At 48.2% G+C, this 127,416-nt stretch overlaps 33 protein-coding genes and 1 non-coding gene across 34 annotated transcripts; 20 read left to right on the top strand and 14 right to left on the bottom strand.

Annotated features, from left to right (window-relative positions):
* Positions 1 to 1,058: 1,058 nt before the first annotated feature.
* GGI43DRAFT_72531 (general substrate transporter) lies at positions 1,059 to 2,936 on the bottom strand. The gene is made up of 2 exons (XM_083210210.1): positions 2,328 to 2,936; positions 1,059 to 2,256 (listed from the first exon to the last, which is right to left on the bottom strand). Exons 1-2 carry the CDS (start codon positions 2,820 to 2,822, stop codon positions 1,087 to 1,089), a joined length of 1,665 nt encoding a protein of 554 aa, XP_083059866.1. The 5' UTR covers positions 2,823 to 2,936; the 3' UTR covers positions 1,059 to 1,086.
* Positions 2,937 to 3,583: 647 nt separating this feature from the next.
* GGI43DRAFT_384588 (uncharacterized protein) lies at positions 3,584 to 3,908 on the top strand (the record flags this gene model as incomplete). The annotated part of the gene is made up of 2 exons (XM_083203542.1): positions 3,584 to 3,689; positions 3,775 to 3,908. 2 exons carry the CDS (start codon positions 3,584 to 3,586, stop codon positions 3,906 to 3,908), a joined length of 240 nt encoding a protein of 79 aa, XP_083059867.1.
* An 8,985-nt stretch (positions 3,909 to 12,893) lies between these two features.
* On the top strand, positions 12,894 to 14,607 carry GGI43DRAFT_384589 (glycosyltransferase; the record flags this gene model as incomplete). Its single annotated transcript, XM_083203543.1, has 3 exons — positions 12,894 to 13,537; positions 13,602 to 14,222; positions 14,331 to 14,607. 3 exons carry the CDS (start codon positions 12,894 to 12,896, stop codon positions 14,605 to 14,607), a joined length of 1,542 nt encoding a protein of 513 aa, XP_083059868.1.
* A 2,115-nt stretch (positions 14,608 to 16,722) lies between these two features.
* Positions 16,723 to 19,527, top strand: GGI43DRAFT_423415 (Sodium/hydrogen exchanger family-domain-containing protein; the record flags this gene model as incomplete). The annotated part of the gene is made up of 5 exons (XM_083208238.1): positions 16,723 to 16,851; positions 16,927 to 17,343; positions 17,409 to 17,508; positions 17,560 to 18,122; positions 18,193 to 19,527. 5 exons carry the CDS (start codon positions 16,723 to 16,725, stop codon positions 19,525 to 19,527), a joined length of 2,544 nt encoding a protein of 847 aa, XP_083059869.1.
* Positions 19,528 to 26,901: 7,374 nt separating this feature from the next.
* Positions 26,902 to 28,069, bottom strand: GGI43DRAFT_72677 (uncharacterized protein). Its single transcript, XM_083210212.1, has one exon. The coding sequence runs from the start codon at positions 27,863 to 27,865 to the stop codon at positions 27,095 to 27,097; it is 771 nt and encodes a 256-aa protein (XP_083059870.1). The 5' UTR covers positions 27,866 to 28,069; the 3' UTR covers positions 26,902 to 27,094.
* Positions 28,070 to 29,015: 946 nt separating this feature from the next.
* On the top strand, positions 29,016 to 31,371 carry GGI43DRAFT_72655 (major facilitator superfamily domain-containing protein). Its single transcript, XM_083210211.1, has 3 exons — positions 29,016 to 29,759; positions 29,836 to 30,650; positions 30,712 to 31,371. The coding sequence occupies exons 1-3, from the start codon at positions 29,239 to 29,241 to the stop codon at positions 31,089 to 31,091; spliced, it is 1,716 nt and encodes a 571-aa protein (XP_083059871.1). The 5' UTR covers positions 29,016 to 29,238; the 3' UTR covers positions 31,092 to 31,371.
* Positions 31,372 to 33,945: 2,574 nt separating this feature from the next.
* On the top strand, positions 33,946 to 37,685 carry GGI43DRAFT_428062 (cation-translocating P-type ATPase). Its single transcript, XM_083208905.1, has one exon. It carries the CDS (start codon positions 34,265 to 34,267, stop codon positions 37,556 to 37,558), a length of 3,294 nt encoding a protein of 1,097 aa, XP_083059872.1. The 5' UTR covers positions 33,946 to 34,264; the 3' UTR covers positions 37,559 to 37,685.
* An 845-nt stretch (positions 37,686 to 38,530) lies between these two features.
* GGI43DRAFT_428064 (uncharacterized protein) lies at positions 38,531 to 39,210 on the bottom strand (the record flags this gene model as incomplete). The annotated part of the gene is made up of 3 exons (XM_083208906.1): positions 38,531 to 38,740; positions 38,793 to 38,975; positions 39,045 to 39,210. 3 exons carry the CDS (start codon positions 39,208 to 39,210, stop codon positions 38,607 to 38,609), a joined length of 483 nt encoding a protein of 160 aa, XP_083059873.1. The 3' UTR covers positions 38,531 to 38,606.
* A 452-nt stretch (positions 39,211 to 39,662) lies between these two features.
* On the bottom strand, positions 39,663 to 41,637 carry GGI43DRAFT_407328 (NMT1/THI5 like-domain-containing protein). The gene is made up of 5 exons (XM_083206220.1): positions 41,498 to 41,637; positions 41,188 to 41,243; positions 41,031 to 41,133; positions 40,904 to 40,972; positions 39,663 to 40,849 (listed from the first exon to the last, which is right to left on the bottom strand). The coding sequence occupies exons 2-5, from the start codon at positions 41,220 to 41,222 to the stop codon at positions 40,028 to 40,030; spliced, it is 1,029 nt and encodes a 342-aa protein (XP_083059874.1). The 5' UTR covers positions 41,223 to 41,243; positions 41,498 to 41,637; the 3' UTR covers positions 39,663 to 40,027.
* Positions 41,638 to 41,912: 275 nt separating this feature from the next.
* Positions 41,913 to 44,009, bottom strand: GGI43DRAFT_72714 (Alpha/Beta hydrolase protein). Its single transcript, XM_083210214.1, has 2 exons — positions 43,338 to 44,009; positions 41,913 to 43,270 (listed from the first exon to the last, which is right to left on the bottom strand). Exons 1-2 carry the CDS (start codon positions 43,810 to 43,812, stop codon positions 42,099 to 42,101), a joined length of 1,647 nt encoding a protein of 548 aa, XP_083059875.1. The 5' UTR covers positions 43,813 to 44,009; the 3' UTR covers positions 41,913 to 42,098.
* Positions 44,010 to 46,344: 2,335 nt separating this feature from the next.
* Positions 46,345 to 47,658, top strand: GGI43DRAFT_384598 (uncharacterized protein; the record flags this gene model as incomplete). Its single annotated transcript, XM_083203544.1, has 3 exons — positions 46,345 to 46,521; positions 46,598 to 47,076; positions 47,139 to 47,658. 3 exons carry the CDS (start codon positions 46,345 to 46,347, stop codon positions 47,656 to 47,658), a joined length of 1,176 nt encoding a protein of 391 aa, XP_083059876.1.
* GGI43DRAFT_72816 (uncharacterized protein) lies at positions 47,403 to 49,262 on the bottom strand. Its single transcript, XM_083210215.1, has one exon. The coding sequence runs from the start codon at positions 49,134 to 49,136 to the stop codon at positions 47,868 to 47,870; it is 1,269 nt and encodes a 422-aa protein (XP_083059877.1). The 5' UTR covers positions 49,137 to 49,262; the 3' UTR covers positions 47,403 to 47,867.
* A 3,265-nt stretch (positions 49,263 to 52,527) lies between these two features.
* Positions 52,528 to 54,431, top strand: GGI43DRAFT_72842 (M14 family metallopeptidase). The gene is made up of 3 exons (XM_083210216.1): positions 52,528 to 53,465; positions 53,519 to 53,800; positions 53,858 to 54,431. Exons 1-3 carry the CDS (start codon positions 52,796 to 52,798, stop codon positions 54,166 to 54,168), a joined length of 1,263 nt encoding a protein of 420 aa, XP_083059878.1. The 5' UTR covers positions 52,528 to 52,795; the 3' UTR covers positions 54,169 to 54,431.
* On the top strand, positions 54,432 to 56,185 carry GGI43DRAFT_72884 (uncharacterized protein). The gene is made up of 2 exons (XM_083210217.1): positions 54,432 to 55,024; positions 55,089 to 56,185. Exons 1-2 carry the CDS (start codon positions 54,695 to 54,697, stop codon positions 56,079 to 56,081), a joined length of 1,323 nt encoding a protein of 440 aa, XP_083059879.1. The 5' UTR covers positions 54,432 to 54,694; the 3' UTR covers positions 56,082 to 56,185.
* Positions 56,186 to 58,206: 2,021 nt separating this feature from the next.
* Positions 58,207 to 60,993, top strand: GGI43DRAFT_407343 (ferric reductase family protein). Its single transcript, XM_083206221.1, has 6 exons — positions 58,207 to 58,812; positions 58,873 to 59,172; positions 59,231 to 59,460; positions 59,519 to 59,583; positions 59,640 to 59,761; positions 59,812 to 60,993. The coding sequence occupies exons 1-6, from the start codon at positions 58,349 to 58,351 to the stop codon at positions 60,839 to 60,841; spliced, it is 2,211 nt and encodes a 736-aa protein (XP_083059880.1). The 5' UTR covers positions 58,207 to 58,348; the 3' UTR covers positions 60,842 to 60,993.
* Positions 60,994 to 61,115: 122 nt separating this feature from the next.
* GGI43DRAFT_407346 (glycosyl hydrolases family 43-domain-containing protein) lies at positions 61,116 to 63,164 on the top strand. The gene has a single exon (XM_083206222.1). It carries the CDS (start codon positions 61,417 to 61,419, stop codon positions 63,052 to 63,054), a length of 1,638 nt encoding a protein of 545 aa, XP_083059881.1. The 5' UTR covers positions 61,116 to 61,416; the 3' UTR covers positions 63,055 to 63,164.
* A 1,027-nt stretch (positions 63,165 to 64,191) lies between these two features.
* On the top strand, positions 64,192 to 65,972 carry GGI43DRAFT_72951 (Alpha/Beta hydrolase protein). The gene is made up of 2 exons (XM_083210219.1): positions 64,192 to 64,510; positions 64,573 to 65,972. The coding sequence occupies exons 1-2, from the start codon at positions 64,289 to 64,291 to the stop codon at positions 65,950 to 65,952; spliced, it is 1,602 nt and encodes a 533-aa protein (XP_083059882.1). The 5' UTR covers positions 64,192 to 64,288; the 3' UTR covers positions 65,953 to 65,972.
* A 467-nt stretch (positions 65,973 to 66,439) lies between these two features.
* On the top strand, positions 66,440 to 68,336 carry GGI43DRAFT_407348 (aldehyde dehydrogenase domain-containing protein). The gene is made up of 3 exons (XM_083206223.1): positions 66,440 to 66,590; positions 66,653 to 66,694; positions 66,768 to 68,336. The coding sequence occupies exons 1-3, from the start codon at positions 66,532 to 66,534 to the stop codon at positions 68,212 to 68,214; spliced, it is 1,548 nt and encodes a 515-aa protein (XP_083059883.1). The 5' UTR covers positions 66,440 to 66,531; the 3' UTR covers positions 68,215 to 68,336.
* A 613-nt stretch (positions 68,337 to 68,949) lies between these two features.
* Positions 68,950 to 70,216, top strand: GGI43DRAFT_428073 (uncharacterized protein; the record flags this gene model as incomplete). Its single annotated transcript, XM_083208907.1, has 4 exons — positions 68,950 to 69,032; positions 69,095 to 69,377; positions 69,449 to 69,765; positions 69,828 to 70,216. 4 exons carry the CDS (start codon positions 68,950 to 68,952, stop codon positions 70,108 to 70,110), a joined length of 966 nt encoding a protein of 321 aa, XP_083059884.1. The 3' UTR covers positions 70,111 to 70,216.
* Positions 70,217 to 70,496: 280 nt separating this feature from the next.
* GGI43DRAFT_72982 (Zn(II)2Cys6 transcription factor domain-containing protein) lies at positions 70,497 to 72,391 on the top strand. The gene is made up of 2 exons (XM_083210220.1): positions 70,497 to 70,666; positions 70,731 to 72,391. The coding sequence occupies exons 1-2, from the start codon at positions 70,584 to 70,586 to the stop codon at positions 72,316 to 72,318; spliced, it is 1,671 nt and encodes a 556-aa protein (XP_083059885.1). The 5' UTR covers positions 70,497 to 70,583; the 3' UTR covers positions 72,319 to 72,391.
* A 1,186-nt stretch (positions 72,392 to 73,577) lies between these two features.
* Positions 73,578 to 76,264, top strand: GGI43DRAFT_407354 (amino acid permease/ SLC12A domain-containing protein). Its single transcript, XM_083206224.1, has 7 exons — positions 73,578 to 74,320; positions 74,394 to 74,557; positions 74,619 to 75,178; positions 75,233 to 75,402; positions 75,459 to 75,537; positions 75,597 to 75,743; positions 75,802 to 76,264. Exons 1-7 carry the CDS (start codon positions 74,153 to 74,155, stop codon positions 76,179 to 76,181), a joined length of 1,668 nt encoding a protein of 555 aa, XP_083059886.1. The 5' UTR covers positions 73,578 to 74,152; the 3' UTR covers positions 76,182 to 76,264.
* Positions 76,265 to 77,257: 993 nt separating this feature from the next.
* Positions 77,258 to 80,099, top strand: GGI43DRAFT_73018 (GH92 family glycosyl hydrolase). The gene is made up of 3 exons (XM_083210222.1): positions 77,258 to 79,219; positions 79,295 to 79,393; positions 79,444 to 80,099. The coding sequence occupies exons 1-3, from the start codon at positions 77,433 to 77,435 to the stop codon at positions 80,000 to 80,002; spliced, it is 2,445 nt and encodes an 814-aa protein (XP_083059887.1). The 5' UTR covers positions 77,258 to 77,432; the 3' UTR covers positions 80,003 to 80,099.
* Position 80,100: 1 nt separating this feature from the next.
* On the bottom strand, positions 80,101 to 85,528 carry GGI43DRAFT_72997 (P-loop containing nucleoside triphosphate hydrolase protein). The gene is made up of 15 exons (XM_083210221.1): positions 85,182 to 85,528; positions 84,582 to 85,110; positions 84,277 to 84,503; positions 83,942 to 84,221; positions 83,645 to 83,878; positions 82,899 to 83,593; positions 82,675 to 82,837; positions 82,390 to 82,620; positions 82,136 to 82,334; positions 81,995 to 82,066; positions 81,894 to 81,944; positions 81,768 to 81,832; positions 81,083 to 81,701; positions 80,938 to 81,018; positions 80,101 to 80,881 (listed from the first exon to the last, which is right to left on the bottom strand). Exons 1-15 carry the CDS (start codon positions 85,326 to 85,328, stop codon positions 80,233 to 80,235), a joined length of 4,242 nt encoding a protein of 1,413 aa, XP_083059888.1. The 5' UTR covers positions 85,329 to 85,528; the 3' UTR covers positions 80,101 to 80,232.
* Positions 85,529 to 85,693: 165 nt separating this feature from the next.
* Positions 85,694 to 86,812, bottom strand: GGI43DRAFT_73032 (uncharacterized protein). The gene has a single exon (XM_083210223.1). The coding sequence runs from the start codon at positions 86,438 to 86,440 to the stop codon at positions 85,820 to 85,822; it is 621 nt and encodes a 206-aa protein (XP_083059889.1). The 5' UTR covers positions 86,441 to 86,812; the 3' UTR covers positions 85,694 to 85,819.
* Positions 86,682 to 87,581, bottom strand: GGI43DRAFT_73039 (uncharacterized protein). Its single transcript, XM_083210224.1, has 2 exons — positions 87,325 to 87,581; positions 86,682 to 87,271 (listed from the first exon to the last, which is right to left on the bottom strand). The coding sequence occupies exons 1-2, from the start codon at positions 87,412 to 87,414 to the stop codon at positions 86,924 to 86,926; spliced, it is 438 nt and encodes a 145-aa protein (XP_083059890.1). The 5' UTR covers positions 87,415 to 87,581; the 3' UTR covers positions 86,682 to 86,923.
* A 642-nt stretch (positions 87,582 to 88,223) lies between these two features.
* GGI43DRAFT_t132 lies at positions 88,224 to 88,325 on the top strand. The gene has a single exon. It is a non-coding gene; the product is annotated as a tRNA-Ala (tRNA).
* Positions 88,326 to 88,413: 88 nt separating this feature from the next.
* GGI43DRAFT_407360 (cytochrome oxidase c subunit VIb-domain-containing protein) lies at positions 88,414 to 89,465 on the bottom strand. Its single transcript, XM_083206225.1, has one exon. It carries the CDS (start codon positions 89,162 to 89,164, stop codon positions 88,751 to 88,753), a length of 414 nt encoding a protein of 137 aa, XP_083059891.1. The 5' UTR covers positions 89,165 to 89,465; the 3' UTR covers positions 88,414 to 88,750.
* A 68-nt stretch (positions 89,466 to 89,533) lies between these two features.
* Positions 89,534 to 90,797, top strand: GGI43DRAFT_73060 (integral membrane protein S linking to the trans Golgi network-domain-containing protein). The gene is made up of 3 exons (XM_083210225.1): positions 89,534 to 89,617; positions 89,670 to 90,205; positions 90,290 to 90,797. The coding sequence occupies exons 2-3, from the start codon at positions 89,955 to 89,957 to the stop codon at positions 90,657 to 90,659; spliced, it is 621 nt and encodes a 206-aa protein (XP_083059892.1). The 5' UTR covers positions 89,534 to 89,617; positions 89,670 to 89,954; the 3' UTR covers positions 90,660 to 90,797.
* A 418-nt stretch (positions 90,798 to 91,215) lies between these two features.
* On the bottom strand, positions 91,216 to 93,064 carry GGI43DRAFT_73088 (uncharacterized protein). The gene has a single exon (XM_083210226.1). It carries the CDS (start codon positions 92,882 to 92,884, stop codon positions 91,301 to 91,303), a length of 1,584 nt encoding a protein of 527 aa, XP_083059893.1. The 5' UTR covers positions 92,885 to 93,064; the 3' UTR covers positions 91,216 to 91,300.
* Positions 93,065 to 95,066: 2,002 nt separating this feature from the next.
* Positions 95,067 to 96,195, bottom strand: GGI43DRAFT_384614 (histone H1/H5 family protein; the record flags this gene model as incomplete). The annotated part of the gene is made up of 5 exons (XM_083203545.1): positions 95,067 to 95,228; positions 95,288 to 95,660; positions 95,723 to 95,745; positions 96,017 to 96,043; positions 96,127 to 96,195. The coding sequence occupies 5 exons, from the start codon at positions 96,193 to 96,195 to the stop codon at positions 95,067 to 95,069; spliced, it is 654 nt and encodes a 217-aa protein (XP_083059894.1).
* A 3,388-nt stretch (positions 96,196 to 99,583) lies between these two features.
* Positions 99,584 to 103,451, top strand: GGI43DRAFT_73902 (uncharacterized protein). Its single transcript, XM_083210229.1, has 3 exons — positions 99,584 to 101,290; positions 101,358 to 103,016; positions 103,098 to 103,451. The coding sequence occupies exons 1-3, from the start codon at positions 99,824 to 99,826 to the stop codon at positions 103,179 to 103,181; spliced, it is 3,210 nt and encodes a 1,069-aa protein (XP_083059895.1). The 5' UTR covers positions 99,584 to 99,823; the 3' UTR covers positions 103,182 to 103,451.
* Positions 103,452 to 108,678: 5,227 nt separating this feature from the next.
* GGI43DRAFT_73105 (uncharacterized protein) lies at positions 108,679 to 110,648 on the bottom strand. Its single transcript, XM_083210227.1, has one exon. The coding sequence runs from the start codon at positions 109,919 to 109,921 to the stop codon at positions 108,911 to 108,913; it is 1,011 nt and encodes a 336-aa protein (XP_083059896.1). The 5' UTR covers positions 109,922 to 110,648; the 3' UTR covers positions 108,679 to 108,910.
* A 1,240-nt stretch (positions 110,649 to 111,888) lies between these two features.
* GGI43DRAFT_73467 (asparagine--tRNA ligase SLM5) lies at positions 111,889 to 114,496 on the top strand. Its single transcript, XM_083210228.1, has 3 exons — positions 111,889 to 112,618; positions 112,674 to 113,010; positions 113,078 to 114,496. Exons 1-3 carry the CDS (start codon positions 112,323 to 112,325, stop codon positions 114,221 to 114,223), a joined length of 1,779 nt encoding a protein of 592 aa, XP_083059897.1. The 5' UTR covers positions 111,889 to 112,322; the 3' UTR covers positions 114,224 to 114,496.
* Positions 114,497 to 116,530: 2,034 nt separating this feature from the next.
* GGI43DRAFT_407447 (uncharacterized protein) lies at positions 116,531 to 117,460 on the bottom strand. Its single transcript, XM_083206226.1, has one exon. The coding sequence runs from the start codon at positions 117,077 to 117,079 to the stop codon at positions 116,666 to 116,668; it is 414 nt and encodes a 137-aa protein (XP_083059898.1). The 5' UTR covers positions 117,080 to 117,460; the 3' UTR covers positions 116,531 to 116,665.
* Positions 117,461 to 127,416: the final 9,956 nt, after the last annotated feature.

Below are 127,416 nucleotides of genomic sequence, written 5' to 3' on the forward strand. Positions count from 1 at the left end.
TCCAGCATACAAGATACACCTTAATCTATTAGTAATAACGTCTCGTCTCAGCTTATTATACATGAATAATAAATCAGGACACACAAGTCGCCGCATGGCATAAAGCGATAAATCAACATCACCCGATAGATGGCACCATTTCTACGCTCCTCGCGAACAAGACAGACACAATGGCTCCAAACCAAGCACATATAATAATAGCAAACTATTATTAGCCATATTAACTCCAATGCGTTCCCCATATAAACAAACACCAAGCAAATCAAAGTTGACCATCATCACTACATCCAGCTTTCCCATCTCGGCAATACAATAATTACACACCGCATACCGCCGATCAGACATACCAAAAAAAACAAATGCCTTTGTCCCCTAAACACCGTTCACCTCCCTTCTTTCGCCACGTTCCTCCGAGTTGCCAGATTCGGATACACGTGTGCGCCTTGTGGCACTAAGACTTTTTTTCGTCCGTTATCCAAACGCCCGCAAGCGCTGATTGGTGGAGTTTCAAGCATGAGGTGCCAAGAGCCGAAGTGGAAAAATCTCACCTCAGCTAAGGAGAAAAGATCAAAAAACATGGTGAGGTGTGCCAAATTGCGATCAAGGCCAGATTGACTATGCATTAGAGACAAGAGAGCCTTAAGAGCAATGACACACACACACACACAAAGGGGAAATGACAAAGAGAAGTAGATCAAATAATGATCTTATTAAGATAAAATAGTAGTAGTAAAACAGGATTTGCTAAAGGGAAACTGAGAAAAAACTAGGTTATTTCGCATCCTAAAAGCGCGAGAAAGAAAATTTTTTGGATCTTTGGGTTAACATTTTTAACTAGTAGTATAGTTATGTTTGGCTTCTACCGCATTACAAAAACGTCGCAACGTCAAACACATCTCTTGGTGTACATCCACCGTACCCTGGGTATGATTTCATCAAAAATCTGCAGTATACCATTACTTGCAGCCATCCACCCAACCGCGTATAAAGGAAATAGGTTAAAAAATAAAAAGCTGAAAAATATAAAATGAAAAAGAACCCTCTTTTATTCAAAGAGAAGCAGATGCAGCAACATGTCTAGATCGCTTATACCTCAACAGTAGCCTTCTCCAGGTACTCACCAACGCCCATCTGAGCAGCGAAGGTGGAAGTGGGCTTCCAGCCAGCAGAGGTACGGGGAGTGGTCTCCTCCATCATCTTGTCGACCTGCTCGAGGGACAGACCCTTGGTCTCGGGAATCAGGAAGTAGGAGTAGACGAAAGCGCAAGTGCAGAGACCTCCCCAGATGAAGAAGACGGAGGATCTCAGGTTGCCCTTATCGGTACCGACCATGTAGGGGGTGATGACAGCGATGATGGTGTTCCACAGCCAGTTGGAAGCAGTGGACAGAGCAACACCACGAGATCGGATAGGCAGAGGGAAGATCTCACCAATGACAATCCAGGCACCAGGACCCCAGGTGGAGGCGAAGAAGAAGATGAAGATGGCGATGAAGGCAATCTGGGCGTTGACGGCAGGGATGTTGTTGGCAAGGTTCTGGGTAGGGTCGCTGGGGTCGACGTGGGTCTTGTTGAAACCAATGGTAACACCAATGATGCCGACCAAGAACTGGCAGATAAGCATACCAAGAGCACCGAGGATCAGGATGGTACGACGACCGAATCGCTCAACAGTGTAGAAAGACAGAGGAGTGGAGCAGACGTTGACCAGGGAGAAGATCAGGGAGATCAGGAAAGAGTTGCTGATGGCACCGGTAGACTGGAGGAAGGGAGTGGAGTAGTAGAAGATGAAGTTGACACCAGTCCACTGCTGCATCATCTGGAGAGAGGTACCGAGGATGGTTCGTCGCAGGTTAGACTTTCCAGTCCAGAGAGAACCCTTGAAGCAGTTGGCCCAAGAGCCGAACCAGGTGGTGGAGGGGATCAGGGCACGCTCGTACTCCTCGTTGGCGATAATCTCAGCAAGCTCGTTCTGGACATACTCGGAGTCCTCAGGCTGGCCTCGGACACGGGACAGGGAGTTGATAGCCTTCTGGATCTCACCCTTCTTGACGAAGTAACGGGGAGAGTCGGGGAGGAAGAGCAGACCACCACCGAGGATCAGAGCCCAGGGGAACTGAATGGCGATGGGGACACGGTAAGCACCGGTGTTGTGGTAGTCCTTGGTGCCGTAGACAATGCAAGAGGCAAGCAGAATACCGATGGTAATGCAGAATTGGTAACCAGCGACGAGAGCACCACGGACCTTGCGGGGGCACTGTAAAGAAAAATACTGTTAGTGACCAGGAATTACCAAATGGAATGAAGATTTCCGTGAGCTAGACTTACAATCTCAGACATGTACAGAATGACAATGGCAGACTCGAAACCGACACCGAGACCGGCAATCAGACGACCGGCGACAATGGGGCCGAGAGCGTGCTCAGGGGAGGTAATCATCTGGATAACAACTCCGAGCATGTAGATGAGGCAGCCGATGATGACGGTCCACTTTCGGCCGATCCAGTCGGAAACATCACCAGCGATGATGGCACCGAAGAAGGTACCGCAGGACAGAATAGAGGTGATCAGGGAGGTGTGGCTGTCGGTGAGCTTGGTGGCGAGAGCACCCTCGACGGCCTTGTAGAAGATGGGAGAGCCGTTGACACCGTTGATGTAACCGGAGTCATAACCGAAGAAGATACCACCGAAGGAGGCGAAGGCACAGATCATGTACGCCTGCCAGGTGATGGGAGCTTCGATGTGCTCAACATCTTGAGTAGTGTGGATGCCCACGGATTGCTTGCGGCCCTCCGGGGCGTTGACTTCGGGGGAGTCGGACATGGCGTCGAATGCTGGAATTCTCTCGTCTGTTTGTTGAAGCTTTGAGAATTGGAATGGAAGAAGAGGAAACTCCCGGGCCGAGCGAACGGAACGGGTTCTTTGCAGTGAGACAGAGATCGACGAGGCAAGACAGGAAAAACAAGGGAAGGGGCGGGAGGCAGGCCGACCTTTTTATTATCGTGACGCCGGCGAGCCTCGAGGTACAGACGGCGCCATCGTCCAGAGTCGATGGTGGAGAGGCTTTGGGGAAAGTTGGCTCTGGACGCTACCTGGAGAAGAGCCACGCCCCTCGGACAGGGGCCTGGATCGAGCGAGAGCGCGCGGGGGGGTGGGCTGGGGGGTGGGCAGCAGAGTCAGAGTCAGAGTCAGAGCCAGAGCCTATACTGTACCTCTGCATGGTACCTGTGGTTTGTGCGAGAGCAATTGCCATTGCTAGCATTGGGCCCGTCGTCGCAGGCCGTGGAATTGCATGTTCCTGGTGGTGCATGATGCAGAGGCTAAGACTAGGTACGAGGTCGCGGTGGAGAAGTGGAGGCGCGCCTGGTGTGGCGCTCGGCCTCACCCACAAGCTATTCTCCTAGCCCGGCGTTCGGGTCTGGCCTAGCGCTCTAGCTGCCTGAGTCCAGGCACGGCTGCCGTTCTAATGTTAGCAGTTTGGTGGGATTGAAGAAAATTTTTGCAGTTGGCCTGTGGCAATATTGGCTGCAGCGCATCTCGTGCAGGCCGGCACAGGGGAGCTTCCGCCATAGCCACCGTCGATCATGGCGCGGCGAGGCTATTGGCCGTGCTCGCGGTGTCCGGTCAGCAGCACAATCAAATTCATCACCAGCCAGCAGAGCAGCAGCAGTCCATTGGCCGCCCGCTACGGTGCGAGGCAAATGCAACCTTGCAGTCTGGTTGTCTATCAGTCTGTCTCGCCTGCAGCAGAGAAAAATAAGCCATCGAATCACAGGCGCCCTGGACGACGAGGCACCTAAAAGGGGCCAGGGTGGAGGCGCACGCGAGAACAGGCATGTGGCAAAGGCACCGCCCAAATCTGGGCTGGCGGGCAAGGGAACGCCCCTGGTCACCGGGAAAGGAGATTGAGGGGCCCCTGGTGCTGGACGCTAGAAGCTTGGCCGCGGTGCTCGACGCAGCGAGAGCCTCCCACAGCGCTCCCACAGCTGCTGCACCGTCCAGACGCGTCTGGGGAAACCCGCATGGGGATTTGCGGGGCCCGGAGGCTGCTGAGCTACGAAGTAACGCCGACGCAGTGCAGAGACGGTCGCAAGCCATGAGTGGCCCGTGGCTGGACCCCTAGCCCCGGACGAAGCAGAGAAGCGCCGAGAAGGGCCGGCGGTAGGGGCTCGCTGGTGGCTCGCTGGTGGTCTATGTAGCGCCTGGCTGCGAGCCAAATGTCTATTGCTGGTGTTCTAGCATGACACATGCAACACAGCTACCTGCACTCGTATGGCACTAGCAGCACCTGCTGCCAATATCAATGTTATTTGAAATTGCTGCTGCGGTAGCTATTAGGCAGCAGGTAGCAATGGAACAGCTGAGTGCTGGTACGGTATGTAGAATCTTGAACTACAGGTAGGTAGGTATGGACAAGGTACCATCTGGTGAGCGAATGCCCGGGGCATAGTAAGATGCGAGATGCGGAGGAAACGACAGGGTACGCGGAGGCTACATGGGACGTGTGCTCGACAGGTTACCTGGACGGCAAATCCCCAGGTTGGTTACATGTATACTCGATCCAACAGCGCCGCAGCCAGCACCTCACTCAATACGGGGTACACACCAAAATCCATCTGCCACTACACCCAAATCCATCAAATTTCTTCATCGGCGCAATTCATTAGACTTCGCGCCTGGTGGCTGCCAGTGGCTGCTCATCCTCGGGCACTAGCGCCGGATGGCAATTGCACTTATTGTGTGCATGATGCTAGGTTCCGTTATGGAAGTCGCCGTGGAACTTCTGTTCATGTTGGCTGCTCTGCTAAGAAAAAGAAAAGTCACTACTGCTACTGCCAGTCTTCAATGCTTGACCGTTGCACCCAGTACCGGATTATCTAATCTGGCCAAGGAAAAAGCATCGAGGTCCGTCCGTCGATCCATCCCAGCCCATGTCATGCCATGCCATGCTACGATGCCAGCATCTGCTATGGAGAGCAGCAAACGCTAGGACCTCTCCCGCTGGATGAAGCCAGAAATCTCACGGCTGTTACGTACAAAGACACACTATTGCGGTGTGCTAACCGAGCATAGCGAGCAGGGCTGACCGGTCGCTGGATACGGGTATCTGGACACTCCAAAAACGTCACTCCATGGCGATGGCGTTGATGGCATTCGCTAGCCACCGCCTAACTTCACCAACTGGCCCTTTTCGGCGCTTCCCTTCCCTCGTCTTTGTTTCTCCCCGTATTCCATGCGCACTCTATTTTCCCCATGGGCGCCGTGCTGACAGCTGCGTTGGGCCAGCGTGGGGGAAAGTCGGGGTCGAAAAGCTGGAGATGCCACGGCGCTGCCTCCCAAAGGGCCAATTTTCGGTCGTACTCAGCGGCGCTATTATTTTGCCCTGGGGCCCTTTTTGCGTCTGAATGGACCCTCCTGTTGGTGGTTGGAGGGGTGTTTTGCTGCCCGCGTTCAGCGTCTCTCCCACCGCAGGCGTCCAAACAAGCTTGTGCTGTAATTGACCGAGCTAGGGGCGGCTTGGCGGCCAATTGGCCAACGCCCAAATCTGCAATCTGGAATCATCTCCGAATTGCTACTGCTGACTCGCTGCCAGCCAAAGGCGCGACAGCTAACGCTCAGAGCATTTTACGGCAATACGCGGAAGTCATGCGCCACCAAGTCAGTCACTCGCTCTGTAAATGAGCGAGTCCTGCGACGTATAGGCCTCCAGTGCAATACGCGGAGTCATCGAGTCGTGTGAGCTGCGTATTTGCTGCGTCTCGCCCGCATCCCATCGCATCACGGGCGCCTCTTCGGCGGTTTGCCGGATTGACTAGTGCTGGCTCTATTCTCAACCAACATCCATTGTCACGCGTCCATTGTGCATACGCTCATCACCGAATCGAAAGTTCGATCGGATCATGCCTGGCCTCGCCGCAGCATGCCGCTTCGGTCTGCATACAGATAGACCACATACCTGTACAGCAGGCCATGTGCCTCATCACACTCATCACAATCAATAGTGCATTTCTACAGGTCGCCTGCCTCCCAGGACGTGTTAGAATGTGACAGTCTGGCCGATGGCCGACGCCAAGATCTGCCCACCGGCGAGGCTGAAAACGGGATGCTACTGCACCTCGCGACGATGGCGCCCAGAGAGAGGTTTGAGTTAGATGCTGGAGTCGAGATAGCTGCCTCGGATCTCTTTGGGCCGAAACAGAGATGGCCCTAATACTTCCCCGGCCAATTTGTCAAACCGTTTCATGATACTTGACGTCGTTGATCAATCAAACCCACTGCTTTGGCCTTTTGGCTTCAAAACGGCTCCAAGCTTTCAGCCTCTTCTGGGGATGCTCCCGGCCACGTTTGATCAAGTGGATTAACATCATCTCATAGAAGCATGCTGGGCATTTTGATCATTCGGCGTTACTATTTGCCTCTCATACTAGGGGCTTTTGCCATGTCAACGACCAACGGCCAGTTTACATGATCCAACGCCAGACGTCTAGCAGCAGTATCGCCATCGTGGCATTCCCTGCAATACACACACAAAAATAAACCTTGTCTCCATCACTGTGGCCAAATCTGCCCAGCTAATCTTCACTGACTAATAAGCTCACGACCAGAAAGCAAGCGAACCGAACCCAATGCTCGGGCACCCCCCAGCACGCACTCCATACGCTAGCTAGCATGCCTCACCATGCACGTCTCCGGACCGAAACACCACTCCACATGTACGCCCACAATGCGGAGCTTGTCTGCAAATTTCAGGTCACGTTAATACTCAAAGGAAAAAAAAATTCCTTCTCGCACCAATGGACGGGGGCTTGCTCTGCGTGCAGCCTAGCATCTGCTGGCTCTTGGGGGATTTCCGGGACGCCAAACCTAGCTGAGCCAAGGAATCCTTCAGCCGCGCCGCCTTGCTGCGCTGATTCGACAAGATGCACGCCAGCCTTCCACCAGCGGTACGTACCTGCTTGTACCGGCACAAGCATTGGCTGCTAGCCGATACATGCCGGCGAGTTTCTAGACCCATCGAGACGCCAGATCGAGGCCGAAAGCCGCCCCGTATTTGCTCATCTGATGAAAGGATGAATATACGGGGGACAGGGGATTATGGGGAAGAAGGGGTGAAGAAAATTTTCGGCCTTTACATCACGGGACCAAGGAAGATGAAAAAAATTCAGCTGAGCGTATATTCGCGAACGCCGGGTTCAGCGCTGCATACTCAGATCCGGCTCAGCAGCCGAGGCCTGGTGCCTCCGTAGCGAGCCCTCGGACCACACTGCTGTATGGTGATCATGAAGTGTTCGTCTCTCGCCCCATGGCAGTTCACCGCATGGCATTGTGGCTTGCCGTAGCTGCATCGGGGCGCGAGGGAACCAAACCACCCACCCATGGGCATGAGACGAGGCAGTCGTCAAAGCAGGTCATAAAGAGAGTATGGTGTGAAGTAGTATACATGCTCCCAACTCAGAAATTGCCAAGCAGCGTGGTAGCCCACATTCCGGCCAAACTGAGAAAGCCACACGAATTTCCCCAGAAGGGAATTAGCCTTTAGAGAACGCCTCTCGGCCTATTTGATTATTAACTTCGCTATATGTCATATCCAACTGTAATTCTCGTATGTTTCCCCCCCGTTTCTTATTCCTCGTCATTGTCGCTGTAGTATCCGCAGAACGCTGCTACACTACTACGAAAAGGCCGAGCACCGGCAGTTTTCGCGGAGTGCCCTCGGTCGTATATACGTACTACTGGTATTGCTAGTATTACGATTTGCGACTTGCTCCGTCTACCAACGCACAACAAAGAGGAGTCCCACCGGGTCCCCATTCTCACAGGCAAGGCATGAGAAGAAAACCGTTGGCGGCGGTCAGCACGGCCAGACAGAACGGCAGAGGGATGCTGAATGGCCGAGAGACCCCGAGGATGGTGAGTCCCGCCCCTTCACGATGCATATAGTACCAAAGCAGCGTCAATGTCAGCCAGCGACATCGCTTGGGAGTAAGTATGCACCGATTCAAAGGAACAACCCAGGATCGCGCAAAAGCCATCGATAGACTGGAAAAAAGACGGTGGATCTTTGTGCCTTGATCGGGGTGGCGACCCGATGCAGCATCGCCAGATGTGGTGTCCCTGAAATTACCACCTACCAACTACGAATCAGTTACAGTACTGTTCCATGGTGTTGCCACCAAGCCTACGCCCAACCCAGGCTCTGCAGGGTTTATTTGCCTTGGCCCGGTCCCGACAGAAAAACTGGCTGCCCGTTACCGCGGCATCTCTTAGCAATGCATTATGCATACGCCGCCAAGAGCAAGCAGCGTGTGGGAAGGCGTCCTACATGTATTAGCGCAACGTATTGCTTGGGGACAGGTTAAATGTCACTCTGGTCAGCTTGCCAAATTGCGTATACATGTCTCTTCGCCCAAAATTAGTAGTAGTTTAGGATCTCACGTTGAGCACGGATTCATATTCCCTCATCCGCTTGTGCAAATCAGGACTGAAAGCCTGACTTGATCCGATATAGTATTATTCCCCAGACCATGTTGTATTTCTGCGCGCGTGTTTGCACTTGTACCTCATATACCAAGTAACTACCTTTTGGAACACAGACTGCTAGTATGATTGACACGTCGTGGTACAGTAGCCAAGCTCCTCTGTTGCATTATAAATATGCAATACAAGTACGAACCAGATATGTACAAATAGTCGCAGTATACTGCAGCCCAAAAATTTTACCGTTGGATAAAGATATACTACAAGGTGTCAGGTAGCAGTCTCTGCCAACCAACTTGACTACAAGCGACACACACGTTACGGAGAAAAAAGGAAGAGCTTTTAGCCACAAGGTGGTAGTCGCAAACACACCGGGCAAGGATGGAGGTTACACTCATTCATCTACCCAACGTGCTTCGGTGAAATTATTTTAGAGGATAGCTTTCTTTCATTTCCCATGTTTCGCACTGCTGCTACATGATGGATGCAGGGAGGATGCAGTGTCACCCCTACCAAATGCTATAACTAGTGCTCTGTACATGCAGTTCGATTGAAAATGGGTAAATAACGTAGCTAACCTGAGGACATCGTTTTTGGAGTCTGCAGGATTGGGTTCCATTGCTTCTGGGGGCGGACTTTGTGCTACTACAGGTACTCCCATTCCCTGTCGTGTCTGCGTGCGTATTCCTACACCAATAGTGTGCGATGGTGGCCCAACGGCTGCAGCATCCAACTCATTCTACCACGCTGAGTTATATTACAGCAATGGGCAATCCAATCACGTCCATGGAATGTTGAAAAGGATGGACCCTGGCGCCGATCCTTCATCTGGAGCTGGACCAGTCGGATTGAAAAGGTGAGAGGGGCATTAATATATGCACATGTATGCAATGTATGGGAGGGTAGTATTGAGCTCGTGAATGAGGCCATAACATTGCAAAAATTTCAAGGAAAGGGGGGTGTCCTTGTTTGGGACTGTTGGATCCCTAGGGAGGAAGAGGGAGGGTATATACTCTATCTGCCATGGCTTTATTAAACTTGAAGTAGACGATGTGCTGCTGCGAGGTTCGGCCAGATGTTATTGGCTGATAAAAGTACAAATACGCATTGGTGAATCTTTGTTTGCGAGTCTGTTCACATATTTCGAACGGGAGGGTGGGAGCGATAATACGTGGGGGGTAAGGGTAAGGGCCATCTATTTAGGATATACCGTCCATGTAGGATTGCAGATTTCACGGTCAAATCATGGGGCAAGTATGGCCTATCTTGCATGAAATATTTATATGCCTGTTGCCGGCACACCGCGGTCCTTTTTTTTATTTTCGGTGGCGGAACGAGCGGAAGGCTATCTTGGTTTTTTTCTTTTTTTATATACAGCACCTGTGAGGTATATACCGCGGGGAATGGGGAAAGGTCGGGGTAGATAAGATCCCGATATGCTTACTGTTGGTTGGTGGCGATTCGTATGACCTGCTCGGGCATAAAAATAGATGTTCTATTCGGCCCATGGTTTTTTGAGAGATTTTGCGAGTGCGGAGTCTTTGTTTGTGTCGCTTGGACGGGCCGATCGCTGTGAGGTGAGAGCGGAGATGGATTTGTAAGTCTTTTTTGGATCTTGGCATGTGAATGGGATTGCGATTGCGGCTCTATTATGCTGCTGGTTCTCTCGCTCGTGTTTTTTTCTTTGTTGCCTGTCTAGTATTCTTACTTTCTCTCTCAGTTTCATAGCATCGAGTCAGTCGTTCACATGGTGAGGACTTATATAAGCGCTCTATATTACAGAGTACTGTACACAGGGAGTCGCATATCTCGATATTGCTACCCTATGGAAGAAGAAACGGGGAGGATGCTTTGGGTCAGAAGAGAGGAGGATAAGAAAGAATTCCAAGTAAGGGGGGAGAGGAAGATTAAGTCCTCAGTGTAATGCGTAGATCTTGTTCATCATCAGGCCATTTCTCTTTTTATATATCAAGCTGCGTTTTGCCGTGTAGACCTGCATTCCCAGGGTTTATCCGTTCAACGTCTTGACTCAGTAGCAAAGCTGAATGAACGCTAGCAAGCGACGTGGACCTGACCCTCTTTAACTCTTTACCATTCTAACCTTATAGAGCCATCCTATTAGTTTATTAGCTATTTCCTTACCGAGCTAAGTAGTCGGCAATAATTGGATGTGGGTAGCTTAATATTACTGTACTACATGCGTGGAACGTGCACGATGATGTCCATCTTACCCTACAACACTTACATGCCCTGTGAAATTCCTTTTGTTGTGATGGTGATGCGATAGAAAAAATTCTATGGTATATTGGGGTAGATAGTATCAAATCCATGATATGAATATCCTTTTTTTTACTTCTTCTCTTCGCTAGAGCTGCTAGGAGAGAATCTCGATGTTTGTGTTGCTATTCGTACAATTTTTAACTACTATGACCACATACCGTCAGCGTAGAATAAAGAAAAAAGCTCAAAACAAAAGAAAGAAAATCAGGCAAGCGTTCCGAAGACATAGATTCTACACCTAATCCTTATTCCTCCCTAGAAAAATAGTAACACGCGAGCGGCCCAGGCCGGCCAGACTGGATATTATATTCGCTTCAGAATTATCGTGCTCTAGAGAAGCCATTATTGTAGGAATTTAAGCATATTTTAGCGATATTGATCTTTAGATGTGATGCTACGCTATCGACTGTAGATAATCGTGCTGTTATCGACATAGATGCTTTAACATATGCGTCTGGGAATAGGGGTCGTTGTGAGATTGGAATCTGCAGCAAAACCCGGTAGTTGGTACCCCGGCCATTGGGTCTCTTTCAGACCGGTATGGCGGTTACTTTTCAACGATTTAACTGCCGACTACGCTCCCGATTTGGCAGTCTTTTTTTCTCATTCACGGGGCCAATTAATTTGATAAGGGATACGAAGATTGATTGCAGCAGAAATGTCAAACGTCTAATATGGGGCACCACCCCGGCCACACAGTATCAACATACCCCTTGCAAAACACTGTTTATCGCTAACTCCCCCTATTTACTGCAGAAAACACCACGCTTCTACTGTATCAAACTTGGCAATAACTTGCTCTCAAGACTAGCAAACGCCGAAATACTGCATATTAACACCACTGCCAGAGCTTATGCCACAGTCTCCCAAAGCCAAGGCAGCACAAGCTGCAATATTGAACAGAAAACCAGCGTCAGGGCATCTCAGCTATATCAGCTCGTAAAAAAAGGGGGGGAGTAAAGGAAAAAGGTTAGAAGAGAGACAAAGTTACTAACCGCATCTAACATAGACAGCCTCGTCAGATTATAACTGTCTCTAGTTGCCCCTAGGTCATAAATCCTTCCAGGTAATACAATCTGGTGATTTCTAGGCCATGAGGTCGGTAGAGTAAACAATAGAGCTCAGTCTAAACAAAGCCTAGATATAGGCTAGGCTGGCGTAATGTTGGGCACAGGGAGAATAAGAGCCTGCAAATGACCTCTCTTGTTTATCCCCTAGCAAAGGAAAGCAAGAGAGGTTATTTACAGGTTAAATTCACAGAGGAAGAGGGTAGTCTAGTGCAACTGGCACAAAAAGATAACATTCATTCACACGCCTCAAAGTGAAATCAAGTCCTGTAAGCAGTAGAGCTGCCAAAGCCGCCAAACCCCTCTGCAATATAATTCGCTTAGGCCAACCTCAAACAATAGTCTATTCCCAAAGTCACAAGAGGCACTAATTGCGGAAAGGCTCAGAAAGAGAACCGGCAAACATTCTCTCAAAAGAAGCTTCGACGCCTCATCCAACAAGTTTCCACCAATATATAATGTATGATGTTCCTTAAAGGAGGAAATATAAAGAGAAAAAGCCTTCTACCTTAGTAAATATTACACATACAAGCCCATTAAGCAAGACAGGTCGATGAAAATGAAGGTCGGTAGTGAAAACGATACTCTCAGCCCTAGGCCTCCTTGGGAAGAAACTGTGACACTGTGTGGCTGGGGGGACCCCGGTCTGGACGTTTGACGTTTCCAGTGCAACCCTTTATATTGCAACCAACCCGCGTCAATCGGATATATGTGCAGAATACGTGGTACAGCCGCATACATGGAGTTTAAACCGAATCCCGTCTTCAACGGTCTAATATATACATTTCTTATCCATTATACGCGAGGAATCCCGGCATTCAATGAGAAGGACAAGCGAAAGATGGAATCGATAGACTCCACCTGCATGAAACTTAGCACTACAAGTGATAAGCTAGTCAAGAACCATGTCGTACCTGCCTGGTAGGATCATCTTAAATAGGATCATCTTAAAAAGGAGAGCATAACGGGCGTTGAAGGATTAGCTAGCTATAATATTTAATATTCGCTTCTCCTTATCTTCTCTGCCAGGTTTGTCAAGGTATATTTCATACTCTGCAAAACATACACGATGACTCGCCGGGATGTGACGGCGATCGCCATTATCGGCTCGCTCATTGCAACATTCCTAGCCAAACAGCCTGCCCAAAAGCACGAGGCATTGATCGGTGGCCGCAATAACACCGTCCTTGTCCTCACTGATAGCCACCCTGGACTGTGCAACGCCCACCTTGCCGCAGTTTCGGAACTGATCGAGAGCCATCCGGCGCTGGAAATTCACTATGCCTCCTTTCCTAGCTTGTCAACAAAGCTTGAGCGCATCGAAATGAACGCAAGAGCAAAAAACCCATACGCCAAAGTCCATTGGTATGAATTCGATGCTCCTAGTCTCGCAGAAGAGGCTGGAGTCCACAAGGGTGGCGCCAGCGGGATCAGGACTCCTCCTGGGCTACCGGGGCTGCATGCATTTGGGGATATCATCTCGTTCTTTACGGCTGCATGGTCCAAAGAAGCTCATTTAGAGTTGTATCGGGATATTGTAGATATAATTGAAGAGGTGGATCCTTCTCTTATCGTCCTTGACCCATGGTTTCGACCAGGCATTGATGCCGCGCGAAGTCTAAACAGACGACGTGCTTACGTTTCGCCGAATGCACTGCTGGATGACCTGAGCGTGAGGCAGCCCCTTGGAGCACATTTTTGGAAATATCCTGGGTGAGTATACCGATATTGAATATGTTTAGGATCAAGTGAATATAATGTACTGACGTTGGGCTAGCATGGCCACGGGCATTCCGTTTCCGATTCCTTGGAAAGATATCCCGAAAAACATATATCAGCAAGCTTATTCCCTGATTCAAGTCCTTGGATCGTCTGCCATTAGGAGCAAGCGTTCCTGGCTTCAGGAACAAGGCATCAAACATGCTATTACCCTCACCGAGATAGATAACCCAGCGATACCATGGATTGCCATGAGCTTCCCCGAAGCAGAGCTCCCATTGGACTATATTCCAAGCAACATTCATGTTGCAGGTCCGCTGGTTCTCGATGCAGCACCGGCTAAGACGCAGAGTGCAGAATTGGCGGGCTGGGTGAAGAAGGCTCCCACCATGCTCATTAACTTGGGCAGTGTAGTGGTATACGACGAAGCAATGGCCCGAACTATGACGGACGCAATTGTTCCCGTCTTGGAGGCTGAAAATGTCCAGATCCTGTGGAAGATAAAGAAGCGAGGACAATTTGGCGATGAGTTCTTGGAGCCGGCGAAAAAGTACATTGAGAATGGGAGGCTGCGACTGGTATCTTGGCTCGACGTCGACCCCACTTCTCTGTATAAAACTGGCGATATTGTGGCTTCAGTACACCATGGAGGCGCCAACTGCTTCTATGAAGCGCTGCTGTAAGTAATCCCCAGACATCTCTTCGCTGTCTTCTCTGGTCATCTTGCCGTGACTGTGACAAATCTGAAGAACCTTCTTTTGCTAACCGAAGCTCGGTAAATCCACAGAGCTGGTCTCCCAAGCGTTATCCTCCCGCAATGGGCCGACCACTACCGATTTGCGCAAACCGCGGAATACCTTGGCGTTGGCATTTGGCCGTCCAAAGAGACATCACCGGGGTGGGACGCTGCAGCCCTCACCGAGGCATTCCTCAAGGTGCTGAGCGGTGAGGCCAGCGTGACCATGCGGGAGAAGGCCAAGGCGCTTTCAGAAAAGGGACTGCGATATGGAGGGGACAAGGCAGCAGCTGGTCTGATTGCCAAGCTGGCGGCAGAGGGACGTTGAGGAGCAACGAGCGTCGTAATTTGCAAGATGCTGCTGCTTGTTGGCTCGGTAGTTGCGCGCGCGTGCTTGTTAAAGTGCTCCCATAGGCTGCTTGCGAGGGGCACATGATGGCCCGAGTTGAGATTTGGTCAACCGCATATCAGAGATCTGATCTCTGGGTGGCCCGCAGTCTTAATTACCCCATACTAATAGCGTGGACGTTAATAGTGGGTGGTGTCAGTCGGTCAGGCGCAGGACCGGTGGGCAGGCTTCTAGCGTGTTGGAGAACCAGGACCAGCTGATGATGGAGATGCGTTGTGTCGTAATGACAGAAAGCTTCCACTTCATGGTGTCGTCTTTCAGCCGAGATGCCTGTTGGCACGCATGACTTCCGCGGCCAGGGCTTTCTGCAAGCAGAACACGAAATCCAAACGCCATTCGCGGGCAGCTGAAGTTTCAGTCGCTGTGGCTTGGAGAAACTCGAGGCATGAGTCGAGCTTGATAATGCGGGGTTGAGCGGTGTGCTGGAGACTAATGCTAAAGCGTTGATCGTGTTCTCGCCAAGGCAGGTCTGTTTGAGGCTTCACTCTAGACACGAAATTAGCATTATCTCTGCTTGGACAATCACGTCATATAGCCATCTATAGTAGTTTATAGAGTCCGTGCAATATATGTTGGCCGGGGAGAATATGCATCCCATCCATCCACCCATCTAGCAGACGCAGACAGTATGAGTAAGATGCTGTTATGTTGACCACCAACTAGAAGACATAACTTTCCAGAATAGCAACAGCCAACGTATAACCTTCTATGTGCCATCGCATTCCAGCAAGTTGAGCTGAACATTTGCCACATTTTCTTCCATGTTCCTGAATAGCGTTGCATCTGCGAGACTGCAGCAATTAAAGTTTGCGAGACAACGGCCCGCCATGTCTCACTAAAAGGCAGAGCAGGATTCTGATTCGGTTCCAGTCTTGAGGCTCGACTAGATTAGCGCGAGGGTAGCTGAACAGGGAGAAACACCGTGCGTTGACAAGGGCTTACAGTGGAAGCACTGCACAGGGTTGTCTTTTTACAGTACGTGTATTCAGCAGACGGGGCCCATCTGGATTCGTGTGGACGCGACGTGACAGAGTTGCAATATTGGATTTGATTCCATCGCAGATAGGCCGAATTTGTACAACCACATGAGTTTACGCGGATAGAAATCGGATAGGAATCTGACGGCTGCACCTTTTTCTTCATCCGGATGTCTCTTCTGACGCTCTCCGCCTATTGCGTGATGCCGCCCCCAACGTGCTGCCTTGTCTTTCGTATAGAGTAATCGGTAGCTAAGGGTCGCGCTGGTGCAACTACCTAGTCGACTAATTTATGCGCAAATCCTACTCCGTCTTTGGTGTGGCCAGTCTTACTGATCGCCACCCTGTTGCCGTGGCCCATAATGAGCAAGAAAGGCCTGACCACCCCTACAGCTTGCAGGCCCTTTTATTGTTTCTCAAGTTGTGGTTTTTTTCATCGGTACAACCAAAATATGATGACATGGCCCTTGCCCAAATGTAGTATTTTCTCACCTACATATAGGTTCTCAATAGTTTTGCTGCCAAATACTTTTGCTTCTGGACAGTGCGCATGTTTACATGTACCGTCCATCACATGGCAGAAGTTTAGCGGTGGGTGGCGCCAAACAATATTCCCCTCCCCCCACTAATAGCTGCGCCTGGAGCCCGCTCTTGGCGCGATCCGTCAACTGATCAGTGACCTTCCAGCGGCCAAACAAACCAAACAACCAAGTTTGAGGGTGGCCGAGGACCCTTGTGGACAGCTTAGCGCTAAGGTATGCAGGGCGATAACAATGACCTGTGCCGATAAATCGTCACAGCTAAGTCGCCGACGCAACTGATCCTCCGCCTTTTCTCTCTCGCGAGAAGAGATTCTTTTCTTCCCAACCATCTTCTCTTTCTCCTCTCATCCAATCTCGCCAGCATCTTTGCGAGCATATGGTGCGGAGAGCTCTGAAGCTGTTTGCTTTCAAGCCCCGCGGGCCTTTTGTCGTGGGAGCCACATAAGTCCATCCAGGCGGCCCGTTTCGCATTCCAGTTTGCGCCTTCACGGCTGCAACACCTTCTCTCGATCACCATGGCGACCCGAACGACTTCGGCTGCGCCGACTTCGACCGTCCGAGTTGCGCCGCAAGGCGGTATCTTGGAGGGCGGAAACCCGTCGGTGTATGATCCCAAGAATCCCATTACCATCTTCATCATTCAGGTCAGTGCCACCAGAGAAGCCGAAGGAAGTCCTCCGCTTTGTCTCGGCAAGAGATGTTAACCCCGGCGCAATTAGATCACCCTCATCGTCATCATCTGCCATATCTTGCATTGGCCTCTGTCCAAGATCCGTCAACCCCGAGTCATTGCCGAAGTCATTGGAGGCATCATTCTTGGCCCCTCTGTTATGGGCCACATTCCTGGATTCAGAGATGCCATCTTTCCCCAGGATTCGATCCCCAATCTGACGCTTGTCGCGAATCTTGGTCTTGTCCTTTATTTATTTATGATTGGTCTCGAGACCGATGTTCGATTCCTTCTGAGCAATTGGCGGGTTGCCACCTCCGTTGCCTTTGCCGGACTGGCACTGCCGTTTGGCGTTGGCTGCGCCCTCGCCTGGGGCATTTATAACGCCTTTCGCGACGATCCCGGTATCAAGCCAATTAGTTTCAGTGTGTACATGCTGTTTGTTGGTATTGCGGTTGCCATTACTGTTAGTCTTTCCGATATCATTGATTCGTCCAATTCAATGACCGCTCGTATCCTAACCTCTGCCAGGCGTTCCCCGTGCTTTGCCGTATCTTGACAGAACTCAAGCTGCTCGATACGCCTGTCGGTATCATTACTTTATCGGCAGGTGTTGCAAACGATGTTGTTGGTGAGTACTAGAAATCTTGTCTTTCGCATCTCCTACTTACATGGTTTCCAGGATGGATCTTGTTGGCCCTTTGTGTTGCCCTCGTCAATGCGGGCAAGGGTATTACCGCGCTGTGGATTCTACTTGTTGCCGTTGGTTACATTGCTTTCCTTGTGGTGGCTGTTAAACCAAGCTTGCGGTTTCTCCTGCGGAAGACGAACAACCTCGAGAATGGGCCTTCGCAAAGCGCTATTGCTCTCATTCTTCTCATCGCCCTCATCTCTGCCTTCTTCACAGGAATTATCGGTATCCATCCCATCTTTGGAGGATTTGCCGCTGGACTGATCATTCCACGTGAGCACGGCTTCAACATCATTGTCATTGAGAAGCTCGAAGATCTCATTGGTTCCATTTTCCTGCCTCTTTACTTTACTCTCTCCGGTCTCAGCACAAATCTCGGCCTCCTCAACACAGGAACGACATGGGGATATGTGTTTGCCACTACTTTTGTCGCCCTCATCACCAAAATCGTTGGCGCATCTATTGCGGCTCGACTTAATGGTTTGGTTTGGAGAGAATCCTTCGCTATTGGCGTGTTGATGAGTTGTAAAGGTCTCGTAGAACTTATTGCTCTGGTAAGTTTGTCCGAAAAGAATGATTATTCTCTCTCTTTCGAGGAGCTCTATTGACATCTATAACTCTTAGAACATTGGTCTTCAAGCCCAGATTCTCAGCGTCAGGACCTTCACCATCTTTGTCGTCATGGCCCTTCTCACCACCTTCTTTACAACTCCCGTCGTCTCCTACTTGTATCCTCCTTGGTATCAGAAAAAGATTGCTGCGTGGAAGCGTGGTGAGATTGATTGGGAAACTGGTTCTCCAATTACGCAAATAACCGTAACCCCTACGACAGAGACAGAAGTCAAGAGAGTCAGGCGGCTGCTCGTTTACCTTAGATTGGACAACATGCCCGCGCTACTCAACCTGCTTTCGTTATTCGGAAGCACTCACGCCTTGGAGACATCGAGCGTAAGCTCTGGAGAAAAGGGACATTACGAAGATATCAAAGCACCTGTCCGAGCTCATGGTCTGCGACTCCTTGAATTGACAGATCGTGATTCATCTGTCATGACGGTGGCCCAAGTCGATGAATACACCAAGCACGACCCTGTAGTCAACATTTTCCGCAGCGTTGGCCAGCTTCATAACATTTCAGCATCTGGTGAAGTTGCCATTATGCCAGAAGATCGTTTCGCTGATACTCTCGTCTCGCGCTCATCCAATATGACTTCAGATCTCCTTCTCCTGCCTTGGACTGAGACTGGTAGCATAGGAGATGCTCAGATCGTTTCGTCAGCCAATATCGAAGACCGGCTTGCGTCTAGTTATATGTTGTTTGTGAAATCTGTCCTCCGCGCTCCTGAACTCAATATTGGCGTGCTCTTCACGCGGAGTCAAGATGACGTGAAGAAGAAGAACCAGGGAAGTGAACAAGCCAAGCTCCGCCGACAGTACTCTTATGACGTATCGAAACGCGACTTCCCCACTGCGCCCCTGGTTTCTCGCATTCACAAGATCTTCTTTGTCTATACTGGAGGACGCGATGACAATCTTGCCCTCAATCTTGTTATCCAGCTCTTGGAACGCGAGCACGTAACCGCAACCGTCGTCAATGTCGCTGAGATTGCCGAGAGATCTTCACCAGCAAATGATAACATCATTGATTCGGTCATTGGCAAACTCCCTCGAGATATATCTTCCCGGATCAAGGTCGAGAAGCACTCCATAGCTCCTACTATTTCAGATCTGCTCAACTTCGCCGACCCCGCTCCCAACGCCAGCGAGTCAGAAGTCAACAAGCCGACATTGGTTGTTTTGGGTCGCAGCGGAAGAGTCTCATTAGAGGAAGGCAAGCTTTCAGATAGACCAAGGGATGACGTCCAGGGCTGTTTGGGCAAGCTTGCTTCTCATTTTGTTGCCAGCGGCGTGACGACGGACCTGTTGGTTGTGCAGGCCAAGGCCGCCGGTGCTTCGTCATGATGGATATGATACCTTTTTTGTATATTGCATTTTGGAATATTTGAATGATCTATACATCTGCACATATGGACCTGCAGATTTGATATTTATATAGCTATATATGGCTTTTGCTAGCGACCATGTTATTATTGATTTAGCATCATTTACAATAATTGCTATTTATATATATGATGTTTGTGTGTTCCAGTTTACGTATTCTCTTCTTATCATATATGAAATGATGCTGATGACATTTTCTTGATTGGGCTGTTGAAGTCAGCGCCTCACGGTGATATCATCCTTTTAATAGGGAATTATTATTCAGCATCTCACTTTCGTTATCCAGCACCCCAGCTGTTGCTAATGTTACGAAATTGTAGCTATTTTAATATTCTTCTACTGCTTCTACTGCTTCTACTGCTTCTACTGCTTCTTATTATCTAGTAGTTAAATATTTTTATACGTGTGCTGGCTGCCTTGTTAAATCACGGCCGGGGTGCTGGATAATGAAACTGGGATGCTGAATAATATTTCCCTTTTAATATCCTTTAACATATTCAAGCTCTTCATACTATGGGTCAACTTCATGCTTCCGAGCGCTGATAAGGAAAAATGATAGAATATATACTGAAAATGAACCTTTCGAGATATAAACCCAGCGCCTTGGACTGTCAGTGTCTCTTGGTGATTTACACCATCGCTCTTAGACGCTTATGACTTCTCTTTCAACCCTCTCACTCCTGATGCTGCTGCTGCTGCTGCCGCTGCTGCCGCCGCTGCCGCTGCCGCTGCCACTGGTGTCCCTGCATTTGTTAATGGTAAGAGATCCTACGTCATCTCGTTTGTCACAAAAGGGACCCATCTGGCACTAATTTGGTCATCTGGCTACCGGCATACCGTGAGCTGATTTATGCACGCTTCCTAGCGGCAAGAAACCGGGGTTCAGATTGTACAGGCAATGTAATTGACGCATCCCACGACTAACTTTGGCGTCACTTGGACCACTAGCCTGTTAAAGAGACTCCTGCATTTTCATTTGTTTCCCTATTTCTATGCTATATAGCAGTGGATATCAACAACGTGGGGGTAGCTATCCTTTGCCGCTCCGTTAACCTTCCTACGTTTGAGTGGTTACCTCCGATAGTAAAAGTCTCAATGCAATCATCTTTGCAGTACGTTGATTTGAGTGATAAGTCTCCGGTCTGGGAGGCCTTTTGGTTTTGATGCTTGTCTAGTTGAAACAGAGGGTTGGGACCCAAGTATGGAGAAATCTTGAATAGAGTTAAATTAATGATACGCTGCGTCTATTTTCCATGATTACAATTTTGTAACATTCAATGTAAGAACTTAAATTTCTGATAACGTTTGGTTGATAACATATCCTGAAAGTGTGAATAGTGATTTGTGCTGTTTATCGCGTTTCTTATTGCAAGATCATTACCATGCACGAAAGACCCAACACTCTATAGACATGAGAATATTGAAGAAGAAGAACAAAGCATATAGTACTATGGGAATAAATGTTTCAAACAGAAGGGTGCTTCGATGTAACACTTTTATCTGCTGCACAAGCCCCAGGTGCTGAAAAGCGGAGCAAAATGCTCTTAGCGTACTTACTTCCTCGGAGAAAGTAAATCCTTCAGCCATATCTTTCTTTTGCTATAATATCTTTGTTCTTTTCATATATTTCAGCGCATATATCTTGTGCATGCTATAGAGTGAAAGTATTGAAAAGATTAGGTACCTATTCAAGGTGCTGTGGTTATATCGAAAAGCAACGAGCCAAGGGCAGGCTGTATAATTCAAACCCAGGAATAACATTTAGTGCAAGTATTCAGATCAAACAAAGAAGAGTCTTCTGTTCTAGGAAGAAACTTATCATTTTTCTTTCTTTGTTGATATAATTTCGAAAGACTGTATGGTAGTGAAGCAAATGATATTATTTCTTTTTGTCTTTCTCTCTCGTTCTCTTTTTCCTCTTTTTAATAATTAGCAAGAAAAAAAGAAAAAAAAGAAAGAGAAAAGAAAGAGGAAAAAGAAAAAGGAAAAGGGACTCGTAATATATTTATGGTAAGCAGTGGCCGAGTCAAACGTGCCCCCAGGCAACAAGTTGGAAGAAGTCATCTGTGCAGACGGTATTTTTTTCAACTTACTAACCACCAATGATACAGGTGACTAGATATATGGGATGAATGATGATGTTGATCAAGTCAAATCTGGAAGACTTTGGATCGTAATTAAACGACCAAACTTTCATTCATGCGGATACCGCCGCCGAAATGCGTCTGCTCTATCAGTAGTCGCACCTGAATGAAGACTGTGTGCTAATTCTTAGAAAAGGGAGATATTTGGATGAAAGAATCTAATAGTAGCTTGATGGAGGTGGTAATGAATATATATATAAATTTTCAATTGTAAAATCGCTTCGTGTATTGGATAGTAGCTAGTAGTAGTATAGGTACTCAAAAAGGGGTCGATGTAGGTCGGAGGAGAGTGTAATCTGGAATGATTCAACCATCAAAAAACTATTTTCCAAGTTAGCAAAAGCAAAGAGAGAAGTAACTTCAAGCTGGGTCACTGCTGTCACAGGCAGTTCTCCCATTATTCGCCCCTCAGGCTTCTCTTGTTCGCTTTCATGTGTGGTGCGTAGGACTGTTAGGCTTGTATTGGCCGTCTTCCTGCCACGACAGATTGTCTATCGTGAGCAATTTCAAGCTGGATCGCTGAAGATAACTCATGAAATGGTTGGAACCATGGAGTAATCTAGTAGTTCATCTTCCCAGGCGGGTGGCAGAAGTTCGACCTGGGTCTTCACCGCTTCAAACTGTCGTGGACGAGTCCACCTAAGGCTTGTAGCATATGCGGGGGACGTGAAAGGCTGACGCTGTACGGCTGACTCTATGCGACGGAAAGAAATAAATGAGAACCGTTGAGCTGGAAGGAGATACAGTGAAAAGGGGGTAATAGAGTGCTTTGGCTCTGGGGCAATAGGGCATAGCATTGATTCAGTGTTTTTTTTTCTGAGAAAGAAAACAGAATTGATACACTTAGGCTAACGCGCGTAGAAGGAAAATAATTAGGGCATCAATTGATTTGAGAAAATAAAGAATATTGATCTTGCCCTCCTATCACTACACACGAAAAAAAAGGGGGGAGGAGACATTGTATGGGCGACTGCTAAACCGACGCTGGTTGGGAGAGCCATTTGATTTTGTCAAGTGCCTTTTGGTGTGTAAGAGCGCTACGTGATACCCTTCTAGGAAGTAAAAAAACATCACATGCCGTGCAGCAAGAAAGTGAAACAAGGGATCAATTGTTTTGGCTGCTAAAATCGTGTCATACCGCGGCATTGGGTCCGACCAAGACTAGACTTTGGGGAGTGAAGGAAGCAATTGATCCATAATAACAATGAGAGAGAGGCGGCGTGAGGAAAAATCCTGCCATGTTTTTTCTGTCCCTTTTTCCCGGTTTGCGATGAGGGCATGGGCACCCCGGCGGAGGCGACGTTAGCCTGGTGTTGTCTCTCATAACAGAGATGAAGTATCGCTGGCGAACCCACGAGAGCAATGGCTATGAGCGATATACGTTGGAGGCACCTGGAGCCTGCTGAGCTGGGAATTTTTCTCACACTACTCGCTCGCTACCAGGCTGCACTAATACGGAGCGAGCAGCCGGGACTATGGGGATCGGCAGAGGAGTGAATAGTTGCCAGATGCATAAATACGCCGGCTGTGATTGGCGAGCGGCCACGCCCCCGGACGCGCTTTAGCACGGAAGCAGTAAGTCGAAGCAGCACCAGAAAAGGCGGGCAGCAGGCAAATGCAGGCAAATGCAGGCAAATAGGGCTCCAAGGGCTTGAAAACGGCTTGAGGCTCTCGGGGCTGCAGACGGCCAACTCGATTCGATCAGGCCGCATCGTCATCCTACGTCACGTCTGCAGCGGGAGCTGGGCGAGGAGGCCTCCCTCTCGATATAGCGATAGTATGAGGCATTTGGCTTTGGGCCGGGGGATGGCTGTGCTGTGTCTTGCGGTGAAGCTTTCACCGTGTCTAGACCAGTCCAATTCTCAGCCCAGAGTCGATCGCTGTGCGACAAGACACTGCGGCAAATGCGGAGTTTGCCGCGCCAGTCGAAAACTCACTTGTGGTGGCCGGATGGAGCCCGGCAGTGTGTCCTCGTATATGCTATGCTTCTTGCTTTTTTAATTTTTTTCTGGCGGTTAGTAAAGCTCCATCAGGACTAAGTTAGCAACAGTTGCGAGTTGCTATACACGTATGTATGGAGTATGCACCATTGTTCCAAACAACGCTGGAATGCTGTGATCTACTCTACTGATGCCTACACATGCTCTTGATGCCATCGTGTACTTAGGTCTTGACTTCTACAAGGACCCAAATCTCACCGCTCCAGGGTCGGAGAATAAACTGCACGTGCTAGTCTCCGTGTTACAGTAGTATCACCAGCTAATACTGCATGGAGAGCATAAAACATTCAAACACAATTGAGGCGCAGAAAAGGTAGAGCGAGCACAGAGGGAATCGTCAAAATGCACAAGTCTGGGGAGCAGCTGGTCGATGCTTGCTGCTCCCTGTAGCCCTAAGCCATGTCCGTCAGAGGACCCTTAGCGGGTACTCAGTACTTTGACGAGCTCGGACTCACAGTGCCGGCTGTCTTGCGTCGGCACTGGCTGCTCCATTATGCACGGGCTGCACGCCAGACAGCGCGTAAAAGCATATTACGCCCCCATTACCGCATATTTCTTCGCATTGAAGCATCGGTGCACGCCATCATCGAATTGCTGCATGCTCTGGATCCGCCCATCTCGAACCGGATCGTTGCCACGGCCGCCCCCCATCGCGAAATACCTGGGCCTCACCCCATATTTTGCCATGAGCTTATCACAGCGCGAGCCTTGGCATCTAGGAACATGCACCGCGCGCAAACAGACGCACACGCCCCTACAACTTGTCGCTTGATGGCCATGACCTCACTCGCTTTTCCCCATTTGCTCTACGAACCACTCGGCCAAGGTGCCTCTCGCCGCCTCCCACCTTCATGCGTTCCCGAGTACTCGCCCAGCACCTAGGCTGAGAGATATTCACGCATCATGAATATATAGACGGAAGCATAGCCAAAACACCAACAGAAAATACCCAGCGTAGAACTCTCTAGGAACTACAGCGTTAGCAGAGAGCCATATATAAACGAACCCTCTGCCACTCCACATGTCTTCTAAGGGTACTGCAGCTCCCAGCCCTAAACCACTAAAAGCGGACAGCATTGTTCGGCAGCGACACTTTAGCGGCGGCTAATTGCGTTGACGACTTCGGTAGTGTCGCGAGCTCCGCCTATCACAGGCACCATTCACCAAGAAGAGCGACAAATGCAGCAAGAGGACGAAATGGATGGCCCCGAGCAATGCTTGGCACAGCAACGGCGTACGATATGGCTGAATCAATGTTTTGCGACTTATACGATGCTCTCTTTCTATTTCTTCTCCAATGATGGCCAAGCGCTGTCTCTACCTATGACTACAATGTTGTAGGGCTGCTGCTGGTACAGAGAAGGTTTGCAGAGGACCAAGGTATTGGACCCTCATAACCTCCTTCTCTCCCCCTTTTCTCCTTTTCGCCCAGGCTCTTTCAGCAGTTCTACTAATAAACGTGACTTGCGGAAAGAAGCACGGCTAGCGAAGGAAAGATGCAGCCCTCATTTCACCCTCTAGCACAAAGCTAAGAGCCACGCGGCCATAAAAATTGCGCCGATAGAAAAGTGGCCACAATATGATATGTCTACTGGTAAGCGCATGTCCCACTAGAAACATAAAAATCTACGCCATAAGTCATCTTAGTAAAATATGCGAGCGCGGACACCAGTGCTCTAGTGGGAGAACCGCCCGTTCTCCATCGCGCCACGGCCACGAAAGCCTCCTATCCCTATTCAATTGACACAATTGCAGACCAACAAGCCACTAACAGACATTAGTAACGGCAAGTTGCGGCATTACTACAACTAAGAAGATTCTGTCAATTCTAGACAATCGCTTCTGAAGCGCTAGAACATATGGCCAGACTGTTCCTTATGGAGCCCGGCAGGCAAAACTTTTTTAGAAGTTTTTCCTTGGTGCCCTAGAACCAGGCAATAGACTATCAGTTGTCCCAACAGCCATCCTAAGAACAGATAACAGGGCTTGTCAGGAGAGTGGGAATCTGTCCTCTTATGTAGGTGCTTCGTATTGCTACTCAGAGCAAGCGAGCAGCCCACTTCGGATCTTTTACCAGGATACCTCTAGCGACGCAGCTACGCAACACGACTTGCACCAAGTACGTTGTATTACCCAAATACGAAGCACTGCCGTGAGTAGTGAAACTGCAATGGAACCGACCTTCCTTTCTTGATGCTGGTGCAGGCGCGGCACTCGGCTCTGTGGCTTGCCGTTGCATCGTTGCATCTCTCATATATCATCTCCATATCACTTCGTTGTTGGTTGTGTCAAAGTGATGGTGAAACTTCCCTCTCCGCCATGTGAGACAATACGATTCTCGCGCGTTACAGCATGGTTAATAGTATTGCCGTGTGGGCAGCAGCTGGATGTTGACAGTATGAGCAGAAAGGAAAACTTTGCAGGATCCTCGATCGCCAGCAAACGGCGCCAATCCGCCTCTAATAACTCAGCAATCGCCTTCATACGAATTTTTTTTTATCCGAAAACGATTCCAAAGAAAATTTGGATAGAAACTTTTCTATTTTCAACACGAAGAGAGACGGACTAGAAAAAAAAAAAAAAAAATAATCGGCCCATGTTGTTGGGCCACCGTCAATAGTTCTGCAGCCAAGCAAAAGTTGGAGTGGATACGACCCGATGAGACATTATTTCGTCGCCCACGTGCGTGAGCTGCCACTGTCAGATGGATACGCGCCAAAAGCCCTCGGCGCCCGCAGCCTTTGATCGGACAGGTTTCGGTTCCGTTTCGAATATTGGTTTTTGTTGCAAACCCACGTGCTCAAGCTCTGGCTGCATTTGGCTGTGCTAATTCACTCTCGCCACCATCTTCAATGACCAACACACGGTGTTCTACGAAAGTCCCTTTGTCGGTGGCTCCAAATGGGCCATCTAGAACTCGAACAATGGAGTTGCCGGTAATGGAACCAAAAACCGGTGGATAAATCATCTTACCACCATCACCACTGGCGCAATGCATTCCTCATCGCCAAGTGTCGTGGCAGCATCGCCAAGTATGATGGTGGCATCGCCAAGTATAGTCGTGGCATCGCCAAGTACCTTGGCTGACATATCCCTTTGGAAAAATTGCCTGCAGCCAAGGTGTCGCATGCCCAATTGCCCTTCTGCTAGATTAATTGGTCGCAGTAGTACCGTACGAATTTAGCACATCGTGAACGCCAAGTTGTAATTCCCGTGATCGAGATCGCAGACTATACGAAGCTGCGCATGCATAACGGTAGCGAATCGCTGCTGAGCTGCTCAAAGGCCAATTTATTTTGGCGAATCCTTATATGTGATATTCATTGTCGTTATTATTATTATATATTACAGAATGCGTGTGTATCTATGTCCAAATGCTGGGGATTATTTCGGGTCCCCTTGGTCCTTCACAGCTTGCTTCAACGCCTTGCCTGCTCTTTCCTGGCGCTTCTTGAAGGTTCGGAGAAACATGTCAGGAAGAGGATTTTTGCTGTTTGCATGATCTTCAGCAAACTCTACGCTGGCGCTCGAGCCACATGCGCGGTATGTGGTTTGGACTGCAAAGTGTAGTAGATCTGAGCCAACTCCCTTTCCTCGGTATCGCAGCTTGGTAGTCCAGGCACGGATGATGCCTTGACCATCAGTGCTGGCCTGCGCAACACTCTTCTTCTTATTTGACTTATCTCCCTTCAGTCTGAGAACAAGGGTGCCAATTATCTCTTCGCCAAAGACGGCCGCAATGATGACATCCTCCTTGCCATCGGGGCCAGAAATCCAGTCCTTCCAACGAAATTTCTCCGCCAGCTCAAGGTACCTCGATGTATAATATCGAACGAGGGACAGGTATATGATGACGACGCCGGAAAGCATCGTCAACACGGTACCGTAGCCAGCATACTCGTATTGGCGATATACGCCGGCGCATGTGGCCAATAAACCTGCGATGCAGAGTGGGTTGAAGATTATGGCGGCAGAGGCAGTTTGGCGTTGCTGCGCAATGCTATCGGCGACCAGGTGCAGCGCATCTTGTTTCTCGCTGTCTCGCGTGACCACCCTGTATGAGAGCGGCAGCACGCCGTCAAGCGCGTCCTTGGTGACGCTTTTGTCGCTTTTCTGCTTCTCTGCCATGGTTTGTGTGTGTGTTGTGAGAGACATGGTCGTGAAGGCTGAACCGGAAAAAAAAAAAAAAAATTAGATCCCGGCCGGGCTTGTGCTAGGGTCGAGATCAATTGGGTGAGAAGCTGAGAGAGAAGATCCCCAAAACCTTGTTTTTCTTCTTTGCCCGCTCACACGATCAAAAATAGGCAAAGAGAAGGAAAACCGCTCAAAGTAAAAATCAACCTTAAAAGTAAGCTGCAGAAGTGGGAGCTATTCTGACCTGCATGCAGGCTTATTGAATGAAGCTGAAGTGGCGCACATGAGTGAATTTGGAATTGATCAGCAGCTCATCGAGTGGAATGGCCCTCGAGGATGGTGGATTATAACACGATCTTCTACTGAATCGCCGCCAGAGACCACAGAGATTGAAAGACCTTGGGGCAAGCACGTGGGATAATGCAGGCATGCTCATGCGCGGAGAGCCTTGTAGACGAGGCGAGCTCAGCATGGATCCGGTCCCGGGAGTCGCCACACTCGGTGTCCCTATTAGGCAATCGACCGTATCCACCCCTGAGACCCTTAGCCTCACCATGTCTCGGTCGCCAAACCAGACGACCGGCAGCTGCAGACAAGGCATTGGCGCTCTCAGGATGCTCAGCTGCGTGTCTTCAGCATCCTCACGAGGCAGTATTTTTGGCAGCAAAGAGCCTGCCAAGGCGCGAGTCGGGGCCGTTTATCCTGAGGCTTTGGTGGCTCTTGACTCTCGGGACTCCTTGCGCGATGCAGCTAAATTTCAAGCATATACAAGTGTGGAGAGGTTCGTCCCCCATACAGATGGGGTTATCTCGACAACGTGCCGATTTGCGAGCCCCTCATTGGCCGATCCTCCACGTCCATCGATGCAAACCAGCATAGAAGCCATGTCGGGTCGACCACGCTCTGGGCTTTTTATCTACATGCTTACAGGCATCTTGGACCAATAGATTCGCTAGAATGGTGTTAGAGTGCCTGATCTCCTGCCCTTCCATCTCCGTCTGTGGCTGCATTCGCGTCTTCCATTATCAGTTTGGCCCGCTCCGAGAGGCAGACCAAGACTAATATTGGACTCGGTCGTCTTGGCTGGGAAAAGGCCCCGAGGAATCGATCCACGATGGATCAAGCTGCCTGAAAAAGATTAAAATTAAAATCTCCTTGGGACAGAGATGTGAAGCAGTGTGGTAGTATATATCCCCTGAACCTGTCCCTGGCATCTAGCTGGCCTTCCCTTTCCCCCTTCTCTCCTTGTTCCTCAACCACAAGTGTTCAAGACCCCCTTGTCTTTTCCTCTTCTCCTCGAAGAAGAGTGATACCAAGTCTTTGGCTTGTGTTGTTGCCTCTCATTACTTTTTACCTTTCTTCAATTTCAATTTTTATAAAAAAATAAAATCACAATGGCTTTCGGCAAGACTGCCGGAGGCAACAGTGCCTACCACAATTACAACAATGATTTTCTCCACGTCCAGGATCTGAACGAGCGCCGTCGTCTGGCCCTTGCTGAGATCGACAAGGCTCCTTTCGGCTGGTACCATGTCCGTGCCATCGTGGTCGCTGGTGTTGGTTTCTTCACAGACTCTTACGATATCTTCACTGCCTCTATGTTGACCATCATGCTGGGTATCGTCTACTACCCAGGTGTTGGTACCATGCCCACCTCATCTGACAGCGCCATCAAGCTCGCTACTTCTGCCGGTACCGTCATTGGTCAGGTCGGATTCGGTATCATGGCCGATATTGTCGGTCGTAAGCGCATGTACGGTCTCGAACTTATTGTCATCATCTTCGCTACCATCGGTCAGGCCCTGACCAGCGGCTCTCCTTCTTGCGATATCATCGGTCTCATCATCTTCTGGCGTGTTATCATGGGTGTCGGTATTGGTGGTGATTATCCCCTCTCTTCCATTATTACATCCGAGTAAGTGTTTCCTTCCCTACCAATTGGGTTGACATGATGGACGGGGATTTTACTTACACGATTTGCTCCTATATAGGTTCGCTACTACCAAATGGCGTGGTGCTATGATGAGCGCTGTCTTTGCTATGCAGGGTCTCGGCCAGCTCACTGCTGCTCTTGTCATGCTCTTCGTCACCCTCGGCTTCAAGGGCTCACTGTCCTCTGCCGCCAAGGTTTCTGAGTGCACCGGCGTTTGCCAGCTCGCTGTCGACAAGATGTGGCGTTCCCTGATCGGTCTCGGTGCTGTCCCCGCCTGCATTGCCCTCTACTACCGTCTTACCATCCCCGAAACCCCTCGTTACACTTTCGATATCGCTCGTGACGTCGAGCAGGCTGGCGATGATGTCGTTGCCTACGTCACTGGCAAGCGTGGTGATGGCCACCCCGACGAGATTGCCCGCATCACTGCCAACAAGGCTGCCAAGGAGGGCCTCCAGGTTCCCAAGGCCAGCTTAAAAGACTTCCTTGCCCACTACGGCAAGCTCAAGAACTTCCTCGTCCTGTTCGGCACTGCTGGTTCATGGTTCTGTCTCGATGTCGCCTTCTATGGTCTTTCCCTGAACAACGGTACCATCCTGAGCGTCATTGGTTACTCTACTAAGAACGCCAACACCGTCTACGAGTTCCTGTACAACACTGCTGTCGGCAACATTGTCATTGTCCTCGCTGGTGCCGTCCCTGGATACTGGGTTTCTGTTGCTACCATTGATACTCTGGGCCGTAAGACTATCCAGCTTGGTGGCTTCGCTATCCTGACCGTCCTCTTCATCGTCATGGGTTTCGCCTACAACAAGCTGAGCTCTAACGGTCTCCTTGCTATCTATGTTCTCGCTCAGTTCTTCTTCAACTTCGGTAAGTAACACTTGTGTCATTTTTTTTTCTTCTGACAATTGCTAATGAGCACGCGACACAGGCCCCAACACTACCACTTTCGTTGTCCCTGGTGAGGTGTTCCCCACTCGTTACCGTTCCACCTCCCACGGTATCTCCGCTGCCTCCGGCAAGATCGGATCCATCATCGGCCAGGGTGCCATCGCTACCCTGCGCACTCGTGGTGCCACCAAGACCAACACTGCTCCTTGGATGGACCACGTCCTTGAGATCTATGCTCTTTTCATGTTGCTCGGTTGCTTCACCACCGTCTTCATCCCCGAAACCGCTCGCAAGACTCTTGAAGAGCTTAGCGGTGAGGATGACTACGCCGTTACTCACCACGATGACCCTATCCGCCCCGGCTCTGAGGTCGTCACCATGATCTCGGCCGATGGTGAGTCTCCTAAGGCTCTTGCTTAGATGTAAAAGCTTTGCGATGAGTTACGGCGTTGAAGGCGAGGAGGATCTCTGGTTACATTTTTTTTTTATTTTAATTTAGGCTCATGAACCTTACACGTGCATATGAGGTGTGGCTGCAAACGGTCTTGTTGATGATACCACTCGCTAGACGCCGGCACGGTTAGCAAATCATTGGACTTATAACATCATAACTTCCAAAAAGAAAAAAATACCCTCTTTTATATAGTCAATATATACATATATACTTATCTAATACTATCATTCATTCATCCCCTTCGCATCCGCTTTCCCTGTTACTTATAATAGACAGTAGTGCTAGCAGTAGTGTCCTTGTCTTGCTCGATTTGTCCTGTGCTCACGCGATTGCCCAATAAAGATGCTCGGAACGTGCCGACCAAGTGCGGGACCCCACACACAAAGGGCTGGGCCACGTGCAGGGTCATGCAACGGGTCACGTTGCCAAGACTTTTCGCGCATCTGGGGATTTATGCGCGTGTGTGTGGGTGTGGATCGAATGGAGAGCTTTCTTGCTGATGGAGTGCATATACTGCTACTTATAGGGTCTTTTTACTGATGCTGTTTATGGGTAGAGGGAGGTTTCTTTCAAGGTGGACCGCTATGTGCGTGCTTGCAGCCGTAACGTACGATTCTGGAGTGCGTATCTGACGGCTTTATCAATGTCCAATGAAGAGTTGCCTTAAGAAGCATGCGCCTCCTTGCATTATCTGCGGAGTTTGCTGTGCATATCGTATTGGAATTATTACTGCTACATGAATCGAAGCTCTTGCCACTCAAAATGTAGCTATGAGCGGGTTACACCGCCGCTGGGGTCGTGAGGTGAGGCGGAGTAAACGCACGGTAAGCTGGGCAAGTGTCTGCCTGGCTTGGGGGCATGAATCAAGCTTTTGAAATGACTCGAAGCACAAACAAAGATACCTTGGGGTAGGCCCATTTTACAGGGGGTTTGCCTGTATGCTATAGAAGGCTGTGTGCTATTTTATGCCGAATTAAAACCAATCAAGAGTATGGAAGGATGAAGGATGCGCGGGATGATTTCTTTTCATGTAAATATGAGAATCATGGATAATGATTCATGTGTCCAGATTAGGGCAGATACCCCCATTGGAAAGCAAGAGAGAGAGAGAAGCTTGAAAAGATGGAGACAGGAGAGTTTTTACGGAGAGTCTTTTTTTCCATCAGGAGGAGGCAGTGGTATAAGTGAAAAAAAGAGGGAGAAGAAAAGGGAATTTAATGTGGAACATGCGGTATTTATATTGAGCAAATCTTTTGATGACTGAGAATTGGATAAAATAAATTAAAATCAAAGCAACTGGGAGACAGTATACGAGGTGGTATGCCGAGTACACACAAGATGAGATGAGATGAGATGAGATGGGAATTGGGTGAAACGGTGGTGGGAAGACGGCCTCGACACCTTGGAAGCGCACATGGCCCGCAAAATGGCAAAATGGCAGAATCAAGGTCGAGTGCCGAGGAGGGGGACGTGCATACGCATTGCATAAAGAGGGGGTTAGACCCTTGTAGTGAGGTGCGTGCATGGCCACATGTGCTAAAGGGGGGGAGTGAGATGAGATGTGAGTGCAAGCAATGCGTCACTTTCGGCCAACTAGAACGCCGGCAATTCGATGGATAAAAATGCAGAAAAAAAGGCGCATAACAGATGACAACTTTAGAGAAGCTGGAGAACGTTAAAAAGTCAAAACAAAAAGAAATGAGCGTCGTGTGATGAGCGGGAACCAAGAGCAAAAGCCAAGAGACTCAGACCCGTGCACTTTTGCCCACAAAGTTGATGTACGTAAAAGGCGATACTTGATGCGGTAAGTCCATTGTCCCGCTGTGATGCAATAATTTCAATGGGCAGCCCAGAGCCCGCTGGTAACAGCGAGAATAATTCCCTCATACAATTGCATATTATCTACAGCTCGGCTGGCGGGACCCGAAGCCACAGCCAGTAGCGCACTGTGCGAAGCTTGTGCTGGCGGAAAGACGCTTGTACCAGGGACTGTGACCATGTACTTTTGGCTTAATTTTTCGGGGTCTTTTTTTTCTGGCGCCCTTTGATACGTGTATTATTGCCTTTCTGCGAGATCCATTTCTGCCACCAGAAGAAAAACCAACACTGGACACCCCCCCCTTTTTTTGTTCTACCCTCCTCGGGCCATTCCAGATCAGGGTGATGGTTTTCAATTTTTTTTTCTGGGTTGTTTCACGCCCTCAGCCTCTTTTATTTCTCGGGCTTGCCATGCCTCTAACTAGCTGGTTCAGGTAAGCTGAGACGGCAAAAAAATGGGAGACAGAGGTTCAGCTTAACGGCCTTTTTTTTTCCTTTCTTTTTTTTCCCTTAGCTGGGATAATAATTACCTATATGCGGGAATATACGTATTTTACTTACGAAATACCTTGCTTTGCCGTTGTCTCTTCTCGACACGCACCCCCCCCCCCTTTTCCCGTCTAAGACACGGGGGTGTGTGAGTGACAGAACTGGGACGCTGCGTTGTCGACATACCACCTCCATACCTGTCCGTGTATTTGCATCTGTAGGTATTATCATGTAGTGTGCATGTACGCAGTGCCCTATCAGTATGTAGCTTTTTTTGTTATGGGATGTAATACTACCTTGCCTATCATGGCCTGGCCTTGGGGGCCCAGAGATATTGCAAACAACCCAAGCCCTAGCCTAGGGCGTGGGAACGTGTTTACTTTATTTGGTGGAAGCTGATTGCTGGTGGTGGCAAGGGGCCCCCCAAAGGGTGTAGGCATTGAATCCCTCATGTAGTTGAGCTGCATGCAGGTGTGATTGTGTTATCATAGCCCAGCTATCTGGGTCAAAAAAGTTTTGTCTGTCTTGACCGCTCAGACTCAGCTGTCCATAAAGCCCGCCTTGAGTCCTCTGCTTTTTTTTAACAGAGTTCAGGTTCACACTTCTTTCACCTCTCTCTCCCTTCCTCTTCCATCAAGAACTTCTTCGCTTTGTATCAAAACTTGCAGTGGAAAAAGAAAAAGACGGTCAGTTGGCTTATACACGGCTCTCTGTCCCCCCCTGTCCCGCTTGTTTGATTCAAAGTTGCCCAAGAAGACTTGAAAAAATCAAACTTTATTTTCTTTTGAATTCTTCTTTGTGAATTTCAACTTCTTTCTTCAAATTTTCAATCATGCCTGAAAACAACATTGCCCCCGAGCCGGACGAAAAGGAAGCCAACGACCTCCGCATTACCTTTAACGATGTTACACATCCATCAGGCCGTGTTGGTCGCAGCAATGCGGCTGACGCCGAGCAAGGTCTTCCTTTGTCTCGCAAGAGGTCCATGAGTCGCGGTTCGGTCAATAGCCGTCGCGATTTGCCCTCTTCGCCTTACTCTGGAGTTCAGATTGAATATCGTACCTTGTCTATTCACGTCTCCGAGTCTCGCCAAGTCGATTCTGATAACTTGCCTGATAAGGAGAAGAAGGACGACAAGGAAGAGTACTTCTCTAACTTGACTTTTCATGAGCTCGAAGTTGATCAGCTCTGCCAACAGCTCAATGTCTCTCAGGAGATGGGCTTGTCGGAGAGTGCTGCTGCTCTGAGACTTCAACGAGATGGCAGGAACACACTCCCTCACCCAAAGCCAAACTATCTGAAGAAGCTTCTGATGTACGTCTTTGGCGGCTTCTGTTCCGTTCTTTGGGTCGGTGTCATCATCTTCTTCATCTGCTGGCGCCCCCTGAGTAATCCTCCTTCTCCTACAAACTTGGCTCTTGCTATTCTGGTCCTCATCGTCATTGTCCTTCAGGCTGGCTTTTCTGCCTTCCAGGACTGGTCTACTTCACGTACTATGAATTCCATCATCGATCTGCTACCCTCAGATGCTCTGGTTTGTCGTGATGGCCAACTCATGAAAATCAAGGCCACTGAACTTGTAAGCGGAGATATTGTCCATCTGCAGATTGGTAACAAGGTGCCTGCGGATATGCGTATCATCAACCATTCCGGTGATCTTCGCTTTGATCGTGCCATCTTGACTGGAGAGTCTGATGAAATCGATGGTTCGGTTGACCAGACTGAAGAAAACTTCCTGGAGAGTCGCAACATTGCTCTGATGGGTACCCTAGTTGTCAACGGCAGCGGTGTTGGAGTCGTTGTCCTGACCGGTCCTCGCTCTGTCATGGGTCGTATTGCAAAGGCCACTGCATCAGCAGAGGAGCGACCAACTCTGATCCAAAAGGAAATCACCCGCTTCGTCTACATCATTGTTGCCATGACTATTGTTCTCGCTCTCATCATCCTCTTCACGTGGCTTGGCTGGCTGCGCAAGGACCATCCCGGCTTCATGAACGTTGTGGCTATGCTTAACAATGTTATGGGATGTGTCGTCGCTTTCATTCCCGAGGGTATGCCTGTCGCTGTTGCTCTGACTCTCATGATGGTGGCAAGGCGCATGAAGGCCTCCAATGTTTTGCCCAAAGGTCTTTCTACTGTTGAAACACTGGGTTGTGTCAATGTTATCTGCTCTGATAAGACCGGTACCTTGACTCAGAATCAAATGCATGTCAACTCTATCGCTTTCCTCGACGAGCCTATTGATATTCAAAACCTCTACAACAACCTCGGCAGTGACAATGTCGATGCCGGAATGAAGAAGCTTCACCAGGCCGCTACTCTCTGCAACGATGCCACCTTTGAGCCATCTACCCTTCATCTTCCGGTCGCCTCTCGTACCATCCAAGGCAACGCCACCGATGGTGCTGTTCTCAGATTCTCTGCTGGTGCTCCCACAAGCAACGAAAAGGCAGGCCAGCCTACCAAGGTCTTCCAGATTCCCTTCAACTCTAAGAACAAGTGGATGCTCACAATGTACAAAATCCCCTCTGAGAGCCAAGCAACCAATGAGTTCCAGGTCTTCGTCAAGGGAGCTCCCGATGTCCTCCTGCCATCCTGCACAGCCTACTGGTCTCGCAAGTCAAAGTGTGTCATGCCCCTCGACGGTCCCGCAAAGATTGCCTTCAAGGAATACCAAGACAAGTTGTCCAAGAACGCCGAGCGTGTTATTGTCCTTTGCATGAAGAACATGACTGTCGACGAGCCCATTGGCACCAACCACTTTGGAGATGATGTTACTAGCCGCGCTACCGAAGACCTTACAGTTGTCGGCATTCTTGGTATTACTGATCCCCCTCGTCCTGAGACCCTCAGCACTGTTCAAGAGTGTCGTCGTGCTGGAACTAGATTCTTCATGGTTACTGGTGACTACGGTCTTACTGCCGCTGCTATTGCTCGCAACGTTGGCATCATCACCGGCGAGCGAGACCCTGATACTATCGCCACCATCAAAGCTAACAACGACGTCGAAGCTGTTAAGAAGCTGAATGAAGCCCGCATTGCTGGTGAATGCCACAGTCTTCTCCTTGAGGGACAGAGTCTCGGTAGTCTCAATGATGATGATTGGAGCATCGTATGTGAATACCAAGAGATTGTCTTTGCTCGAACAACGCCTGAACAGAAGCTTCGTATCGTGGAAGAATTCCGCAAGCGCGACAACGTTGTGGCTGTCACTGGTGACGGAGTCAATGATGCACCTGCCCTTCGCGCCGCTGATGTCGGTGTCGCCATTGTTTCTGGTAGTGATGTTGCCATTGAGGCAGCTGATCTCGTCTTGCTTGATCGATTCGACTCCATCATTGATGCAATCCGTCTTGGCCGTCTCGTTTTCCAAAATCTGCAAAAGGTCATTGCCTACCTTCTCCCTGCTGGTAGTTGGTCTGAGATCTGGCCCGTCATTCTCAATGTCTTCTTTGGTGTTCCCCTTCCTCTGAGCTCATTCCTCATGATCATGATTTGTGTCTTCACTGATCTGTTCTTGTCACTCTCCCTGATTATGGAGAAGGAAGAGTTTGATCTTCTTTCGCTGCCTCCTCGAAACCACAAGAAGGACCATCTTATCAACTTGAAGATCTACGGCCAGGCATACCTCTTCACTGGTACTGCTGAAACTATCTGTGCCCATTCCATGTTCTTCCTCTACATGTGGAAGGCGGCGGGCATTCCTGTTAGCCAGCTCTTCTTCCTTTTCGAGGGTTATACCGATGGCTTCCACGGCTACACTCAGGATCAGCTTAACCAGTTCAACTACACCGGCCAATGCGTTTACTTTGTTACCCTTGTTATTCTCCAGTGGGGTAACATTCTCTCTGTGCGCAACCGCCGTCTCAGCATCATCCAGGCCGATCCCTTCACTGAGAAGCGTCGCAACCCTTGGCTGCTCCTCGGCATGCTTATCAGTCTTGCCATTGCTATTTTCGTTACTGAGGTTCCAGGCCTCCAGACATTGTTCCTCACGGCGTCGGTTCCCATCGAGTATTGGTTGATTCCTATTCCCCTGGCTCTGGGTATTTTGGTCCTGGATGAGTTCCGCAAGTTGATTGTCAGACTCTTCCCTAACGGACCTGTTGCTAAGGTTGCGTGGTAACCAAAAAAAACCTTTCTTTTTAATCGTATACCCCCAATTTTATTTCTTCGTTCGTTTATTTGTTTGGGTACCACGTTTGCATATGTACGCGATTGATTTTGGGTGATAGATCGTACAGAGGTACGAGTGGGAGGGAGTTTTTCTAGAAGTGTATAGTATATAATGACTGCTTATGACAGAATATACGACTGACTTTAATGATGATTTCTTACAAAAGAATCCTAAATCTCCACAATTAATATATTTTCTGTGAATATCATTGTAGATAAGATAGTCTTAACCATTTATATATCCCTTGCCAGCTGAGATTTTAGAGTGGAATGTATCGATTTTTTAGTGGCCTTTATTATGTAGCTAAGTTAAACGAATATATAACCTTGACACTTCCTGGGATATCGCTTGCGTAATTTGGACAAATTCAATACTAAACTAGTATTTGAGTTATAAAAGTTGCTATAGCTCTTCTCTGGCAAACGTTTGTATTGTTTCGAGTATACGTAACTACATGAAAAAAAAACCAGCAACTAAATGATGCCCATGATTCCTTTGTCTTAGGCCGTAGTATGGTTGGCCGAAGACGCAAGATCGACCTCAACCGAGATACCATGTGCTTGGTGGACACGGCGTGTACGGCGGTGTTTTTCTGAAGATTTTCGAGTTTTATATTGATAATCTGGGTACTTTTCAAGTAACGCAACTTTGATTGCTTCTGACATTTCCTTGTACTTTCGTTGTATTTCTCTGGATTCTTTATTCCAAGCTCGCACTAAAATTTGAGCTCCATCAAATTAGTAGAAGCTTGATACTGGGCGAGAAAAAGGCCTTACAGAAACGATTCGAATATTATGTCGTTATTGAGCGATCTCGTCCGCACAGTCGCCAATTCTATTCAAATGGATTGCATATAGCCATTATTTAAAAGCAATCCCAGAATAGGTTATTTTGCTAGCATATCTCTCGGTAACCTCTCCTGTAGCTTTTTGTGTTGCCCTATATCGCATAGATATCTTCATGCTGCAAATTGCGCTAATTGTCGTAATTAGGCGAATCAACGTGGCTGAGATTGTTCCTTCTTTGCTAATGAATGCGAAGGGTACTGGATACCCAACATGCTCTTCACAAGCTTGCTATCTTCGAGTAGGATCGTAACGCGCATGGCATGATTGGCACATATTTTCATGGCTGAGGAATTAGCGTTCAAGAGTATATATTTTTATGCGTATAAAATACTAACATGAGAAGTAGCTAACTGCAAATGACTCGACCGCTTCCTGGAGGGGAGCAAACGCGCTTGGCTGGAAGCGAATACCAGGCTTTATCTCCTTGGCTATGTCGTGAATAATCTGCCGAAAAACTCGTTCTGACAATCGATCACGGGTATATTTTCGGGTATTTCTAGCTTTACGAAGCTCATTGTCTATCACAATTAGCAACATCATATACGTTAAGAGAAAGCATAGCGCAATAAGGGCCCTTGTAGACTCACTTCTTCTCCTTGGTGTCCACATTCCTCTCAAGCGACGAGGAGGTGGCCCCAGAGCGCCTCTGGCACTTTTGTTGGTTTTTCGTTCAGAATTAGTATTTGCTTTGGATACCAGGCCATTTTCCTTTGGGGAGCCTTGAAAAGCAGCGTCTGGAGATGTGTCCGCCATATTGGGTGCTTGCTTCGCAGATCGCAAAATGGGTAAAGAGAGATGCGTAAAAAGAGATTGAAAGAATAGGTTAATAAATAGATGAGAGGATATGCTGTTGGCGGTCAGTTGTATTTGGCTGGCAGTATTTTGATAAGAGTGGCAGTTGTAAGTGGTTGTTGATAGCTGTCAAGTGTATGCAGGCCTAGTGCATGCCCCAACACCAACCTTTTTTCCACGCTCGGCCGCATTCTTCCTCTTTCCTCTTGACTGTTTTGCTCAGCTTTTCATAGCTATCTACACAATCAACTACTTGTATTAAGACACCGAAGAGAATTGTAAGCGCAGTCGGCTACTAGAGCGGCCAATAAGCAGATCACGGCCTTGCCTGATAGCCCTCATACGAGGGGAGAGAGCACGTATGCTTATACAGCCCCCAAGTTACACATTCCAAAGATGGATGACATTGAATTGTTTGCTAGACGTTGCTACTGAAATATTGAAACGTACACTGGTTGATATTTTTAGAAAAAGAAAATGGTTCTACATTCCAAGTGCTGCAGATACTTCCAACTGCGTACGCCCGGAAATAAATACAAAGCTTTATAATGGAGAGAATTAGTTAGCAACATCAAGTTGCGTTCACAAATATGATCAAAGAAGGATTTTGTGTCTGGCATCAGTTTTTTATTTTATCTTCAGTAAAGAGCTATGCAGCTAAGAGAGTGACTGAGGCAGCAATGAACGTAGAGATGCCAAATCTGTATGCGTCTACAACGAGCGGAGACGCAACCACGCATATGCTCAGCCAGAGTGGCTGAAGGCTGTCTTGATCAAATTAGGCTTTGATGCTGGGTGGGAGTCGACGGAAGCCGCCTCGACAAGCAACGTCGCACTGCAGTTCAACCATGCGCTTCTGGTCGCCGGTCGGATCTTGAGAGTCGGCCTCAAGCTCCCAGCTGAGGAACTCATTGGTGTAGTTGGACTTGAACTGGGCATCAAGGACGCCGAGCCTTTGTCCATACTTGGTCACCTTGTTCCAGTCACGCTGAACATTCTTCAAATCCTTCGAAAAGTACGCAAAGCTGCGCTCAAACATCTTTCGGTTCAGATCAGTTCCCATCACGGGTTTGAAGTCAACGTACTCCGCCCAAGCCTTGTTCGGCTCAGCAAGCACGAAATCAGTAGCCTTTTTAACAGCACGGAGAAAAGCGCGAACCTTCTCTGGGTTCTTCTCAATGAAGGACTCGTTGCCAATGTAAAGAATGGTGCAGAAACAGCAGCAGCCCAATTCAGCGAGTTCATCAATGCGAAGCATTTGGACATCTGTCTTTGGGCGGCCCTGCTTGTCGAGCCACTCCTCAAGCTCAACCATCTGAACATTCTCCAAGCCAATACCAGCGTCAATTTCGCCAGTGATGATAGCCTTGGAAACGTTCATTCCACAGCGAACGGCAGTGTAGTCTTCAGGAGTGAGACCATAGTGGGAAGTCAATTCGTCAATTTGGATCTTGCCGAACTCGCCCACGTAGCCAATACGCTTGCCCTTGAGGGAGCGAAAGTCAGTGGTGATGCCTGACTCCTTAAGATAAATGACGCCAGTGAATGGTTCGTCAAGCAGGCTGCCAATCGAGGAGACAGGGAAGCCACGAGCTTTGGCCTTGAATAATTGTAAGTAAAAGCTAGTATAGTCAATGATGGTGGGCAATCTTACAGCAAGAGTATGAATCATTGCTTTGAATCCGAGGTCCACTTTACCAGATCCGATGATCTCAGTAACATCCTAACAGTAAGAATAAGCATTCTGTGCAATTGTCTTGAAAATTGAACAAATCACATACGCTAGGGTCATTGGGCTCCAAGAGAGCAACCTTGATGCCTTCTTCCTTGAAATATCCTTTCGCTTGAGCGAGGTACAGCGGTGCGTGGTACGGAGTAGCGTGCCTGTAACTTGGTTAACTCAATTGACTCGATTCAACTGACGAGGATAAGCCTGACCAGTTGGTCAAGAACGTGATCTTATCCGTCGACATTTTGGATGATCGAGCAAAAAGCTACGTGGGTTAGTCTGCGCAAAACTTATAGGGAGAGCAGTGGAAGCCCAAGAAGCAGATCCTTTCGCTGGTATTATCCAGATCAAGTTCGCCGGTATTTCTCAGATCAATCCACCATATCATGTTGTCTCTTCTCTAATGCTATAAACTGGGTTGGCATATCGAATGAACCGACCACCAACCGGCACATAGAAAGATTGAGACAACACAATACAGCAGATAGAACACCCGGATGCTTGCTCAGTCTACTTTACCTCGATGACTGGATAGTTCCATTGCGACAGGTGACATGGCTCCTTGTAGACGCGTGTCGTACCAATGGATTTTTAAATAGGTTTGTTGTTTGGTGCGATTGAAAGCTTGGCAATTTGGAAACAAAAGTAAGTTGTAAAGAAGTAAGAAAGAAAAGACAAAGAGGGATTCGAGAGCAGAGCCAAAGTTTTGAAAGACTTACCCCTCAATCTCACAGTGGGTATCAGTTATGTCATACCAGAGTTCAGATATCGCGCATAGAGTCAAGGCTTCTCAATGGCTCCGATAATATCCGTGATAATGAAGCGATATTCCCGTGGTGGGTTGCGCTGATAGGATGGAGCTAATGTAGCTTTTTAGAGCTGTCATAATAATGAGTAGCTTGAATTGATAACCAGCGTTAGGAAAAAATCTTTTTCTCATATACATGCGCCTTTTTCGCGACAAGGATTAATTCTATATACTCTAGTCTACTTTTACATGTGGCTTTCTTATCTTGGTAGCCCTGGGCATCTGGTCATGAAATTAAGTAACCACTTGGTATCAGGAAACACAGACGTGATTAATTTATGGGTCGTACATATCTAGCATAACTCGTATCATTCATTTTGAGCCTCCCATTCCATACATTTGTTGTGGTAGCAATGAGTAATTTGTTATTGCTGATCCAACTGTTCCTGAACCTGCTAACGTCACATTGGGGCATGGAGAGTTGAAAACTGACGGTTGTACAAATTGCGCTTTGGGGGCATTATTCTGACCAAGGACAATCAACGAGGCTGTTTCCTGGTTGAACTGAGGCCATCCAATACTTCCAAGTCCAGACGATGGGTCATTGCTGAAGGAGTACCAGGCGTGCTGCATCAGCTTCGTCAGATCCCTCTGGTCTGCCGTCGTGGGCAAGCCACTGACATCTGCTGACGCTCCAAAGATCATGTGTAAATCGACTCCGTGATACGCGCCGCTGGTAGGGTACAAACGAGTATTGTTCCAGTCGGCCATATATCGGTAAGCCCAGGCCGGCACGCCGTGAGCTTGGCGAGCGCCAGCCTGGTGAGACACGGGGCAAGTGAAAGACTCAAGGAGAAAAGACGCAACTTGGGCATCCGTCGGTATAATGCCGTTGGCATAGGCAGGGATGCGATAATACCCGTCTTCATTGTTGTTGTTTCCCAGTAGGAGAGACACCTTTGCAAAGCCACCGGAGTTGGTTAAGCTGACATAGTCTGAAAACACAATCTCCTCGTCTGGCATTGGGTAGAAAGCAGGAATGGATCGTAGAACACTGGTGCTTGGTATAGGCTTGATACCGGCTGCGGCGGCTTTGATAGCTTGCCAATCAGCCTCACGCATACAGGCCATGACATCGGAAGCAGAGGCACAATCCACAGCAGCCACAACAGTATCCCAGTTCTTCTCCGGGACGCCAGGGGCATTGACAGGAAAGCTGAAAACATTGCCCGAGTGCGCAATGACACCGTTGATAATGGGATCCTTTTCGTATGCATATGTCCAGTAATCCACTGCCACGCCACCAGCGGACTGGCCGGAGATGGTAATTTTGTTTGGATCGCCGCCGAATTGCTTGATGTTGTCACGCACCCATTCAACGGCAGCTCGCTGGTCGCGTAGCCCGAGATTTTGAGTCGAGCCTGGAGCACCCGGGAAACCAAAGATATTGAGTCGGTAGTTGACGGTCACAACCACGATGTCTTCTGCGTCGGCGAAGTATTTGCCAGTGTAAAAAGGGCTATCGGTATTTCCAATGGTAAACTCTGCTCTTTGCGTTAGTGATTGAGAGTATTCGGCATTGACTCTTACTCAAAAATCGGAATTGCTTACTGCCACCGTAAAAGAAGACCAACACGGGTTTCTTTGCCTTCAACGAATTCTGCGTCGCCTTTGACCAAATGTTCAGAGTAAGGCAGTCTTCGCTCTGGGGCGTGCCTGCGGCCGAGCCGAAATAATTAACAATCTGCTGCGCTTGAGGCGTGAATCCGGGATAGGCCACAGGCTTTGAAGGCGTTAGAGGGCAATCGGCTCCATAATTGGCCGCCTCATAAGAACTCTTGGATGTGATCTTAGCAGGCGGCGCGAATCGCAGGTCTCTAACAGGCGGTTGCGCAAATGGAATGCCCAGGTACTCAACCACGCAGTCTGAGTTGGAGGCAGCGTGGCCTATAATTGGGCCATTGGACGTCGACACGGTGAGAAATCGTTGTGTGTTACACGTCGATGCCGTGTCTTCCGCAGAAGCAGCTGCAGCAGTGGCAACGCCTAGAATTAAGACCGCGCTCTTGGCCTTAAAGAGAACCATGGCGATGTTGGAACCAAGGCTGGCAGAGATGTGTGAGCGAGTCGCCGATAATTGACACGCCTGCCGTTAACCAACAAGCAACAGCGGCATCTTCATCGATATATAGCTTCTGGATCTTCAGCATGTCATTGTTTTCGGATGTTGCCCATCCCGGTCCAATGCGCGGCGTGGGTACGGCTCATGGGCAATTTCAGCACCCGTCGTTAGCTAAACTCCATATTGATTGCCCTTGACCATGTTGAAAGGATCGCAGCTGCAGCCCGATTCAGTAAGTACGCCGCCAACGGTTTCTACAGGTACAAACATTGCCATATAATGGCTCAGTCAATTGTGGAGGTCCCAGCTCCAGTATGCGGTTAAATAGAGCTCGCTTTGCCTTCGCATCGGTTGGTCGATGCGAGTTCTTCGTTTGTGCACGCAAAAACTTCGTGTACCGAAGAGGCATCTAAACAATTGGCAGGGGGTATTCAACGGCCAATATTTCCCAGAGATGAAAGCAATCCCTACTGGAAGTTTGCGAATTTGCGGCCAGGAAATAACTGAGCAATTGTTGTATGCTAGACAGCCGGTACTCTGCAGCCAGATCAATAAAGCTGAAGCTAGCAAATACGAAACGATGACCCATCTGTATGCAGGTGCTAAGATCCTTGTATGCTGGTTTCAACCAAAGCTTCCAGTTGTTTTGATGGAGTTTGTTTCTTGCAGCATACCGATTCTCGCTATTCTAAAAGGCAATTGAGCCGGTATCCTTGGCATCGGAAGCATCCTAGTAGCCAACATCAGTGGCACAGCGTAAAAGTGCTTGTACTAATGCTGGTTCTTTCAATACTGATAGGAGTCCTTCTAGTATGAGCATTAGTCATAGGCAAGGGATGATGAAAGCTACATGTACAAATTGGACCTAGGTGCTTGGGATACTGTATGCCCAAGACAAGACTGCGCGTGCTCCATATGATATTTTTCCTCTCAATAGACTTAACGACTTGGAGCATCAGCCAAGAATACTAGCTGCGGTCTAATAAAGTTGTGTGACAGCTTTGGAGTGGGTTTGTTCACGGGCAACGGAGATCAGTTATTAGTGCAAGGATCAAATTAGCGCATTATTCAAATGTTTTGGCGCCCGTCTCAGTGGCCTCTAGTCTCTCAGAGCCCGCTGTCAAAAGAATTAGAGTTGGCGATTAACTCAGCTCATCTACCAAACATGATTCATGCAGTGCGGGAAAGCAAGTCAGTCTATCGCCAGGCATTGAGAAGAGCTGTCTGTGCCGGGCAATTGAAGAGATCATTCTACCTCCTCTCGTAAATTCACTCCTATAATGGAGCCTCTTGATGGCAGAGTCTGAACCAACACTCCTTCCTAACCAGTGCATGGTTGGACTCCTCTCCTAGCTGAGTGGAGAATGGAGGCCCGGTCCAGCTCCCCGAGCGATGCGTGGCCCTACCACCACGTCGTAGTAGTAGAAGCCGTTGCCATCGGCGTGTTTCTTCGCAGCCAAAAGAGCCCCTAAGAGGCCCTGTGAAGGAGAAGGGGCCGAATGTGCTCTAAAAATCACGTAAGAGGATTATCTCATCACAGGGGGAGAGTGCTCACGTGTATTACTCCGGGTAACTACAAACAATGCAAAAGGCACTGAATTGTATTTGGGTCATCTATATTGCCTGTAGAGCGGCAGTGAGATCGTTTCGTAGTCGGCATATACTGCCGGCATGCGAAGCGAACGGCCCAACGTTCACGTAACAAGAGAAAAACATGAGATGGGCTGTGCTTCTGGGATGAATGAATTTCTCCCTTCTCGCTGTTATAAAACAACTGCGAGATGCCAATTAGCTTAGTGCGTGCGAGGGAAATGAAAAAAAAAAAAAAAAAAAAAAAAAAAAAAATAACATTCTCTGCATCATTGGCATTTATATAGTGTATTAGCAACTTTAATAGCTGCTATTCCCTCGTTAAAATAGCAAGAGACTGTGATCATTTTGGTGAGGTCTGTGACATGCTCCACTTGTTGTTATACCTGGGCAGCTCAGACCTACTATTGTTCCCACCGATGGCCTGAAGCTGCATAGCACAAGTCATCAGAGCTGAATCTGCCAACTAAAAGAATAGCGTTAAAGATGTCGGCATTGATAAGGTCTTCCTGGCTGCACTAGATACGTAGTAGTGTTACTTAAAAACCTTTGCTGCCCTTCGGCGGATGGGGTTGCTCTCTCTAGAGACTGCTGGCATCCAGTGCTAGCATTGATACACGTACTCAAGGGGTAGCGTTTCGTATCTGATCGGCAACGGTAAATTGTGTATACCAGGAATTTGCTTATTGTGGTCGACTGACTGCTCTCCTTTTAAGGCGTCCGAGGGTCACACAGCCCTCTTCTTCAGGAAATCGACTTTTATCCCTGGATATTTTGGATCAAAACCTGTAACCAGAGCCTCGAAATTCAGTCTTCCAACAGGTCAGATATCTCAATGCTAAATTCGTCGCTCCAGCCATGTATCTTGTTATCAAGCTGTAGTTAAGGTTACAACAGCAATCCGCGATGGGGCCAAAGGGTATAGGCTTCCCTGTTGACGGAGTAGACAATCATGGTTGGAAGCTGTACATTACATCCATGTCGATGATTATCCTTTCCGAGTTGGCTATCCTTGGTAGATGCGTTAGCCGAGTCCATCTCTACAACTTTGGTGTTGACGATATTGTGATTATCGTTTCATTGGTGAGCCTCCTTCCACTTCCGCTATATTTCAATAGACGTTTTCTGATTTTCCACTGATTTGGTTCCTTCAATTCAGCTGTTCTCGGTCATTCTCTCTGCTTCCGTTCAGATTGCCATTGGAAATGGATATGGTATGCACAAAGCTGACCTCACCGCCACTGAGCTTGGGACCGCGCTCAAGTGGTTTTTCATCGCACAAACGCCTTACAAAGTAACTGTTTGTCTCAATAAAGTGGCCACCATCTTGCTCTACCTGCGTATTTTTATCACCCAAAAATTTCGAATAGCTGGCTATACTGTCATGGGAATCATTATCGCTTGGAGCGTTGGAGCTGTGGCATCAACGATTTTTCAGTGTGTCCCAATTGCGGGTGCCTGGGATAAGACAGTTGACGCAACATGCATCAATTCGAATATATTCTGGGTCGCATATGCTGTTATGGATATCTTGACAGACATGGTGGTTTTGACTCTTCCTCTTCCACCAATTATGGCGCTTCAGCTGAGTACGCGGAATAAATTGATGATATGTGCCATCTTCTTGATGGGTGGATTGTAAGTGAATCTCTGCTCCCCTATCCAGACAAAATGCTAATTGTCAAATGCTCTGTCTATAGTGTTACTATCCCGTCCATTCTTAGAGCAGCATCTGTGCAGAACTCGCTTGCCAACAAATCCGATATCACGTGGAATTTTATCGATCGCGGAATATGGACATTGATCGAGGCAAACTCAGGCATTATCGGTGCTTGCCTTCCCGCTCTCAGGCAGCCATTAGCTCGAGCGTTCCCTCATATCTTCGGCTCAATCGTGAGGAACTCTAAATTTGAAGACGATGAAGCACCACGCAAAGGAACCTTTACTCTATCCAGTCTGTCCGGAGGGGCATCTAACCCAGCTTTGTGGCTTGGAGGAGGGCATGGCCGCCAAGTTGTATCTATTTCAGGACCCGAAGCAATAATGGGGAGAAAAAGTGATGAGCTATGCATCATCGACGAGAGCGCAAAAGAAAACGATAGTTGCTCCGAGACACTGAGTGCTCACGGCATCTCAAAAACAGTTGAAGTTGTGAGGATGTCGTTCCACATAGACGCAAAAAGGCATAATAATGATAAGGTTGCCGCATCAAGGTCTTAATAAAATGATTAACGTTGATAATTTTAGATTTGTTCTCCATAGGTTGTAGTGCCATGAACCAGGTGTATGTGTTTCCCAGTGCTCAGTTTTTGATAACTAGCTTCCAATAATATCAAATAAAACGAAAAATAACCACGCTTGCCCTCTATCCTATATACCTTATCAAACATATTAATACAAATCAAATATCATGCATATATGGATGACATTTATGCTGAATAAAGCCTCTCGAAACTAAAATTCCACGTCGACTTAAGAGCGCCTCCTCTAGCTGATGACCCCCTCGCTCCAATATGCTGAAAAGCACTTGGCACGAGTGCCCATTTGTCAAGCCCAAGGCTGTCTGCTGTCTTTTCGATTGTAGAATCAGCGGGCAGATCATAAGGCGGCTCTTTTAGCTTCTCTTCAAGTATGGGGAGATGCCGACTTGGTATAACTAGGCTCTGGCTACAGCAGCCGTACCGCGGCATCTCTTGGACGCCGAACGGAAGTGGACTGACTGTTAGCCGACCAGCCATAAATCCTAGCCCAATAAATAAGGGTATCCATATGAAAAGAATATTCGCCATCAGAAGTTTCGAAACTTTGGAGGCTCGCTCTTTGGCAGAGGGCTGCGCCATGTGGTAGACTTGCCGAGTAGCGAGCATGGCCCCCAATACAGCCGCGTATATCAAGATAATGTTTCGTATATATATGGGCCATTCCTCCGAGTTCCAGCCCATATACGTCTCGGTATAAAATAGTCTAAGGTAAAGCCAGTCTTGATTTTTGGCAACCGCACGCTCGTTTACTTGTGGTGTTGCGTCTCGAAGTCGCTGGAACCAGTCTCTCGCAGCAATAACGTCATCTTCGACTAGGATAAAGTATTCGGCGTTGTTTTGGCGACATAATTCAGAAAGCACAGAGTAGTCGCGTCTTACTCTTTCGTCTCTAGCCGCAAATTCGGGATGCCGTGGTATCGTCTGGTAGCCATTTGAGGCAACTAGGTCCTTTGGCGTGTCCTCATGAACCACAACGGTGTCGGCGATTGCATGAAGCCAATGCTGTCCGAATGCCGAATTCACTGTCGCATCGGTATCGGATAAAAGAACAACGATGTATATTGAATCTCGTTCTTCGGGTGTCAGGGTATCGACGAGGGACGCTGCTGTTTTAGCGAAAAATTGCGCGCGCTCTCGTTGGAGAGTTGGGATGCCGATACAATAAGGCGCGGCATAGCCAATACTCTCTTCCGACCCTTTCAATAATCTACTATTCTGCGTCTGACTCGAGGCAAGGAAGGCATCGGCTTCCTGCTCTCTTACGGCAGAGTAAAGTGGCTGGTACGCGGCATCCCAGCGAAAGAAGTACGATGACGGGTCGTAGTAGGTAGTCTGTTGAAGGTATCGGAAAGTAAGAAGCCAAATTAAGCCAAGTACAAAGTTGATCACCCGGAGATCGATAAGAAAACGAGTTAACGAGGGAGATGATTTAGTCATTAGGGCATTCTTTGGCTACATATGCCGAGCGAGGGCAGAAATGCTTTAATCGTCTGTCCGCGGGTAGATGACATGAAAGGAGTTGTTTTGTCGGAGTTCTAAAGCTAGCAAGGCACTACTAATATGAAAGACACCTCACAGGGATCCTTATGATGATTCAACTCCATATTATAGCCTAAAGCGTCTCCACGAAACGCGGCCATTAATAGTATTGCAGACGGGGCTGATCATACAAACGATAACCGAAGGAATAATTGGTAAGCGCTAGCCCGCGGGATATCCATGTTGACTTCTTGGGCCAAGAGAGCCCTGAGTGGCAATACGCCGCCAATTCTCATGCATCTGATGTAGACGGGCTATCAATCTAGAGCTTCATCTGGTGCTTCAAGAGTTATTCGCCCGCATTGGTATACTGTGACATGCAGAAAAGGGGCAATGCTATCACGGCTCTAATGCTTAGTGTTTCTTAACCATCGTCGTGTTCTGCGACCAGGCCGCGCTAGTACCCGTAGTCTGTAAGATTTTGCACGTATTAGATACGAGATGCCAAGTACTCTACTCCTTTGCACGAGGTGCGTTTCAAAGAATAGAGTGAAGGTCCTCGTCCGGAACACCGGCTCTCGGAAATAAAAATAAAGTTATCATTGCAGCCAAGACGTCCATGGGGCTGCCCTATGTCTCGCGATGTCACAATAGGCTCAAAGCTGTATCAACCCGGAAGACATCTCATAAACAACTAGAGTGTTGCCCCCTTTGTTAGGTAAAACAGCCAAAGAGAAAAGAAAAAGCCTGGCTGCAGCTGTTAAAGCGCCTAGTTGCAGCTAGTTTCATGCTGCCAGAATTCTTGGACTACTCTGTGTGCGGGCCCTGCCGGAAATATTGCCCCCGTTCAGGGGAACAGACGCCCGCCACCTCAGCTAAGATTACTCTTCTACCCTCATTACGGCGTAGTAAGGAGGGCTAATGCTCCCCTAAAACTCATTTGGCATTGACGCGGCCGGCTATAGCGGCTCTGGTCAACTTGGCACACGTATCAATATAGCTCTAGATCACGCTCAAATTCCCACAAGAAATTGGCCACAAGAAATTGAATATGAATAATAAATACGTACTGTACTTCCCAATGGTTGAAAAGAATGATGAGTGGCAATACGGATGCTTCAACCGAAGTAAGAATGAACTAATTATATATATTTGAGTGATCTACATGTACGCTGGATGAAATAAGCAGCTGTTAGTGGTTGATGCTAATGAAAGTTAAAAGCTTATTCCATACATACAGCGCGCTGTGAAATTTTCTGAAAAGCTAACAGTGACAGCCATGCAACAATCTCGCGCCATTCTTAGTTGACGGCTCCTTGTTTTTCTGCATGTCAGCTAAAGGCGCCCTGCTGTTTAGATTTCACTTGGCAGTTTTATCTCATACTTTTCTATTCCTTATGCCCTACTAACTCTTGACCTTTTTGCGAGGATACAAGCGTGTTGTTTTCAGTAGTCTTGGGCTACTGGCACCGCCACCGACACTATGATCTAATCCCCGCAGCAGCCTCCACTCATACTTCCGATGTTTCCAAAGCAATGTGCAATAAGGGAGCAGCTCTCATTTCTACTGCTGTAGCATATTACTCAAAAGAGAATGAAATTCAGCACAACTGCGCGTCGACCTTTCGCTGTCATTACATATGTAGTTGGATATAGCACGAAGACGTATCCTGGCGGCGCTATCAATAATATTTAGCAGGGCTCGTGATTACCCCGGCTATATGTAACAACTTGTTCAAATTTACGGCAAAGGAATCGGCAGCTGGTTAGCGTTCTGCAATTACGGACGGGGTTCATTTTCTTTTCCCCTGCAAAATCGTTTGATCGTGATGCCAAGCCAAGAGACCAAGCCAGATCGGACAATAGGCGCTTCGCTGGCGATATTCCCCCAGCAAGCGGCAAGAGAAAACACATAATAATAATCTGTATTTTCATATCTTTAGGTAGCCCTATTTTTGTGCCATCCATTTAACTTGTGCTTATTATATCCACCCTTGCTGTTATCTTCTATTTTTACATACATACTGTACGAAATTTCCGTGAATCTTAGCTACTCGGTTATAATTCCTCAAAGGACTTCAAAATGTGCAGCGAAAATCTATCCGTACAAAAATATCTCTGAGTAATACCGAAACTTGAAAATAAAAATGTCATTAGATGTTTATGGCTCCAGACGAGGTATTTTCGCTGCAAAGATTGCTTGGGTACTACTATCATCACTGTCCCTTCTTCCTTTCTCCTACCTATACCTATACAGTATCTTAATGGTTATTGGTTGATTAGTAACCACGCCCTGCGTGTACGCAGGCTTGAAGTATATTGACTTCCAGATTCTATGACCAAGCAGCCCAGAACGTTATAGTTTGAACGAAAATGCATAGCCTTCCGCCTTAAGGTGTCACACGCTTTGGTACACATTAACCCTGTGCTGTCAACATCATGAACCAGATTATCGTATAGCAGATTTTTGAGTGTGGCGCGATAATGCTAAATCCGATTCTAACTGCGACGGAGCTGCCATGTCTGTGCCAAGTGGGATAGCTGCAGGAGGACCCTAGTGTTCGATTAGTAGCTTGAACATGCTTAAAAGGAACTTTAGAGCGCCCCCAATATACAATTTTCAACGCCTGGTTGGCGGTACTTGGCCTATGTTGGCATACCGTTACATTCGGTACCACCTTGAGCGGAGGCAAAGTGCCTCCAGCCGCAGGGCACTTTTGAAGGGCGGCTTGCATGAAATACGCTATAAATACACCGTAATAGTCTTCGAAATCCGAAGGTAAGACATACTCTCTCGCGTTATTAACTCTTGCAGTAGAGGAGGGAAAGGTAGTGAGGCAGCGAGCTATTAGAAAGCGGTGAGATATTGGAGACACTCGAGGCCTGCAAAGTGCCCTTCGAGCTCAAACTCTTTGCTGCATTGATTCCAGCTCTTGGAAGCCTCATATCTCTCTCCCTTCGTGATCGACTATTGCCTGCCAAAAGTCCCATCGCGTGGAGCGAATTTGCGCGTCTCGTTCCGGCAGGTCGACCACAGAGCAATGCAATTACGATTACAATCGACACCCCTCTCCCATTCATTCACGGAAAACCAGCCTTCTTCGGCAGTTCCATCGAGGAGACTCACTTAGTTCAAAGCCCAGAAGCATTACTGGGATCTAAAGCCGTGAGCGGGGAGGATTTTGGTAGGATCTGCGTGATGCGGACCCTCTTGACGTGATCCAATCAACAAGCAAGTCGGAGCATTTCATCATCCTCGGCCTCAAGCTCTAAGGGAAAAAAGATTGTTTCCTCTCATGCTTGTTTGCTATTCATTGCTTTACAGTTGCACTGTTCTCGTTTATTTGTCTGAGTCATTGGCGGAGCTTGCTATCGCTGTAGTTTCCTTTCCCGATTACTACCTTCTAATCGTGGTAAAAGGCCGTATTCATACGAACTTTGATTCCAATAACAAGAAATATCGTCGGTCTAAATGATGCAGAAGAATTGACTATATATTATGAGATGCGAACCGACTGAACTGAGAAACGCCTGCCTGCTCTCAGCCTCTGTCAGGGTATTCACTTGGTACTACCAGTGCACAAAGTGAAACTTCTTTGACGCCGTTAGTCTTTACTATGAAGTCTCTTACACTACTATCGGCTTTCTTTGCTTCGGCATTGGCTGCCGTTATCCACCCCCCAAAGGTGTCCTATGATGGCTACAAGGTCTTCCGGCTGGCTGTCGACAACGACAATATCGATCGCATCAATGGCGTTATTGATAAGCTGAGTCTTCAGACGTGGAAGTCTGCGAAGAGGACAGGCTCTTTCACAGATATCGTAGTCGATCCTAGCCAGCTGGAAGCTTTCAATAAAGAGACATTCGGTTTGAAGACGATCGTTATGCACGAGAATCTTGGTGCTTCAATTGCAGAAGAAGCTGCTTTTCAACCCTTCGTTGCTGACGCTGCTGTCAACAGCACATGGTTCACTTCATACCATGCCTATGCAGACCACTTGAATTTCCTCACAAATTTGCATACACAGTTCCCCAACACTTCGGAGATTGTCACCTCTGGCTCCTCTTTGAACGGCAATCCCATTACTGGCATTCACTTCTGGGGTAGCGCAGGTAAAGGTGTCAATCCTGCCGTCATCCTGCACGGAACTGTTCATGCTAGAGAATGGATTGCTACCATGGTTGTCGAGTATTTTGGCTATACTCTCCTAACAAGCACCGATGCTACAACGAAGAGCTTTCTGAACAAATATGACTTTTACGTCTTCCCAGTCGTAAACCCTGATGGTGAGCTTCTTCGCATATCTCGTGCGATGCAATCCTAATATTTACAATTGTAGGATTCTTATATACCCAGACTAGCGACCGTTTGTGGCGCAAAAACCGCCAAACAAACTCTGGCAGCTCATGTATCGGTCGTGATATTAACCGAAACTGGAATTACATGTGGAATGTTCCTGGAGGCGCATCCACTGACCCCTGTGCCGACGATTACAAAGGCGTTAGTGCGGGCGACACTGTCGAATTCAAGGCCCTATCTTCATACATTCAGGGTATTAAGAATGCCCAAGGCCTCAAGCTATATATCGACTATCACTCCTACTCTCAACTATTCATGACTCGTGAGTAATGGGTGACCTAATAATTAGCTGAGATAGGCACTAATAGCATGATTCTAGCCTATGGATATTCTTGCGACGCCGTAGCTCCCAATAATGATGAGTTGCAATCTCTCGCCCAGGGCGCCGTTGCCGCCATTCAGGCCGTCCATGGAACATCGTTTGCCTACGGCCCTATCTGCTCGACTATCTATCAAGCTACTGGCTCTAGCGTTGACTATGTGAATGATGTTATCGGATCAGACTATACTTTTACTTCTGAGCTTAGAGACACTGGCAGATACGGTTTCGTCCTTCCAGCAAACCAAATCCAGCCCAGCGGAGAGGAAGCATATGCAGGCTTCAAGTATTTGCTGCAGAACATGAACTAGGCGTTGGCCTGCAGGTGTGATAGGAAGAAGCAAAAGAGAGAGAAGAAAATGAATAAATAAATCCAAAGCTCCATTTCGAGCGAACCCTATTGCGTTCCGTTAGCCCTAGGAGATCGTGAAACGCTATAGTCGTTGCATCAACTAGGTAGCCGAGTCGTGGCCGAGCCAATCCCTGCTCTCAATATTCCACATCTTTTCCCCCCCTCCAATCCCGTCTTTTTTTAAGTAAACCTTCGTCTAATCGTTTACTAGATTAAATGAAAATCTCCGCTTTGTTTCCATAAAAGTGGCTGCACAAGCCAGTTAGACGTGCGAAATAGGTGGTATGTTTTGCCTTATATAAGAAATTGAAGCTTCTCCAGTACTGGGCCTCGGCCCCCCGCATTCGTGAAAGCCGAAGTGACGCAATGTCGCAGTTAAAATCAAAGAGGAAATAATGTTGTATATACTCGCATCCCGCCGGTTTTTTCAATTTTTTTCCTGTTGATCGCCTCATAGAGGATTTACTGTTTGCGCATTCGTCACCATGGCGGCCCGCGCCTCGATCGTCGTCGTGCTACTTGCCGTGTTACTCGGCTACGTATACAACGCCTATGTACAGCGAGCCCTCCTAGTCATGGGCGCATTTCGGCAACCAGAAAGCACAGAATTGGCTCCTGGAGACTTTGTAACTATTGATGGCACAACACACTGCGAGGACCTGCATTATCACGAATCGACAGGCTTAATCTTCACTGCCTGTGAAGGTTTTCAAGGGAGCCGTCTGAAATGGTTCCCTCCGATCGACCACTTTTTTGAGCCATCAAACCCTGGGCTTAACAGCATGAAGGGAAACCTCCAGGTTATAGATCCAAAGGTAAGAATGTTAACCAGATCGCGTTTAATACGGCAAGACAAAATAATTTAACACCTTAGAGCAGACATTTAAATCGCAGGTTCTGACTCTCGAAGGGTTTAGCGGCCCATTCGTAACCCATGGCATTGATGTCATTGATGACCCAGAGAAGCCAAAGGGCGAAGCAGTTTACGTATTCGCCGTTAACCATAAGCCCAATCCCAAGCATTATGGTGAGAATGGCGATGCCAATGCTCCACGGTGTTATTCAGTCATAGAGTTATTCCATCACATTGTTGGATCAGGCAAAGCAAGACACGTCAGGACAATATGGCACCCTCTCATCACCACGCCAAATGATATATTTGCCTTTTCTCCAACGTCGTTCTTGGTAACCAATGATCACTACTTCAGGTCCGGACTCCCGCGCATGATGGAAGATATGATGCCTATAATTGCATTCACAAACACTGTTCATGTACAGCTCCAGGACTTGAAGCCGGTTGAAGCTGATGACGCAGGAATTCATGCGTCAGTTGCACTGGACAAGCTACATAATTTGAATGGACTCGGCCACGGTCGAACTGAAGATGAAGTTTTCGTAACTGGCTGTGCCAGCGGCGCCATGCATGTGGGCAAGATCCGTGATGGCAAGGATTCCGAGAAAATCATCGACGTCAGCAAAACCATCGAATTTAGCTTACCTATCGACAATCCAACTTACTTCAAGGATCCTTATGCTAACAAAACATTCGATGCAAGCGGGGTTGTTGCATCTGGGCCCACCAGGGGCGTAGACTGGTTCTCAAACAAGGGAATGGAGAATGTTCTGGATCCTAGTATGGTGTGGATGGCCTCACCAAGGTTCAGCGGACAGAAACAAGAAGGTGCTGCAAAAGGGGAGGAAGACTGGGATGTCAAAGTCATCTTCCAAGATGACGGGCACAGAATCCGAACCGCCAGCGCCTCTGTATTGCTGGCCATTGATCCCAAAGAAGAGCAGGGTAGACGATGCGCGTGGCTCTTTGTCTCGAGCTATCAGGCCGCCAACGCCATTGCTGTCAAGATTGATCTATAATATTGAGGCTGCATGTTTTTATACCTTCTTCCTTATTCTTTCTTCTTGCTTTGCGAATTGCAGTAATTAGAAGGGGTAAGCATGGAACGATTTTACCCATAGCAAGCGATACGAATGCCCTTCTATACCACGTTACCTAGTTTGGGAAGCCACGAGCTTTTTGCAGTGCTTATCATACAGCGGCGCAAGGTATGCTTCATCGAGCTTCTCAGATAGATAAACAATCTAAATGTTGATAAGACGGAGTCGGTGGCTTGGCTATATATTGCGTCGGCCTAAGTGATTGTATAACATCATCCGCAGCGTTGCATTCTCCGGTTCCCAGAGCTATATATAGAAACGCAGCATAGGTGCGGAGAGACTCCTCGGGTAGACCCATATCCCGAGTTATCGCGTCGTCGTACTGCTGTAAATTCGTAAGAAGCATTCCTATACGCGTACATATGCAAACATCAGTCCATAAGAATTCATGAGAGCCCATAAGAGTCCATAATTGTAGTTCGCATATACACGAGACTAAAGCGGGCATAGAAGCGAACAGACTCCCAGACTCGGCAAACTCGGCGAAATCCCTGAATGACAGCGCTTGGCCAGACCACCATCGACGTTATCGATCTGCGGCATTTGGTGCCCCATCCAATAGCGTATCTCAGCACAGTCTATGTGTGTGTGTGACAGTAGCTAGAGCCTGTCGTACCCCGGTTGCTTGTCCGGAAAGACTTTGCGTGAAGTATTTTGCCGTAGTCGGTCGGCTGCAAGACCGTAGTGTGGCATTGTGACCAGGGTTGCGATCCCCTTCAAGAGCTCAAGACCTGGAACCGGTATTTGACGTCGATGACAGCCTGTTGGCATTCATTTTAACAATCTAGGCTAATGTTACTTTGAACGACGGGTTGTGGCCGTTAATTTATAGTATGGGGTAATCGGTGTGATTACTCGGGTCACCTGCGATAACAACGAGGCATACGAGATTGACTTCCCCTCTACTACTCTTCAGTCTGGCAAGTTCTTAATCTTCCAGTCATGCCGCAGTTCGCCGGGCGGCTTTCGGCTCAATAATCTAATTCGTATCCTCATGCAATGAGTTTAAATGGAGAAGGAGAGCTTTGTTGGGAGGAAACGATTATAAATGGCGTGCTTGAAAACATAAGTCGAGGCATTTTCGGTTTGTTGTGGGCTCGGCTTAGACCGCACTGCACCGTAGAATGCCAGATTGGGACCTGACAAGCCAATCAAGAGGGCGGGATTCGATGGAGCCACATGAGTAAGTGAGGAGTAAGATGATATACTTGCGATGTAGCAGGTTGTGAAAATTTTTATCTGATCATCTTATCAATCTATCTAATCTCTAGCGGGCATCATCACTCCACCTATCACTAGGCCTGTATCCAATTCTACCCACATAGTTCGTCTTAAGCCGTGGGAACAACATGCGACCTCGGCGGCCCTAATTTTCTTGCGGAAACTGCCCGAAAATCTGTTTTCGTGAGAAGTAGTGTGGCATCGAGATGATGGCTTTCCGCATCCGAATTGGCGCTCATACGGCACGTGTACATCACTTTTGGTACTGCTTACCGTTACATTGGCCATTCTAATAAAAGAAAATGTCATTTTTGTTTCGTCTCATCAATTCTTTGATCAACATTACAAGCAAGACGGGTTGGGAAGGTGTCCAAATGTTTAGTCTAGGCGCTGTCCCCACACGTTTAGAACTACTAGCATCAAGGGCCGGGCGAGAAAGCCTGCAAGGCTCCGCCGCCCATTCTCATTATGCTCAAGGTTCCAGGGCAGTTACTTATTTAACTTTCACACACACACACACACTCGCTCATTGTTTCGTTTTGGACGTTGAGATCTGAGCTGGGTACCCCTACCGTCACTATCCCAGCCCTACACAACGTTGTCCCGAAATCCGACTCCGACCTATCTCCCGAATGAAATTGTAACATCTGAGTCAAGGCGATAGCTTTAGTTCCTCCGAAATGTGGATTGTTTAAGCTTCCGTAGTAGCCCGTCTGGTCAAGTTTATTGTCAGTTTCGTGTGGATAGAGAGGTGTAGATACACTATTGATACCTCGGGTAATACCTGAAAATGTTCAATAGCCCACCGTAGCCAAATTCTGTGTGGATACTACGTGTATCCGGTAAAATTGTTCAAGGTCTAGGTTACATAGGCATATATATCATGGCCCTCTGGCGCCTCTGCTGTTTCCTGGCCTGTCAGCTCTCAGTCATCGTAGACCACCCTACGGGATCAAGGTAACAAGATGCTGTCACGGATACACTACCTCCTGTGCCTGCTTTTCGCGGCCTGTGCTCTTGCGGCCAAGCCCTTGGGGAATCAGGTTTGTGGTGCTTCTTGCTATTACACGTTAAGCAAGGCCAAATTCGCCTCTGATAACACGACCGAGCAAACCCTGTGCACTCACCCCTTGCGTGTCACTTCAACATACTTATGTATCTGGGAACACTGTAAAGATCAGGAGATAGCACCAGGCATCGCCTGGTGGGCTTCGACATGCAAGCAGTCCTCCAAGGTTGTCAATCTCAAATCATACGAAAGCACTACCGCCAATGTCACGCAAGCATACATTAATAGCCTTCCCACTGTCGAACAGAAGGAGAAGAGCATCGTTGATGTCGTGTCGATGCCATCGGAGGCGAACTGGAACCAAGTTCATCGAAGTGTTCTCACTTACTGGACTAACATCGTGTACCACCAAAAGTTGAGGTAAGTAGCTATACTATGGTACTCGCTCTTTTAGTTCTTTTGCTAATAGATGCTTAATAGATGGATCCCTTATGCCTACTGGGGATTGGTCCTTTTCCTGGGTACAGTCAGCCACGCAATTGCATCGATTCCCATGAAACGCTCTAGCCAGCCGGTCCGAAAGAACAACGCTGCATCGCAAATTAAGGGATGGTTTCATCGTAACCTTATGATGGCTCCTACATTCTCATACCATCACCACCAACCCTTGGGGTGGTTCATCGTTCCGCTTCGGTTACAATCTTTGGTCATCGCTGGTTACATCATCACCCAAATATTCATGCTGGCTTTTCACTACCCTGTGTTCTCAAACAATATTTAGTATGTGTAAACTACAGGCTGCTATAATTATATGTAATATTTGCTAACAAATTGTCAGCTATACCACCATCACAGGCCAAGTTTGCCGAATTTTGGGAGATAGGCTTGGTATCTTCATGACAGCTGAGCTGCCATTAATTTTCCTTTTCGCTGGACGATCAAATATCTTCATTTACCTCACCGGATGGAGCTACAGGACATTCAGCATCTTCCATCGCTGGATAGCACTGATCTTAACCTTGGAGGGTGTTATTCACGGTATCGTATTTTCAGCTTACTATGTCAATGGTAAGTGCACATATACTTTTACTCCACCCAAAAGGGAATGATACTAACAATCATAAAGAACAGGGATGGGATGGCTACCACGAGGAACTGTCTTCTGATCCCACTTTCAAATACGGACTTCTTGTAAGCTATTATCTTATACATAGTGGTCGCCTTCAAGATGCTTACACAGAATTTAGATGGTGATCGCATTGGGAATTTCCGCAGCTTTTGCCTTTGACCCCATTCGCAGCCGAATCTACGAATTTTTTAAAGCTGCTCACGTTTCCCTGACAGCTATCTTCATTGCCGCATTGTTTTAGTAAGATTAACAAGCCTAATTTGCACCTGCAGCCACTAACAAAATGATAGTCACATCAAGGACCAATTCCAAGGAATGTACAAGGTCTGGGTGTGGGCTTGTGTTGGCCTGTGGGCCGGTGACCATGTCCTTCGTCTGCTACGAGTTCTTGTCATGAATTACAAGACATTCCTCGGACAAGGCTCTCTGGCATTGGCTAGTTACAGCGAAGAGACTGGCATGATTCGACTCCAGGTCAAGCCTTCTATCAACAGCAGCCGCCAAACCCCAGGAACCTACTACTTCGTGTACTTCCCAGGTATGCGCTTTTGGGAGACACATCCATTCACTCTGGCTGGAAGGTCCAAGCAAATTGAGGATGTCTCGACATACAATAGCAGCAGTGACCAGCCAAGTGACAAGGAGAATGGCACACAATCTCCTCGCGTGACCGAATTGACCTCTGAACAAGGCGATACTCACATGACCTTCATGATCCGTCCTCGGGACGGAATGACCCGAAGACTGCGGGACAAGCTAGTGAGCAAAGGTGAATCCGGCCCCCTTCGTGTTAGGGTCTTCCTTGAGGGTCCATATGGTACACCTGCTCGCCTGGACCATTTCGACGATATTCTCTTTATTGCTGGAGGCAGTGGAATTACTACTGTGTTACCATACCTCCGCATGTTCTTCGAAGACCAAGCATCACAACCTCCGAATGTGCACCTAGCTTGGGCTGTGCGAGACGAAGGCTTCGTTCGAGATGTGCTTGCCAATGACCTCAGGGCTACTGAGGGATCTGCTTTGGCAACATCGAAGCTCAACATGGAGTTCTACATCACTTCGGGAGCATCGGGAACTTCTACCCCTACACCAGTGTCAAAAGAAGCAGGAATCCCCATTTCTGACACTAGATTCAAGAGAATGCGTCCCGACATTCACTCAATAGTGGACAGCTTTGTCAACCAATCTCAAGGTCGAGCAGCCGTATTCGTCTGCGGACCGGCTGAAATTGCTGATACAACACGGCAGGCCGTGATTAGGCAAACAAGGAAAGTCCACGTGGACGTTGAGCTTTTTGAAGAGATGTTTGTTTGGTAAATGGAGACCGAAGCGGGACTACGGTCAATGGGCATATTGGGTTTAATGGGGCGTATTAAAAAATCTGTGGGTATACACATGGCGGGTTATTATCATATACATTGATTGGAAGAATAGAGGTAGCAATGAATTTCTAACAGCTTTTCTGCGCATATACTTTTCAGGTATACGTACTTTATAGATGTTCGTGGACAAATGGACCCAGCTAAGTATATATTAGAGAGTGGAGTATTTCTAGCCAAGAATCTTGGCACTCCTATTATTCTGACTAGTATTTTATGATACATAGCACCTGTTTCATGATAATCTTAAATACTAAGCTACAGTAGCGGCACGCCATATGTAGACGATAGAGGTCTACGTGATTAGCCTAATTGGAAGACGTCTCCGCACGGCTAAGTAACCTTCTCCTCATGAAGCCGATTTTCCATAATAGCCAGTATTAGAAGGCTCGGAGAGAAGGAATAGAAGATGCATTCGGTGTGATTGCAAGCTGGGGAATAAATTTGATTGAAAGAGACTCCAATAGCATAACGCATAATATCATTTCTTCGGCATAATATCATTTCTTCGCCATGCCATTGGTTCGCAATCCCATCCTGCCGGGGTTTAATGCTGATCCTTCTATAGTGAGGGTTGGTACAGATTATTATATTGCTACATCGACATTTGAGTGGTATCCTGGGGTGCAGATACACCATTCCAAGGATTTGGCGAACTGGGAGCTCGCAGTGCGTCCCTTGACCCGCCGAAACCAGATCGATTTGCGCGGTGAGCCAGATAGCTGTGGAGTTTGGGCTCCCTGCCTGACGCATGACGGCGAGAAGTTTTGGCTTGTCTATACGGATGTGAAGCGCAAGGATGGTTCGTTCAAAGATACGCACAATTATATCGTGACGGCATCCAAGATTGATGGTCCCTGGTCTGATCCCATCTACGCCAATTCATCCGGATTCGACCCCTCCCTATTTCATGATGAAGACGGCCGTAAATGGTTTGTCAATATGACGTGGGACCATCGAGCAAGGCCGAATGCCTTTTCAGGAATTGCGCTACAAGAGTTCGATCCGATTAAGCGGAAGTTAGTCGGCCCTCGAAAGATTGTTTTCTACGGCACTGATCTGGGATTGGTTGAAGGGCCACATTTATATAAGCGAAATGGATGGTACTATCTCTTGACAGCTGAGGGTGGCACTGGATACGAACATGCTGCAACGCTTGCGCGATCAAAATCTATTTGGGGCCCTTATGAGCTTCACCCACAAAAGCACATAGTAACTTCCAAGGACACTCCGTTTGCAGCACTGCAAAGAGCTGGCCATGCCGATGTTGTAGAAACCCCAGATGGTAAAACATATCTGGTGCATCTTTCCGGTCGGCCAATTGGACAGAATCGAAGATGCGTGTTGGGGCGGGAGACGGCCATACAAGAAGCATACTGGGGCGAGGATGATTGGTTGTATGTTAAAAATGGCCCAGTTCCATCATTGGAGGTTGATGTGCCAGGAACCCGTAATGAAGACGCCTACTGGGAGGAAAAACGCTATACATTCAAAGATGGCCTTCACAAAGACTTCCAATGGCTGAGGACGCCAGAACCAGAACGCATATTCGGTATCGAAGACGGCAAGCTTGTGCTTACAGGAAGAGAATCCATCGGCTCTTGGTTCGAACAGTCACTCGTGGCTCGGAGACAGACACACTTCTCTTTCGATGCCGAAACAGTCGTTGATTTCTCCCCTGAAGATGAACGTCATTTTGCTGGATTGACGCTATACTACTGTCGCTACAATTTCTTCTACCTCGTTGTGACGTCAGACGCAGATGGCCAGCGCGAACTCCAGATTATGAGATCAGAGGCATCTTGGCCAGAGGGCAGGCTCACAGATCGTGGCTCGAGCGCCCATGTCATAGCCCTTCCTGCAGAAGGCAAGGTCAAAATTGCGGCTACTATTCGTGGGAGCCAATTACAATTCTATTACGCCGTTGTCGCAGACAAGGGCAAGCAAGAAGCAGAGCTAAAAAGCTTTGGACCTGTGTTGGATGCCTCAATTGTTTCAGATGAGTGTGGTGGGCATCAGGCTCATGGCAGCTTCACTGGATCCTTTGTCGGGGTGGCCTGTTCGGACTTAAATGGGACGGAGAAGAAAGCTACCTTTGACTATTTCGTGTATCGTCCTGCGCATGATAAGTTAGATCGATATAGCATATAGAAAAGAAAATCTCAGGCTCTGTAGTGGGAAGCTCCCAATTAACATGTATTTAATGTTTTGATAGTGGCATATTGGATTAATATACATGCATCCTTTGACTATTCTCTCAATTGGCCTGAACTACCTCGAGAAAAGTGAACAGATTATTCGATTTAGGCATCACTTCTCTTCTGCCAAGACAGAGAAAATCAGAGTGTTGGCTGAGGTGAAACTGGAATTGTATGCAGGGCTGGAGGGATCGGCACCTAACTAATAATATCTTGCGCTAAGTGCCGAAAGCCTGGATGGATCACCCAGTATAAGGGCTAAATTCTTAATAAGCTGAATGCTAAGGGTGTAGTAGTAGTAGTACCAAGAATCCGGTTGTCTCAGTTGATTGATTCATTTCAAATTGTCTCAGTGAGAACCGCTAGTCGGCCCGTGGCTAGTTTGGCTGTTACATAGCTTTGTCTAATTATATCATGTAATCGTCTCTCTCATATTTTCATGCCCAGGGAAAAGGAAGAAAAGGCTTTATTCCAAAGATTTAAGCTTACTGGGTAAGGCTAGATCCTAATGGCACCTCGACATCCAAGGCTTGATTAGTGAACTGCGGTGTTCAACAGACTGCCATCTACATGAGCTGCCTAATGGGGCATTGCTTGCTGAGTCTTGTGAGACCTCAAAGCGAACACTCGAGGCTTTGCTCCACTTCGGGAAGAGTGGCGGCAGTGGCGGAACCATGGTTCAGGGCGGTTCCGAAAGCCGCCAACAGCTTTGTCTTGTATCAAACAGGGCGCTCTCGATGCGTGGCATTACGACCCGCTTCCGCTCAGAAGTACGAATAACGAGCCTACATGTACCAATTCCTATCCAATTTTTATCCAAGTTCATCTTTCATCTTCTTGCCATCCCGATTTGGTCCGCAAGCGGTCATATAATTTCCCCCGCCCTTCAAGTCATTCATTCCCCGAAATGGAAGCAAGAACCTGGTTTTAGTTTTACCCCACACTTCCAATGCCCTCTCTGTTTGTCTACCGAAGGCAGCGCATACAAGCATGGTCGAAGAGGAGCTGCAGGGAGAATAATCATGGGGCGTAATCAGCTCATTGGCGAGTAGGGCGAGTAGGATCCAGAGTTACGTGGAACGCCTGGCCTATCCTGCATATATATATATATATGGAGGGAGGGTCGTGTCCGAGACCTTGTTGTTTTGAATGGCAACTTCCCGCCTCTTGATGTCCAGACAGTAAAAATGTTGGTGCCGCGACTTCTTGTATCCGCTGTCATATTCTCAATAGCTGAAGCCGTCGAAGAAACGGTTGATGTTGGCTATTCTATATATAAAGGACAAGCTCTGTCAAACGGCGTAAGCCAATGGCTAGGCATCCGGTACGCAGCATCGCCGCTGGGTGCGTTGCGATTTGCGCCGCCACAGGATCCTCCCCATACAGATGGCATACAAGATGCCACACAGGTTAGTTTCCACGCTCACATTAACTCGATTTGACAAGTCTCACTCATATATAAATTATGTAGCATGGAAAATATTGTCTTGGGACTGGTCGTTCGCCCACAGATACGGATACATCAGAAGACTGCTTATTTTTAGACGTGCAAGCTCCAACTCAAGCAACTGTCGGTTCAAGGCTTCCAGTCTTCCTCTACATTCAAGGCGGCGGTTTCAATCTCAATTCGAATCCCAACACAAATGCGTCAGGCCTAATAGTAAACAGCGGGCACGGCATCGTGGTTGTGAGCCTCAATTACCGCGTTGGTCCATACGGGTTTATGACAGACAGCGATAAAATACTTCCTAACAATGGTCTTCGTGATCAGCGCAAAGTCTTGGAATGGGTTCAGAAGTATATTTCTCAATTTGGCGGCGACCCAACCCACGTTACTCTTGGTGGAAGCAGTGCTGGGGCAGCCAGTGTCACATTTCATCTAAGCGCCAATAACGGCACCGACCAAGGGCTCTTTCATGCCGCCATTGCTGAATCTCCTTCCTTTGCTTCGATCCTTACAGTTACTCAATCTCAATACATGTATACTCAATTTGCAACTCGTGTGGGCTGCGTCGGCGAAGACAACGTCGCCTGTATGCGCAACAAAACGGCTGTGGAGCTTCAGACAAGCAACTTCAATATCCCTTTGCCAGGTGCTTCTAAGCCACCCAACTATATGTGGCTGCCTGTGCTCGATCAAGAATTCGTCCAAGATTTCACATATCGGGTATTTCAAAAAGGAAATTTCATCAAAGTGCCCACTATCTATGGCGACGATACCAACGGAGGGACCAAGTTCGCTCCTAAAGATACAGCCACCCTCCAACAGAGCAATAATTACGTACTGGACCAGTATCCTGAGCTCACATTAGACATGCTTGGGCAAATTAACGACATGTATCCCAATCCAAATAACAGCTGCCCCGCCATCGGCTGCTATTGGAGACATGCTAGCAATGTGTATCAAGAGGCCCGTTACATGTGCCCCGGCATGTATGTTAGCTCGGTCGTTACGAAGTATGGTAAAAATGCTTGGGTATATCGATGGAACGTCGAGGATCCAGAGCAAATGGCCTCTGGGCTGGGCGTTCCCCATACAGTCGAGTTAGGTGCTCTGTGGGGTGCCGATTATGTTATCGACGCACCAGCGAGCTACCAGAACGGCCAGATCAATGCAAATGCCTCCTCCGCTATGCAACATTACTGGGTAAATTTCATCAAATATTACAACCCTAATGGGCGGCCTATCGATTCTACCAGCAATTATACCAAGTGGGGAGCGTGGGCAGACAACGCTCAAAGTCGTCTAACGTTTCAAACCGGGGGCTTAACGGAAATGATCCCAGTGGACTCAGATTTGAAGCAGCGGTGCGAATTCTGGTCAACGAATGGCGTCGCATTAACTACGTAAGGGCGCTGGAGACAATATCTACAAAATGATTCTTCATTGCTACCTTATCGGACAGACATGGTTGCCTATTCGCCCCCATGCTCTTCTTGATGTCTTTGACAAGTAAATCAAGTATTTAGCACTCCGTATATAATTAGAAAACACTACATAGATTAATTGCAGTAGTACGGAGTAGTTCGAAAAGATCTCAGGTGTATCACCGTCTGTCTCACTTTGATACATGTATACTATTCGTATTCGGGTGACCCGGTTGCCGACTTCCGAGTCATATGGTTCCGGTACTAACCGTTTTTATTTCAGGAATGTATAAACGGCCGTGTTCATTAAAATAGGTTTATTTACGGGCTTTTATGTAGCAAGACGATAAGATTGTCAACGACTTATCATGCAGGCACTTGTAATACCTGCAGCATGACGACACGTGATGGTTCTCCCCGCACGCTGGCGGCACGGTTTCATAAGCTCAACTCTCTATTATCCACTTGTATGTAACTTTGGACAGCACTAAGCAGAAAGTCACTCCATCACAATAATTGCATGAATATTTTGTTTTATAAAATTACAAGAAATTAGCCCAAAATGTCTAAGCCATACATGCTATGGGTTGGTGGCAAGGAAGTGGCGGGCACCGGTGAATCGTACGTTGCTACTGATCTCGAAGACAGACGCTCTTAAGACGAAGCTAAGGTCGTGACTATAGCATAGCTGTTGAAAATCCTGCGAAAATGGCAATATTCGCAGAGTAAGAATGTCCCTCTTTTGCCTAATTAATATTGCTCTTTGATTGTTTCATTTATGTTCTAATTTCTAACTAGATGCCATTCCGCATCACCTCAAGATGTCAATGATGCTGTGCAACTTGCTCATAAAGTCTTCAAATCAGGAATTTGGGCCAAAGCTCCCCGAAATACGCGAGCCGACGTGCTGGATAAAGCAGCTGATCTTCTCACCTCGAGACTTTCTGTGTTGATACCCTTAGAAGTGGAGCAGACAGGAAGGGCAATCAGAGAGATGCAGGCCCAAGTCCCATCCCTGGTTCGTTGGTTTCGTTACTTTGCTGCCGTGCTTCGTACTGAAGAGCGTCCTGTCCTACCAACCATGGGCAAGCTGCATAACTGGGTAGAACGAGTTCCGCTCGGCGTCGTTGTTCAGATCACTCCATTCAACCATCCTTTGCTCATCGCAGTCAAGAAGCTTGCCCCTGCTCTAGCGGCAGGGAACAGTGTTGTTCTGAAGCCGAGCGAGCTCACACCACTCACCAGTTTATTATTAGGGCCAATTTTGAAAGAAGCAGGGCTTCCAGACGGCGTTTTTAACGTTTTGCCTGGCCTTGGCGCTACAACGGGACGTGACCTTGTAAGCCACCCACTTGTACGTAAAGTGGACATTACCGGAGGAACAGTTGCCGGGAGAGCAATCGGTTCAATTGTCGGTAATAACTTGGCTCGTTATACTGCAGAGCTAGGTGGAAAGGCACCTTTAATCGTGTTCGAAAAAGCGAATCTTGAACCTGCTGTCAATGGTATCGCATTCGGATCATTTATCGCAACTGGACAGACTTGTGTTGCAGCCACGCGAATCATCATTCACAACAGCATTCTCGCCATTGTACAGGAGAAGCTTTTTCAAAAAGCTGGATCCATCGCACGACGTATGGGCTCGCCTGCAAACATGAATTCTTCCATGGGCCCTCTTATTTCATCCAAGCAGCTTGGAAATGTCGTAAACCTTGTCGACGATGCTATCGCAAACGGCGCAAGGGTTGTCTGCGGTGGAAAGAAAATGGGTGGTATATCTGAAGTTGATGGTACGAATTTTGACGAGGGCTACTTCTTTCCTCCAACAATTCTGTCTTCCAGCCCAAACTGCGACATTACCAAGACAAGAATCTGGCGCGAGGAGGCATTTGGTCCAGTCATTCTACTTGTTGGTTTCGAAAGCGAACAAGAAGCACTAGATCTCGCCAACGATAGCGAATTCGGCTTGGGAGCGGCATTGTGGACTGATGATTTGAGTCAAGCCTTTAGGGTATCTGAGCAAATTGAGTCTGGTATTGTTTGGGTGAACACGCACCATCGGAATGATCCGAGCAGCCCTTGGGGTGGAGCTACTACTGCAAGTGGCGTGGGAAGTGAAAATGGGGTTGAGGCATATTACGCGTATACGACGACGAAGAGTATCATAATTAATTATGCTTCTGGGAAGGAGGCCGCGGCGGATGATTGGTTTAGAGAGGATGGTGCTCAAGTTCGTTATGGATGAGCTATCAGAGCTAAAGACAAAAAATTTGTTACCGCTTACATGGAGATAAATATGTACCAGCTCAAGCAATTCATATAGTCTCTTTCTATCATTTTAAATACATTAATAATTTATTTTTGAAACTCCGACTCTTGTATATTTGCCCTAACATGTCTATATTTCTTGAAACCCTTCGATTCAAGTAGAGCATCATTATCAAAGGACACACACCTATGAAAATGCATTGCAATAGGGTTAGCAATATAAATGATATGTAATTTGGAATCATAGGGTAAAATTATGGATATCTTAGTCAAATCCATGCTGCTTGTGCTTTTCATTGGCTCTCTGCGGAAATTTGATGGTTTTGCGGAGTGGCGGAGAGAAGCGGCCGCTTATATCCATTTAGCGAACTGCGGAAGATCCCGTTACTGGTGGTAACTATGCAATATACAGTTAGTAGCCGGCATATGGGCTCGTGGTTTGCAGCTTGATGCCAAATGTAGTAAATTGGGCTGACGCAGAAACTTAATGCATAAGGCGAAGCAAGCGGAGCGGACAATAGCATGACTTGTGTTTGCAGAGACTGCTGGAAGAATTATTTCCATCAAAATACAGGATAATAGAGAATATAAGTACGAGGTTACTTCGACAATCCGTAGAAATAAATAAATAAATAATAATAATAAAAGCAAGGTTCAATTCTTCTCTTTTAGACATATCAGTCTACACTATCAGTGCAGCATAACAATCATCATGCCTACATCCCACTTTTCACCGAACTCGATTCCTGATCTATCAGGGAGAGTATATCTCGTTACAGGGGGCAACACCGGATGGTACGTCCACTACCGAGCACGACATTTTTTAGAAACTGGTAAATAACTCCAGAAATTTTTAGTGGGAAAGAAACCGTTATTGGTTTGGCAGCTCGCGGGGCAAAAGTTTATATGGGTGCACGCAGCAAAGACAAGGCCAATGCTGCCATTAAAGAAATACAGGAAAAGCATCCGTCTTCGAACATTCATTTTCTCGACCTCGACTTGTCCAGCTTTCCCAGCGTCATCGCTGCCGCCAAAAAGATACGAGATGAAGAAACTACATTGCATGGACTTGTTAATAATGCTGGCATTATGGGCGTACCTTACTCTATTACAGCAGACGGTTATGAGATCCAATTGCAGGTACGTTATTAAGAGAGCTAAGAAGTTACCGATAGCATATAAAAGCTCAACAGACTAAATGTATTCTTTAGACTAATTACCTATCACACTGGCTCCTAACCTATCATCTCCTTCCTCTTCTTCAGTCTACTGCTCAATCAAACCCTGAAGGAATTGTCCGATTGGCCAATCTGACATCGGATGGGCACGCAAGGTTTCCACCCTCGGACGGAATCCACTTCGAAGATCTCGGCCTAGAGAATGAAGGTTCTATGAAGAGATATTGTCAGAGCAAGTTAGCAAACATCTTACACACAACGCAACTAAACAGGAGATACGGCCCCGATTCTAGCGAATCTCAGAATGGGGCAATTTGGTTTGCAGCCGTGCATCCTGGTCATATCAACACGTAAGTCTAAATCGCAATGATTCCCAGCTTATTTAATTACCAGACCGTTAATGAGAAGCCAGTGATCTGAATAAACAAGCCACCGGGACTGCGCCGGGATTCGTCCTCCGTTCTGTCACACCAGTCATGCGATGTCTCGGAATTCTGGATGCACAGGAGAAAGGAGCCTGGTCTTCACTCTTTGCTATTGCCAGTAGCGACTTCAAGAAGTCGAACTCGGGCGCTTATATCGTGCCATATGCAAAAATTGGAACACCAAGCAAACACGCACAGGATGAAAGCCTGGCAGAGAAGCTGTGGCAGTGGACTGAGACAGAGCTTCGTGGCAAGGGCTTGCTAGAATAGTCGCAGGTGGAACATGACATAGATAGACCCGCCATTACATTCGATATAGACATTCATATCTTTTAATTAACAGCAGCTTCTTTCATCATATCTGCCCATGTCTTCTTGAGGCTGTGTACGATTGGGAGCTGAAGTGGCTTAATTAGGCCAACATACTAACACCAGAGATGACACAACAGCCAACAACCTGCAACCGGGATACCCGGCTTGGGCCAATTAGAAGCCAGAGTTTGCGAGCGAACCAATAATAACTGCGCCAGGGAATCCGCATGTTGCTCTGACGAAAAGGGGATCCGAGCCCGGACGGCCCCACAGCAGATGAAAGTCGGATCTTTCGAGATCTCCTTGGATACTTTCATTTATCAATCTCCATGAATGTTAGACGTCTTTTCTATCATACAACCTGCACATAATAACAATAGTATACTAAAGAAGTATCACTAAAGAAGTCTGGCCAAAGCACTAAACCTCAAATGGAAAACTTGGTCAAGTTCTCCAAAGTCTCTACAGCGAAGACTGGGAATCGGAAAGTAAAGACCGGATGTCAAACCTGCAAGTATGCGTATTTTGGGGACTATCATGAGATTTGTGGTCATGTGTTGCTAATACAAAGCGGATAGAAAGCGTCGTGTAAAATGCGATGAGAAGAAGCCAGCTTGTCAGAGATGCATCTCTACTGGCCGCATCTGTGATGGGTATGGGATATGGGGAGGAGGAAATGCTCCTGGGAGCTCCAATAAGGCTCCGCCATTATCTAATTTGTCTCTAACCCATAACAAGAACATGCTGGTCCCACTGAACGTTGTAACCATGTCACAGAAGCACAGAATCGCGGGCCGACCCGCGAGCATCGGCTTCGAATACTTTCGCAAATATACTTCTACTAAACTTCCTGGTCTGTTCGAATCTGGATTTTGGGATTCTCTGGTGCTTCAAGCAAGTGAACAGGAACCAGCTGTCCTGCATGCCGTGACGGCACTGGGAGCAGCACACAAAAATGACGAACACATCTCGCTAGTCGAGTATAACAAGGCGATCCGCCATCTGCGACAGAACCTAAATAGCTCCGACAGGGATGCCCTCCGGGTATGTCTCATCACCTGTTTGCTATTTGTGTGTATTGAGTTGTTGAGGGGAGGCTTCAAGGCCGGGTATGCGCACCTCAGCAATGGTCTACGCATTCTTCACGAGATTCAGAGGCGCGACGGAATCACAGTTAATAATGAAATCATTTTGCGATCGCACGCACAATCTGTGGAAGATACGCTTATTGAGGTGTTCTCGCGGCTCAACTTGCAAACTGCACTATTTGGCCACGTCTCTGCGTATCTGCTTTTTGTAGGGGAAACCTATCAGGCACCGCGGACATACGACTTGCCGCCAACATTTTCATCCATCAGAGAAGCAAAGAAACATATAGATTCTCTCATCAATGGATCGCATTCGTTAGCTCAGCAGGCTACTCAACTGCTTCTTGATCAGCAGCCCTTCCCGGAGGCGTTGTACCTGAGGCAAAATAATCTGGAGATTGCATTGAAAAAATTCCTTGTCATTTTGCACTCAAGTCGCAAAGAGCTAATTAAAGTTCCAGGTTGGCGTGCTACGATCGGCATACCAATGCTGTTCTTATATCACACGATGGCAAAAATTATGGCAGCTACTGCCTTGCGCGGTGTCGACGAAATGATATTCGACAATCATCTACAGGATTTCGAACTACTACTCAGACAGTCGTCCAGTCTGTGCGAGAAGATGCACAACGAGATAGCAGAATCCTTTCGCAGAAAAGTTGCCATGATGCCAGGCAACAACACATTTACCATTGATATGGGTTTCATACCGCCTCTCTACTATACCTTTGCCAAATGCCGTCAACCGAATCTTCGGAGGATGGTTCTTGAGCAACTCAAACGAGTTCCACATCGAGAAGGCGCCTGGGATGGGGCCACGGTGATTCGCATGGGCAAGGTCCTCATCAGACTTGAGGAAGGCAGAATATATGACGGAATTGATATCAAACCGAGCTGCAGCTTACCAGATCCATCCGTAGCGGATGATTTGCCTGTTGTGCCGATATCTCAGCGCTTTAGCAACGTCAATGTTGCGCTACCTGATTCTGTGGATGGCAAGGCCACATTATTTTGCAGGCGGTACAAGGGAAATGGTATCTGGGAGAGCAAGATTGCACAATTTGACGTGACAATTTAAGACGCTTAGCCGTATCTCATGGACGCGTGTCTGACGCTTGACTCTATTTTGGGAAGACGGAGCTGAAGAAGTGTATTTGATAGCTATTTAACGTGATAGAATATAGACGGCCAGTATTTAAGGTTTTTTTCATGCATTTCTTAATCGATCTTAGCATACATGTATCTTCTAAGGATTCGAGATAGAGAGAGAGAGTCAACTTGATAGCAGGAGCCTATTCACAGGGATAATAATAGAGCATCATCATACACCTAAGCGGATATGCCGAAGATTTCGGTAATGAGCCAATCAAGATATCGCCATCCACAATCCAACATCTTCAGCTGCCCCGTAAAACGTTCTGGTGGGGTTCATAGTCTAGCCTCTACACCGAACTAAATCACCGTGGCTGCGCACCAAGATAAAGGGCTGTAACGCTAAGAGCCGCAGCTCTAATATTATAGGTCAATAGGTATGATGGAATGCGTGTGAGGGCATGCGTGTGTTCAGCAGTCTTTCTAGAAACGGCAATATGATTGCTCACACGTGTTGCAGAATCCTGCCCTCAGCCACTTGTTTGAGTTTATGCTTTCCAACGATGTCGTCGAGGCGGTTGCCTTTGCAGTGACAGGAGACAATCTGTGACTTTGCCATGTGCAAGCGACAGATTGAAATCTGACATAAACGAAGGCTATCCATATAAGCTACTATCTTAACATAGAAGAAGCTGGCTCTGAGTACAACACGATACGAAATCATGTTGCCTTTACCTGTAAAGTTATAGTCATAATCTTGGCCATAACTAGCCAGAGAACATGCTTATCATTACGAGAGATACCCTTGCAATTGGGGTCACGAGCAACAAGGATCATCAAGGAATATCCGACGGCGCGTGAAAAAGAAAGCTAGCCGGTGAGCGAGAGCCGTGGGTTATCGAACCATCGGCTTTGATGCTGGCGCCTCCTCAGCTATTACAGTAGAGATAGCTTGCAAGCTGTGTTGGCACTGTGTAGCGGGGGAAGGCAATTGCCATTTCCTGAATCCGGATTTCTTCTACCGGGGGCGACTCTCTATACGCGTACGTGGGGGATGTTATCTTTGGGGTACGTCTAAGATATCCTCTACATCCTACTGCCGGCCACATAAATGAAAGATTACAATATAGAAGCATCAATGGATGTCACTCGCTGTTTCTCCAACCCCACTGAAGAAGCTTCAGAATGCGGAGGAGGAGACTTATCATAGAGCTAGCTCACAGGCCCCCCGTTTATGCCCCTGCTATCAGTCTTCATGCTGAGCTAAAAGCCCCCCACGAACAGCCGCTGAGCTTCTCGCCATCCCCAAATATCCCCAATCTCTCCACACTGTCGTGTAAGCCATGTAAATCGGCATATTAGTGCTCATGATACCGTTGGCCTCGGCAATTAACGTGCTTCGCTTCGGTAGCTGTCTTTATCTCGCTCTCTCTTCTTTATCGCAAGAGCGGACGTGGGGAAGATCTTCTCTCATCCACCTCACTTCAGTTCCCCCACCGGCGTTTGAAGCAAAAGCAGTGATCTTTCGAAGGCGTGTACGACGTAGGCGAGGAGGTATATTAATAAGAAGAGAGCTACCATGCAGTATTGCTTGCATCCGAATGCAACCCTGAGATAGCCACCTTGTCGGCACCAATCACGCCTCTTTGTCACCTAGCTTACCACTCTTCCCTTCTCTATTTTCTAGGGACATCGGTCCTATTGGAAGAGCAGTCGGACGCGACATCCTACCGACATCCGTTTCGGGCTCGGCAGTATTACCCGTGATCCATTGAGAATCTCAGACATATTTCAGATCCGAGCGATTTGACTCCCACAAAATGGCCATGTTTCAAGATCCCAAAGAGAAGGATGAGAGGGATCTGCAGACCGTGTCGTCGTTCCGCCCTGGAGCGACGACTGGTGTCCTGGAAGACTACGCAGACCCAGACGTCCAAAATGAAGCCGAATCGACTCACAAGGGAGAGTTTGGCACAAAACGTGACCTGGTGAGTTGCTGAATATGTCTTTTTCTATGCATATTCTACAAAGAGAGGATCGACTAATTGTGTTTGTCCACAGAAACCTCGTCAAGTGTCTATGATAGCAGTTGCTGGTACCATCGGAACTGGTCTTTTCTTAGGGTCTGGTGCTGCTCTAGTGAATGGTGGCCCTGTGGGCTTCTTTCTCGGCTACACAATCGTTGGCTGTCTAGTAGGCATGATGATGTTTTGTCTGGGCGAAATGTATGTCTGGAAGTGAGCCATGCTATTATCTATTCTTGCTTTGCTAACAGTGAGTGTATAGGACGGTGTACTCACCTAATATTGGTGGGTTCATCGAAATGGGCTCCAAATACCTCTCTCCCGAAGCGGGATTCGCCATGGGTATCAATTATATCTTGCAGACCGGCTTCGCCGTCCCGACAGAGATCACAGCAGCTGCCGTCATGATCAGTTATTGGGATTCCAACACAACTCATGTAGCAGCGTACATTGCGGCCTTCTTAGTCCTCAGTATAGGCATCAACCTCCTTGGGGTTAAATACTTTGGCGAAGTGGAATTTGTATTTGCTTGTATCAAAGTTTTGATGCTCGTTGCCCTTATATTATTTGGCCTAATCGCTGATCTTGGTGGAGTCAATGGTGTATACACCGGCGGCCGCTACTGGAGGGACGAGCCATTCAATGACACTTTTGCAAACTTGAGCCCAGCTTCGTTTGCTGGATTCCTCGGGTTTTGGAAAGTCCTCACTCAAGCAGCTTTTGCGTTTGGTGGTATCGAGGGTATTAGTGTGCTGGCTGGTGAAGCACATAATCCCAGGAAGACCATGAGAAGGGCGGTCAGAACCGTCTTCTACCGAATCGGTAAGTACAAGAATAATAAACTGTGAGAAAATATCACTGATGACACCATCACAGTCGGGCTGTATCTCCTTACTGTCTTGATGATCTCTCTCAACGTCAGCCAGCATTCACCAGCGCTGCTCGACGCAGTCTCAAAGGGCGGTTCGACTGCAGCATCCTCGCCCTTTGTAGTCATCTGTCAGCAGACTGGCGTTAAAGTCCTCCCAAGCGTGATCAACGCTGTGGTAAGTAACCACTAGTTCTCATCCCTGCAGAAAACATTTGCTGAAAACGAATCCAGGTCATGACTTCTGCTTTATCATCATGCAACGAGAATACCTTTGCTGTGGCAAGAACGCTTTTCGCACTATCTCGTCAACGTAAGACTACTTCCTATTTCCAGTAACTGACTTTTGTATGCTAATAGCCCACAATCCAGACTATTTGCCTAGATGGTTCCTGAGGGTAAGCCGCTTGGGCACGCCATTTTGGGGTGTCTTGGTAGCTTTTTGCTTCGGATTGTTAGGCTTCCTCTCAGTATCTAATGGCTCTGATCAAGCCTTTATCTGGTTATCAAATTTGTCAGGTACGCTATTAATAATTCCACTCTATTCCTAAGCTTGCTGACAATATTTGAATCTTAGCTCTCAGTAGCTTAATTGCTTGGATCAGCATCTGCGCTTGCTTCGTCCGATTCTACCGTGCCCTGAAAGTCCAGGGCATCGACAGAAAGAACCTTGACCTCAGAGGATGGTTCCAGCCGTATATGGCATGGATTTGCATCGTGTCTTTTACCGTTATTCTGTTTTTTAACGGTTTTCAGTCCTTCATCCACAAATTTTCGGTCTCAAACTTCTTTGCTTGTTACATCACATTGCCAGTGGTTGCCTTGTCCTTCCTTGGCTTCCGGCTCTACTTATGGCGGGCTGGAAGGGCCTATGGTTTGACGAAGCTTGACGAGATAAACCTTGGTAACGGACCGGCCAAGGCTCTGCGTGGCTCTCGGTATGATCTTGGGGCATGAGAATAGTTGGAAATAATGGGAATGTATTGCGAAGCTTTTGGGAATTATACGATTAGATGATAACTAACGAATTCATTTGAAACTTGAAGTCATCTTTTTTACTTGAGATTACATACTGATAGCCAAGTATCGCTATCTCTTGCCATTACCACCCCTGGCTCGCCCTAATAGGAAGATCCTTAAGTGCATGCATGTATTACAGACACTAGGACTGCGGGGTAAGAATTACAAAATTACCAGTCAGTAATGAGATCTTCGCGAGAATAATATTGTCTATTAATATATCTCGAAGAAAAAGTCGGAGCAAAAGTCGGCGTTATCGTATTTGCTTCGCATTCTTGGATGCTTTACCACTGTCGATATTCTTACCAGAAGTGGAAGGGAATACTACACTTAGGTACACGGCATGTGACTTTAGCTCATAAAATTCTTGATCCTATAACCTCCCCCGCCTCTTCATTTAATGCTCCGCATGCCGAAAGTGTTACGACGCTTAACATGAATTGGGCAGTTCGTTATCGCCGGTGGAAACAATGGATAGCCTTGGAGGACAATAAGCTCCACAGTGTCTACCTCACACCACATGCAATCTGTAGTCATACGTCACATATGCTCTGTAGTGCATACTATTAGCCGTTCCTGGATTTAGAGGCAGTCCAAGAAAGGCTGAGGAACAGCTATAGCTCCAGCTTCCCTTAGTCGAGCGCCGGTATTAGTCTCTAGATGCAATTACTCCGAATGTCTCAGTAATAGGTACCTAGATCCAGATCTAATACTAGATCTTTATTGCACCCCACCAATCGAAAAACCGTCTAGATTCAACGCTTTTTTGAAAGAGGGGCAAGACATCCAATTAATGCGCTGTGACGGTATGGCGCCGACTGGGGTTGCAGCCATTTAGCCATTCCAGGGGGTATGAGCCGGCATTTCGTAAATTGGTAATGCACTCTCCCCCTCTTGGTCCAAGACATGCTCATCACAATAACGGTAAATGTCTCACAGCATAGCTTGCTAGTACGGAGCGTGAATTCCGGCATGCCCTTTGAATTGTTGGACGGGCGCTCTGTTGCCCTCGCGATAAGGAGCGAGCGATGTAACATGAAGAAATGAAATAAGACCACTGAATTTGAGGGGTTGAAGCCGTCGGGAGAGTCAATGGAATACATATGAAGTCGAAATGGCACCCCTATGATATAGGATGTTCTCTATGCCTCCCTATTTGTCACCATTGCAGTAAGGGCCCTTGATAACATGGCACCGAAAACCAAAGCCGTCAAGGCTGTAAGCTTGTTGTGTGGACTTGGAGCCATTACCCAGGCTCAAGCCACCGCTTTTGATCCCTTAACCTACGTCGACTTGCTCGTTGGCAGCAGCAACGGCGGCAATGTATTCCCAGGAGCTACCCTTCCGTTTGGCATGGCCAAGGCTGTTGCCGATACAAACAGTGGTAGCAATCAAGGCGGCTTCACGTTGGATGGCTCGAGTGTCACTGGTTTCAGTGTCATGCACGACTCTGGCACTGGAGGCTCGCCGTCTCTTGGCAACTTCCCACTTTTCCCATACACTTCTTGCCCAGGTGGTGAAATTGACGGATGTTCTTTTCCCAAGAATGACCGTGCCCAGTTTGGTAGCTTCTCCAACGACAGCGTTGTTGCGAAGCCGGGATACTTTGGGATCACTCTTAACAGCGGACCCAAAGTTGAGATGACCACATCACAACACGCGGCGCTGTTCAAGTTCACGTTCCCCAATGCCGCCGCCGGTGATAAGCCTCTTATTTTGCAAGATCTGACAGATCTTTCAAATTCACGCCAAGATAACGGCACTGTGAGCGTGGACGCAAAGACTGGTCGCATTACCGGCAATGCCGTCTTCGTCCCAAGCTTTGGCAGCGGGACCTATAAGCTATACTTCTGTACGGACTTCTCAGGTGCAGATATTTATGATAATGGTATCTTTGCAAACTCGCGCGCAAGTACCGCCGTCAAGGATCTCACCATCTCTCGTTCTATCAATGGCTACCCGTTGCCAGGTGGCGCCTTTGTCCGCTTTGCCAGCGCTCAAAATCCGATATACGCTCGTACCGGCGTCAGTTTCATCAGCAGTGCTAAAGCATGCTCCAATGCAGAAAATGAGATTACACAGTGGGATCTTGACAAATACGCCAATGAGGCCACCAGTATTTGGCGAGAGAAGATCTCTCCTATCACCGTCAATACCACCGGTGTCAGTAACGACTTCATCACATCATTCTACTCTGGCATCTATCGCACACTGGTCAATCCACAGAATTACACTGGGGAAAATCCTTACTGGAACGATGGCGAACCGTACTACGATTCGTTCTATTGTATTTGGGACCTGTTTCGGTCACAGATGCCTTTCATGACTATTCTGGATCCTGCAAGTCTTGCGGAGCAAATTCGCTCCCTGATTTCAATTTATGAAAATGTCGGCTGGCTGCCTGATTGCCGTATGAGTCTTTGCTCGGGCTATACTCAGGGCGGCTCCAACGCGGATAATGTCCTCGCGGATGCTTACATCAAGGGCCTCAAGAATGGTATCAACTGGCAAAAAGGATACGAGGCTGTCGTAAAAGACGCAGAAGTCGAGCCCTATGCATGGAGCGTAGAAGGCCGCGGTGGTCTAGACAGCTGGAAAAGCCTCCACTACATTCCCGTTCAAGACTTTGACTACAAGGGCTTCGGAACCATGACACGTTCTATAAGTCGAACTCTTGAGTATAGCTACAACGACTTTTGCATTTCTCAGATTGCCGGAGGTCTGGGCAAGAAGTCTGACCAAGAGAAATATATTGAATCCAGCGGCAACTGGAAGAATCTGTTCAAGGCTGATCAGACTTCATTCAGAAACGGGACAGACACTGGTTACAAGGGATTTTTCCAGGCTAAGTTTTTGAACCAGACTTGGTTCAACCAGGATCCTTTGAAGTGCAGCAATTTGGACGACACCAGTGTATGCTCACTGCAAAATTCTGGTGCCGAGACATTTGAGAGTAGCATCTGGGAATATGGCTTGTGAGTTATAATTCTTCCTTCTAGCGATACCGCCGTGCTTTTTCTATTCTTTCTGGACTGACTCTTTGCATATAGTTTCGTGCCACACGATCAGGCTAGCCTTCTTAGCCTTTATGGAGGCTCTGACTCTTTTGTTAGTCGCCTCAATTACATGCACGATCAAGAGATTACATAGTAAGTCACATTAATAGAATCCATGCTAAGACATTCTAACAAGAGTTTAGCATTGGTAACGAACCGGCTTTCCTCACTGTATTCCAATACCATTACGCTGGCCGCCCTGCTTTGTCTGCTCAGCGAAGCCACTTCTACATTCCCAAGTTCTTTGCTCCTACTCCAGTAGGATTACCAGGTAACGATGACAGCGGCGCCATGGGCAGCTTCGTCGCATTTTCTATGATGGGCTTGTTCCCCAACCCTGGTCAAGATGTTTACCTCATTATTCCACCTTACTTTGAAAGTGTGAGCATCAAGAGCCCCATCACGGGAAAGACTGCAACTATTCGCAACGTCAACTTCGACCCCACCTACCAGAATATTTTCATTCAGAGCGCTACTTTGAACGGCAAGCCTTACACAAAGAACTGGATTGACCATAGCTTCTTCCTCGAAGGGAAAGAGCTCGTTCTCACTCTGGGTAGTAAGGAGAGTTCGTGGGGTACGAGGGTGGAAGACCTTCCGCCGAGTGTGAGCCCGTATAATAGTAGCAGTGTCGCCCACACTTCTGCTCCAGCTAAGAGATCTTACCAGCCCCGATTTGATCGTGGGATGGGATTTAATTAAGCAGGGTATATATAGCAAACCAAAATAAAGAAATTCATGCTCGTTAACTCTATTTGAAGAGAGTCATGCTCCGCCCAGGAAGACATGCATTATCTTGCTTTCTAGTCGGATAGACAATGAATGTGATTACCATTTGTCCAGAAACAGAGTGTTCTATTAAGTAGCGCATTATTTTTGACATAAAATGTACCTATCATGTTAATTGAAACCAGTAGTTATCATGCTAATGGTTACTCTGTATCCGCAAATCGCATTATTTCTTCATACTCGCCAACCTTGACAATCCTTCCATCCTCAACCCAAGCTACTCTATCTTTCTCTGGTCTCATTCTGCCAGAAACGATGCTCAGCCGGTGAGCCACAATAATAGCTGTGTACCCTTCTTGGATAAATTCACTCTCCAGTACATCGTAAATGGCTGCTTCAGTCGTTGAATCAAGCGATGAAGTGGCTTCGTCCAGGAGGAGGATCGGCTTCGGCGCATCGTTTCCAGGATAATCCGGTACTGCTAAAGAATGCTTGCGAATAATAGCACGAGCCATAGCAAGTAGTTGTTGCTGTCCGTAGGACAGCACAGGCAATGATGAAAATTCGGCATCCAGCACTTCAGCTGGTGTCCCATGTCTGCTGGAAAGCAGCGACCAAATGCCAACTTTCTGCAAGGCCGTCTGAAGTACCTCATCAGTAACAGTGGAATCAGGATCCAAGTTGAAGCGTAAAGTAGCCTGAGGTATTAAAAATGCCTCCTGAGAAATGGTTATGAAACACTGTTTGCGGATAATTGACCTGGGAGTACGAAGTAAGTCTTGCCCGTCCACTTTGATGACCCCAGTGCAATCAATCAAGTGCAACAAAGCAGCAAGAATAGTGCTCTTTCCACTACAGTCCTCTATCAGCTAACGAATGATGCGATTTGAGTGATACTATCCACTTACCTGCCAGTTCGACCACAAATGACGAGCTTTTGGCCTTCATGAATATCGAGGTTGACTTTGTGTAGAATTTGATGATCCGAGCTATTCACATCAGTCTTTCATTATCTTCAAGTGTGACACGATTAGGTACTCAAATCCAACTTACCTATAGCCCGCGTCAAGATCTGCTATATAAGCTTCTCCTTTAGTCGGCCAACCGGCATATGTCACAAGATCTTCCTCGGGCAAATCTTCCTGAGGAATATACAATTCCACGTTTCTAAGTCGTGCAATTGCACCCATGGATACCTCCAAAGACGCCCAGCATTCTACCAGCCGTACCAATGTCGTATTGGCAACCATGATCAAGTTGAGAGCTGCGCCAATATCTCCACCAGTCGTTGTCCCTCTCCATTTCACAGCGAGAGCAATCAAACCAATAGCAATTCCGTTGACAATCAAATTGAGCACTAGACTCAGCCATCGTTGGACGCACATGAGAGCATAGCGCGGCTGAAGTGCCCAATTAAGCGCTTCAAAGCTCTTCTCTTCGGCTGCAGAAGACCAGCCAAAAGACCGTATAGTGACAGCGCCTTCTACCGTCTCTAAAAACCATTGGTAGAGCGTCGCCTGGTTTTCCAGTTCCAAGACCCGCAATTGGCGTGATGTCCTGAGATATATCCTCTGTACGAAATAGACAACAACGATGCAAACAGGGAGAGAAAGAGTTAGTCCTTTCTGAACAATCATAATTACAGCCAGCTGGTTTACCATTTTGAACGTCTCTACAATGAGACGAGAAGATATCAGTACTGGCTAAATGGCTAAAGAAGAACGACGGGGCTTCTTACGGACGAAGATGGTCATCAGAGCTGATGGCAGCTGCCGATCCACATAGGAGATATCCTGACTGAATCTGGGCAAAGTTAGATTTTCTCAACAATATTGAATGCCAATATTAAATCGTGATGCCTTACCTGTTAATTGTAACACCGATATCTGTCGTAGAAAAGAACAGCAGAGGAGCGCTTTGAGAGTCAGCATCTTCTATTATATCGACTTGCTTTGTTCACCTTACCCAAAAATGGTCCCAAGAAGAGATTGGTGTAACACTTCCCCAGACCTCGTTGCTATCAAAAATAATGTGGACCTCCAGGCATATATTATTAGAACTTTAGTGAATTAAATTCATTCCTGGTACGTATGCTTGAAGACTTACAGCATCATTCCATTAGTTGTGACCCAAGCAGTAACAGCTAACAAGACATAGCCAATCATGTAATACGTTGAGTCGCTCGGAGAGCCTTCTGTCCAAGATTTGACCCAATATTGCGGGTAGGTAATAGAGAAAGAGTAAACTATTGTAAGTCCAAATAATAAACCCACGTTCCCGAAACCAGCGGATTTTAGATAGTACGCTAGTCTTTCGATCAGCTCATCTTCTTTTATCATACGTATATGCTTACGGCTCACAGTAAAGAGATATATCACCAGTTTTCCGATAGAGGTCATCTTCTGCGTCAGTACTTGGTTGCGGTATCAATTTAGCAGCTTTTGAAATCGTTTCTGGCTTCTTCGTTGTCTGTACAAATGTAAATTTGTACAAGTTGGACAAAGTGGTCTTCAGATCATCCCATGATCCCCGAGATATAATGCGACCCTTTTCGAGAACCAGAATTTCGTCTGCAACGTGGAAATGTTGCGCTATTGAAGCATTTAGTCTCAAAGCTGTATTACCTTGAGGTTATGGAAATTTACCAGAATTCGTGACCAAAAACACGGCTATGTTTCTCTTCTTGAACCAGCCATTCGGCCCAAGCAGATTATCAACAATTGTATTCTCCGTATTGCCGTCTAATGCGCTAAAAGGATCGTCTAGTACCACGATATCGTGAAGAGAGTATACTAAGCGCCCCAATGCCTAATGCACATTTTGTCAGTCATCAATTTCGTTCAGCGCAGATACAGTGTTGGTATCTTACTAGTCTCTGCCTTTGTCCACCAGAAAGATTGATTCCACGACTGCCAACAATAGTGTTGTCACCATCAGGGAAATTACTTAAATCATGGTCAAGGCAACAAGCATGAACAGCAGCTTCATATCTCTCCTCATCAATAGCTGTAGAGAAGCCACATATAATTTGCTTGACTTTTCCTGTGGGTAGCCACGCTTGCTGATCGCAGAACCCAATCGAGGCAGATGTAATTGTAATCTTGCCCTTAGAAGGAACGATTTCACCCAGTATTGCCTTGGCAAGAATTGACTTACCGCTACCAACGGTACCAGAGCAGGCAGTTGTGGAACCTCGGCGAAGTATCAGGTTGATATCCTGCAAAAGGAATTCATTTGCTGACGGCGATTCTATTGTCACTCCATCAATATCAACGGCAGCTTCTGTCGCACCTGTTCTGGGCATATCTGACAGCCGAGAACTGACTTGGCGCTCATCTATTCTAGATGGCTCAAGTAGGTAAGCTTGTATCCTCTCAAAATTAGCCGAAGTCGCAAACGCTTTGGGCACAATCGTCATGATCATGTTTGCGGGCTCTGTTACGAGTGCCAAAATGGCAACAGTCGTGAAAGCAGTACTAACGTCCATCTGGGAACCTTGTAAACGAGCCACAATAGCAAATACCACCAGAGTAAGTGCAGGTGCAAAGATTCCAAGCGCATTTGCTATTCAGAGTCAGTATATTACTGAAAGGAAAGAATTTTGCCGAATCTTACCGCTTGCATTATACACAGCATTCATGTAACGGACATTATTGGCGCTTTTAATTTCGTCTTGCCTGAGGCGGTCGACATATTTCACCATGGCGTCTGATACCCCCAATGCCTTGACGCTTTTCATAGACATGAGAATTGAGCTCAAGGCTGATATCCGTCGCTGAGTAGCCATACTCCAACCCTTTTGTCTGGATCGGATATTCTGCGCCACATAACGGCTGATCTGAGAACAGACTATAGTTATAGCTATTAGAACACAATAAGAGCAAAATTATGGGCAGATTCGGGTCAACTTACAAATGATTATGAGGAAGGGAAGAGGAGCAAGCCATTTAATTTCTCGGACCAGAAGTATTACACCAATTACAAGTTCAAAGAATTTTGCCCAAGCTTCATGAAGCATTTGTCCTGCTTCTGCCGCACCGTCAACATCTGTGCTCATAATTGTTATTACTTTGCCCGTATCGGAGACGTTCGATCCAATGGTCAGTGCTTTATTGTAGATCAACGTCGTAAGGCATCCACGTATCATAAGTTGAAGCTTATTAAGGCGATGATTGTACATTGAGGCCGAAAACTAGAAAAGAGAAATCAGTTACCAATTCCCACTTTCAGTGCCAGTTTAAACTCACAGACTGGCCCAAGTAGACGACAACAGCGGCTACAATTAGCCAATATCCTGCATTGTCGCTGCCTTCATTTGTATATCCCTGGACAAAGCGAACGGCCTGTTCGATTAAAATCGGCTGACTAGATCTTAAAATCAGAAGACCTAAGCGTGGGAGTATCGCTAATAAGAATGGTCCCGAGAGACTCTGTAACAAGACTTTCGGCAGCGTCAGGATTGCCTCTGGTTTTGCTGTTGTACTGGGTCAGAGCTAAAATAAAATCTAGGAAGCCAGGCCCCATGAGTCCCCGCTAAGAAATTTGAACATACCTCTGCGATCCCAAAATAATAAAATACCATGACGCAGACTCTCTGCCTCCATTTTCTTCTCCAGACCAGGAAGATGGCTGCCGCGCAGTATGCTTCTATTACCACGACTCAACAGCCCATTCAGCCACCAAAATAAAAGAGAGCTTAACACTCCGGCCGTTTCTTCGGGAGAATGTTGACGATATTTCGGTTTCAAGATGGATGTCTTTTCTTGACACTCAAGGGTCAGTATCGCAAGCCGAATTGCGAGCTTGAGGGCTATGCTGCTTTTGGAGCCATTGTGATCATCAAAGAGGCCATCGTACGTCAATGCGAAAACGTCCCAAGTACACATCAGCAGCAAGTAGAGCACAATTAAGCTTGAAGGGCGGATGGACCGCTTATGCTCAATAATCGTCAACCAGACCAAGCCAGCTGATGCAATCAAAGATGCACTGTGCGACGCGATTTTCAGCCATTCTTCTTTTCCATCTACTAAATCGTAGACCAAATCACGAAGCAGCAATAAAGGAAGAGCCGAGGCTACCAACTATTAATTTGCAAGATAAAGTCAGTGGCGATATATTACTTGGAAACGCGTCGCGTGGAGAGAATGCGTACGGGTTTAATAACACCGAGCCAATTCGGCTCTGTCTTGACCGGCTCATAACGCAGGGCCCATAATCGGTGGAAGCCAAAAGCAATGGACGCAAGCGAAGTTCCCAAGGTAAGCGAGTAAAAGAAGTGAATGTTAATATCAAGCTCCATTTTTTATCTTCCGTCCATCAGCACGCGCTCTCTAACTGAGCATCGCACTAATTGTCTTGTTGAAGATCGCGAGGATAAGTTGTCTAAAGGAGAATCTATTCGTTGCTCTATTGCGCCCGCTTAAATATGATAATTCACTTTTTACCATAGATAGAACTGCAGGCGCACGCCATTTTCGGCATTGCGTGTTAGTTAAGCCAAAGGATTGATTCCCTGTTAATACGAGCCAGCGTTATCCGTTAGATGCTCGTTTATGCACAGTCTAAACCCAGTTGATACATTACTATCGTTTTGTTACATCAACGGCTCTCGGCGTCGTACATCTATGAATAGAAGCAGACTTAAACAGTGAAGGGGGGGAAAAATATGGATAAGAGTAAAGCTCTCTTTATTGACAAAGGTCTATGCGATATATATTAAATTGAACTTAATACTAATACATACTCCAGCAAAAGAAAACGCTAACTGCATGACGCTAATAATAGCAGCCTTTAATTATAAGTCAGTCCAAAGGCCTCCTTCGCCCTTGTAAAGTATGCCAATCGCGCATCTGTGACCGGCGTGCCAATACATGCCATATACTTTTGGAATCCGTCATCAGGGTTCGCCTGTAAGGCTGCCTTGACTGGCGCATCGCACTGCGTAGAGTAGAACCAGGCGCCGCTGGCAAAGTTGAACTCGTCGGGCTGAACTAAAGACAGGATGCGGTTCAGGTCATCGTTGCTCAGCCCATCGGAGGTGGTGAACTGAGAAACTTGGCTTTTGATGCTGTCGATGCTCTGGGCATAGAGCAGGTTGAAGTTGGGCATCTGCATGTTGGCAGTGCCTTGACCAGCACGGCCAGGAGAGACGTTGTGCTTGAATTTGAAGTCGTCAGACTCAAAGGCCATGAGGGAGATGATGGCAGCCATCTCGGCCACGTTGTAGATCTTGTAGTCGGACATGCTCTTGGCGATGAAGGGAGCTGCCTGCTCAGCAGTGCGGCATTCGGTGGTGTCGGCGCAGTTTTCGGCTCCAGGAGCAATTTGCTTGACGATGGGGACAGCAGGAAGCTGGGCCGCCGCGAGGGTGGCGAGGCTCAAGACGAGCGAGGCAGCAGTTGAGAAATGCATCGTAAATGGGTATAGAGAGGTCTATGGCGACGAAGTTCGTTTGCAAGTGTGGATATATATAGAAAGACGAGAGAGATTGCAACAAAGAACACCAGGTCCTTATACAGAAGAGCTGTTCAACTTGGAAAATAAAACAACCAGGATGGGCAAAAAACAGTTGAACAGTAAATGAAAGTGAATAGCGTGCGCAAACAATAGAGAGCGCGATCCAGCGCAAGAAAAGGAATGACTGTGTATTTGAGTGGTTGTATTTGAACGATGCCCTGCATTCACACTCGCCACCAGGGACAGATCAAGTCCCTTTTGTATGCTCCCTCGTTCTCCCACCACGCATAGGATCGTGAATCATGTCATACCCTCCAAGGGGTCCCACGAGCTAGAATCCCGCCGCCATGAATCTCAGACTTGATTGGGCGCTGCTATACGGAGTAGTGCACCCAAGCTTCGTTTGCCCCCCTGGCGAACCAACGCCTCCATTCACGATCAGCGCCCAAAGAGCTTAAAATCCGCGGCTAAAGATTGGCTCCCTTTCGCTGGCGCAGGGCACCAAAAAGGAGAGCAGGGATACGACACCAGCCATCCAATCGCGGCGCTTCGAGGGTCAAGCACTGGAAAGAGGGGACGTTTCATGAAACAGAAAGAGCTGAGCTGTGAAACACTAGGAGACGCTGCCAAGGGAAGAAAAAGCGTGCAGAGCATTACCTGGAACACGATTTTTCGGAGCCCAGCATTCAGTCCTGAGGCATGTTCATCTGGCGGTGGACCAGATTCAAGCGTGGAATGGACATTTACTATGAGCAGTCTTGGCAATCGTCCTTGAGTAAGATTTGCCTAATGCTGGATCATTCACATGAAAGCCGCGATATTGCGTATATTGGACCTACGCGAGAGTGGGCATGTTGGCCTCCTTGCGCTGTATTACTTCGCCACCCAATATTGTATTGCTTCAGACACCATTCCGCCATAGTGTGCATCGTATAATCTGTGCGAGGTGTTGGCAAGCGTGCAACAGCTGCTGAGTTAAAAATAAACTATATGAGCACGGCTCATTGCTCTTCCGGTCATGACATGAAAAGCTCGGCTCGCCGGGGCGCCGTGGTAATAGTTCATAGCGCTGTGTATTTGACAGTGAAAATGCTTGTAGCCATGCGCAGTTGATGAACCAAGAGGCAACTGATTTTCAACAAAGCCCTAATTCTTTGCTGTTCAAATAGCGATCGGCGCAATCCGGGGCGCGTCCTTTCTAGAAACGATGTTCAGCCCACTTCGCTTAAAGGGGTTGTAAATGATATGCCTTGACAATTCAAACCTACACAAAGATGGCTACATATGCCTCGAGCATACGAAATTGGAGCGTAGCATCAATATTTGAACACATGCTCATAGATATATGTAGATTTGTATCCGCCATCGTGACCGGGGTATGCATAACCGTGAAAATAAGGGTAATCCCCTGACGCATCCAGGGTAGCCTGTCAGGTCAAGAACGCGGCATCACATGTGCCAAGAGAGAAGGGTATACGCCTAGCTTTCAGGTGCATAGACTAGGCAGCTTTGACACGTCATATGGATACATATGTTTCCGCTAATCTATAGGCCTTTATCCAAACTGACAACTACACATAGGGAGCCTATACCCGTTAAGTAAAGCCCAGCCAGCCCTTTTAAAACATTCACAATAAACGGAGTAGAGGTCTTCGGCCATCCAAAGGCATCCAGCCGCGGTACGCTCGCTACCGTTTTAGGCAATTTCACCGTCTGAATTTGGCATCACGAGTCAAATGGGCGGATGGTTTAGTGGTATAATTTTCCCTTAGCATAGCGCAACCTCCGAGTTGCCGCAACCGCCTGGGAAAGGTCCGGGGTTCGATTCCCCGTTCGTCCATACGTGTGATGCGGGCCACAGGCGCGCAATCTCTTTTTGGTTTTATCCCATTTTTTTGATACCTTGAATTCGATTTGTTGTCTGTCCATGAACGAATATTATTTATTATTTATTGAACCATACATAAATAAATATTTCACATTTCTTTTTTGTTTTCAAGCTTGTATGAAAGCATACCGCCGCTGGGGACAACAAAGCTGCCGCCATGATTTTGAGCTGAATTCGTAAAATCTATACAAAACTTTCGAAAGAGAAGGGTGAGTCCGTTTTTGAGCCCTACCAAGTCCCCAATACCCATCATAATATACAAATACTGTTGTTGTACACAGTCCGCCGCCTTTTATAATACATATCCCATCATTCCATTCCATCCATGTGGTCCTTAACCGTCATAAGAGCCCAAAACCTCAGCCGCGCATCCCCATTTACCTCCCTCTCTTCTGATCCAGCATATCCTGGATATCACCCTTTCCCTTTCCACCCTTTGCCGCAGCACCTCCATCCGGCGCAAAGTTGGAAGAAACCTCCATCTCGACAGCGCCCTGCTTGCGCAGCTCATCCAACCTCCTCTTCTTCTGCAGATCCGCAACGCGCCACTGCTTGAAGTACTTGACCCAGGCGGCGGAGCAGTCGCGCTCAAACTCGGCAGTCTGCTTGGGACACGCCTTGGCAGCTTTAGAGCCATCCTTGGTCGCATCGAGAATGTTGTTTGCGTCTAGGCACAGAAAATAGGCATCCCGAGCGGCCCAGCAAAGGGCACGCTCCTCGCGGTTAGGGATGGCGGTGCCGGTGCGGATGGCATCCTGGCGGGTATCTGCGGAAAACGGCCACCAACCCATTGTGCGTTACAGCGATAGATTGTGTGCGTAGTTGTGTAATTGGTTGATATTCCTGGTCAAAGAACCCTCCCGCAAAGCCTTTATACTGAGACAATTGCTTCCTCCGGCACGTTCTTGCTTTGTAATGAGGGGTAGTAATGCCCTTAAGTCTTGGTGAAAGGATCAAGACTGATGCCTCAAAAGTCAATTGAGTAATGAAAAGGTCAATGATTTGCCGGCCGCCTAAAATTGAGACTATCTCAACCCCGTTGATGTAGTGACTGTCGACTAAAAGAACGTCCCAAGCAGCTATGAGCTACCAAAGCCGCAACTAGTGAGCCGCCATGCGGTAATGACGATGAGAAAGCTCGGCAGAATCCTGCGGGCGGTCAGGCGCGCAGCACCCCATCCAGCCTAGCGCCAAAGCTGTCAACTGAGTCCCCTTTGGCTGTGGTCACCTGCCTGGCGTATCATGTATGTGTTCATCCCCAAGCCATTCTCGTGCCGTCACCAGCGTCTGCATTAGCAACTCTGTTTTGCGCCAGGCAGCGCTACTCACCGAGCATTCGCCCTCGCCGGTTTCCGAACTCGGCATCTCCTTCGACTCGTTGACACGAATCCTCTCAGCATGGATTAGGACAGCGAGACTCGAACCAATGTACAGCAACACTCTGTCACCTCATCCATCCTCAAGCATCACCAAATAGCCACGCAAAGAACCTCGCTCGACTATCCACATTCAGGACAATATAATTTCTTCCACCTATTTTAAGCAAGCATATAATCAACAAATAAAAGAAAATAAAGCACCATGGCCCGCCGACGCAGGCCCCCTCGCGCCGGCGCTCTCACAGAGCTCCAACCTCTCAAAATCGCCGCTCAGATAGGCATTCTCCAGGCCCTCTACTACTTTGCCGCCCTCGTCCTCATGCTCTTTACCGCTCTCGTCGCCGGCATTTCATTCAACTTCAACTTAATTCTGGGGTGGGATCGCGTCCGTGGCGATACAACGCAAGGATGGCTACTAGCCTTTGTGTGGATTCTAAACGGAGGCTTTTGCATGTGCGTCTACACCCTTTAATATCATTCCGCGCTCCTTTTCTCAAACTAAAGGATAATCAAAAAGCTAATATTTCATTCCTTCAGGTCTCTCGCCATGGTCGTCCTCGTCGCGCGCAGCAAACTCGTCCCCGACTTCGCCCTCACCATCCACTTCCTCCACCTCCTCTTCACATGCCTCTACACGCGCTCTATCCCTCGCCACTCCATGTGGTGGTTCACCATGGTCGCCTCCTCCGCCACCGCCGTCGGCCTGGGCATGTGGGGATGCCGCTACCGCGAGCTGCAACCCGTCTTCTTCCTCGGTGGCAGGATCCTCGGGTCCGGTACGTCCGGCTCTACGAATAGGAGCACGGGAGCCATGGGCGATGCGTTGCCTCCCGACGTGGAAGACGGCATGGGCGAATCGAGTATGGCGGGAGAATACGAAATGGGCCAGATGAAGCCTTCGACATAGAACGAATTCAACACCGGGAATTAATAATAGACGGGATATTTTTTTAGTCAAAGATGGGCATTAAACTTGGGATGTATACTAATAATCTATAAAAGTAGCGTGCATTATTCGGCGTTTATTTTGGAATATAATCAGGGGAGTGCTACATAGACAGTCGGTCGCATCCTCTGGGAAAGAGACAAATGGCACCACATTCACCTCGAAATAGAGGGAGGGAAAAAATTGCGAATCAAAGATGAATCGTAATTTATCTATATCCCACATCACACGAGCAAACTATATTTCTAATAGAGATATCAAGCTGTATTCAACTACACAGCTCATTGAGTCGCTACTATAGCTCAGACGCACTGTAATAACGACGTCGTTCTTGTAAAAATAAAGGCTAAAGAAAAAGTTTCGTGCCGCAATATACCCAAGCTTATGTAAAAAATCAAAAGCAATAACGATAGAGAAAGAAACGCCTCCCATATATACTATACAGCGGACTCCCAATTCTTTTTTTTTCCCGTCTCATACTCATCTAATATAGTCATTTCTTCTTCCCTTCTGGTATCATCATTGGCCAGACTCCCTGAGTCCACCTTCAGGCTCATTACTGCGTACATACTCGCAAATGAAGCAATCGTATATAGTCGCAATCAATTTATCTTCCCTCGCAAAGCATCCACCTCTCTTTGCAGCGATTCAAGGTCAGCGAGAATGTCTACGCTCTGCCCCAAGTATTGCTCATTGATGTCGCTGAAATCATCCGCAGATGTTCTTGGCTTTCTGGCCGAATCTAGACTTGTTCGTCCAGATCGCCCACCTGTACTGCTTTGACTCCTTGAAGGGGGTGGAGGGGGGGCCACTGTGTCTCGTGGCTTGATTTCGGTCATGGCTCGTCGTTGAGAGGATTCTAGGCCGTATAAACTCTGAGGTCGGCGAGTAGATGGATTGCGCGTGGGCGGAGGAGGGGGCGCCATAGGCCTTGCAGAGTCGAGAGAGGTTCTTGGTGGATCAAATTCGGGAGGTTGCATGTGTGTAGAGGATTGCGGTGTGCTTGGATAACTTATATGCTTCGAGCTCGACATTGTTCTCCGGGGTGGCGGAGGTGCTGGCGCATTGGTACTTTGGCGGACGCTGCCAGACCTAGACAGAATCGAGTCCATCGACGTGCGTGGAGGCGGTTCATTCTCTTGAGGATCCAAGGCATTTGTCTTCACCTCAATTCGAGGCTGTCGTCTGGGTGGAGGGGCCGGTACAGCCTTTTTGGCATTGTTGGGAGGGGTTGTAGAAGCATCCATTTGATCAGGGCTGGATGTGAGCTCGGCAGGATGACTATCGAATTTCACGGGTAGATCCTCTATTGAAGAGTTGCTGCTCCCCGAGCTCTCTCGAGACAACACAGGCCGAGATGGCTCGTTATGATGTGGAACCGGCTCAGCCAACTTTTCTACGGGGCTGCTGATAGTACTCTCGGAGCTGGTGACATTCTGCTCAGGCTTAATCACCTTTCCGTGTCTGGAGCTTGGAGGCGGTGGAGGAGCCTTCTTCTCTTTGTTGGTTCGTGCTGCAGCTGGAGCATCCTGGATACTCTTTGGGCGATCGATCTGATCGCGGTCGGACGAAGATTCCGTTGGAGATGTGGATTTGAGCGGGCTCGCATCGCCCGTCATGAGCAATCGCTTGAACGAATCGACATTCAAGGACCGCCTCGCAGACTGGGCCGCCTTCAGCGCCTCGCCCTCCTCCCGCAAATCTTCCTTCAGGTCCGTGGAATTGCCAACATCTTGCGTCTTCTTCTTGCTAAAGGGATTGGCCACGGTCTGCACTGGCCTCTGCATCTGCGTCTCCATCAGCGGCTGCCGTCCCTGCGGAAGAGCCGGCTGAGGGGGTGGGGTAGCGGATGCATCCTCCCAGCTGTTCTCGTCGACCACGGCGTTGGTAAAGGGATCTTGATTTTGTGCATATGACTGTGCCTGTGCGGCGGAGTTGAAGTAGCTAGCCGTCAAGTCCTCTGGTGAGTCGGGCGACCGGGGAGGCGGTGACAACACGCGGACCTTTTTCACCACCTTGGCTTTCTGGGAGGGTGATTGCGCGGCCGCAGGAGGCACATTTTCGTCGCGGAAGCTCGTCTTCGGGGGCGGAAACAGCTGGACGGAGCTTATGGAATCGATTGCTGGAAAGCGATTCTCTGCATGCTGCGTCGCAGGCTTCCGGAAGGGATTCGATGACGACGCCATCGTGACGGTGACTAGTTAGTGGATATGTCCGAGCTATTATATGGTGTTGTATTGCTTAAGTAGTTTCCTCTATTTCCCTTGGGTCATGACAGAAAGAGACAGCAGTCGTCCGCCATCTTCCAGCGTCAGACGGTAAAATGGAGAAAAAACAAAAACACAGTGACTGCACTCTGCTCCGTTGTCGACAGGATATATGAAACCTTGTCTAGCTTAACAATCGGGAGTGTGTGGCCAGGGAACAAGGTGGAAGTGAGTCCGTTCGGAAGAATCGGTTACTCCAGAAGGGGGACAGCTACAGGAAGGTACGTAGACAGTCTGCCTCAGTGACATGTGTCTGGCTGAGGGGAGCGCCCACTCCGAGTTAAGCATATACCTGGCCACGCTATCCTCGGTGGCGGCGCACGGCTGGCAAACGCAAGCAGCCGCAGGTATCTGTCCATCGCAGCCCTGTACATGGCTGAGTGTCTCGCACGGGCCCGTCAGCTGTTCTCGCCAGGTACCGCCTGTTCCTGATACGGTCGGCCATGACGGGATGCGCTGACGAGATTCGCTGACGGCGAGGCTACGTCCGGTGACCTTGGCATGAATAAGTACCAATAGAATGCCGGGGGGGGCGCCGAAGAGGGGACAAGGACGGACGTCTTACTAAGGGCCCAATGACTTACAAAAAAAAGACACAAAAAAGAAAAGACAAAGTTAAAACAATAAAGAGGGGGGCAAGCAGCCATGGAGGACGGAGCTGTTGGCACCAAGTACTACTACGTATTACTGCTCATAGACCGTACCCTGGAGCTTCTTCACAATGGCTTGGGTTGACGTGGCAGCGAGCCGCAGGAACACAACACAGTTACAGGGTACGTGGAGATGCCTCGCGCTACTGATGGCGATGCTACCTCGCCCACCCGTGTATATATAGCGCTACTTTTGGAGTAGTAGAGCCGGGGGCTCCAAGTCGGCGACGATGGTGGATGGTGTGCTGCACACAAGCAGTGCAAATGCAAGTAAGTACATGTACGTATTTGGCTTGAGAAACCCTTGACGATGAGAAATGCGAGCCACAGCAGGCATCAACGTCATGGTGACCAACCAGACGAGGCTGAGCGCCATTCACGCCATGGGGTTATTCGCCTAGCGCCAAACTGTAGCGGTACTGGGCCGCGGCATTGTTGAAACATGCCATTTCCTACCTATGAGCTGATGTCCTTCTCCCATTTCTGCTTCTCTCGAGACTGTGAATCAACATTTGCGACAAGTAACGAAGATGGATGGAACAATATCTCATCTTTTCTTAAACAAGAATGCTTAGTTCGGTATTATTTGCGGCGAATAAGCACAACAAGACCCATGTCGTAAACATAGGAGGAGCCTCTCTGCGCTGAATTTACTTACACGCATCTCACCATTACATCTTACCCATAGGGTAGTGAGGGTCTCAATGTATGTGCCCCATACCTCGCTACGCGTGCTGCCTGCTTGATCAAGTCCTAAGTCTCAACGATAGAGCCAGGGGAAGAAAAAAAAGGAATCATTAGAGCATTTCGCTTAATTACATTCATCTGGAGAGTTGGAAAAATACAACATAACACGTTTTATTCGCTATCTCTTCGAGTTTGAGTAACACAACAGTTCTGCCCTCATTTCCCGAATATTACTATAAATTTCGTTTTTGCTAGGATTATATACGCCGGGTAACACACTTTCAAAACAAGCAGAAACAAGGCTTGGTAGAGTCGCGCACCAACTCCTTAGACGCCGCCACGTTGTTCCTCTTTTTCTTTCAAATGTCCCCCCCCACACCGATGAAAATTGAAATCGCGCCAAATGGGCAAAAAAAATTTCACAGTGGAAAAAAAAAAGGATACGCGAAAATAGTAATGTGAAAAAATAGTAATAGTAGTATAAGTGATCCGCCCCCCCCACTGGGAGGCTCATTCCAGGAAAGTCACATATATAGTGCGATAATGCCAGGCCCAGCGCGTCTGTCAGAGTGCGCGTATCAAAACAAACATCATTCCTGCGCACCGCCAAAAACAGCAATCAATCAATCCTGAGCCAACCCAGGCTCTCCTTTGCCCGACCCGTAGTAATAAATTGCAAGCCCCAAAAACGCCGTGCCACATTCATCAAGGATACAAGTAAAATAAAAGCCGCTTTTTGCTTCACGCGAAGGATAAGATTAGATTTATGCCTTCACAGCAGCAGCCGCAGGAGCGGCAGCGGCCTTCTCCTTCTTAGGAGCGGCAGCCTTCTTTGGTGCAGCCTTCTTGGTAGCAGCAGCGGGCTTCTGGGCCTTGGCGACACGGCCGGACTTTGTCTTGGTCAGAACGGTTTCAGGCTTCTCGGGCTGAGGGGGGTTTGGGAGTTAGAAAAGGGACAAAGATGAATGTGAATCTATAAACATACCTTGGTGGCAGTCTCCTTGGCCTTCTTGGGAGCAGCAGCTTTCTTGGGAGCGGCAGCCTTCTTGGTGGTGGTGGTCTCCTTCTTTTCCTTCTTTTCCTTCTTCTCGCCCTCCTTGGCCTTCTTGGGGGCAGCGGCCTTCTTGGTGGTAGTGGCCTTCTTAGCAGTGGCGTCCTTCTCCTTCTTGGGAGCAACAGCCTTCTTGGCCTCGGGCTTCTTCTTGGCCAGCTTGGTGCCTCCAGAGGGACCCTTGGGCTGGGCGAAGAAGCCCTTCTCAACACCGGCCTTGAGGGCCTTGTTGAAGAGAGAATCGAACATGTTGTCCGAAACGTTCAAAGTGTTGTTGGCCTTGACATACTTCTTCAGAGACTGACGGCTGTGGGAGCATGTTAGTTACTTTGTCTCTGTACATTGTCCCTAACAATTGAGATTGCTTACCTGGAACCATTGCGATCCTTGAGCTGTTGAGTGCGAAAAAGGCGGGTTAGTTTATTCTTCACCAATCGTTTGTGCTGATTCTTATAAACCAATCGAAAAAAGAAAAAAAGAAAGAAATACTACGCGACAATTGAATGGGGTGATGTGATGTGATGAGATGAAATCAAATGAAATGAAAAAGGCGCAACAAAGCGGCTACAAGATAGCTTGCCCCGTGAAACGAGAAGGGGGAGGGAGGGAGAAGATAAGGCGCAAACAACAGCGCTTGTGCAACAGAGGGCTGTGCCAACGTACATTAACAATGGCATCGGTAATCATGTCCTGCAGTCCTCGCATTAGCCTCAAACTCGCAGAAGAGTAGTAAATAAACAGGTGATGCCGGCATGCGGCCGACGGCTACGAACCTGGTAGCTGGCATGAGCAGAGCCAGACTTGGCCTTGGGGGCAGCGCCTTCGGACTTCTTGGGAGGCATGGCGATGGATGGATGGTGTGGATGTACGAGAGAACGTGTTCGACTGTGATTGAGAGCTGGGTCTGACGCGACTGGAGATTGCGAGCGATGAAGATCGAGGAGCAGAGACAGCGGGAACCGACAACTCGTCGGGCGCGTGGGAGGGCGATGGGGCTTGTTTATATACGGGGCGGGGGCAGCGCCGCAATCAGTAGGTCCTGAGCTCTGCGCTGCTAGCTTCGCAGCTCTGGGCGGGCAGCTGGTCCCCTGTCTGCCACAAAGCCACGGCAGCATGTACCTCCAGGCCGCTAGAGCTCCGGTGGAGCCCCCGCTAACGGGCCAGTGGCCAGACCCTCGTCGTCACCGTCACCCACACCTACAGCGCTGGCCTTTGTTTGGCCGCGATCCCGGCGGCACACCTGCGTTGCTGCTTCGAGGCCGCCTTCTAGCGCAAGTACCGGTACAAGCCAGAGTGGGAGGGCCCCTCTTCTCCCCGGCCGGGAAGCGATCCTGCGCAAGCCAAATCTCAGCACTGATGGCTTTCTTACAATCTGCGGTGCCATCCATACACATCGAGCAACTTGGCACGCCCACCACCCACCACCCACCACCACGTTTCTTTCTCTCCCTCTCTCGCCCTCTGTCTGCCGTACTCTATCTACTGTAACTAATACCCCGTCGGCGTCCCTTTTATGGTGCCAGCGCAGCTCCCAAGCCAAGCTTTCTTTCATTTACCAGCACCATGGCGTGGAAGAAAAGAAACTTTCCACCTCTTTCTGATTTGGAGAAGGAGATATCCCAACTCCAACCTCCAAACCCTCTGATTAGGCTTGCTCAATGCCGACCAGTGTACATACGACAAGAAGAATTATTCCCGTCCTTGTCCGGCCATGCCAGAAAAGAGCAAGGATGACAAAAGAGATTGCTACTCAAAAAAGAAACAGACAGAGAAAATGGAGGGGGGACAAGTATTTGGAAAAATAAAAAAAGGGAAAAAAAGGAAAAAAAAGAGCTGCCCAAAGCATGGCCCGCATCGTTGTCCTCCGGTACCTTGCGGTTTGGAAGTACCGGTACAAAGTCCTTACCTCTGGCGCGCCCCACAAGTCTTGTTATGCTTCCAAAGTAAAAATCGACGCCAGTTCGGCTGCGAAAATAATCCCTTGCCTCGTGACCAATTTTCTGATTGGCCAGCGCCAACATCACCTCGTCCGCCGTGTACCTCGACCTCTGATCTGAGGCTCGACCGCTCCCCCCGAAACCTCGACGTTGCGAAAATTCCTGTCCCTCTCTTCTCTTTGTTTTTCTTTTCGCCTGCGACCCTCCTTTACCTTGTCCAGTGAGTCATTTTTAGAACTGGCCATTTCTGCCTTTCATCTGCCGCGCTCTTTGACGTCAGGAATCCCAGATGCGGCCGTAGTGTTGTATGTTGTAAGCGCTGCGTTCTGGCGGCGGGTCATCGCCAAAAGACGTGGTTTGCGTTTGATGGTCCAAGGTGTCGCTCGCCCTATGCGTTGTCGCATTCTGAATTGCGCGACGGCACCCCCCGTTCGCGACCCCGTGAATGGCTGGTTGTGAATGCTTGTTTCTCGGGCTTTTCGCCAGTGCTATTTTTATTTCGACCATTGCTCGTCTTGGTGTGTCTTTTGTCGTTGATAGTCAAAGTCACTTTTTTGACCGTGTGTCGCGCCAGTCGCCCATGATGCACCCGTGAAGCTATCCAGAGATCACCGTCGCAACGCTTTTCCGCCACACAGCCTCACAGCAGCCTTATAAATTTTGAATTTTTTGCTTCTAGCATAAATTTGGGTAATCTGTGAATTGATTTCATTCTTTTTTATAATTGTAACCCATCTTTGTGGTGAGTTATGGCGATTCCAAAACTGCCCGCTGCCGGAGTGGCGGATGGTCATGCGACTGAAGGCTCGGTCACCGTCTCACATTTGCCACTCTCGGGAGCATATCTCCTACTGTTCCTTTGCAATATTGTTTTTGTTCGCTTCCGTTAGATCATAGAAGTCCTTTCGTCCTATTTCATCCCTCCCAAGTTTCAAATTACGTCCTGCTACACTCTTGCGCCGCGGCTTCGTAGCTCCGGATTGTTGCACCATGTCATGTCATCCTTTCCAGGGTCCAATGACCACCCAGTACCCTATATGGTCGCATAGCGACGCAAAACAACACCAGCATGTCTATTTTATTGCGGCATCGAACATTTTATTGCATTAAATGAGCTTATTCCTTTTTTCCCTCGTCTAAATTGTCGTTTTATACCTTGTTTTGCGACGATATCTGGCACCGGGCGCGACGCCGTCATCGCCTCTGCGATCCCCGCACTTCGACTCTGCCACAACACGTAGCCCAACCACTTCTACAGCTGTGCCCAACCCAGACAGTCTGCTTCTTCGAATTTCATATATTTGAATCAATCACTTTTCAGATTGCGGGAGTGCTAGGCATTGATGCAGACTCCTGCATTGACTTGTTAACGTCTTACACGCGCTTTACTGGCCTATCGCGCAGATGCACTACTGTCCGCCAATGACACCCCGGAGTGATCCACGGCTTCCGCAGCGGGAGCACTTAACAATTCATCGTGCAGGAGTAGGCAAGTAATCAGTTGCCAGCATTCAGTCGGATAGGGACACCTGTCTCTTACATATATGCGACCTATCGAGAAGAGCCTGGTGCGGTGCCTGTTGTCGAATGATAGCTCACAGATGCCTGAATCATGTCATGCTTGATGACCGTGGCGCTCCGACGAAGTAAGGCACACCAATCCGGTCGCCAGAGCACCTGCAAAGTTATAATTGATTGTGCTTCGAGTGCTGCTATTATTTTCAAACTGAAAAAAAAAGAAGAATTAACAGAGAGAAAAAGAGTCGTGCAAGTCCAAAAGCTCATTTGTCTGTATGTGCTTATCATGCAATATGACCCAATCTACAGCGGATTGGCCCAACGTCCGTCCTGTTTAATACATGTCCACACACATGTATTCTTATCTCAGCCATTGGACAGTCACTTAGCCGTCAGTCAAAAACATATAATGGCCCAAGAAAAATGAGCGCTCTCCACGAAATCTTCCATCATTGCCAGAGGCCGCAAACCTCATGCGTTTTTCAAGCCCGACCCTCGCTTTTTTGTATACATGACCCTCTCCCAGACCGTCTCCATCTTTTGACTTACACCCAATGGCTAGACGCTTCTTAGACGGCCCATTCCATGTGATCGTGCACGTGCGAGAGAGGCCCCGATACAGCGGCTGATGCTCTGTATATACATGTGGGGTAAAGCCCCTTGTCGCGATAGGGACCGATAAGCCACTGATAGCTCGGTAGCAGGCTAGGCCAATCAGAGACAAGCGGCAACGAGGTTCTGAAGCCACGATTGTAGAAAGTCGCGAAAAGGCCACCGAGGCAAGGAACAGCTTCATTAGACCGTGAGGGCGCTTTCCAGCATCACGACCTTTTGCGAGCCGGCCTTGTGGATGAGGATCATGGAAGCGTTCCTAAGCTTGCCTAGCCGTCACTGACCTTTTTAATTTTGCTTTGTTGGTTCTGCCTCTTCTGCGCTTGTCTCACAATAGACCCCTCGTTTTGCCAGCTTTTGTCGGCGCATGCTCGTCTGATATCGCCACTTCTACACAACAACTATGGATTATACTCAGTACCACGCGCTGGGCCACGGCGAGCCCCTCGACCCCAACGATCCCAACAAGACGTCGGCTCCGGCTCCTCAGCAATTCCAGCAGTCGGTTCCTCCATCGCCATATGCCCCTCAGGCAGCCTTTGGCGCTCCCCAGTATGCTCACCTGGGCATGCAGCCGCCGCGAACTACCGGCTATGGGCCAGCAACCACTCCAGGCTACGGACCACCAGCTACTCCTGGCTATGGGCCACCAATGACGCCAGGCTTCGGACCGCCAATGACGCCAGGCTATGGTCCGCCGCAGAGCTTTCCTGGATCTCCAATGCCATCGCAGGATGGTGCCCTTGCAGCACAGCTTGGGGGAATGAACTTGGGCGCCGATGCGGGGGGTGCTGCTTCTGCAAGGAAGAAGAAGAAGGATAGACACGCCTACCATAGCGTTGAGCCGACTGGCTCGTCACAGGCCTTCAATGGGATGCCACTAGGAACGCCTGCCGAGCAGTTCCTCAATGTCAACAGTCCGGCTCTGGGAGGGCAGTTTGCAAGCCCTCTGGCAAGCCCTCAGATGGCCAATCCAAACCAATTCCCGGTGCCTGTCGGAGCTCCATTCTCTCCCGCAGCTCCATTCGCCCCCGGAAACATGGCATCGGTCGAACGCTTTCTCTCTACCGACGACGACGACGAACCCATCGGACAACCTACTGGGCCCGCTGTGGGCTCTGGCGGCCAACTCTCGGCAGACGACATGCCCAGTATACCGGCTGCAAGAGACTCGATCCAACAGCACTTCTTCAAGAATGTATATCCGACATTTGAGCGCCATGTCCCTCCTCCTGCAACGGTCTCGTTCGTTGCCTTTGACCAGGGCAATTCCTCCCCTAAATATACTCGACTTACGCTAAACAATATCCCAACAACGTCCGAGGGCCTACACGCAACCGGTCTGCCCCTTGGCATGCTCATTCAGCCCCTGGCTCCCCTCCAGGCCGGCGAAGCAGAAATTCCCGTTCTTGACTATGGCGAAGCCGGACCGCCACGTTGCCGAAGATGTCGAGCCTACATCAACCCGTTCATGATGTTTCGATCTGGCGGTAATAAGTTTGTGTGCAATCTTTGCTCATACCCCAACGACACGCCGCCAGAGTATTTCTGCGCTATTACCCCTCAAGGAGTGCGGCTAGACCGAGATCAACGACCGGAGCTTCACCGGGGTACTGTCGAGTTTGTTGTCCCCAAGGAGTACTGGACCAGAGAGCCCGTCGGCCTCCGGTGGTTGTTTATCATCGATGTCACCCAAGAATCGTATAACAAGGGCTTCCTGGAGACATTCTGTGAAGGTATTCTCTCAGCCCTGTACGGAGGAGACGATGAAGAAAAAGATGAGAGCAATGAGCCGAAGCGAAGGATACCCGAGGGAGCCAAAGTTGGCTTCATCACATACGACAAGGACATTCATTTTTACAACATCAACGTAAGTGGATAGTACAAAATGACTGAGTGATTTATATCGACATACCTTACTGACATTGGAAATTCAGCCACAACTGGACCAGGCCCATATGATGATTATGCCCGATTTGGAGGATCCATTCCTTCCTCTTGGCGAGGGACTCTTTGTCGATCCCTACGAATCAAAAGCCATCATCACTTCTCTGTTAACCCGTCTTCCTGAGATGTTTGCTACTATCAAAAACCCAGAGCCTGCTCTGCTGGCTACGCTCAACGCCGCTGTAGCTGCGCTAGAGACAACAGGAGGCAAGGTAATTTGCTCCTGCTCTAGTTTGCCAACTTGGGGCCCTGGTAGGCTGTTCATGCGTGATGACGGCAACCACCCTGGCGGCGAGCTGGACAAAAAGCTGTATACAACGGAGCATCCTGCTTGGAAGAAGGTCTCTGAGAAGATGACTTCCTCAGGAATTGGCGTTGACTTTTTCCTTGCTGCGCCGTCTGGCGGTTATCTGGATGTTGCAACCATAGGCCATGTTGCCTCAACAACTGGTGGCGAGACTTTCTACTACCCCAACTTCATCTCCCCGCGAGATGGTGCCAAGCTGTCACTGGAGATTACGCATGCCGTTACGAGAGAAACGGGCTATCAGGCGCTCATGAAGGTCCGTTGTTCAAATGGACTGCAAGTGGAGGGATACCATGGCAACTTTGTCCAGCACACTTTCGGCGCCGACTTGGAAATTGGCGTCGTCGATGCGGATAAGGCGCTCGGTGTATCCTTCAGCTACGACGGCAAGCTGGACCCCAAGCTGGACGCCCATTTCCAGACGGCTCTTCTCTACACTGCTGCCTCTGGACAGCGGCGCGTACGATGCTCCAACGTGATTGCTAGCGTTAGCGATACATCTAAGGAGTCAAGCACCAAGGAACAGGCCATTCGGCAGTGCATGAAGTTTGCTGATCAAGACGCCGTTATTGGTATCTTGGCCAAGGAGGCTAGCACCAAGCTTGCGACTACCTCAAGTAATCTCAAGGATATCAGGAATTGGCTAACCGAGCGAACAATTGATATCATGGCCAGCTACAGGAAGCATTCCGCGAACCAGTATCCACCAGGCCAATTAGTCATGCCCGAGAAGCTCAAGGAATTCTGCATGTACATGTTAGGTCTCCTGAAGTGCAGAGCCTTCAAAGGTGGCGTCGAAAATTCTGATCGGAGAGTCCACGATTTGCGTATGGTCAGGAGCATAGGACCTTTGGAGCTCAGCTTGTATATTTACCCCAGGATGATTGCTATCCATAACCTTCAGCCTGAGGAGGGCTTTGCAGACGCAGAAACCGGTCACCTCAAGTTGCCGCCTTCTGTTCGAGCTTCATTCTCGCGCGTCGAGACCGGTGGTGTTTATTTGGTGGACAACGGACAGCAGTGTTTGCTGTGGTTCCACTCTCAGACATCGCCAAACTTGATCACCGACCTCTTCGGCGAAGGCCACGACTCTCTCAAGGGCTTGGACGCCTACACATCATCATTGCCGGTGCTAGAGACCCATCTCAGTGCTCAGGTCCGCAACATTCTTGAGTTCTTGAAGAGCATGAGGGGATCAAAGGGCCTGACAATACAGTTGGCGCGCCAGGGAATTGACGGAGCAGAGTACGAATTTGCACGAACGCTGGTGGAGGATCGAAACAATGAAGCGCAAAGTTACGTCGATTGGCTCGTTCACGTTCACCGGGGAGTTCAGCTTGAGGTATGTCTATCTAACAAATCCTTGTGTCCATCCCATTCTCTACTAGAATCTTAGAAAGCTAACATTGGTATTTTTCAACAGTTGAGCGGACAGCGTAAGAAGGATGATGGAGAAGCAACGGCTGTAATGGCTAACTTTGCGGGACTGAGGCCATCGTACTGGTAAATACAGAAGCCATGGCGTCAATTGTGATGCTGCAAAAAAAGTAACCAAAAAAGTTGTGCATTGTTTATTACTTGCTATTCATAAGACTCTCAAAAAAGAAGAAAAGAGGTGTCTAGTATAGCCAGTGTTGGGGGGACGTCAACGCTGATTCATATGTGAGGCGTACGCTTTGGGTAACCACGGTACAGAAAGTGCCAGCACAATAGGCCAATGCTAAATTGCCCCCCAAATCAAGCATTGAAAGTAATAGTATTGATGTTTGATACTGCGGGAGACGCTGCAGCACTGATGTGTATGTATTGCGTTGCATTAATACGTCGTTAAATTTTTCTACGGATAGCCTTTGTTTTATATATTATAAATGAACATAAATATTTTTTCCTGTTTTAATAGATATTATCTGATTCATATCACTGTCATTCCTCTGGGCGATGAAAAAAGGATAGGCTGGTAAGGAAGGAAGCCAAGAATAAAGTTAAAAAGAGAGAAATAGAGAGAGACTGTTACAAAAAGTTATTAAGCGGCTCTCGCTCATTGTAATGTGCTGTGTAGTATTAGGATTGTGGCTTAGCGGCTCTGCATGTCATCGAGTCATTGAGATATATAATACGGTACAACACGCCACCGCGTCTCTCTCCCTTCGGAACGAGCCCGCGGAAGGATGCAGATCGTGGCAGGCAATTAAAATTGGAATCAAGCCTCATAAACGGCCGTAAGAATTTTCGGAAAAGTACTCCGTACAGTACAGCCTTTCGGATGAAATTTGTGCCCGTCTCAGCTCTTTTTTCCCTCTTTCAGCTCTCTTTGTTACCTTGTTATACGGGGAGAGGAAAACTGAGGGGGCCAGAAAATGGAGTTCGGTTTCAGGTTGAGTATAGTGAGATGGCAAGGTTGAACGTCAACGGGCGTGTGAGAGGAAGAGAGGCAGCAAACTGACAAGTGCCGAGAACAGTAATAGCAAGAAGTAGGTATCTTGGACACAATAATCTCATGACTTCGGCAAACTAATCACCAAAAGGGTAAGTATTGGTAAACATAGTACATAGGTACCCACAAAGCATGTATACAGAAAAGCTCCTCCGCAGTTCATCATCTCATACAAAGTACAAGAAAGGGGATCCTCCCCGGGTCACCGAATCCTTCTTGCTGCCTGTTGCTGTTCCACTGAGTCGCGCCGTGCAGCTCGTCTCGCTTATTCCGCCTGCCGCTCGCATATGGGGTGAGCCGCCGTTGTATTTTCGGCCGAGCGAAAGGGCCGACCTCTCTCATAAAGGAAGCGCGGCGGGCTAATGTGACCAATAAATAGTTTTAAATTTTAGCTTAATAAACTATCAATATCTGCTCTGTACTATGGTGAAGATTACATGTATATAGGGCTGTGGGGTATCATTTTGTCGCCCAGTTATTGAAACGTCCTCGACCTCAGTTACGGTTGACTATACGTAACTGCTCGAGCCTCAACACTGTGCGCCTCACAGTGCACCTTTTGATTTTCACTTGAAATACCCTGGATACAGAAAAATAACACGGCTTTAAACCAATTAAATCTTTATTTCTTATCTCCAGATCCACTTTTATACATCTCAGCCGTTTAAAATACAAATATTTGCACTATGTATATACTTATGTAGCCGCTGTTTTTTGCAGCCGGTTTTTTCAGCCGGTTATAACAGCTGTTTTTTACAACTGTTTTTTATAACTGTTTTTTGCAGCTGATTTTATAGCTAATTTTTACGGCTACCGCGGTTGGTTTTCATAACTGATTTTCATAGCTGATTTTCACGGTAGATTTTCGCGGTAGATTTTCGCGGTAGATGTTTACGGTAGATGTTTACGGTAGATTTTTGCAGCAATTCTTGTAAAAGGGGGTGTTTGGTATTCACATTATAGCGTATCTTACTTCGTATGTACAGTAAATAGTACAATTTATACTATATGAATCTCTGTAGGGATGTTTTTGTTTATAGCTTATTTGTATTAGCTACTGTCACTGCAAGGCGTTATTATAATTGCAACCAAAAAAGGTTGAGACAGAAGTCGTTGTAGTCAACTCTATTACCAAGGCCGAGACGCACACACAAGCAGTATGAAAAACCTCGGCTTTTCATACATCATACGAAGTAAAACCGCATGCCCGCAAAGTTCCACCCCGCGGTTGGCTGTCTATAAATTTGTGGAAGCCTGGGTCGCTGACAGATGATGGGTCGAATGAGTTACTTCGGCGGCTATAAGTCGTTGTTGGTTCTAAACGAGCGGACCAACAGAAAAAAAGGTAGAGATAGACATCAATCGGCAAATGATATTCATGTCAGATTTACGCGCTGCTCATACAGACAACCCGGTCCATGAGCTGTATTACCTCGGCATATGTAAAAGGAGGAAAACAGTTCAGTAATACGAGACTAGGCTACCTAAAAGGGATATTTGTTTGCTCTGGGATTCAGCTTTCACGTACTAGTTGTAAGGCATCAGCCCAGGATTGTAGAGCAGAGAGAGAGAAGCAAAGAAGAAACCGGGCGGCGGGGCCTCAAAACTCCAAGAGAGGAAAAAAGAGGAAAAAAAGACAAAGACGAAAGGCGTAGGATACACCGGAAAAGCAAACCATAACCCCACAGCCTTATGCTGTCAAGGATCCCTGTTTAGGCAACACATTCCGGTGCTGTGGAGGGGTGCGGTCAACAAAATGATGATTAAGACCGTTTGCCGATGCTACTTTATGCCCTGACATGGTTGTCGCGATGCGGATCGTGTTTGTGAGAGGAGGGATAATTATGTATAGTAGCAACATTAGTATTGCGCCGATAGTCTCTGCTTCACTTGGAACAGCAAGTGGTCAGCAAACATATATTAAACAGCGCCTGGTCGGCCCATATACATTGGACAGCAAATGGTCAGCACACATACCTATATTGAGCAGTAAGTGGTCAGATCACAAAGTTAGGGGTTGCCGGCATCTACGCGGCGAGATTTCTTTGACCTTTTACCAAGTTTGTTTGCTAAGGAAGCCCTAGTGGCGGGAGGATGCCGATTGACGATTATTGAGGGTTAAATGTTTCTTAGTCGACTTTGGCCTGAGTGACACGTCGCCCTTGCTTGGTTGCTGGTTTAGCATTGTATACTAACTAGCATGTATTAGCCTCCTTCTTTTATTTTATTTTTTTCTTCTGCGAGAGAAGGAAGAAAGGCGTTTACGGAAAAGGTGGGGCATTTGCGAAGAGGAAGGGCGTCTGCGAAGCAAAAGCGTTTACAGATACGCATATACGAATAAACGATACGACATGTGCGCCATCCTAAAGTCCGATAGATGAGCGACCTGCGTAATCTTGCCCGCTGAGCCGTTTTCCCGTATCGAGATCGCATCTTACGATGCCAATGTTCAAAACGAGCATGCTCATAAAATCAATAAATTAGTAGACGGTATTGAAAAGCAGCGAAGCAAGAGTGTTGGGAAAGGTGTGCACCACACTACTACCAAGCAACAGCGGAGAGCCAGTGACATTCGCCAAGGCGTCTGAAGACCAAAAAAATCGAGTCCCCCCTGTCATCTGCGAAATGGTAGTGCTGGGATGTTGCGTAAAAATCTAGCACGTCCTCCTCGTACGAGAACGTGTTCTCTTACGGAGTACTCCGGAAACCCGTTTGCAAGAGCACCAAGCGTATATACACATTGTCCGGGTACGGCGATGAAGCTAATGCAAACTTGGCGTATGCTGCCTTGTCCCATGCACTGCACTTCCTGCAGGTGCCGGCCTTCCTAATGGATGAAAGCAACTAGATGCTAGCTAGTCTCCCATGCGGCCGCAGAATTTAAGCCCCGAAGAACGCTTGTTTGCGCCCTACACCTTCTGGACATAGCCTTGTTTCTTTGCGTAACTACCTAGCTCGAGCATCTTTGATACCCAGCATTGTAGCATAGGGAGTTGGAAGCCAGTTGGAGAGGTTATGCGACGGTGAGTCCCGCAATTTCTGTTGATGAGGGCGAGTTCCGTAATACCCGCTGACACAACATCGCCGCCCAAGAGAGATGGAGAGAAAGAGAGAGCCTTGCAAGACCTTTCTAGATCCTCAGGTGGGGTAGCCAAGATCCCAGATGTTATGCACTACAACATTTCCTCGTTTTTTTGCTTTCGTTTTGCCCAGGACAGGGTACGGCTGAATGCAGCATGACTAGTGGCCGAGGCCGGGAGGATTGCACGACTTGTCTGAGTACTGCAAACCGATCGGCGATGATGCAGGTCGCTCCCCTATATGGAAGAGAATTATTAGTTTTATTTGTCCAAATACGCATACTGTACCATATTCCGTATATGGAGTCCAAAGCGAGCCGGCCAACTGCCAGGCTGCATTTTCGATAGAGCCATAATCCTTGCAACTCAAACGGCCGGTGCAGCTAGCAGTCTTACTGACTCGACCAAGTCATCACAATCACACGCCTGGATATAGCGTCTCGGCAATTACTATCTGTAGATCGTGTTAGCCGCGAATCATAAAAGGTCATGATATTTTAGCGCTGCGCTCATCCAGCTTTTACCGGTTTCAATTACTTATAGTATCTGCAGTTTGACGCAAGTAAGGGACTCCAGCAGGACGAGCTCTGGCAATTGTAGTATTACCGCGGGACTCAGAAACGCCTAGTGGAGATATCCTGACAGTTTGGAATCTCGTCTCACTTGGTTCGGAAAGAATTCGGAACACGAAGTACTGGACCAAATAATTCAATGCTAATAGCTCGTCTTTGAGGGCCGGCCAAATGCTTACGTTCAAGTAAGCATCCGGATCCTCATATTCCAGGGTGGAACATGTTAAATTACTTTGGTCCACCTTGACTTTGAGTCGCTGTGTTCTGGGAGTCAAATGACGGCCATCTAAGGACGTAGATTGGACGTTGAAAAAGAAAAAGGAAAGGATGTGAAAAAAGAAAAGAAGATAGGAAATAAAAGGCCATCATGGTATGAGTGTCTACAAGCACTCTAGCCCCCAAAGTTGACACCCCAGTCACCCCTTCTGTCGTAGTGCCATTCTATGTCTCAGCCAGCTCATTCTTAGCGAAGGGGGTCTGATGTCAGCTGTCTTTCCTCTGTCGCAAAAACATACTGACGTCTGGTGGTCGCATCTTCAATTCAGAGAAAGGGAAATGGGACCACTTGCTTGGGTTCACACCGCACCTTGGCAGCTCTGAGAGCCAGCTGGGGTGCTCGACTTCAAGCCGCCTGCGACCGCTAATTGCATCAGTAGCCAACCAATCGCACACGCAAAAAGGTTCCATGGAAAGGCAAAAAGAGACATAAGTTACCCAAAAGGAAATAGCTTATCCCGATACGTAATACTCTTAATAGAATAGTCTAGCCCGTCCATCCAAGCCTATCTACCCGCATACATACCAAACTATCCTCCATAGTGCCCCAACCCCAGACGCTGAAGTCCTTCTCCGCTAGGAGAGGATACCAAAAGGCCAATAAATTTTCAATGACACACAAGGCCACCAATAGCGCACAAATACAGCTCTCTTCCCTCTTTGTAACAGCCCACTTTTGATCAAGCTCCAATAAAGAAAGGAAGAGAGAAGAGAGAGAGAGAGAAAACCCGAGAATGGGGACGGGGAAACGGACTTCTGCCTAGCGTCAAAACGGCAGTGAAAGCCTTCCAGCCCTGTTGCTTACCTCCGTCCTCGCCGAGCACTCTCCTCGTAGCTGGCCCATGGATACCACCGTGGAAACAGCGAAAAGACTTCATGAAGTGATCATGTCAAGTCCGTATCGGGGATCTGGCCGGCAAAGGAGACGCTCAATCTCCCCAGAGTCAAAAGTGTGCTCAAAGATGTCCATATCAGTAGGATCGTTTACGCCAAGAGGCATCTTTGTCTTTGAAATGCTGCTACTCTTCCGATCTTTCTTCGCCATTTCCTCATGGATCAAGCGAGTCGTGCTCTGCGTGGGATCTTCAAAGACGAAAACAACGTAGGAGAACTGCCCACGGAGGTCTGGGTCAAATAGGAAAATATCCCGCCAGATTTCCGCAAGTTCCTTGGGTGGATTGCGATAACCATTGCCGAGGCCGAAATCGCCAATCACGACTCGATCGTAGTTGTTGTATAAGCAAATCCGAAGGGCGCCTCGGATCTTTTCCCGTATCATGTCCCGCTCTTCCGAGAAAGAATATTTAGTTCCATTCTCCTTGAGTTTGGGCCAGCGTGTTGGCGGAACAGAGATAACTGGCAGGTCGTACCAATGATCAAGTGGCTCGTAACGATCGTGAGGCCCACGGCATACAACCACTGAGTCTGAGAGAATAGCCCCAACAGATGGGATAGGATAGTTGGAGACCTCTCCCATCGCAGGCCAGGGACTGCCCAGCGTAGCGGAGAGATTGCTTCGTCGGCACAGCTTCTCTTCATAGCCAGAGCAGCCAGTTTCCCAGTCTCCCCCCGGACGTCGCTCATTCGCGGCGCAGAGGAAAGGGACTCGAATTCTTGGCCCCCTTGCTCCCTCACTAGACTCGCTGTCCGCCTTAGCATAGTAAATGGCTTTCATGACAGGATCACCAGATTCAACCCGAAACTGTGGGGGGCGAATGCTTGACTTCTGGCGTGGGACATCGAGCTGCGCTGCAGGATGTCGATAAAGAATGGAGTACGGTGGAAACATTTCCGAGTAGTTTGCTTTGACTAGAGGTATAAAGTTCCTCTTTGTATCGGCCGCCACATCGGACGGCCTTACCTTGCTTGATCTAGTTGGAGCCATGCTCAAAGGCTTTACCTAGGCAAAAGTAAAGGGTGTAGCAGAATAAACTAAGCGCGAAGACGAGATGCAAGCCGGGTTGTAAAGAAAGGTGTCTAAATTTAATAACAGTTTGGGTGATCGGTGTTTGTTTTGCGCTCTCGGGGTTCTCGGGGAAGTAAACCAGTCAGCAGGGCGGGCGAAGCGCATTTATATATCACTGTCTCGGCCTGATATGAGTTGCTTTTTTTCTGCCCTTGTTTCCCCTTCTTCAAACCAAGTTGCCAACGACCAATGAGGCAGACAGTGATTCAGAAGCGAACATACATAGAGAGAGCGTGAAGCGAGGTGTAGGGGTTGCATTTAATTGTACGACTCAATATGTCCAGAATCTGAACCATATGTTTAGAACAAAAACCAACGGCAGGCGAGCAGACAGGGTTAGAAGGAGCAAACTTGGAGGCTAGCGGTCTTCGAGTTGAAAAGAGTGTCAAGTATCGCTTGATAGACTACCGCTAGGGGGGGTAGATTATGTCTCGCCGGCAAGACAGGAATCCATACCGGGACCCACGAGGGCGCCGGCAGCCAAGCTGGCGGGACACGCACGATGGGTGGTATTGACGCCTAGTAGGACTGAGCAAGGAGTATTTGGCCCTTGGATAAGAGACCTGCGAGATCTCAACAGCACTGGTCCTGGCCGATAGGCCCCGGTCGAAAGCCAGAGAGAGATCATACGGTGCGGTGTATTCCGCGGGCCTCTTAGACATTTTTGGACAGCGTTCATGGTTCACCATGCAGCCTCTGGCTTCACACCACTGGGGAAAATGGGGGTCCCCAGCGGGCGGAGCTGAATTCGCTTGCTCATTGGATTCGATGAGAGCTAAGGCCGGCAAGAGATGCGTCTAGGTAGAGCGTAGCGGATGGAAACCATGACGAGGCGCACTCGCAACTGTTGTTTTTGGCATAGGCCGGAGTATTGTTGCGGACGCATGCGCATAAGATCTGTGATACCTCATCTCGCCCTGTCGAACCTTGCAAGGATCTATAAACTAGTCTGCGTCGGCGCAGGACATGGGTCAGGGGGTTCGAGGCCCCCGGGTCTGAGTGACAGATCTGGTTGGAAGTGGCGCTACACCGCACCGTATTGTACAGCACGCAAACTCGTGAGGGTGGAGGCCAAGAGCGGCGGCTGCGTCCTGCTCGGTCTTCCTAGCCGTATCGACTGCACAATCCCATGGCACTCGCTAGGGATAACACGATAGTTGACGACGGGCTGAGGATCGGAGACGGACGGTCAGGCTGGAGCTGAGACACGCAAAGACCAGCTGGTTGGACGGTCACTAGCCGGGACGCCGCCTATGCGGATCAAGAGCCAATCTCGCGGGAGCGACATGACTTCTTCTGGATATGATGAGAAGGGCCGTAGTCGCCAGACAAGTGGTGGGTGCGAGTGGAACATGGCGTCTTTCCCACGGCCATTCAGAGAGGGCGCTCATCACTAAATGACCACCAACCAACAAGACAAGAGAGGAGAAGGGAGATTAGGCGGGCGAAGGATGCGAAACGCCCTCCCAAAGCCTGCTTTTCGGCGATCCTAGAGCCTTCAGGAAGCAAATGCGAGGCGGCTTTTGAGGTTTGTGTAGTGTACGGACAGGCAGACATGTAAAGTATAGTAGCTTGCCTTTGGTGGGTGATGCAGAATATAGAAAGATGGAGGCAATAATCCGGCTTAGTAGTGGACATGTATACGCTATACGCTACAGGCTTGCTCAGATAGCGAGTATTGAGAGGATATAAGGCGAGAGCGATGAGGCGGTACCATGCAAGATACCTGCAGCGGCTGGTGGCTGCAAGGAGGAATACGCCTCTAGCGGTGGCTATCCGCAACGCCACAGCACTATACTGTGACTAGAGCTACTAGGTAGATACCCTTTATTTCCCTTCCTCTAGTGCTGTTGTCTATCTCGATAGCTTAGTATCACTCCTACATTATAATAGGATGGACAAGCAGAGCAGCGAGAAAGCAGAAATTCAAGCATAGAGGACTAATACTAGGAGTATGCAATTCCTGGTAGCAGCACTGATCAAGGAAGTACCTCATAAGGCATACCTACCCAGCAAAGTACCCGCTAACAATGTTGTGCGGTACCATTTACCGCTTTGAGCCTGTAGCCAGCGGCACAACAGTTTTTCCTTTTTTTTTCGTTCTGCCCAAATCCCTGCTCCCAGCTTTCAGCCACCAAAAAAAGCAACCTCTCTCCAATCTAAAGACGAAACCTATGATAGCCATTGGCATCTAATACGGCGCAGACCCAAGACAAACCCTGCGTCATCTCCCTGCCTAGTCCAGAGGCACACGTCATGAGACGTACTGCCCACGTTCTGCTGCATTGCTAAAGTCCCCGTGAGCGGCCATCATCCAAACATGTCTCATCCCCTCCGCCAGCTTGCCTGGCGCTACCGACGCTATCCTTTTCCTCATAGGCGATACTATTCGGTGCGTGTCCTTAGCGACGGTGGCGGCGAGGGTCAGGGCCTTCGGGACATCAGAACGGTGGCAGACTTGAAAGAATGGCAGCCTGAACGCCGTGTCTCGGATGTGCAAGTCTGCGGCTGGGTTAGGTCGGTTCGCAAAAGCTCCAGTGTGCGGTTCGTTGACATCACAGACGGATCTTCCATGAGGCCAATGCAAGCTGTGATTGACAAGAGCTTGGCCGCAGAGTACGTCAGCCCTCGTCCCAGCATTATGGCGAGCAGCAGCTGACAGGCATCGTAGTATACGCCCGGGTGCAGCCGTTCGTCTCAAGGGGGTCTGGCATAGTAGCGCCTCTAAATTGCTGCCCAACGTAGAGTCTCAAGGTGACAGCCTTGCTCGTCGTAGTCCAATTGCAGGGACTCAAACCCTGGCCGACAACCAGCTGAGTTCTCAAAATCTCGGCCATAGTTCGGAACAGGCCGAAGCAGCAAACTTGCCGCCGTCATCATCGTCGATATCAGTGCAAGAAGGAGAGGCGTCTGATACCACGGGAACAAATCATGGCCAGGCTCATGCCTCAGCTACGACTGAATTACGAGTCAGCGAGGTAGAAATCCTCGGCTCGTCTGATCCCCATGTAAGGCTAAAGCCGTTTTCCAATAGTTTCCCCCCTGAATCGTCCATCCATTCTGACGTTTCTCAAGACATATCCCATTCAGAACAAGTATCAAACACCAGAAAGCTTGCGAGCAATATCACATCTTCGACCGCGAACTCCTCTCAACTCAACACTCCTTCGGCTAAGATCAGATGCCATGGCCATCCTAAACCAATTCTTCTTCAATGAAAAGTTTCAGCAGACCCACCCCCCAATCATCACCTCATCAGACTGCGAGGGCGCTGGTGAAGCCTTCACCGTCAAGAGCGGCGGGCCTTCTGAGTTCTTCAGAGACCCCAAGTACCTCACTGTCTCATCACAGCTCCATCTAGAGGCTCTGGCTCAAGCGCTGGGCAATGTATGGACTCTATCGCCTACGTTCCGAGCCGAGCAAAGTGACACCTCTCGGCACCTGAGTGAGTTTTATATGCTTGAAGCTGAAATGAGCTTCGTTCAAGACATGGATGAGGTCATGGACCTCGCTCAAAGAATGCTGGCGTCGCTTGCTAGCGGGCTCAGTCAGCGCAGTGCCGCCCAGGAACTCGAAAAGCATCGGCTTGATTCCAGAGACCCTGCGGAGCGTTTAGCATTTGAGGACCTTGTAGATGTCAAGGAATTACAACAGAGATGGAGAGGTCTTATGGCGCCGACTAGATGGCCGCGAGTAACGTACACAGAAGCCATCAAAATCCTCGAACCTGTGGCCCATATGTTCGAACATAAGCCCGTCTGGGGATCCGGCCTCCAGTCAGAACATGAAAAATACTTGGCTGAGAAAATCGGATATGATGCAGAGAGCGACGCGTTCATGCCCATCTTTGTCACTCAATACCCGCGAGATATCAAAGCTTTCTACATGCTCCAGTCACAGTCTCCTCCGCCTCAGGGGCAAACAGTCGATTGCTTCGACCTCCTTGTTCCCAATCTCGGAGAGCTTGCGGGAGGATCCATGAGAGAGTATCGGCTTGCCGAACTTGAGGACAACATGCGCCTGCATGGTCTGGAGGTCCCAACGCACCGGAAAGCCAGATCCAACGACATGGGGTGGTACCTGGATCTGAGACGCTGGGGATGTCCTCCCCATGGAGGATTTGGTCTTGGCTTTGACCGCCTGTTAAGCTATTTGACTGGTGTGCCCAATGTCCGTGATGTGGTGCCATTTCCACGCCATTTCGAGCGCTGCGATTGCTAAATGCGGCTATCTTTTCGATTTTGTGGCACGTCCAGCTTCGTCACTCAGACAGGAGATTGCCCCGACGTCTCGGGAAATGGTAAGCAACCAGCCTGTTGTGCTCGTCAATGCTTGCCTACCTCGGACTGTTTCATTTCAGGCAAGCTTGCTCGCACAGCAGCAACAAACGGCGATCTGCGTCAGGGGACCGATTGCATGACGCAGCGCCACACCGCGACTCATTGTTACACTACGTAACCCGATCTTGGGGCTCAAAGACGAGAAGGGCTTTGTGGGAAGCTGCATGTGCCAATGTTCATGTCTCTTTTCTTATTTATATCCAAGGACCTTACACGCGAGGCGGGGAGGCCGACGCTGATGCTCTGGTAGCGATTGGATCTCACTCAGCGAGCGTGGCTGCCACTCACAAATGGAGAAATTAGATCTTGTGCGACTTGTCCATCTGCGACAATGGGTACGATTATGCGGGAAAGCGATGAGATTCTTTCATTTAGTGTTCGGCGACTTGCATTATTCTACTCTCAGCCCCAGTCTCACCCATTATGTTCAAAAATATGCCTGCCCAAACCCAATTGCTGGCTCCCTTTTCTTTTCTTTTCTTTTCTTTCCTCTGATTACGATGACACGCTTATGATGAAGGTTACGCTGCAGAGACGCATCTAACCGTGCTGCTGTGGACTCGGAGATCTGATTTTGTTGTATTCCGTTCAAGAATTGCCAAATTGGTACCAAATATGAATGGATATGTCTAGATGGATGGGATGAAAAAGTAGAATATGTTTGAGAAACTCCCTCATCTCGTACTATGATACCAGCATGACACCTGTTGGCGATATGTAAGATATTGTAAAACAAGCTACCTGTAAGATGCAATAGAGAATGAAATGCCCCCATCTTTTATCAGAGAAAGACTATCAACCTGTGTTGAATCCCTGCTCCTTTTACAGAGGACGTTGTCTAAAAAAGTGACTACAGCCTATCTGAGAAGAACTCGAGGAGATGTTGAGCCCACAGCTACTTAGGACCCCATTTGCTTTGTCGACAAGGCTGGCCTTTGGGTATATACTTGGGAGACGGCGACCGGCTCTACAATTTACGAAACAAGTACATTCATTATATATAAATCTACAACGAAACAGAGGAAGCATAGATGTCATCACACTTAGTATCATGCCTGAAAGCATTCAGTCATAACCACAAGAAACCCATAGCTACAGAACTTGCCTACCGAGCTGCTTTCGTGCTCAAATCTAGCAAGAACCAACCACCACTGCTGTCGCTTAGACATTCAAAACCATCAAATTTTGGGATTTCTAATCATCCAAAGCTGAGCATTTGTTGCTTGCCCCATTTGAGGCTTGCAGCCAGCCCTAGGAGTCAGCCCAGCTTCAGCTTATTGCCCGCACACCCATCGCTTACCAGAGCCTTGCCAAGTCTTTTGCGAATAGGGGTGTGTGCCCCGGAGAAGTATTTTCGTCCTTGCAAAAGACGAGATCTCAAACAGGATTTCTTTCCATGCAAATCTCACTTGCCGGGCAACTGGACGGAAGACCATATGTACGCAAAAACGCCTCCTACGAATATGCCGTAGTTTTGTATATATCCGCAGTAGCCGCACGGGGGGAGGATCACGGCGAACCGGATGGCACGACGATGCTCTTGTGCGGATTAATTCCTTTTGGAAATAGCATATGTGACGATGGCGTGCGGCATTGCATGGGGAAACCAAATATCGCCCCCAATGACAGAAACCGAGACGCCTCCCAGCGCTGAGCTAACAATGCTGAAAGACCTTTTGGCCTTTTGGGGGGGCGCCACGAAGGAGATGGCTGCGTGTTTGCTGTTTGTCATTCGAATTGCCTCAGCCGTTTGATAAGGGCCCCTCTACAGTCGCCTCTGGTTCCAAGCAGACAGGCCACGGATATTAGCACCAGTCAGGGCTTGAGCAGAAAGCCGGGACGCGCTACCCCGTATTTCTCAAGGGCGCATTGCTTGTTTCCAGCTCTTGAACAAGCCACGGAGAAGCTCCGTCCGCGAGCCAACAGACCATTTGACAACTAGTGGCGTGGCGCAACGAATAGCGCATTCAAGGGATCCAAAAGGGCAAAAGGACGATGACAACAAAGGGCGCTGTTGGAACCAGGCCCTTCCAGCCAGCCGGCCCAAGAACTGGATGCGACATGGCTTTTCTGAGGGGGGGCTGGATTCGCATAAGCATAATCAACCATAACTTGATGAGTCCACATTGGGAGCAAACACACATAGGACCACAGCACAAGCGTCACTTTTATTTTATTCTTTAATTGCTTTTTTTTTTTTTTTTTTCTTCCTTAATCCTTGCTTGTGACCAGAATAGGAAAAAAAACGCGAACGGCTCTCCCCCTTGGCCGAAGGATTTGCGTCTGTTGGGAGCATTCATCATATCGCCCGCTGAGCCAGGGATTATTGAGACGCAAAAGGCTGAAAGGGCCGTTGACGCTGTGGCTTTTTTCCTTTCCCCTGTTGGCGAAGTGCCCTCTTTTCTTTTTCCGGTTGGTGGGGGGAGGAGCAGCAATCTAGAGGAAGGATAGGAATCTTTGGGAAAATGGAGGGGAGGCTGGGCCGCCGTGCCGTACGAACCGAGTTGGCGTGGGAGGGGGTGGGCATGAATAATAGAGCAAGGGAAAAAAAAAAGACACGGCAAGAAAGGAATAAATGGAGGGGGGCGTGGAGAGAGAAGAGGGAATAAAAAGGGAAAAGAGAGAATAAAACCAGCCGCAATGGATTTGCTAGTTTGAGCTGAAGTGCTGCTAGTAAGGAAGAGAGAATAAGTGCTTGTAGCTCTGTAGACGAGGCTGTTGCCGGAAAGGGTAACATCAAGTCAATTGAGCCTATCTGCGAGCCGTTGGTTATGCAAGTTGCACAGGACGGAGCTTAAGCGGGCTCCTACATATTCTCAGCTACAAGATTAGGCAAAAAGGCTCGTCTTGCCATGGCGGTGCTCCGGTGAGGCTTTTCATGTGTATATTTCGGATGCGAGATGCCGGTGATGAGACGCTAGCAGAAATGGGGACAATGACTTATGCAAAGGAATCATATCCGAATAAATAAGCATACACCCAAGTATGATTTCTCTCAGCCCGGAGTTATAGGTGGAGGCTCCTCCATGTATCCATTACCAAACACTTGGCTGGGGCTAAGCACTTGCGAGGACGATGATACCTCGGCCGTAATACGAACTATTCCCTTGGCTGCCTGCTACCCTTATTCTTCTAGGATTAAACAGCATAGTCATAAAAAACATATAGGTCTTCCAATTTCTCTTCCAATTTCATGCTGATTAAAAATCCTTTTGCCAGCTGCTTGTGCAGAGATGTATATACAGCATACACGTTGGCTGCAGAGCTGCTTTTGATGATCCAGTGGCGCAACATCTCGTCAGCCAGGCGGGCTTTTTTGCACTGTATGCTATATTTGGGTAACAATAACGACTTATGCAGTAGAAGCTGAGAATAACAGCATTGGAGTCGGTCAGGAACTGAACTATTTTAAAATAGAAGCCTACCGTGCGACCCATTATGGATGCATGTCAGCGAGGCTTAGGATAGTCGATTACTATTCAAGCTTGTCAGAGACGTATGACACACTAATACTACACTAGCTATATGGAAGAAAATTCGGAGATGTGCTCATTTCAACTCTGAGATACTACTAAATACCATGAATCAAGGTACCAAATATATGTTGTGTGCCATTGAGGTTCAAATGACCCAGTCGTTGATCGGGAAGAGAGTATCCAGGCGTAAAGGTTAAAGACATCAAACCCTAGCAGCTAGCTCAATCAAATAAACTTGAAGTTGAACCAAATGTAGATATATATATATACATATATTATGTATGTCTGTGTGTGTATGTATATATTGCTCGCGCGTCCCGTCTTATATGCTACTTTATCATCACAATGCTATTTCTGTATTGCAAAAACTATATTATACTATACAGACAATTACAGCATCGTACTATAATCTCACACGTGTATAGATCATAGGTATAGAACAATTCATGAAACTAAGTGACGACATTTTGAATCATGTGTTGTTATACTCGGCTTACTTCCAACGTCATCTTCATATATGTGATGAGTAGTTTTTGCGTACCAAGTACTACTAATAGCAAACGAGCAATAAACAAACTATTGAAATCGACTTTCAGCAAAGTTTCCCCCATAGCAGTGACATTATTTGCACCAGACTGGAATACGCTGCTTTTCCACACCAATAGCTTTCGGAGATGGAACGGGCCATTGTCCGGGGATGATTCCATTCAAGTGGATTATGGACTAATTAAGTGTATTGTTGTGGATATTAAGTACGTAAAGTCGTAACTGATGCTAGATGGGTATAAACTGTTTGACTTCCACGACTACTGACTGGCTTGGAGAAATAATTCGAGCTCGCGGCCAACCTCGCGTGCTATTATATCATTGCTAACACTCAATTCTGTTAAACTCATGCTACCCATAGCTACTGCTACAGTTACAATTAGATAGGAGTCATTAGCAGGCAACATTTGATCGAGTTGCTCTCTTTAGATAGAGAGAATAGTCCCTCCATATACATGTATACAGAGTCCGTTTTCCAATTCCAAGTCACAAAAGACAGTATTCTAGAAAGGAGGAAACATCAAAGCTATCTATTAGGAACGTTTAAATAATTTACAATGTTAGCTATAATTTGTTTTCATCAATTGGATTGTCTTAGTATAGTTATATAGCACCTTTCTAATGTGATTTATATAGCGACACTTTGCCAAGTTGCCTGGCGCTATTGATACAGATTAACCTAAATAAAGATTTTAAGATTCAGATTTCTTTAATGAAAGGCAACAGCAAACTCAAGGCTCTGCCTCTATTCATACTCAGCAGAGACGTGCTTCAAGTAGCCATATTCGATGACAAAGTGCCAACCCAAGACACAGCACCAATGCGTTTCTGGAACAAATTTATAATATTCGAATACAGAATAGTCCAAATGCATTGATCCTTGGGTTGGCAGTTCAATTAGTATAGCTACTCTAGTTTGTGCCGGTAGTTGCGGGAGATACACAATGTTTGCTTATGCCAAAGATATTTTCCGAGAGGGCGTAAAGATTACCAGAAAGAGTGAACTCGACCAGATGATTGTCCCGATTCCCTTTTGCCGGGTATCGGTACGTTTATGGTGAATAAATAAACCATTTGAAAGAGAAATGTAGAATAATAGCAATGACAGTGCTTTATCTACAGCCTATGGGAGAGCGATTGCTTCCGCCTCTGCAACAGGTTGCTCTACGGCAGCTCATAGCTTCAGCCTTGTTGAGTTGTAACGGCATGTACGCCTATCAGAGTGGCAAACATTAATGTAACCCTTAAACTTGGTAATGGGCAGCAACAAGCTATCAGCATACTGAGTCAACTTCAACCCATGCAACGCGAGCCATGTACTTCATACACATGCCTTTCTCACGATGGCGCACTCTGTTTTCTAATCAAGAATAATTATACTTCGTACACTACTCCCGCGTGTAACACAAAGATGATTACTATCTTTTTTTATTTCTCCTTAACTCAAGTCTCAAGACTCTGCAACGAGGGCGCCGATACCCGTGATGTCGGCCGCCGAGGGCACGCCACATACTTGACACCCCATCCCTCAGAGTCCCAAAAAAAAAAAAAAAAAAAAAAAAAACAGGCTGTTCTGTTCCGGTCCATCCGCTATTATAACCCTCCCACTCACAGAGCACATCACCACTTAAACGCACATACATACATGGAGAGGACAGATACGGAAAAAGAATGCGCAATCCAATCCTCATCCCATGCCAAACAGGCCTTCCCGTCACATATCCCAAGCATGTGACAACCCATCCCGGAATACAACCCCCCCTCCACAAAAGCAAATAAAATAAAAAAAGAGTTGTCAGCGTCGCACCATCCAGATACGCCTTTTCTTGGCAACCACGATAGGATTAAAAGTAAGGTTACGCCATGCCCGCTAATGCATGGGAAAGCATTAAGGGTGAAGGAAAGCTTCGAGCTTCTGAAAGTCGTATGCGACCAATCACCTCCATCACTAGCGAATGCTAAGCTTTTTCTCCTCTTCTTTTCCTCGGTAAAAAGCAATCTTAACGCCTTTTAACTCATAACGCCGTTTTCTTTATTTCCCCTCTGCATAGCGCAGAAGCATTGAATGGACAGCAAGACTTTGTGCTTCCTGCCGGAGTACGGTGTCAAGGTGGTGATACAAAGACACGCTCGGAGATGTTCTTTACGCTGATGGGGATGATCTAGCTATTTTTGGGCCTCTTTACTTTATGATATCCTACATACATGACTAAAGTGCATGGCATAGCTCCATAATCCCACGTAGATGCCTCAACGGCCGTTGGGGAGAACATGGCTTGTCATAGCCCCATGCATGTCGATTATAAGTGCAAATACGCAGCAGAACAGCCCTAGTATTGGCTAGCAACCACAAGTACGAAGAGAAAAGCGGGACTTGCTCAGTTTTCTTTACTCGTTTCCCGATGCTAGGATACTGCAATATATTTTGTCCCATATGAAGTGCTACTCCGTGCTGCAGTTCTCGTATAATGGATGTAATCTATGCTCGGCACGGTGCCTCCTTTTCCCATAGCTTGCTCATGCGATTCGTAAAAAAGCGATCGACTGCCAAAAAACGGTTTCTGCACGGCCGATCAACCAGGCGAAGTGCCCGCTGGCGCTTTGTTGATCCTCTTGTCGAGCTAAAAATACGCTTGCTATTAAAGTCTACAGACCAGTCGAGTTGGCTGCCTCACTGCTTACCCTACATTGCTTGAGCAAAACCCTCCGGCAAGACTTGAACTCCGGCATGGCTCGGGCTATTCAATGCCCCGAAGCAGCTGAATAGAGCAAAGAAGAAAAAAAGAGGCGTTTTTATGTGCTGGTATGTGCGATACGCTCCTCCACTCCACCCATTGGTAGTAGTATATCATATTTGACTGGGAAAAAAAGCAGCAAAGACAGCTGGTAGTGCTATTAAGGATTGGTGCCTCTATAGCCCAGGCATCCACATAGCAAGCCTGCTAGCAGCATTACAAATTGGCTTCTATTTCGACTTTAGCCTGCTAGCAGGTCGCGAGTAAGCACCCAAGCCCAAGGCGTGTTGAATTAGTCCTGCTTGCTGGGGTCACGAGCCATGCGCTGAAGCAGACCAATGAATTAACCTTATGCTAGAGAGGAGTCCGGCGCTGAGACTAGTGTCTTGCTCAAAAGTCGGATAATCGGATCTTGAATGCGTCTCGGCGTATCCTTTTTTTCTGCTTTGCTGCTGCAGCTTGCTGTGCGAAACGAACGAGCGCACGCACACACTGTGTGTCTAGAACTGCGACTGGGTTGGCTGTCGAACGATATCTCCGTATTACGTATCACTAGAGGGCATGGCTTTTTAATCAGACGCTGGCAATTAGTAAAGATGCCTGCCTCGCAACCTCGCAAATTAGCAGGCACGCATTTGGTGAATGCCGTCGCAGCGATACGCGGAAATGAAGCTCAACAGCACACTCCGTAATCCGGCCTCCCAGTTTGGCGTCCATTGTCTGGTCCAGCTGCTATGATTAGAATACGGCTGCCAAGCTCAGGACCAGCAAGGCTCGGCGTCTTTAGCACTGGCCAATGCCACGAGACGTCCTTGCCATGGCCGGCCAGCAACTCCACACCCCCTCTCCCTGGGAGCCAAGTCGGCAAGCACGGCATCTTAGATTTGCGCCAAGTGCTTCAGCGGCTCCACCGACGGCAAGCCACCGTTTCCACCGCGACTGGCGAAGAGGAATGGCGACAAGGCGCCAGCTTTGGGCCATTTTGCATGCTCGAAACCTGCAGCAGCGAAAGGACAAGGTGCCGAGATGCGCGATGAGGCGACGTCGAGATCAATTCCATGCTGGGACCATCTGACGCTGCCAAGTGCGCGCTGGGAAAGGCCTTCATATCGCCACGCCCTTTGCCCTTTGCATCTGGGAATAGTTGCCGTGCCAAGCATAGTGGCTGACAACGCTTAAATTCATGCTTAAAAGCGCAAGCTTGGCTTTAGGGTGGAACCGCCGCACAAATGAAGAAAAAAAAAAAAGAAAGCAAAGAGAGTTTTTCCCCGGCCGACTTTTCCGTAGCGTCCCCACTCAGCACTCAACTTTATCCAATGACAGCTGACGCGTGCACCATGTTTTATCCACTCCGGGCATGCTCAATGACCTTCTTTCCCGTCCTCTATGGCTGCTTTTCTGCTGCCTGTAGCCGCTGTGGTGTCCATTTCCTACTTGTTAACTTGTCAAGGTGCAGTATTTGCTGAATGGGACTATTCTATTGCGAGCAGCGGCCTGTATTGCCTACTCTGTTAGCTGCAACAGCCGCGAGGGAATGGGCAGAGATAAGACCCCCGTCCGGTTCCCTGTCATGGGACTGATCGCCGATGAAGATGAACATGCTAAGAGGTGCTAGTAGTATTGCATAGTGTGCCGTAGCGTCGAGAATTCAGCAGCAGGTCGTCTCTTCTCAAACAGGGTCATTCTTTTTCCAGCAATGATATGCCGTGTTGCATATGTGTCAGGTCTCTCTCCTAGGTACTTGTAGGCAGGCAGAGACGGGATGCGGGCCCTGGATCGCCAATCTTGGCTTGGCAAAACGGCCGCTCAAAGACTTTCATCCAATATCTCGCCGAAGCGAAAAGTATTAGTCGTAGCCTAGCCGGGTTATTTGTAAACGAGCATGATCAAGAAAAAAAGAAGAAGGATATCGCGATGCGCATCTCGGCGGCTTGTGAGATTGGGAAGGTCATCTGTCTTGCACTTGCCCAGTGAAGCAAGCCCAGTTCCATTTTCTGAAACTGCCAGACCGTGGGATGGAAGCGATGTGGAAGCCGATTACCCGGACGGTAGGCCGATCAAGAGTCTAGACTAGCAGCTTATCAGCGTCGCTTGTTGGACCCAAAAGGGCATACGCTGCATGACCTCGCACTGTGCGCTACTGATCTGTGCTCGCTTACTACTGCAGATTAGAATAAAAAAGGTGAATCCTTCGTATTCAAGCGCATTTCCAGTTTTAAAGTTAATTTCCATGTAGCGTTATATATCTTATGCACCCGTGCCTGTCCCTTTTTCCTCCTCTTCTTTTCTCTGCGACGCTGAATTAGCCTTGCAGAGCCAAGAACGAAAGCGTGTCTTAGCACCCATCCAGCCCTTTCGAGGCCGCCGCAGCCGGCTCGGCATGCTTGGGGCGACGTCATTACGGGGCGTTGCGAGCGAAAAGGCACTGTGGTGCTTCTTTTCTCGTCGGTATCCTCCTAGGCCCGTTCCGGCGACTGATGAGGGGCGTGCGCCTATTCGCCGACACCCCAAGGCAAGGCTGGCCGTCTGAACCGAATCTCGCGCGCCTCGCTGACCAGCCGCGGCGTATCTGTCGTCACGTCATTTGCGTGCCCTTAGTCGCATGCATTATTGTCTGCTTGCCTCCTCTTTTGGGGCATGCCAGCAGAGCCAGTGGCATGGATAAGCATGTTTAAGCCAGAGGGAAAAAAAAAAGGTACTGTACATTCTGTAGTACGCACTTGCGTGCACATCAATGAGCAGCGCAATCTCTCTCGAGATTTTAGATACGCTATAATAGCAGAGGAGCTGATCTTGTACTTTGGCAATTCCCTCTACGGGCCTAGTGCAAACATGCTTACCCGTTAACCTCATGGGATCGGCACAACGTCTCACATTACCTGTCTTACCTGGCAAATGCTTAGCACCAGGCATAAATAAAAGAAGCATCAGAAAGAAGAGGTGGCCCGTGCCTTATGGATATCGGCACCGTTCTCCATCGCGAAACAGCCCGCACGGCACATAACTCCCGAATACCACTGGGAAAGCCTTTTTCCCCCTCTCGACGGAAAAACATACTCGACCTACTCTACTCGTACACAGCCCAAAGGCATTACGCGGCCAGCTTTGTGCTCGTGCTCCGGTCATGTTTTCTACAATAGGTAGGCTGCATGGACAGATAATATATGCTAGTATGGCTCTAGGTAGGGGAGGCTGGTTTGATTTGCCGTTTCAAGGTAATATAATCGAGCTATATTCTTTGGACGCCGTTTTTTCGGACAATTCGATATCGTGGGGAAGCGGCGAACTGTAGGAGATGCAGGTTCAGGTGATAGTACGAATACATCTACAAGCATTAACAGGAGGCTATCCACGCACTCCCAGTAGCTTGTGCCTGTATAGGAGTAGTTCCTGGAGCCGAGTAGCCGCCTGGAGATCCTCCTTCCTTGTCTGGCTGTCAGTTACTGACCTTATGCGACACCTTAATTCTACGGCCTAATCCGTCCAACGACTAAGCAATTACTTATAATCATGCTGTACCAGAGAGATGGGACGAAGCGAGGGGATTGAATATTGCCTATGCGATGGCGCAATCTTGAGCTTTGGCGGTGATCGACCAGCACGGCATGGAGATACGGCATGGAGATGGCCGAAAAATTTACAGCTGGCGAGATCGACTCCCTTTTTTCTTTCCATCTCGTAATTATTGTTACCAAGAATAGGCACTTTTCCCTTTTTTTTTTTTTTCAGTCTCTCCTAGCGATTAATGGATTCCAGACAGTTCTCGTATAAGAGCATCTGCTCCGTCATGAAGCCCGTATTTGGATAGAACGGCACCAGCCCCGTGGATGCTCCCGTATCTTGCGTATGTATACGCATGCGCTCGTCGGGAGTTCGGCCCCTCAAGCTCCGGTGGATTCCCAAAAAGGCCCTATCAGCCAGAACAAAATGGCCTCGGGATGTGGAATAGAGAGGGGGGAAAGGACCCCATTCTGGCCCCCAGTGGATAATGGGCACATCGTAGCTTCGCTAGAATAACCCGAAAGCAACAAGCACCAACAAGATAAAAGGGTAAAAAACCCAGATGCAATCAAAGTTTCTGCGCGGCCCCCCCTTCATCGGCAGCTACGGCACTTGGTGCTCTGGAGAAGCGACCCTTAGCGCTGCTTAAAGGATGAGGCCAGATAACCGCAAAAAAGCCGCAATACCCGCGGAGATACTTTGGCTTCCGCTGTAAATTGCTAGCAGAACATGTACTTACCTCGTAGCATCGCCGAGAAACCCAGCGTGGCATGGCAATCTATTGTCTTTTTTAATTAATCTATTATACGCTCGCCTTGGCTAGATCACTTTTTATTTTCCCTATCCAACAGTCACATGGACCCTGAAAGGGCAATGGATGAATAACGCCATTATTGTTTCTGGTAACCTTTCTTATTTTACCTTATTACTTTAATTTATGGATGTTTTACCTTACTTTATCTCACTTCAACCTCACTGAGATTAAGCATGGCGGCGTGCTACACAAAAAGCATCACTAGCACTAGCTCTCTGCGCGGTCTTGTTTAATGCGGTGCTACGGGATCTGCTATCGTCCGTAAAATGGCATCTGGCCGTCAAGCCTCGACAACGCGTAAACCTCTGAGCCATGGCGAAGAGTCCTCGTGCCGATTTACCCAGAATATCGGCTCCTGGCACGGGTGCTGGTGCTTCTTTTTTTAGGGGCTATTAGGGGAGGCGCAGAATACTGCACTGAGAAATAAAAAAGAAACAAGTACATACACAACTCACGCCCTCCTCAAGCACAAACCTCAGCGGACAGCACGGCACCGGGGAGAAAAGAGAATAGAAGGGGAAATAAGGGAACATAAGGGAAAAAAGGGGAGGGGGTGTGCGCAGCAAGGAATTGAAGGAACAGAACGATTCCTAAAATGTTGCTAGACGGCAAACGAGCAGGGAATCCATGTCGCGAATTGGCGCTATGCAGTCAGTGGCGGCAGGCTAAGCCTTTTCGTCAGCGAGTATTGAAAATAAGCTTAGGAGGAATTCTATGACCTTATTATACCGCCAGTCCCGTAGCGGCGCGGCGCTGATTATGCACGAGGACAAAGCGTCTGGTATACTTATTTGCTTGTACTGTGGTGCCTCGTTGCTCTTTTTGCGACGGACGAGTATGAGGCAGAATGATGCGACGATGCAGTGGAATCAACTTGGTGGTGCATGGCACTCGCACTCGCACTCGATTCTTAGCTCTGCGCTTCTTGACATCATTTCCCTCTCTTTTGTGCTGGCCAAATGACCACTTCTGACAAGCCGATGCCGTACATCCCGTCAGAGGCTTGCTGGTATTAATCATGCCGTATGCCGTATGCTGGCTCTTCCGGCCCGGCGGCAGAAATTGAGACCGAGTCGTGTCAGTCAAATAAGAAAACTTCGCCTCTCACTACAGTGAGGCAATCTCGCAAATCTGGGTTATTCACATCTCCGAAGAATAATAATGGGGAGGGGGGTTTCGCCCGCCAAAGAAGGTAAACACGAGTCATCCTCTCTGGCAAACCCGGCACCGAACAACCGGGCTTTTTGAGGGCCCTTTTTAGGGTTGGCAAATTCCCTTTTTCTTCGGTCGCCTTGGCGCCCAGCTGATAGAATCCCGCCATTATTCCCGGTGTCTGGCAAGTTACAACGTGCCAAGACTAGGACGCCGAGTCTGTCATTGCGCACACCCCACTGCATCTTCTTGGGGTGCCAATTGCCGTCTTTTCCATGGAGGCCAGGCTATTGATGACCAGGCCGCGCAGAGTCGCCTTGCAACGATTTGCTCGACGTATTTGGAAAGAGACAAGGAATGGCATGGTGCGAGTGTGCGATGAGATGAGATGAGATGAAGATGTCCATACTGTAACTCTCTTTAGCCTTTTTACTGAGATTTTTATTTTCGCCTTTGTTTCTTTGTTTGTGCAGTAAGCTTTGTTATCTGCCTCGCTCTTCTGCCGTGACTGGGGCCAAAGAGTCATATCTCTTTAAAACTGCACGCGCGGCTTTTGTTTTATTCTATATTCTTGCCCCCTTACTTTGCCATTGGCTTGGCAATAATTCACTCCCTCAAACCTTGTGAAACTGAGCGAATGAGCCGGAGGATTCATCCACGCGGCAAGAAACTGTTACAAGATGGAAGAATGGAGAAACGAAGCCGATTTCCGCTGCCACGCATATCGAGCCAACAGGGCAGAACGGCGCTCGGCACGCAAGCCTGGAGGCTAACACGGCAAGTGAGAAGCCGTTTTTCTTTTTTTTTTTTTGCCATGATTGATTACTAGAGGCACTGGTTGCGACTTTTG

This window comes from Trichoderma evansii (genome assembly GCF_050947405.1).
Source record: "Trichoderma evansii strain SZMC 28006 chromosome Unknown GGI43scaffold_12, whole genome shotgun sequence".
NCBI lineage: Eukaryota > Fungi > Ascomycota > Sordariomycetes > Hypocreales > Hypocreaceae > Trichoderma > Trichoderma evansii.

Excerpts from the sequence above, each read along its gene's own strand:
- GGI43DRAFT_72531 (XM_083210210.1), bottom strand. The coding sequence starts at position 2,822 with ATGTCCGACTCCCCCGAAGTCAACGCCCCGGAGGGCCGCAAGCAATCC. Across the intron at positions 2,257-2,327 it reads TTCTGTACATGTCTGAGATT|TGCCCCCGCAAGGTCCGTGG; the intron begins GTAAGTCTAGCT and ends TTTTCTTTACAG.
- GGI43DRAFT_72677 (XM_083210212.1), bottom strand. The coding sequence starts at position 27,865 with ATGTCTCTCACAACACACACACAAACCATGGCAGAGAAGCAGAAAAGC.
- GGI43DRAFT_72655 (XM_083210211.1), top strand. The coding sequence starts at position 29,239 with ATGGCTTTCGGCAAGACTGCCGGAGGCAACAGTGCCTACCACAATTAC. Across the intron at positions 29,760-29,835 it reads TCTTCCATTATTACATCCGA|GTTCGCTACTACCAAATGGC; the intron begins GTAAGTGTTTCC and ends GCTCCTATATAG. Across the intron at positions 30,651-30,711 it reads TCAGTTCTTCTTCAACTTCG|GCCCCAACACTACCACTTTC; the intron begins GTAAGTAACACT and ends CACGCGACACAG.
- GGI43DRAFT_428062 (XM_083208905.1), top strand. The coding sequence starts at position 34,265 with ATGCCTGAAAACAACATTGCCCCCGAGCCGGACGAAAAGGAAGCCAAC.
- GGI43DRAFT_407328 (XM_083206220.1), bottom strand. The coding sequence starts at position 41,222 with ATGTCGACGGATAAGATCACGTTCTTGACCAACTG. Across the intron at positions 40,973-41,030 it reads TGGAGCCCAATGACCCTAGC|GATGTTACTGAGATCATCGG; the intron begins GTATGTGATTTG and ends TCTTACTGTTAG. Across the intron at positions 40,850-40,903 it reads CAATGATTCATACTCTTGCT|GCCAAAGCTCGTGGCTTCCC; the intron begins GTAAGATTGCCC and ends CAATTATTCAAG.
- GGI43DRAFT_72714 (XM_083210214.1), bottom strand. The coding sequence starts at position 43,812 with ATGGTTCTCTTTAAGGCCAAGAGCGCGGTCTTAATTCTAGGCGTTGCC. Across the intron at positions 43,271-43,337 it reads GGTCTTCTTTTACGGTGGCA|AGTTTACCATTGGAAATACC; the intron begins GTAAGCAATTCC and ends CGCAAAGAGCAG.
- GGI43DRAFT_72816 (XM_083210215.1), bottom strand. The coding sequence starts at position 49,136 with ATGACTAAATCATCTCCCTCGTTAACTCGTTTTCTTATCGATCTCCGG.
- GGI43DRAFT_72842 (XM_083210216.1), top strand. The coding sequence starts at position 52,796 with ATGAAGTCTCTTACACTACTATCGGCTTTCTTTGCTTCGGCATTGGCT. Across the intron at positions 53,466-53,518 it reads CCCAGTCGTAAACCCTGATG|GATTCTTATATACCCAGACT; the intron begins GTGAGCTTCTTC and ends TTACAATTGTAG. Across the intron at positions 53,801-53,857 it reads CTCTCAACTATTCATGACTC|CCTATGGATATTCTTGCGAC; the intron begins GTGAGTAATGGG and ends GCATGATTCTAG.
- GGI43DRAFT_72884 (XM_083210217.1), top strand. The coding sequence starts at position 54,695 with ATGGCGGCCCGCGCCTCGATCGTCGTCGTGCTACTTGCCGTGTTACTC. Across the intron at positions 55,025-55,088 it reads TCCAGGTTATAGATCCAAAG|ACATTTAAATCGCAGGTTCT; the intron begins GTAAGAATGTTA and ends ACCTTAGAGCAG.
- GGI43DRAFT_407343 (XM_083206221.1), top strand. The coding sequence starts at position 58,349 with ATGCTGTCACGGATACACTACCTCCTGTGCCTGCTTTTCGCGGCCTGT. Across the intron at positions 59,461-59,518 it reads TTCAGCTTACTATGTCAATG|AACAGGGATGGGATGGCTAC; the intron begins GTAAGTGCACAT and ends ACAATCATAAAG. Across the intron at positions 59,584-59,639 it reads CTTTCAAATACGGACTTCTT|ATGGTGATCGCATTGGGAAT; the intron begins GTAAGCTATTAT and ends CACAGAATTTAG.
- GGI43DRAFT_407346 (XM_083206222.1), top strand. The coding sequence starts at position 61,417 with ATGCCATTGGTTCGCAATCCCATCCTGCCGGGGTTTAATGCTGATCCT.
- GGI43DRAFT_72951 (XM_083210219.1), top strand. The coding sequence starts at position 64,289 with ATGTTGGTGCCGCGACTTCTTGTATCCGCTGTCATATTCTCAATAGCT. Across the intron at positions 64,511-64,572 it reads GCATACAAGATGCCACACAG|CATGGAAAATATTGTCTTGG; the intron begins GTTAGTTTCCAC and ends TAAATTATGTAG.
- GGI43DRAFT_407348 (XM_083206223.1), top strand. The coding sequence starts at position 66,532 with ATGTCTAAGCCATACATGCTATGGGTTGGTGGCAAGGAAGTGGCGGGC. Across the intron at positions 66,591-66,652 it reads GTGGCGGGCACCGGTGAATC|CATAGCTGTTGAAAATCCTG; the intron begins GTACGTTGCTAC and ends TCGTGACTATAG. Across the intron at positions 66,695-66,767 it reads AAAATGGCAATATTCGCAGA|ATGCCATTCCGCATCACCTC; the intron begins GTAAGAATGTCC and ends ATTTCTAACTAG.
- GGI43DRAFT_72982 (XM_083210220.1), top strand. The coding sequence starts at position 70,584 with ATGGAAAACTTGGTCAAGTTCTCCAAAGTCTCTACAGCGAAGACTGGG. Across the intron at positions 70,667-70,730 it reads ACCGGATGTCAAACCTGCAA|AAAGCGTCGTGTAAAATGCG; the intron begins GTATGCGTATTT and ends CAAAGCGGATAG.
- GGI43DRAFT_407354 (XM_083206224.1), top strand. The coding sequence starts at position 74,153 with ATGGCCATGTTTCAAGATCCCAAAGAGAAGGATGAGAGGGATCTGCAG. Across the intron at positions 75,403-75,458 it reads CAAGCGTGATCAACGCTGTG|GTCATGACTTCTGCTTTATC; the intron begins GTAAGTAACCAC and ends AAACGAATCCAG. Across the intron at positions 75,538-75,596 it reads TTTCGCACTATCTCGTCAAC|ACTATTTGCCTAGATGGTTC; the intron begins GTAAGACTACTT and ends CCCACAATCCAG.
- GGI43DRAFT_73018 (XM_083210222.1), top strand. The coding sequence starts at position 77,433 with ATGGCACCGAAAACCAAAGCCGTCAAGGCTGTAAGCTTGTTGTGTGGA. Across the intron at positions 79,220-79,294 it reads AGCATCTGGGAATATGGCTT|TTTCGTGCCACACGATCAGG; the intron begins GTGAGTTATAAT and ends CTTTGCATATAG. Across the intron at positions 79,394-79,443 it reads CACGATCAAGAGATTACATA|CATTGGTAACGAACCGGCTT; the intron begins GTAAGTCACATT and ends ACAAGAGTTTAG.
- GGI43DRAFT_72997 (XM_083210221.1), bottom strand. The coding sequence starts at position 85,328 with ATGGAGCTTGATATTAACATTCACTTCTTTTACTCGCTTACCTTGGGA. Across the intron at positions 82,838-82,898 it reads GTGGACAAAGGCAGAGACTA|GCATTGGGGCGCTTAGTATA; the intron begins GTAAGATACCAA and ends AATGTGCATTAG. Across the intron at positions 81,019-81,082 it reads GATCTTGACGCGGGCTATAG|CTCGGATCATCAAATTCTAC; the intron begins GTAAGTTGGATT and ends TGATGTGAATAG.
- GGI43DRAFT_73032 (XM_083210223.1), bottom strand. The coding sequence starts at position 86,440 with ATGCATTTCTCAACTGCTGCCTCGCTCGTCTTGAGCCTCGCCACCCTC.
- GGI43DRAFT_73039 (XM_083210224.1), bottom strand. The coding sequence starts at position 87,414 with ATGCACACTATGGCGGAATGGTGTCTGAAGCAATACAATATTGGGTGG. Across the intron at positions 87,272-87,324 it reads GCCAACATGCCCACTCTCGC|GCAAATCTTACTCAAGGACG; the intron begins GTAGGTCCAATA and ends ATCCAGCATTAG.
- GGI43DRAFT_407360 (XM_083206225.1), bottom strand. The coding sequence starts at position 89,164 with ATGGGTTGGTGGCCGTTTTCCGCAGATACCCGCCAGGATGCCATCCGC.
- GGI43DRAFT_73060 (XM_083210225.1), top strand. The coding sequence starts at position 89,955 with ATGGCCCGCCGACGCAGGCCCCCTCGCGCCGGCGCTCTCACAGAGCTC. Across the intron at positions 90,206-90,289 it reads CTAAACGGAGGCTTTTGCAT|GTCTCTCGCCATGGTCGTCC; the intron begins GTGCGTCTACAC and ends TCATTCCTTCAG.
- GGI43DRAFT_73088 (XM_083210226.1), bottom strand. The coding sequence starts at position 92,884 with ATGGCGTCGTCATCGAATCCCTTCCGGAAGCCTGCGACGCAGCATGCA.
- GGI43DRAFT_73902 (XM_083210229.1), top strand. The coding sequence starts at position 99,824 with ATGGATTATACTCAGTACCACGCGCTGGGCCACGGCGAGCCCCTCGAC. Across the intron at positions 101,291-101,357 it reads TTCATTTTTACAACATCAAC|CCACAACTGGACCAGGCCCA; the intron begins GTAAGTGGATAG and ends TTGGAAATTCAG. Across the intron at positions 103,017-103,097 it reads ACCGGGGAGTTCAGCTTGAG|TTGAGCGGACAGCGTAAGAA; the intron begins GTATGTCTATCT and ends ATTTTTCAACAG.
- GGI43DRAFT_73105 (XM_083210227.1), bottom strand. The coding sequence starts at position 109,921 with ATGGCTCCAACTAGATCAAGCAAGGTAAGGCCGTCCGATGTGGCGGCC.
- GGI43DRAFT_73467 (XM_083210228.1), top strand. The coding sequence starts at position 112,323 with ATGTCTCATCCCCTCCGCCAGCTTGCCTGGCGCTACCGACGCTATCCT. Across the intron at positions 112,619-112,673 it reads GACAAGAGCTTGGCCGCAGA|TATACGCCCGGGTGCAGCCG; the intron begins GTACGTCAGCCC and ends CAGGCATCGTAG. Across the intron at positions 113,011-113,077 it reads TCGGCTCGTCTGATCCCCAT|ACATATCCCATTCAGAACAA; the intron begins GTAAGGCTAAAG and ends ACGTTTCTCAAG.
- GGI43DRAFT_407447 (XM_083206226.1), bottom strand. The coding sequence starts at position 117,079 with ATGTTACCCTTTCCGGCAACAGCCTCGTCTACAGAGCTACAAGCACTT.